We start from the raw sequence: 139,688 nt of genomic DNA, 5'->3' as shown, positions 1-139,688 counted from the left end.
ATAGTGGAGTGTGTGAAGTACAATGCAGTTGACTTCCTGTAGTCAATCACGAGAAGTGTTCCTCCTGTCTCTACCTTGTATTGGGAACCCAGCGATTGACGTGATACTGGCAAATCACCATCCCGGCGGCTTTTCTTGTCCTTCGCGCTTCACTCACACTCGGTGTGTTGACATTTGACGATTAGCTAACAAGCTAGATCCGTCAGAAGAAGGCGACTCTCGGTGCTTAAAATGTGTGATCACTGATGTTGTAATGACTGCTGCGATCTCGTCCGGAGAGGTGCAAACATCTCACTACTGTCTTGTAAACGATCGCCGCCACGGTATGGCACACACCGACACAGCGACACAGCATCGCACTCAAACAGTTTGCCCACAACTACTCAGACGCACTACGACTACAACTTAAAAGCGATTGTCGCCTGGTCGCTTTTAAAGCCTGCATAAACATTACATTGCCGCGCCACGGTTCATGTCTGCCTGCTTCAGCTTTCATCGTGTGTGTTCGAATACGTGCACACCGACAAATTCGTCTTGCTTCAAGCGAGTACCGGTATACGGGTGTCAAGCCCAACGGGAGTTGTTAAACACGGCCTTTACTACTCCTCGGTCAAGACCACCCAGGGAGTTACACGCCCCGATTCGCACTACTGCTTGAAGGCCTAACTAGAATGAGGAATTACACTTCGCTCAAGTGTTCGCTTGTGCGACATCCAATGTCAGTTGCTTTTCAGCTCATTGGTCTTCATCGGACGACTATAAAATCTGTGGGTTTTTTTTCAAAGTGCTCTAACCTTGTAGTAGGCAATGCTGCAGTGGCATCAGGATTTTACGAGCAGCCACGAAGGCCAACTATCTGGCAACATCTGAACATCATGCCCAGACCATCATGCCCTGAACATTGCCCATATCATGTTCCGGTTGGCACTCAGTTTACCGCTGGAGATGAAGAGGCATGATCACCCTGTTCAGTGTGTTCGAATTGGTACACGAACAATTGTGGGCTAAAGAGGAATGGCATGCATGGCGGAAACCTGAGGCATTCAGGAGGTTTTCGATGACAGAGCAAGGGCAAGAACACCTCAGCAACCCCCTTTTATGCACCCATGTATCAATGGTTCTACACTGTACAACTAGGATATGAAGACATCTACCGCTTCGATTCTACTTAGTATTTGAAGTCCATGCATTCCTGTATTGTGCGAAAGGACGCATAATTATGGGCTCGATTTGGGGTTTTGTCAAAAATGGATTTTGTAAGCCATTCCCATTTTAAGAGAACTTGTCCAAAAGCATCATGGGACACGTGCTCCAGAAAAGGGTCTTCAACAACAAAGACTACATGTACCACTACCAGTTCGAAAGACGGCGTTGTTAATACGCCCCCCCCCCCCCTCCTTAACTCACGATCACGCACACGCCATGATAGTGGCGACTAGCCCACTGACAAAAGACAAACTGATAGACATGACTGTCATGATGTCGATCAGCTGCTCAGGCTTATTAGAATACAACATTACAGAATACAATGTACAACAAAACAGAACAGGATAGGACAGTGTACATTGTACCTGATGTCGTGCTGCTCACACAACTACAGGCTGATTGCACATGCACATGGTATTCAGCAGGGTGAAGTTATCCAAACCTGTGATACCAGACTTCAAAGGAGACCGACTTCTATTCTTGATACATGTACATGTACATCATTCATCAATGTTTACTCACCAAACTTGGGTTTAAAATTAAAAGGACAAACCGAAAATTTGACGTTACAATGTAACATGTCGTGTTATCCGCAGTTTGTGTCCAACACAAACAGTTGTAAGCGAGATGTTGTATATTAGTAGTCAGAAGGTGCAACAACTAGCACAATACGGACTGGTGTGGTACTGGCATTCAACGACCTGATGCTCTATCACGTCTTGTATCCGCAAACCAACATCCTTCCGACTTGGACGGTTCTAAGTTATGACTTGGGTTTCTAACTTTAAATCAATAGCCTGTGCGTATTACCAAGAGTCCATAAACGGTTTATGCACTCTTGGTATTATGTGTAGGTGATTCAGCCACGTACTGATGAATATCAGCGAGTTAGTGAGTCGTGGCAGTTAGCCTACATGTACATGTACATGTATGTCTATTTCATATAGGCATGAAACTGCAGGAAGTGACCAACCACTGGCAACCAGACTACTAATAGTAATACTGTGATCTCATAGACGGTGTGGCCTTGCAAGGACAAATTAATTCAGCTACGAATGGAATGCCATTGTATGTGGAAGTGCTGTCGTGGAGTGATGGCTTCCTCTGGATGAGTGGATTGTTCCGAAACAAGTACGTTTTTCCAATCAATCTTTAAAACCGTTTTACGCGCGCACTTGAAGACCATTGTCGGCGACTATTAACACTACTGCATTGTGCATGTATGCAATCACGATTCGTTTGTCTGGAATGTATCGGGTCGTGAAAGATTAATTAGCCACGGATATGGTTTCATTCAGCTAACTCGGATGAGAAAGTCAGACGTTACTGAAAGGAGAAAAACAACAGTGGCCTTCAGATTTCACACGCTGGTGACAGGATGGGGTCGTGATTTTGGTGATGAAACGGTGGGACATGATTGATGGAGTCGAGCGAGATACCGGCACTCCCATGTGTTTTGACAGCGACAATCAACGTTTAATTAAAAACTTTCTCCAAGCAGAATATGCCCCCGGTCATGGTGCCCAGCTCCATTTGTGTTACCTCGAGACTAGGAATAGTCCGCATTGTGGCCGTGGGTGGTCATGGTAGTTGGTGGAGACGGATGAGCTCAACACTGTTGATTCTGGCACCGAGAGTGACTGTGTGACTACGAGGCATAAATTAGCGCTTCTTTGCTTTGCCTCACACAACGCCATGCTGCACGATTGTCGTGTGGACGGTTTCGTCATGACACCCTTCCCCGCAAGGGTTGTTGTGACACAGTGCGTAATGCCTAATGGACGTGCAACCGTCGGAAAGATTGATCTCTTCTCACCAGTGAAGTGCGCCGTTGGCACTTGTTGCTGAGAGACCGTTCTAAATGGGACTGTGTCAGTGTATTCCGCTGATCATGGCGCGAAAGCTCTGATTTACACCTTTGCGGAAACAGTAGGAGACCTGTCAATAATCACATGGCCACTGAAAATAACCACTCTTTGTTTATATTACCTTGGTGTATCCCACATCTCTACCTTGTATTGGCACATTTAGGGTACCCTGTAAGAAGGCCTTAGGCCTGTGGCGATTGCCCTATCAAAAATTTAATAATAATAATATCCACGATTGGCGCAAAGGACTGAGCAATCAATGGCTAGCCGTGCTGAGAAGCTAACCAATCACACCCGGTCACTGCAGTGCGTTCAGCTCACTTAATATTAAAAAATGACCAGATTCTTAGTCAAGCTGTGCAGAGTCACCGTGGCTACTAGCTACTATAGCTGTACTCACTGTGGGAGATATACTGTACATCGTGGTCTATCATTTCCGGTGCATGCACACACATTTTACATACACATCTTCCATCTCTTAAACCTTATCTCTTCGCTAACTTTTTTTGGGAAGAAAATCCCGTTTGGATTTGCGAAATAAAACTGAGAGTCCAGTCAAGCCAAATCTCACCGTCTGAGTGAGTGGCTCTAGCTCTTCTTGTGACCGTTGTTACAGTGGTACTTGAAAAGGAAAAGGCCCTGCCAACAGTGCCAAGGCCAGTGTTGTAGTTGAATAGGTACATGTACATGTATGTATTGGCGACATGAAACGGCAGACAGTCGGCGGACACTGACAGCTACAGAGTTCTGAGTTTTCGTACACGCACTGCGGTGTCACTCGTCAGAAGCCGCAAGCGTATCGTTTCTTTTCGGACTGTGTACCAGGCTATCACTATCAGGTCAAGTAAATTTCAGGATCTTCGTGTCCACAGTGCACATGCGAGCGACTCTTCTTCACAACATGAATATGTCATTAATTATTAACACTTCTTCAGATCAGCTCATCTCTGACATTTAATGGAAAACAGAGACACGGCATGACACAAGGGCATCGAATCACAACGATACATGTTTGGTGAAGACTGAAGAGGGCTTCAAAACAACTCTTTTAGCGTGCCAGCACCCCCTTCGAGGTCAAACTGAATCAAAGAGATTCTGGCGGTGAGATAGTTTTGCGCCCAGTACTCTAGAGCTATGCACTATTTTGACTAGCGGTAATGACTAATGAGTCTGCTAATGACCTCTTTTACACTGTATCACAATGTACACTACTCGTCACCGACGTGTTGGCACTGTTGGGCAGGCAAAGTAGTAAGTAGTCTTGTTCCTGGCACCATGCACGTCGCGTGTCAGTCTGCGGTGGCTGCGGTATCTCTCTCTCTCTCTCTCTCTCTCTCTCTCTCTCTCTCTCTCTCTCTCTCTCTCTCTCTCTCTCTCTCTCTCTCTCTCTCTCTCTCTCTCTCTCTCTCTCTCTCTCTCTCTCTCTCTCTCTCTCTCTCTCTTCGCGCCTCTCCGACCGCATGGCGGTGGTCTGCTTCTGTTTACAAACAGTTACTGGTGATTTACATCCACCCACACCGGAAATTTGGGAACTGAAGAGCAGCCCATTTACCCGTTGCCTTCCGAGTGTATTCCCATACCATGCATACATTATTGCACTGTGTAGCACACATTAGTATGATGATTACGAACAAAATCCTATTCAGCCCCGGATGATTTCCTCGTGCTATAGCAAGTCGGGTAAGCATTCACAGATGGCCCAGCGCCTATCCGTACCCTGTTGGAGAGGGCTGAGAGTTTTGGAGCGATAGGATGGGGCATCTATTCGTATACTGTCGGACATCACCGCCTGCTTCTGGTGCGACGTTAAAATAAACTTCAACAACAACAACAACATCCCACTTACTGTCGCAGGAGGCGCCAGGATATTCAACCTTTCTCTATAATGTCAGATCACTTTACCTGGAATGGAGAGTTGTGCAGTTTCTCTACCAGTAAGTCAATTACATGGCACCGTTATGGCATTGATTTCGTTACCAATGAAAATAACTCAGGAAACCATGATATAGGTTGTAAGTAGACCAGGCGACAGGATTAGAAGCCTGCTCAACCCAATTAGTACTATCGCTATTGCATATGGCTGGATGCTTGAGTAACGCGATTGGTATCAAGCGAGGTTGTCGCCCTGCAGGAATGCGGATTACCAAGTGCACAATAATCTTGACAGCCACCATGGCATTGCAGCTTTTTCCCGTTTCATAAGCCTCTTGTACGGACAGTGGCATTGCAGTTTCCTTTCTCTCCCTGCTCTCTTGATCGACGCCGGATACGTCTCACTGTGACCGTACCCCATGGCATGCTCAGATCCCAGATGGACCACTACCATGTCCTATGTCCTATGCTGCAGTTTGGCAGGAGTTACGGGACATGGGACATACCGCTGTAATATACATGTAGCTTGCTATAGCCTTGGTATTATTACAACATGTATTAGCGGACAAAAGGCATGCAAGAGTACTAGTACCGGGGTTATATACTTTTGCCAGTACCGGCGGTACGTACTGGCCAGAAACTGAATGATGAGTAGATCTACGAGGCGTAGCACAGCGGTCCAGCCACCTCGCCGAGGTCTTCATACTGTTGGGAATACTAATAATATTAACAATTGTGCTCGCAACACATTACCTGGAGTGAGTTCAAGAACGCTGTCAGTTATTGGTGGTTAGTAGATCTACCTGAGACAGGAAGTCTTGCCAGCATGTAACAGTGTCTGTTCTGAAGTACTTGAACTAAGTAAGTTGAAGCCATCTTTGGAGGTGTGAGCTGGGCGCGTCATTCAAGTAGTTTGCAGCATTCCAGAGCGGATGATGATGAAGATTCCAGATGAGTTTATCTCCTACCTACACCTTCTTTCTTCAGTTCAGGTGTAGAGCCCAGCAGCACAACAGTCCCAGCGCCTAAGTCGGAAGCTTCACAAAGTGGACATGGAGTTGCTTCGTCAGGACTTGGCTGCCGCTCGACTTCATGAGTTTGAAAACCATGACGATGTCAACAAGATGTGGGACAAATGGTACTCTGCGTTCATGCAGGTCCTCAATTGCCATGCACCTCTGGCATACTCGCCTAGACAAAGGCAACGAAGGCTTCTCTCCCTCCCTGGTCAGATAGAGATCTGTTTCAGCTGGTAAAGACAAAAAAACAGTTTGCACGCCCGCTGGTTGAAGGATAGAGCCAATCAGTCGCTTCATCAGGAGTATAAGCGAGCCCGATCGCAGGCAAGTAATGCTCGACGACCGAAACGAAACCAGTATTTTGCCGTGCAGTGTCAAGTAAATGCCAGAAACGCGCGGAAGACCTGGCAGTTAGTCAATGCCGTCACCGGCCGCACACGCCACAAGCAAGAGCCAACCTGCAAGGTTGATGAAGTCAGCGAGGTCTTCCAACGGATTGTCACGGATCGTGAACGTCCCAATGTTCTCTCTGTTCCAAGCGGCCCTCTCACCATGAACTCGCTCCACCGCTTCGATCCAGTCGCTCCATCGGATGTCTACACGTATCTGTTGCAGATTGATGCTTCGAAAGCAACTGGCAGTGACGTAATTCCAGGATCCATTTTAAAGGAATGTGCTGATGTTCTGGCGTATTCACTTGCCGTTTTATTCTGTGCTTCTCTCCGGACTGGTGTAGTGCCCTCAGCGTTCAAACAGGCTTCAGTCGTGCCGCTGTATAAATCCGGCGACCCCTCTCCCCCAATAATTATCGACCTGTTTCTTTACTCCCCATTATCTCTAAACTACTTGAGAAGATCGTCCAACGCTAACTTGTCCGCCACCTTTGAACCAACCAGTGCCTCCCTACCAGTGCCTCCCTAGTACCTACCAGTGCCTCCCTAGTACCCAATTTGCCTACCGTTAGCACCACTCCACTGAGGATGCCCTCTGCCTTCTCACTGACAGTCTCTTCACTGCCAAGGACAGGGGAAATGTGACCGGACTATGCACATTGTCTTTCCTGGTAGAGACGCTGGACCCCGGGTCACAGTCCTCTGTCGCAGCCAAGCTCTGCCGACAGTCACCAGCGCGAAGTACCTTGGCGTCATCATTGACGAGGGGCTGAACTTTCAGCAACACCTGAAAGCCATTACAGCAAAGGTGTCCCGCAAAGTAGGTGCCCTCTGGCGGACTCGGAGATGCTTGAGCCTGGCGGCCCGAGTCACCTACTTGAAGTCCGTGGTGATGCCGGATCTGACCTACGCATCAAGTTGTTTCTTGTTCTGTCTAACTGCCCAGCAAGCAACGGATCTCCAGACGCTGGAGAACAAAGCGGTTCGCGCAGTTTTTGGCGCTCGGCCATACGACTCTGCTCAACCTCTGCTCCAACGGGTGGAACTCTACCGAATCTCAGAGTTGCACAAGCAAAAGGCGCTATTGCTCACCTGGCGATGCATCCACGGCATTGCGGGGAACCGGCTCTGTGGACTGATTTCAAGGTCACCAGATCGGCGTACCCGCTTGCAGAAGGACATCGGAGCGCACATACCACCCGCCGCAAGCCGCGCTGGTCAGGCAAGGTTCTCTGTTGCCGCTCCCAAGCTGTGGAACGCACTACCCAGCGACATCCGCACCATCCCCCAACGCAGTGTGTTCAAGATGTCAGTCATCCCACATACGCTCGCTCCTTGAAACGTATCACCCATTATTCCAGTCACTGTTGCTGTCGCATCCACTCGTATGTCGCATCCACTCGTAGTCCACGTCCACTGAAGTCGACCGAGGTAGCTCTCTTGCTACTGTGTAATAGTGACATGTACCCAGCTAATGTCTCTGCTTCGTTCAGGAAATTCAGAATAGGAAGTCTGCTGTACCACCCGCTCTTTTCTTTTTACTTTTAAAAGCGATTATTTGTAACATGGAAATTTGTTCCTTGGCTCACCATCTGAGTTCTTAAAGCTATTATTCATTTTCTGCTGCCCCCGGTTATTTCTTTTATTAGTATTATTTTCTTTGCCTTCGCTTTCTTGTTATTGGGCAACTTGCCCGTTAGAATCTGCGAAGTAAAATAAACAAACAACAACAACAACAACAACAACAACATTGGACATGTCCAAAGCATTCGACAAAGTCCGCCACGCACAGCTCATTGTCGATCTGTTTGACGTCGGTGTGTGCGGATCGGCCCTCACCTGGTTTGCCAGCTACCTAACCGCGCGAGAGCAGATGGTCTGCATTGGGCCAACCACGAGTCAGGCCACTCCCTGCACGTGTGGTGTACCACAAGGATCTGTGCTAGGTCCTGTTCTATTTTCCATTTGCACCCGCGACGTCCCCTCCGTCCTGCACCCTGTACCCAGCATCCAGTTTGCGGACGACATAGCATTGTATTCCTCGCAGAGTTCTGTTGGGGCTGTCTCTGCTACGCTTACGACGGCAGTCACCAACCTAGCTGTTTGGCTACAGGCGAGGGGCCTTGTTCTTGATACGTTACTATTAAATTTTATTCGTGAAGACTTGGGAACAGAAACAAAACATGTCATGAGAAAGAACAACAGGAAAAAGAAGCACACTCAACTAATCCGTGTGTGTGCGTGCATGCAGTACAACTATGACGTAATGAATATAGATACACATCACGCCCCTTCGAGATGTTGCAAAACCTGTGACAGCAACATCTATCATAAATAAAACAAAACGAAGAATGAAAACAACAAAGCAGAGACAGCAGAAATTGACATTAGTGATCAAGAGTGTCAATCATAGGACTGTCCATGATGCGAACCAATGTTTAAACGCTGGGGTGGCTTGCGCTGACGTGCGCTGCGGCGGGACGGCGGCGGCGGGGAAGAGGCGTCAGCAGCAGCCGGTTGGACAACAAGCGGTGCAGGCACAAGTGGGCGATACGGACGCAGGAATCTGCGGTTCCGCCAATAAATGCGACCACTCGGCAACTTCACTAGGTAGTCCCGATGATTACCGACAGCAACAATGACCCCACGAATAGACCACTGCCTGGTGCGCGGATGCTGAACATCCACGTGGGTGCCGAGGCGGAGCTGCGGCAACGGCGAGCGACGAGTTGACGACTTGTCTGTGACGGCATCGTCGGATGGGAAGGGGGGGGGGGGGGGGCACAGGAAAGAACAAGTTCACTGCGCCATGATACGTTACTATTTATTCGTGAAGACTTGGGAACAGAAACAAAACATGTCATGAGAAAGAACAACAGGAAAAAGAAGCACACTCAACTAATCCGTGTGTGTGCGTGCATGCAGTACAACTATGACGTAATGAATATAGATACACATCAGTTCTCAACCCTACCAAAAGCCGAGCTGTGACCTTTCTTCCTCACCGGCAGGCGGACAGCCCTCTCGTAACTGTCCAGTGTCGTGGAGTAGCCGTTCCAACAGCATCGACTACCACATACCTCGGTGTTGTACTTGATAGTAAGCTTTCATGGGACGCTCAAGTCGACCGAATTGTCAGCAAGACTACCCGTAAGATTGGTGCGCTGTGGCGAGCCCGTCGCTCCCTATCCCGATCTGCTCGGCGTCTCTTCGAACAGGCTGTTGTCATCCCTGACATAGTCTATGGCAGTAACGCCTTCTTCCCCGCGCTCCTTGGTCGCCAGCTTGATCGCCTGGGTCTGCTACAGAACAGGGCTATCGGAGCTATTGTCAGTATTGACGGCCACCCACGCTACACAACCGTGCATCCCCTGCTGGTGCAGCACGGCTTGTACCGGATAGGCGAACTCAGCAAGCGCAAGCTACTACTGACTAGTGTTTGTCTGGAGGTGCCTTCACGGGAAAGCTAGTGCCACTTTGTCAGTACTTTTCGTCAGATCTGCTGGCAGGAGAACCCGTCATCAGAGGTCCAGTGGTCTGCTCAGTCAGCCATCCTCCACTCGCTCTGGCGCTTCTCGGCCGTCCGTCGCAGGATCTGCACTCTGGAACCTGCTGCCGGATGATGTTCGGACCATAGCAAGACAGAACATGTTTAGCATAAGTTGCCTACCATATTGTTGCTCAGACTAGCCCGGCCACTAGCTCTCCTCGACCACCCTGTCACCCCTGATACTCGCTTGACTCCTCTGTCAGATACTTCTTCTTTCATAATTATTTTCTAATTCCTGTCCTCTCTTTTCTAAATGTGGCTTATCCATTCGCCTTTATATCACTGACACTGGGCCTAGTTCCCGTTTATTGTGCGAATTCAAATAAACCAACCAACCAACCATTACAACACTATCGTGCTTTAAAATTTAATTGTGATATTGCTTGATGTCTGAGGTAGGCAATTGGCATTTCCACATGTACATGACGATTGTACAACTACAAGACCAGATCCCAACACTATCGTTTACTTACTTACGTAGGTTGATACCAGGGAAGGGTAATACCGTTGTTAGTTGTTACTTGCTTACTGCAGTGCAATGCACTCCCAATGTACCCACTACCTGTATAATGTATAATTATGCTCTAGTGACAGATTTTACATGTTTGCAGTCTTGATCTCCTGGCTCTTGCTCCCTGCAGTGAGGTAAAACGTGATGATTCATAGTACTGTAAAAGCCATATATAACGAAGTGCTAACTCTAACGAGTTAACGAGGAGAAATCTGTCGTTAAAATAGAAATCGTTATACAGAAATCGATACATATACTGTCCTATTGAGCGTTGACAATGAGTGAGAATCGTTACCTTTGGTACACGTAAACTAATCAATTTTGAGAAATCGTTATAATATGCGCCTCGTTAGCCTCGGAATAATGGCTTTTACAGTAGACAATCTCACATACAGTGTTCGTGTGATGAATGTTTCTTCAGTCCCTCACCTACAAACGCAGCTCAAGCATACAGGAAATTCGCGTAAGGTTTTAATATCCCCCGATAATCGCTGGTAAGAATTGTTCGTTGGAACCCCATGCCATCCCGTCTCCTTGAATAACTACCATGCCAACACTACCATGCAATGCGCATGGACTGTCTAAAGCAAACCCTAGCCTCAGCCTAGGCCTAGCCAGGGTTGAGCTGTCCATCGCCTTCGTTGCACCGTTGAAAGGAAAGCAAAGGGCCCAAGTCCATGGTTCACTGCTTCAGTGCAACGATGTCAATGATAATGATGAAATGAGTGTATGGGTTTTGCATAGCAATGTCGTTGAATTGTAGTAACCGAGGCAACCTAATTCCTTAGTTACCATGTGATATGTCGAGTCGTTGCAAATGCAAGCGAAGCGCATACCTAGCTGTACATGAAAAAGCAGTGTACAGTAGTTAGTTTCACACTCACAATCGAGTCACCGAGTCAGACGTAACCGGTTGCTGAGTGGCATTACATAATCTTTGCCTGTCAAAGCCGAGCATCAAAACCTCAAAGCTCTACATTACAATGCAGTCCACTGGTGCTTGGTGGCTTCCGCTGTAAATGGCGAGTCTCTATCCGTACAGCCGAGAGTAGGCACGGATGAACGCATCATTATTATGTCAATGTACAGTGTACTAACCTGTCTGACAGTCCTATCTGAAACCGATTTGGAAGTAGCGGGATAGACTGCAGAGAGACTGAGAAGTAGAGAGAGGAAATGGCTCCACCACTGGACATTCTACAAGTTTGCTGTGTCCACCTCCTCTTCAACACAAATGCTCCGCGATGCTTCAATCCGGGTTGGACATGACTGTGGCTCTCAATTGGCTGCCTCAAGACGCTGCGAGCATGTGCAGGTCAGTAGAGGTACACTTATGCAGTGTGTGTGTGTGTGTGTGTGTGTGTGTGTGTGTGTGTGTGTGTGTGTGTGTGTGTGTGTGTGTGTGTGTGTGTGTGTGTGTGTTACTAGAGGCATGACAAAGTATTAGTTAGGTTCTTCTCTGCAAACTACAGTACTAGCGTGCGTCAAATGTAATGCAATAGTGTGATCGTCTCGCAGAGATTTCTTATGGCGATGTACAACTAAAATAATTGCTGATACACCTTAACACACTCAGGGTTCTGGCTAAAGTGACATAGCGGGACGCTGCTATCAAAATGAATGCGCCACCCTTCAGAGTGCGAGCGCCACCTTTTTTATATGCACGATGAGTAGAGTCTACACATTTTGCAGTAGTACAGCATTGTATGAGTCACTGCATCACATAATCATCACTAAGTCTTACCACTGAAACCATACTCCCGGCAGATCCAGTGGCCAATGAATAAATACATGGAATGGAAGTTCGTCGGTTGCTTTTACTGGTGTGGGTGAAAGCAGCGGCCAAAACGGCGGTAAAACCACTAAAATTTGTTCGTGGCGCATCCCTTCCCCTCATTGGAACTTTCCGCACCTGAGCCTTCCAAGTAAATTAGTTGGAATTTTGTTGGTTTGCGCTTCGTAGATGTGTTGGAGCTAGGTGTCCGGTCGTCGAATGTCTCAATGTCCATGTCGGTTTTGTGCCTCGTTGTCGCACTAGCTGACTGCATGTATATGATCTCGTTACCTTGGTGGACTCTTAGTCATAACTAGTAAGTAACGTATAGGTCCTTTTTCTCTTTACAAAAAATTGGGTTCAATAACCTCCCCCTCACCCCCATCCCTTTTGTTCTGGCTATAACCCTGATGATCTGCTCCGGCGCCACCATGGACTGTTCAGTGGGTCTGGGGTTTAGTGATGCAATGCAATGCTACATTGACATCAGGGACTCGTAGAATGTACACAGATTTGGTAGGCTGTACGTGTTCGTCGTTCCTTCACTGCGTAATATACACGCGTTGTTGCGTTTCAGTTATTTATCAGATTGTAGAGCTGATACCGGTATTGCCCTTGGGCATTTATGAACATCCGAACAGACAAGAAACACGGTACATGGAAAACACAACGGAGCACTTCGGTCCCTGGCTTTGCCAGGTGCTATACCATGATGGATCATCCCTTCTGTACACTGATGAGGTTCACCTATGATGAAGAACTCGAGGACAAAATATATGGCATTACTATGGTTCGTCACATGGCCTATACCAACTTGAATGTGTTCCGGCTTATAAACTAGTAAGTAGTGCAGGCTGTGGTCTGGGAGCGAAATACACACTGCGTGTTAAGTTCTACCCAGTTTTCCTTGATGCTGCTGCACCCTGGTGGACATGTTGTGCTGCTTTTTGGCACTCATGTACATAGCAGCACATGAACAGCTAAAAACGGAAGGAGGACAAGAATAAAAGTATACACTCAAATCTTTCTTATCCGGACCTCAAAGTTACGGGCACCATGTGGTTGTGTTTTAGTGGGCAAAATACTACTCTTTTGCCAATTTCTGTGGAAATGGTGACGTCATATACCAGATCCCTGGCACTTCTCCATTGAAATGTATGTGATTCAGAGTTGTGGAAATTACGAAATTACGGGCAGTGTCCGGTCCTGGACCACCCGGATAAGAGAGATATGAGCGGCTGGTCTGATTACTAGGGTAATTGCAGTCCATTCATACAAAGAATAGCTCTAGCTCTGGGGAGCTCCCGTATTGTGGTGATTTAGGTGATTCTATTGTATACAGTGCAGTGCCGCAAAATTTGATTATTTTTACCTCTTTTTTTCAAATGTTTGCAATCAAACCCATCAAATTTCCATTAATTTTCTATGCTACCATTCTGCACCAAAATCTACTCCTGTAAAAAGGAGCATGTTCTGGGTGACTCCTCAGTGCACCGTACAAGACTCAACCTCTGGCCAAAATCATTCTGTCCCTGACTTCTCCTCCTCTCCCATTCCCAAGGACTGCTCTGACGCTCTCTGATACTCATGGAAAATTATAAATGTAGTAAAGAGAAAGGATGCATGAATAGGGGTTATGAGCAACTGTCCACCACTGTAACTAGATAGCATACGGTCAGAAAGGGCGACGAGTATGCACCAAATTGACAGAGTACTGAGACATTCAACGACCTAACACCTAGCTCCAACATATCTCCGATGCGCAGACCAACACAGCCTTCCAGGTTAACTTGAAGGTTCATGGTTAAGGAAAGACCAAAGAGGGGACTGAGGTGAGCGCAAGGAATAGGAGTACAAGCTAAGTCCCATGGCAACAAAGAGTGTCGACTGTTACTGGATGATGTGGAGAGCAATACGATACTTGACAATGTTGCCCAACTACAACTCGGAGCACCAAAACAGCACGGGTGGTTCAGAAATATCGATGATAAATATTAGGGCTGAGTCGGGTAGCATTTTCTTCGGGTATCGGGTCCGGGTAGTTTTCCACGGGTAGCACGGGTACCCGATCGGGTAATGTTTCCATGGTACGACCACAATGCACACCGGCCCCGGGCCTTGGCCTTGCGCACTGGGTAGACATGCGTGAATTATTTGTACACGTGCACTGTGCATGATGTCATCTGCGACTTCGGGTTTTCGGGTACTATTCGGTACCCGTCTACCGCCGGTCCTCACGGGTAGCACGGGTACCCGACTACCCGTGCACACCACTAATAAATATCGAAGGGAGAAGAAGCTTTGTGGAAACTAATTGTACAAAACCGAACCGTATGCTATGCTATCTAGTTACTTAGGTGGACAGTTGCTCATAGCTCGTATCCATATGTCCCCTCTTTTCACCACCTTTAATATTGGCTCAGTAGAGTCAGTACCTGAGTTAAACAATTATTTTGTGGCAAGTCTGTTTGGGGTGAAACGTTGCACATGCACGGTTGAAGCACAAACAAAATTATCAAATGGCCACAATTCCCTTCAGTCTCGACATTTCGTTCAAACATTGAAACAGTCAATTTTGCTCGGCCGACCCACCGCACTTGCACATCGCCACAATAAGAAGAACAATTCCTTTGAGATTTGATATTGTCACAACCTCCAGTTTTAAAAGGGAACTCCATGAAAAAATGAAAATTTCATTTCCCGTCAATTATCTCTACACGTACACGTACGTAGGTCTACACGTCTGTTCCCTCGGGTATGTCCTACTTATAACGGGGTGCTGCTAAATTTCAACTGAGTTCAAAAGGTCAAACTCTGACCTTTAGACCATGATCTTCTGGTAAAGTAAAGTAACAGTTCTGCACACTGCAATAGGAAGCAAGTACATGTACAGTGTACACCACCAAAGAGATTATTGAAAACAATAAAAAGGCTTCACTTGTGAAAAATGGAGGGCTTGGATGCAGAACATTGCAGAAGTGTGCAGTTCTTTGAACAACATAGGAACCATGGCAAATTGTTTCAGTACTGTGAAGCATTTTATGAAGATGGAAATCATCGGAAAAGAAACTCATTGAAGTATGTTATTCTGAAAAGGTTTGAGAAGACAGGAACAGCAGAACCCCCCCCCCCCCCCCCCAAAAAAAGTTCCAGAGCTGAGGCCGATCAGAGGATTTTGGAGGAATACTGAAGTCTGCTGTGTACAAGGACGCTTGGGAAGGTTAAACCGAGGCGCAGCTTGATCGCCACATCCGGAACTGTCTTGCCCACAAACATGGACTGGATTTGCGTCCAAGCCATGATGCGGATCCGGAAGGCGGCCAATTCCTCTCCAAGAGACTTCATTTGAGCAGGGATTGTTTAACTAAAACATCAGGCTAATCCAAAAATATGTTCATCATGCTTTCTGATGTACACAGCTTCTTTTATAAATGTAAAACACATCTCAGTTGAAAATTTTAGTAGCACCCCATTGCTAAGTATCAGTTTGACTGCACTGGTACACCTTTGATGTGCAATCATTGATTTACATGCTTGTTCTTTTCTTTTCTGTCTTACTTTCTTTCCTTGTGTTTCTTATTATTCCTTTTTGAAACCAACACTTCACACTCACTTTGCGCACTTTCTCTCGCATCCTTAAAACTATGTTACTAGTACAATCAAATAAGTCATACACAAATAGGAGATCCCCCAGATAGGCGCTAGGCGTTAGCCTTTGGGTAATCCTGAAATAAAGATTATTATTATTATTATTATTATGTAGAACGTGCGCAATTCCGCCAGTTCTTGCCTATTCATACAATCATGTATCATCCGTGAATGATTCATTCACCTCACGGTTTCATGATGTATTCAATGTCTACTGTTTCCACTGACCAGCCCCCGGCTGTTGAAGCGAAGCAGCTGCATGTCTTGCGAGAGTCTGATGATATCAGATCTCAACAGAATTGTCCCAGCCATGGTGGCGAGGTGCAAGTGGAGTGGGTCAATCGAGAGCGCATCGTAAAGTGGCTGAAACCAATTCTATAATAATACCGTAAGCATGAGAATATGCATATATATATAGCATACGATATAATAATTTTAATGTGAATTATATTTATTTTGAACTCGGGTGGCGAGCCAATTTATTTATGATAAAAAAAAGGAGAAGGACAAAAATGTTACGAGTTATGACTAACTGTCCACCAGCGTAACCGGCAGATCATAATTATAGTGTTGGAGGCTTGGAGCTAGGTGTCAGGTCGCTGAATGTCTCAGTACTCCTTGTCAGTTTTGTGCCATGTTGTCGCACTCGCTGACTATTATTATGATCTGGTTCCGTTGGTGGACAGTTAGTCATAACTCATTACATTTTGACCTTCTCCTTTTTTACTGCTATTTATTTCATGTATTATTGAGGTTATGCGATTACATCATCAGTTGCGGACTCGCGGCACAGCGCTGCACTTGCACTAGTGACTAACGCTGTACACTCAGCGCCCCATTAGAGAATCCGCTGACTCACCCCATGAAATCATTCGCATAACCTCTATACTTCACCGTGTACCAGTGTCTACAAGCAAAAGGTGCAAAGCATTAAAAGTACTTGAAATGTTTTAAAACTTTTTTTCACTCTATTTTTACAGCCAGCCCTTTACTAACCCGGGTCCATCATATCGCTGGGCACCAAATGAAACCCAAGATTATATCTAATGCTTTGAGAGCGGTAGCCTTTTTTGGAGCTCCCGGAAACTACCCCCCTTTTTTTCGTGATTCCCTGGGCCTTTGGCCCTCGGAATACTTTTTGCCTTGTATCCAGTATGGCTGACAAGTCCACTGACAAAGTGGACATTGCTATCCTGATCGACTCAGAGCTGAGGGACCTCATCCGACACCGTGGTCTGGACGTCCCGCGGAAAGCCACGAGGACCGAACTTGTTGCTGCACTGAGGGCATCGCAGGACGCCACCTACAATGGTGTAAGTCTCTCTGGTAGCGATCATGCTGTTTCGAGCCTGTGCTCAGCCCTGTCAGACCTCACAGATGTAGTAAGGGAGTTGAAGGCGGAAATAACCGCCATGAAGGGAATGGAGGACAAATTACACGAGACGAATAGAGAAGTCGTGGATTTGAAAAAGAACGTACGGGAGTTGAGAGTTGATCTTGTTGCCGTACAGACCGAGCTAGCCGTCCTAAAAAGCGGGGAGGCTGCCTTGCATGCTACGGGAGGCACGCACCTTGCAAAAGGTCAAACACATGCACATACGCATGTATCATATTACCACAAGCCGCCCAAACAACCCTCTGGCACGTCTGACCGTCTCGTTGCAGGTCGCCGTGTGAAATGCAGTGCAATCCATGTGGGAAACATTGATCCCAGCTGCTCAGCTGACGCTATCGCGAAATGGTGTCAGAAGAAGCAAGTGGAAGTTATCAAGTGCTCCATTTCCGCAACAAAGTACTTCGGACTTTCGTACGCACACCTGGTGGTCCCTGAAACGTACACGGCGAAAGTGTTGGACAAGGAGTTCTGGCCCGAGGATTTCACTGTGCGGAAGTGGTATTGGGAGACTGATCGAGTCGCCCACGGTTCCAATCAGTAAACATGTCTCCTCTAAATCCACTCGCACCACCGTTCACCCCCAGATCACATCCTCCACCACCAATATCTCTACCCAGTCATCATACTAATCATAACATCAATATCGGTCATTTAAATGTGCGTAGCCTCAGACATAAACTCCATGAAATTCAATCCCTCATCTCCGACCACTCCCTGGATGTTCTCGCTATTACTGAAACCTGGCTTGACAATACAGTTGCTGATTCAGTACTAGCTATTGACGGGTACACGCTGTTCCGGCGCGACCGAGAGTGTCCACGAAGCTGCCCTTGCCTTAGTGGTCTTTCAGTCCCCTGCCGCAAGGCGGGAGGCGTCTGTGTGTACACCAGCACTAGACTTGGCTTTACCCGGCACTTGCTACGAAGCTCAAATAATTTTGAAATGCTCTGGCTTACATCTCGCCGGCGACGCAATGCTGCTCACTTCCATCTTGGTTGCCTCTACAGACCCCCGAATTCCCCAGCATCGTTTTGGACTTCCCTGGCGCAGGAACTGACAGAACTCCAGGGTAACTCGTTGGTGCTCATGGGTGACCTGAACGTGGATTCTCTCCAACCTACATCCCAGCTCTACTCGTCTCTCCTTACCAACTTTCTTTTGCCCTTTAACTTTCTAAACTGTATTCACGACCCAACTCGTGTTTGTCCCAAGTCGTCATCGTCAATTGACTACATTCTAAGTAATACAGATGCTGTCTCAGGCGGTATTGTTCATGAATTTGAGCACTCCGATCACTGTTTGGTATGTGCAACCTTGACCACCCCCGACCCCTACTCTTTCCCGACTGACTGCAACCAGCGCCTGCCCAGTCGGGACTTTTCCAACACCGATATCAAGCAATTGGAGACCCTCTTAGAGTCCGCAAACCTCTGTACTTTCTCTCTCTCTTCCAGCGTGAATAGTATGGTTGACGAATGGACAAGTAAAGTTGACTCAGTACTGGATTTGGTAGCGCCATATAAACCGTCTAAGCATTACCGACATGCTCCTCGTCGAAAGTGCCCCTTTGTTACGTCAGAGCTACAAGCACTAATTCGGAGGCGCAAAGCGGTCTTTCGCACGTGGCGCAAGGGAGGTTCCACAGACACCAAGCTTTACAACAGCTTTCAGCGCCTTCGCACCCAATGTAACAATCTCTATCGTCGTCTGCGGAACCAGCACTATCAGAGAATTTGTGCCGAATACAGAAAATCTCCGCGTCGCTTATGCCTTATGGGCTACAATCAACTATGTGACAAAGCGTAAACCAAAGTCGTCTCCCATTCTTGCACCTAACCTGAATGACCACTTCCATGCTATAGTCCACGACCCCACAAGCACGTACGACCTGCCGTCTGGACCGGTCCTTGAAGATGCATTGACCTCTTTCGATCGGGTCAGCACTGTAACAGTTTTCCCCTGGTCTCTACAACTTTACACTCCCTCGCACCTCATGCGTCTTACGCCTGTCTATTAGCACCTTCATTGGCGCCATTGCCACATGTATACTATCACATTTTGCATATAACTGGTCGAGGCACGCTCAACCAGGCCTCTTACTTTTCAAGTTTGATTAAACCTGTTACACTGGTAGCAGAGGATGGTTACTACTCTGCTTTTGGCAGGTGTTCTGGTCGCTCTGCTTACGCTCCTCGTACTCGTCGTTCGGCTGATAAACGATATCAAGACCGCTCAGCGCGTTAGCCAAGGAAACCGAACGATACATCCGAACTCGGAACCGTGGGAGCCAACACCCCGCCTTACGAAAGAGCCGCCTGTGTTTGGAGGAGATTCCGCTACATTCAAAGAATGGACGTTTGCAATGGACATGGCCCTACGGTCGTTGGCACTCCCAAATGCGGCACAGAGGGTCGACTACGCGGCAGGATTTTTGACTGGAAACGCTCGTCTTTGGTTGATAGCGGCATTGGAAGCTAACCAAGTGTTTTCCGACTGGCCTGCTCTGAAAGCGGCACTTGGCGATGTGTACGGACCACGGCACAACGAGGAAACATCGCGTATGGGACTAATTTCCGCAGCGCAGCGCGGGTCGCTGGACGCATACATTGCTGCTTTCACTCGCCTCAGCCTGCAAGTGCCGGAAATCGACCACCACACCAGAGCGCTGCTGTTCGTCAGGGGTCTAGTGCCGCACATCCAGCGACAGGTCATGCGTGAGCATCCACGTACCCTGGAGCAAGCTGTCATGGCAGCAAACACCGTGGAGCAGTCGTCAGGGCCACCGGCGTCGGGGCCACCAGCCAGTAGAGAGTCGCGTTCCGTGCCCAGCTTCCGTGGTCAGGGCCTCCGCAAGCTGACGGACCAAGAGCGTGTCCAACTGCGAGCAATGGGACACTGCTTTGCTTGCAGGAAGCCAGGCCACCTCGCTAAAGACTGTACTGAGGGTGGACAGCGCTACCCAAACGCTGGTCGCCAGTAAGAAAGGGGGTGCGCTTACTGGCGACGACCCAAGCGCCCACGCCGGTACCAGTCGCTAACCGGTTCGGAGCTCTGGAGGTTGAAGACGTTGCTCTCCAGGAACCTACGGAGCCGGAGACACCCATAGCTGTAGAAAATTGTCCCGTTGCAGAAAGGTGTCATGTCAGCAACGTCAGCGTCGGCAATGAACCTGAACACGACCTACTGCGCATACAGGGAAAGATCGGCGGTCGCCGTGCAGTGATGCTGATAGATTCCGGTTCGACGCATGACTTCATTGCAGACAGTTTTGTTCGAAAGCATCATCTTGACACGGATGCAAGCTCAGCAGTGCTGAGCGTAACATTGGCGGACGGCTCGACCAGCGAGGTCCCGCAGATTTCCACACGCACGCTAAGGGTGACAGTCGGGGGCTTCAGTGAGGAACAGCACTTTACTGTGTATCCCCTGACTCGCTACGACGCTATTCTTGGCAAGCCGTGGCTTACAAGGAACAACCCCAGCATCAACTTCCGTACGAACGAAGTTCAGTTGGACGGTGAGCCCTTTGTTGCCAAATTGCCTTCAGCTAACCCGCCGACAGCCGACCGGCCATCTGTGGAAAGCATGTTTATCAGTGGCCGACAAGCTCGTCATGCCCTGAGGAGTGGAGCCGAGGGGTTTCTTGCATGGGTCACTGCTGCAAACGAGGAGAATCGTTCCGGGCCACAACTCCAGGAATCAGAGCAACAAGACATCCAGAACCTGCTCAAGAGGTACCAGGATTTATTTCCAGACGAGCTGCCGAATGAGCTTCCACCGAAGAGACCAGTCGACCATGAAATCCAGATAGAAGATGGAGCCAGACCACCGTCTCGACCCGCCTACCGCCTGCCGAAACCAGAGATGGACGAGCTCCAGTCACAGCTATCAGAATTACTTGAGAAGGGATTCATTGAGCCAAGTAAGTCGCCATACGGTGCACCTGTGTTTTTTGTGAAAAAGTCGGATGGTACTCTGAGAATGGTGTGCGATTGGCGAGAATTGAATAGAATTACGATCAAAAACAAAGCTTGTCTTCCTAATATTGATGACTTATTCGACACGATCCAGGGCAGTGCATATTTCTCCAAGTTGGACTTGCGGTCAGGCTACAATCAAATCAGAATTCAAGACTCGGATGTTTCTAAGACGGCCATTAATACGCCGTTCGGCCACTTCCAATTTAGAGTCATGGGATTCGGGCTGACTAATGCCCCGGCCACCTTTCAGTCACTCATGAACTCTATTCTGCAACCGCATCTCCGAAAATTCGTTGTAGTATTCTTGGATGACATTCTAGTTTTCAGCAAGACCTGGGAAGATCATCAGCATCATCTTCAAACAGTTCTAGAAACACTTAGAAATAGTGAGCTGTATTGCAAACAGTCTAAATGCGAATTCGGCGTGAGAGAAGTTCTCTTCTTGGGGCATAAAATCAACGGCACATCAATTTCCCCTGATCCCAAGAAGATAAGTGCTGTGGAAACATGGCCAACTCCGTCGTCAGTAACTGATGTGAGGAAGTTTCTTGGCTTTGCAAACTATTTCCGAAGGTTCATAGATCGACACTCGACCATCTCTCGTCCATTAGAAGAAATCACCGGAAAAAAATTCACGCTTTGAATGGAGCGCTGCTAGACAGAAGGCATTCGAGTCTCTAAAATCAGCATTACTCGAGGCGCCAGTGTTGCAACTGGCCGATGTTGAGAAAAGCTTCACGGTAGAAACTGACGCAAGTGACTTTGCCGTGGCGGGTGTGCTCCTGCAGCAGGGAGAAGATATGGATTTGCATCCCGTAGCCTATTGTAGTCGGAAACTGTCAGCTGCAGAACGCAACTATACTGCGGCCGAGAGGGAAACGTTGGCTGTGGTATTTGCATTAAAGTGCTGGAGAATCTATCTATTCCGCCACTTTGACCTGATGACTGATAATATGGGTGTTGTTATTTACGAACCAAACCGACTCTCACCAAGCGTGAGGCAAGATGGGTAGAGTTTTTAGCTGACTATGACTTTACGGTCTTTCACAAACCAGGAAAGAAAAACATTGCCGACCCGCTTTCACGCCGTCCAGATCTGTTCAGTGATTCTGAAATAGGCGGGTCATCCTATCCTAACATTCAGTTGAATGCCATAGAGCATACCCTAGAGATTAATCCAGACTTAGCGCAGTTAATTGTCAGCGGTTACAAGTGCGACAAGGATCTTGCTCCCATTATCAGGAGACTGAAAAATTCAAGCCATGACAATCTGCACGACCGTTACCTTCTAAATGAAACACCCGGTTATCTTTATCTCAGATCTTCACCACAGAACAGGTTATGCATTCCAAAGAGTAGCAAACTCCGACTCGCCCTGCTTCAAGAATACCATGACTGTGTGACTGCGGGGCATCCCGGTCGAGATCGCACCTATTTCAGACTCGCTAGATATTTCTATTGGCCCAGAATGGGACTGGATGTAAAGGCGTTTGTCAAGTCATGTGACGTCTGCCAACGAGTTAAAGGCGGCCAGCTAAAAACTGGTCTCTTGCAGAATTTACCAGTGCCCAGTCAGCCGTGGGCGGATATCTCGATGGATTTTATCATGGGTTTGCCTAGGACCGATACAGGTCATGATGCTATATATGTATTTGTAGACCGCTTGACAAAGTGTGTACATTTAGCACCTACTTCCTCTACTATTGACGCTAAAGGAAGTGCTGATCTGTATATTCAACATGTATTTCGACTTCATGGTTTGAGTTCTAGTATTGTATGTGATCGTGATCCAAGATTTACGGCAGCATTTTTTCAGGAATTGTTTGATCGCTTAGGAACGAAACTAGCATTTAGTACTGCCAATCACCCTCAGACAGATGGCCTAACTGAACGAGTAAACAGAATAGTAGAGGATGTGCTGAGGGCTTTTGTAAATCATAAACAAGATAACTGGGATATGCTCCTACCTCTCTGTGAGTTTTCTATCAACAGCGCTACTCAATCATCTACAGGAAACACACCGTTCTTCTTAAATTACGGTCTAAATCCCAGAGCGCCACCCGACTTCCTCAACCCTATTCAGGGAGGCAGAGATTCAGCTGATTGGTTGCAAGCAAGACAAGACGCGGTCAAGATCTCACAAGATGCGCTAGTGGCAGCTCAAGCTCGTCAGGCCTTCTATGCAGATCGGACAAGGGTCGAGGGAAAGCTGAAGGTGGGAGATTTGGTAATGGTCTACCGGGATTTCCTCCTGACTCCTGAAGCTCGGGACCGACCATCCCATAAATTTCGCCCCAAGTGGTTTGGCCCCTTTCCTATAACCCATGTGGTCGGCCCGAATGCCTACAAGCTCAAGTTGCCTCATACCAGCCGCTGTCACCCGGTATTTAATGTGTCGGCACTCCGTGCCTACGAGAAGAACGCTATTCCTAATAGGAGACAGCCTACGCCTCCGCCTATCACGGACCTTGATGGTCATGCCCGCTATGTGGTGGAGAACATTCTCAGTCACCGCCGCCGGCAGAATCAGCTTCAGTACCTAGTCAAGTGGCAAGGCTACTCTGATGCCACTTGGGAGCCTGAACATTATTTGTTGGATGAATCTGGTAATGACATTGTTCCACTTCAGAAGTACAAAACCTTGGCTTCTGCCCACTGAGTTTTGCAGTTGAACTTCTAGTTTCACCTTACACATTTGTTGAGCTTATTACACTTTATTTGCATGGAGTTTCAGTCGTCTTATTGTGTTACTTCAGTGCGAAGCCTTTTTTCGTCTCGCACGTGTTTGCGCTTATTGTACTCTATTCCACTTGAGCATTTGGGTTATAAGCTCCTTCCTCTCCATAGGAGGGGGATGATGTAACAGTTTTCCCCTGGTCTCTACAACTTTACACTCCCTCGCACCTCATGCGTCTTACGCCTGTCTATTAGCACCTTCATTGGCGCCATTGCCACATGTATACTATCACATTTTGCATATAACTGGTCGAGGCACGCTCAACCAGGCCTCTTACTTTTCAAGTTTGATTAAACCTGTTACAGAGGGATCCGGAAAATGTTATATTCCTTTCGATGAGACGTGGTGCGTACTCCTTGTGGCTAGGCAAGGGGATATTCTTCAGAGAGTATCCGAGGTTGAAGCGCCTTGGAGTGTCCATTGTTAGGGTAGCACAGCTAAGGTAAGAGTGCTCTACCATGGAAAGAGGGAGCTAATTCACCGGAGGGTATACCCAGAGTGCTGACAGTGCTCAACACCCCACATTCTCACACAGCTTTTATACCACACTCTCCTGGCATATATACCGGCATGGTCGGCCCCCAATCTTCATGTTGCCTGATGATTGCGGGAGCATGAAACTTGAAGTAGCAGCAAACAAGCCGCTTGATTGTCCTTGTTGTTCTGTTCTGTATTACGCTCTGCCTGGTATTGAGCACTACGTCTCATCGAAAGGAAAATAACACCGCTACCCCCAACATTCTCACACAGCTTTTTACACCAACCTCTCCTGGCATATATACCAGCATGGTCGGCACCCAATCTTCATAGTAGGGAGGTTTCGCTCTACGTAATTACGTATGAAAATCCGTATGTCGTAAGCGCCGGGGAGCGAGGGCAACTTTCATACGTAAATCTCGCTACGGATTTCCGTAGGAAAGCTCTTTCCTACGTTGGGTACTCCGTAGGACTTTTTGAAATATTTTTCCGCATCTTCCGCATTTGTCCATGGCAACATTCAAGCCGCGCGAAACACAAGGTACACACACACACCGTACACCACGTGCATAATATCATGGAAAACGCGGTTTCGGTTCATGGTGCATACGGTGGGTGCATGCAACACGTCTCCAAAGCAACAACGCATGTTTAGCAATCATGGAGAAATCACGTAGAGCGAAACCCAACAGCTCTGATTTTTACGTATGAAAATTCCGTGCAGTTCATACATTATTTTCATACGTAATTCAGTAGAGCGAAACTCCCTATTGCCTGATGATTGCGTGAGCATGAACCTTGAAGTAGCAGCAAACAAGCCGCTTGATTGTCCTTGTTGTTCTGTTCTGTATTCTTGTTTACATGTAAAGGCTGTGGTGTGATCATGTACCTGCCAAATTTGCACCACTTTTTCCTCTCTCTTTATCTAACCTACATGCAACAGCCACTCCAAAGGTCAAGTAGACTGGGCATTTGCTCTGGAACATCATTCATTAGGTTTACTCGCACTCACCTCTGTTTTTAAACGTGAGCTTGAGAGACGAACGATCGATGTCGCGTCCTGTATGACAGTAAGACATGTAGACACAGGGGTAGGTCATCATCGGAGGAGAAATTCAAGCTGGTTGAGCTTGGAGTTGTGCTACGACTCATCACATGCCAGTTGGTGGACATGGCTTACTGTAAGAGTTGAATCCCTAACGGGACACAAAGTCTAGTGTTTCAATTAACAAGAAAGAATCCATCAATAAAATCTGGAAACGCTACACATTCCTTCTCAGCTCTGTGCTGGAGAACTAATACGACATGTGTGTGCTGGGCCTGCTGGCAAGGTCGTTAGACTTTGTGCCCGCAAAGTAAGACATTTTGCACATCGATAAACATTAGACTCGTCACACTTTCAACTCTTACAGTAGTTCACATTCACCGGGCCACTGCATAAGGGGCTATCCAGCATTATCGATAATTTTCAACGATCGAAAAAGTTTAGTGAGGAACCTCCCCCCCCCCCCCTCCCCGCGTGCTAGTTAGTACGTGAAGTGTGTGAGCTGCGTCCTGGATTCACAGGAAGTGTGATTTCCGAAGTCTGAAGAAAATTTTGAACGGTCTCTGCTGGGATGAAGACTACAAAATAGTAATAATAATAGTAATTTTTGTGTGGATTCACAGGAAGTGTGAGTTACGAAGTCTGAAGACAACGTTGAACGGTCTCTGCTTGGATGACGACTACACCATAGCTCAGTGGTTAGAGCATCGCTGGCTACAAGCGAGGGTCCCTGGTTCGAGTCCTGGTGGTGACAGTCAATTTTTTCTTCAGACTTTTCCCATTTGTCTCTTTCCCTCAAAACCAGTTAAAATTTAAAAAAGGTTTATAAATATGGTGGTAAAGACACACCTGGCAATATGGTGATAAACACAAGCCTGCTCATACACGCTCTCTAAGCATAAACAAGAACAAGATACGTTGCAATTAAGCTATGTCGTTGCTGTGTCATATTTTATGTGCCATGCACTACTTGATGTACCAGCTTGCTATGGTGGATACCGCCAACCATGCAACGACTAGGCGCCAGGCATGAACTGATGGTGGTGGTGGTGGTGAGAAGGAGAGCTCTGTGCCAGAACTTTGCAGCTGAGAGAGAGCATGTGTGGGCAGGCGTGTGTTTACCGCCATATGACCAGGTGTGTCTTTACCACCATATTTATCAACCATAAACACAGCTGCAGTTTTTTTGTTTGTTTGTTGTTTGTATTCTTTATTTAGAGTGGGAACTCCAAAACAGGCCCTAGCCTAATAAAAATGGTCCCACTAGTGAGGGAATGCTGTATGTCTGTCCTTATTGATCAGTGAGTGTAGCAGCAACTATTGGGGAAAGAAAAAGAGAGATGAAAAACAACTCCAAACCGGAGTTGCGACTTGCATAGGAAGAAAATAACGCAGTGGTGTCTTCAACTTAATTTAAAAAACGAAGGTAAGTATTAGGTCGCAAGTATCCACGCAAACACACACATCCAGTAAAATAAGGCACCTGTCATAAAGCATCCGAATGTTTTCGGTACCTTCTCATCAAGGATTGAACAGGAAATGGCTTAAGTTGGGAAGACTAAAACTTAAATAGCGTAAAGATAATAAGATGACAACACTCATGGCAAGGTGGAAATTATCTAGTTCAGAACGACACAAATCTCGAAAGAAAATAACGATAACGACAATATAGTGAAAGGAAAAGGACATATGGATAAGAGTTAAGAGTAACTCTCCATCACTGTAACCAGATACTATATACAGTCAGAAAGTGCAACAACTAGGCACAAAACTGACAGAGTACTGAGACATTCGGCGTACTGACACCTAGCTTTAACACATCTCCGTAGCGCTAACCGACAGCCTTCCAACTCGGAAAGTTCAAGATTATGGAAACTGCAAAAATGTCCGTTTCCTTTCTACATTTTTTATTGGCTCAACATAAGTCTTGAAGTGGTCATTGAACTGGCAATCGGTACCAGTTGTAAGCCGGTCGCGTCGAGCGAGTGGTCGCAGAATGCGAGTCAGAATGTACGTGAAACGGACGGTGACAGACAAATACGGTCGTCCACAGCAGGTGGTCGCTGAGTCCAGGTGGTCTTTGGAGCAGGTTTTACCTGTACTTTGAAATTCTCCGTGAAGTCCAAACACTACAACATACCACACTACACCATACCAAATTTGAAATTGCAATTTGTATTTGCTCGCAGTGGACATAGTTTGTTGCGCTCCCCATGATATCAAGCGAATGGCCGAGGGCCCCCTTGATTTGTGTGAGTTGCCAGTATGATGCAAGCCAGATATGGATTGATCGAAGAAGGATAGATTTACCATCAATGTGGACAAGAGTCATACTGTAGCTCAGTTGGTTAGAACATTGCTCGCGAATAGCAAGGTCCCTGGTTCGAGTCCCGGAAGCAGGACAGACTGAACGTGGAGCAGCACACTGATGTCGACCGAGGCAACCGGAATTGCAGGGACGCAGGGCGTAATAGGAAAGACTGGCAAGCGGCAGGATCGGAGGTGACAACGGCCAAGTCGTCGGGTCAGGGAAACAGTACCTCGGCAATCAAGTATCACCTGTCGGGCAGTGCTAGTTGTCGTGAGCGGTATTCCGATGATGTATTCTCTGTTTTGTCGCGTGGTAGGTCTTTGTTACGCCTGGAAGCCCCACAAGCAATGTTGATCATACTGACATTAGTAAATTCAGTAGACTTGGGCCGTGCGATGCACATACAGCAATAATAGAGGAGTTCAGGATGAGGTTCTTTTTTTTAAAAATAAGGCCACAGCTTCCAATCATGACATGCAAAGCAGCGGTGCAACATAGCAGGCATGAATCGTGGACGTGGTGACGGGGTCTGATGTGCTCCACCGACCTAGGGTCTCGGCTTCACTGCACAGCAAACGCATCAAAAGAAAACGGGGAGCTAATAATTATCGGGAGAGAGAGAGAGAGAGAGAGAGAGAGAGAAAAAGAGAGAGAGAGAGAGAGAGAAAGAGAGAGGGAGAGAGAGAAAGAGAGCAATAAATAAATATATATATATATATATATATATATATATCACGTGTTTGTTCTGGTACTGCATTCCCCTCATGTGTTGTTTCCCGCATTTTTCCACTGCTCCATACATTCTTATGGTAGTGAAGTGTGAACTTGAGGCGCGTAAGAATATTCTTGCTGATTCTCCACCCCCAGTATAAATTCTGGCTTCGTTTTCGTTCTTGCTCATTCCCATGAATCTACTGATGAAAATGGGTGAAAAGCTTTTAGTGTTATGAAACTGACAACCTTGTTGTTGTGTGTATATATATATATATATATACAGGTACGTTCGGGCCGATTGGAAATTTTTATTTCCATTGCTATCAGGTTCGGCCTCATTTCCTCTGTGCTGCGCTGACGAGTCCACAAAGGACGAAACAGTTCTGTCCGCAGATTGAGTATATATATATATATATATATATATATATATATATATATATATATATAGAGAGAGAGAGAGAGAGAGAGAGAGAGAGAGAGAAAGAGAGAGAGAAAGAGAGAGAGAGAGAAAGAGAGAGAGAGAGAGAGAGAGAGAGAGAGAGAAAGAGAGGGAGAGAGGGAGAGAGCTCTGAGATAGAAGAGCACAGTGCTCCTGGTGATGGGGACTGCGATGGATAGCAGGTTCTGGGAAATGTGCATGAGAATCAGGATATTGGTGATGATGGCAGCAGGGTTATAAGCTAGGCAGCTGAACACTAACAAGAACAGGGAAAGCGTTGGCGAGCATATTCAAAGTGCATAAGTAGCAGAGAGCCAGTCCTGAGCAAGAAGATGATGGCACACCTTTTCTTGAAGCTTTGCATGTGGGGCTGGGCAGGTGGGTGGTGGAACAGGTCTGGTGGCAGGGCATTCCACGTTGCATCCATGCAAGCAGGGAATCCTTGAAAGCAGCCGTTCCAGGTGTTGGCAGGCAGGCCAGTTGTCATTTGGTATGGATGGGAATCCTGCAGCTGGAGAGACTGACGGGTAGGTCTCGTCTTGGGGGCATGGTGAGTGGCTGGTTTGGGCAGCATCTGCTTCAGAGGGCTGGATGCATCCAGATAGCGGAGCTTGTAGGTATAGACAAGTGCAGCTACCAGGCGACGAATTGCCAGGCTAGGGAGCCAAGTACCTGCTCCGATATGTGGAGGGCCCTTCGCTGGATCTGGTCCAGGTTCTTAAGATGGGACGATGGTGAGCCCAACCACACTAAGGGGCAATACTCGAGTGTGGGTCGCACAAAGCTGTTGTAGACGTGTTGGCGGCTCTCAGTGTCCAGAATGGGAGATGCTCGCTTCAGAAAGCCAATCCGCTGGTTAGCACGGGAAACTAGGGAGCGGAGGTGGAAGGAGTAGCTCAGGGTGTCGTCAAGAGTACATAACCCCCAGAGTGTGCAACTCCCACATACCCTGCTGTCCCGACAGAAATTCAAGTTGACGTCATTATTTATGACGCAATGCTTCTTGCACCAGTGATTTACAACATGTGTACGGGTGTCAACACATCACACGTTTTTCTTTGCAATAATTTGTACAGGATCAGATCGGCCTTGGTCAACCACAGGTTTCGGATTCGTTTGGTAATCCGTGTATAGTGCGCATTGCATCATAAAAATGCCATTAACTTGAAATTCTGTCGGGACAGCACCAAGAGTACATAACCCCCCAGAGTGTGCAACTCCACTATGGGTGCTGTCCCGACAGAATTTCAAGTTGACGTCATTTTGATGATGCAATGCGCACTGTACACGGATTATCAGACGAATCCGGAACCTGTGGTTGACCGAAGCCGATCGATCCTGTACAAATTATTGCAAAGAAAAACGTGTGATGCGTTGACACCCGTACACATGTTGTAAATCACTGGTGCAAGGAGCATTGCGTCATTAATAATGACGTCAACTTGAAATTCTGTCGGGACAGCAGGGTATGTGGGAGTTGCACACTCTGGGGGGGTTATGTACTCTTGACAGCACCCATAGTCGAGTTGCACACTCCAGGGGGTTATGTACTCTTGTTGTCGTCAAAGGTGACTCCCAGGAGTTTCAGCCGACTCTCTTCACTGACTGGTGTGCCATCAAATGCTGCTCGAGGGAGCTCCCAGGGCTGGCGATGGTGGCCTATAGACTTAGCCTGCGTCTTGGAGGGCTCACATTTGATCCTCCACTTATGTCCCCAACGGGAAAACGCATCAATGCCTTGCTGGAGGACCTCGGAGCCACAATTGAGGATCTTTCCTTTCTTCCTCTTCTTTCCCCTATTCCTTCCCCTATTTCTTGTCCCATTGATTTTTAGCTTTTTATTTTTCCACTTTCTTTTTGCTGTCCCACCCATGGAAATATTTTCCCGGTGGGTCTGGCTTATCGCCTTCGAAAGAAGTGAATAAAGGAGAAATAATAATACTTGGTCCGCGTCAGCAATATTGTCGCTTATGTTTCGACAATATGAACTTAGACTTTGGACACGAACGCGTGCACTTGAAGTGATCAGAAGTCGATAGTGACGGTCGCCTTTTCTATAGGACTTCGCGTGGGCAGTACGACAGCCTGTGTGGTTTAAATCAGACGCCGTTCTTTGCAAGATTTTATTTTGAACGACGACGACGACGCGTACAGTACTTGCAAATCTCCACGACGCACTGGATACTCCGAGCGTTGAGTTGGAGGTAAGGGAGCTGAGATCTCAGCTTGACGAGCGATCCCTGAGGTGAGCGATCTTGGCCGTTCAGCAAAATGGAGCTGATTCCGAGTAGCCGATTACTTTATTGTGGCTTGCGCTGCTCTTGCCTGCACAGCTTACCAAGATTATCTATTTTGATGCGGCGCTGTATCAATCAGAATCACCCACCCGTCGCTCTCAAAATCCACTCGAACTGTAGCTAGACCTTTCAGTAAACTAACTTACTATTAGGCACTTCAGTCACGTGACCAGACCTGTCAAATTTTGCTAAGGTGAGAGTGCGTACTTGCGTAGCACCAGCAAAACTGTACAGGTACGCGCAAACCTGTACAGGTACGCGCTATGCTTTGTTGTACGGGCTGATAGTTCGGCGTATCGTGTTGCTCTGACGTTCAGCTTTCAGTAGATCCCGCATACGTCATAGTGCGTACATTTTTGCGACTTGTAGATCACGTACACTTCCAGCAAAGAGTATTTTCACAAAGAACTGTTGTTTGATCGCGTTTGAAACGTTGCTTATCGTTTTCAGCGTCGTCTTTCCATTCGGAAACAGTAGAGTTACCAGGGTTTGCGCAGCGCTGCGCAAGGAGACATTATGGACGTAGGCACTGAGAAGTATGCGCTTTAGGCGGAGGAGAACGACGATGCGTCGTCCTACCTGGGTGAATTCTCAAAGCGTACTGAAAGCCAAGTTTTGACACGGTTGCGCTGGAAGGCCTACTGATGTTTACGAACAATCAAAAAGCACAGTGGCTGCTGGAGAAACCCTCTGATGAGGGGATGCTTTGATATACACAGCCAGGCACGCTTCACCAAACTTTCAAAGCTCACCATCAGGCAATTCATGACTGCTGCATGGAGCAGTTGAATGAGAGGGAGGCAGATATCACACCATGGAAAGAAGCCACCAACAGAGGTCCTGAGGAACTTCTTGCCAATTTGGAATCACTTGAAGTGGCATGACTGTGTCCTGTGCAGTAATTCGCGCACACACGTGCGCGCGCGTACTTACCCTTGCGGTGTACGGCGTACAACGTGGAAGTTCTCTGTTGTTTTGTGCCAGAAGAATGTCTTTATAGCTCTTACGCTTTAGTACCCGCAGGAGCCTGCCAGTATGTCGTTATCAGTTCATTTCACAACAAACTGAAGCTGTTACTATGGGTTACTATGGCGTTGTTATGGGTTGCTATGGAGTTGCTATAGTGATTATGGATCGAAACAATACAGATCAAAGTTCAGAATAGTCAAGAATACGGCAATTGTGACCGCAGAATAGTCAAGAATACGGCAATTGTGACCGCAAAGTTGTTGGTGTAAGTGAGTGATGTGTGCTTGAAAAAAACACTCTGATGTTTTGTGACTATATCCACTGATAATACTTTGAAGATGCTGTTGGTGCCACAAATTGTATTGATTTCGCCTTATGCAATTGCCTATCTTCAACCCTTCATATCTGAGTGGTATCAGTGTGGATTTCAAAAAAATGTTCTGTGTGACCTTGTGATACCCACCACCATCGATTACCAAAAAACGCGATTTGAAAAAATGGGGCAAAGTGCCTATTACTAACCAAAATTGGGAAGAAATGAGCTGCCTAGTGAGCTTTGACGACATATAAACAAAACAAAAAAAACGTAAATCGTGTCCGTTCCCGCTAACACCCGGTAAACCCTAGCGGCGTATAAACAAAGCTGAAAGATGAGCGGACCAAGTAATAATATCCTTAGTAAACTCAATAAACCTGAAAAATAGGCTTAATAGCAGGCCTACTTTGAGCTGTTCCCCACCTAAAAGGAAGTGTATTCACTTTGATTCAAGCATAAACATACAAATGTACTTACTATAGTGAAGGGAGATGCAGAGGGCTCGAAATTTCGCATCAGCACCTTCCCATCTTATAGCTTTGTCTGGGTACCCTATGGAATGATGATCCTTAAACCATGTTCGCCTAGTCGCTCCTGCGAGGCAGTCGAGTGTATCTTGGTTAAATTGCATCTGCGAGAAAGCCAAATTTACTTGCTGAAACCCTCCACCACCTTGGCACTGTTTCTCAGCATCAGCATACGAGGAAGCTAAGCCACTCCAACCATGGGCACGCGTTGTGCTGTGGTAGATTTTAAGGCCTGCGCAGGTTTTTATGGCTGAAAATGGAAAAGTGAAGCACACATGAAGTTGAATAATCGCCGCGTTGACAACAATTTTAATAAAGCAATAAAAAGAACTAACTCTGCCGTCATCATCATGCATCAACGAAGTCAAATGTTTTTCATAATCGATTTTCACATTCACATCAATGGAGTTGTTGCTTGTTCTCTACTTGTGAAATGAAGCTTTTCCTGCAGACTTGACAATAAATTTCATATGGCATTCAATTGACCGTAAATTTGGTGTCTCTCAATGGATTTGAGTGGAAATTTCTCCACACACTCCCGCCACTATGGTGGCCCTCCGGACATGATGTAAAAGTTCTTGCGCCACACTGACAGGCTTTCCAGGCCGGAAACAACTCAAAATTCCGGCATAGTGCCACGGTGTGCAAGCCACCCAGGAGCCAAAAATATGCATTTACATTTTTTTCACATTTTCTTGCCCATTCTGTCCGTGAGTAGCGTTGGCACGCTGGTGACTTCAAAGCGTATAGTGTATAGTGTTTAGAGGATAGCATATCCCCGTACTGTATCCCCATACGTAAGCGTATCCCCGTCCGTACATTAGCATACGGAGTCTGCCTGTGCATTAAAGCTGCTGTTAACGATTCTTTTGAGCCCGTTAATTTCATGGCCAGTTATAGTTAATTTCATTGCCAGTTATAGTTACCTTTTAATTGTCAGTTACAGTGTGTTCACTGAGACCCTTGTGTATTTTTGCCTCCGAGAGACTGCGGCCCGCTACAAATTGGTGGCAGCGGTAAATTCATTTTGTTTCATTCTATACCTAACTTCGTTACTTTACACGTTTCTCAGACCCCCATGGCTCAACCTGCTGCAGCTCCGTGCGACTGCGGCCCGCTACAAATTGGTGGCAGCGGTAAATTCATTTTTTTTTCAAGATGAGAATCATGTTTCTTGCCATCCTGGGCTTGGCCCTGCTTATTAGCCTGCAGCACAGTCAGGGTGCTAGCGTGGATCACCCTTCTCTCCGCACGGCACACACTGGAGACTCCAATGGCGATTCCAAGCGACCCGCTACCTACATGTATACTACCGGTGGTGTTGCCGAAGCTGATGAGAACGACGACATGCAGGCTGCTGACCAAGACAAAGAGAGTATTCCCCAAGACTAGCAGCGTTTGATTTTCGCCGGCACGCATTTGGCAGACGGCCGAACCCTGAATGGCATTTTTTGCACGGGATCCAAGCAAAAACAAAAGTCCAGAAGCAGCCATGGGTGGTGGGATAGGGTCCCTCAACGTGGCCCTGGAATCTGTCACAATGGCAGGAGTGGGCGTTCTCTCACAGACTCCTACAGACCCAAGTCAATTTTTGAATTTGTTTAGGTTTAGGGCGTGCTACGAGGTCGTACCTTTGATACAACATCCAGTGCTAGGACCTCCGCAGCAAGCGATTTGCACAGCGCTGCAAACCAAATCCAGGATACCCTCAAAAATCGGCAAAGACTACCACTCACGTTCCACTACTGCCTAGTACTGAATCCCACCTGACTTCTTGACAGGACAAGACTCAAACTTGCCAAAGTTACTAAATCAACGTCAACTACAATAATCAAGCCACATATCTGAAACGTCACGAGGGTGCTGGCAAAAGTCCTGCTTCACGGCTGCGAAGCCCGCCGCCGTGCAGCCCAATACAAGGCTCCGAAACGTGACTTTTTTGGACTTGCAGCAAAATTCTGCACACTTTCGCGTCTTTCCATGATACCGGACAAGTGGCGCACGGTCTGCTCACAAAATCTAAGTTCGAGAAATAACACTAAGAACAACAGTGAAATTTTTTGTTGTGCATAGGTTTCGTGGTAGCAAGTCTTCAGTGTACAATCATCTGTTGGCTAGTCCTGATTGTTGCAATTCGTATTCCGACTCTTCATTCACTGTATTGTGCCGTGGTCGTCATGGTTATGGACTACAGTTGAAAGTTTTGGAAGCCATCTGTCAGCGTCTGTATAAGCCTAATTTGTGTGTACAGAAAGATAGTATAATTGGGTTGAAATTGTTCAAGTAAAGTGTCATGTTTGGTGCGGCCAAGCTTGGCCGTTAATGTTCTAGGTGTAATGTACTGCTGTTATTTGTTATCACTTTGTCCTTCCTTCTTTCTTTCTCTGCTTTGTTCATTTTTCAGTTGCAAGTTTAGTGTTAGTACACACATTCGTTATTGCTCTCGCTTTCATTGTTAAAATACACACTTGTAATTTTCACTGCTGTTGTTCTTAGTGTTATTTCTCTAACTTAGATTTTCTATAATAGTTCAATTTGTTTTCAGTGTCCTTTAGTACAACGAAAATTCCTGATGAGTGTTGTACGAAAACTTGTTTGAATCCCTTTTTTTTCTCTACACAATTTCTTCACATTTTCATCGTTTTATTGCACATTGTCTCCACAGTTTTACATTACATGAATACAGTGCACACAAAATGTCAATCCAGCTTGTATTACTGATTGCGATTATCAAATTATTATTATTATTATTATTATTTTTAAAAGAGGTCGGAGGCGGATAATACTTTAAAACGAAGGTAAGTTATGGGTCGCAAGTATCCACGCAAACACACATCCAGTCATAATTTATTTTATTTTATTTTTTTACCATGTTCACATAACCAGCTCGAAAAGAATAAGGAAAGACAATGGTACGGAGACTAGGACAAACTGACAAGTAATGAGCAGGCGCTGTGACTAGACGCAGCAGTGATGGTGGGGCATTGATGACTCTGCCGACCTGAGGTCTCGGCGTCACGGCCAAAAACACGCACCAAAACAAGGAAAAAAAGAAGAAGATAGAGCTGTACAGGTCAGAAAGATGCGAAAAACCCGCAAAACCCAAGGCTTAACACGAGTGAGTGTGGGGAGAAACTATCATAGCATCATACTATTCATAGGGAATCGACTGCCCAGAGCCAGTTTGTGCTGCGAAGATGGCGATAAACGTTCGTTTTGAATGATTGCATTCTCTTGCTGTGGGGAGGCTGGGACAGGAGAGCGGCAGGGAGGGAGTTCCAGTCGCTGATGCTGCAGTGTGGGAAGGAGCGCGTCAGTGCCAGCGGGGCAGATGCAGGCAGCTGGTGTTGGAGCTGGTGGTCATGGCCACTGACACTACCGTGCTCGCTGCGGGTTCTGGGGTTGGCAGAGGTGATATGGCGTGGTGGCAACACAGAGAGCAGCTGCGGTGGACCAGGCAAGTAGTGCAGCTTGTACAGGCAGGCAAGAGAGGCAACAGTACGGCGGATGGCCAAGCTGGGTAGGTGTGCCCCAGGGCCGATAGCATGGAGTGCGCGGCGCTGAACATTGTTCAGACGCTGGAGGTGACTCTGCGCAGCTCCCATCCATACAAGAGGCGCATACTCCATGACTGGTCGTACGAACGCCTTATACACTGTCGTCCGGCCGGCGGGGGTGAGGATGTGGGCGGCTCTGTTTAGAACCCCAAGCCGTTGGCGGGCACGGGTGGCTACGGAGCGTAGGTGATATAATAAGGCACCTGTCATAAGTATCCGAACGTTTTCGGTACCTTCTCATCAAGGATTATACAGGGAATGGCTCAAGTTCGAAAGACTAAAACTTATATAGCGTAAAGATAATTAGATAAAAACACTGGTGACAAGGTGGAAAATTATCAAGTTTAGCACGACACAAAACTCGAAGGAAAATAATAATAGTGACAACAACATAGTGAGCAAATTAAGTTACATTGTTACCACCTCGATGAGGAGTAACACCAAACAATTGTAGCGACAACACATTTTATTTCTGTACGCAAAGTTCAGGATCTAACTTACGGATATACAAAGCTTCTAACACAGCCAAATGCAACGCACATCTACCACGTGACAATATTGAGAAAACATTACCACTGTATATTTCACGACAATTGGTACGGGCTGACAGATGTTGCTTGATTGAAGAAGTGCGATTCTTAGCTCCATTGGGTGTTGTCTCCTCCAATGTTCCGTCATCTCGCCTCTTCGTGGCATCACCACTATCCGTCTCTTCGCGTTTCTGCGGCCTTCCACGTTTCTTGACACTAGCCGTTGGGTGCGCGATACCCAGTGTCCTTTCAGCTATGTCTCCTCCATTGCGGATTTCTATTGAGCTTCTTACTCCAACTTGTTCGGTGTCCGATATTGAGGTTAGTTTTCGCGGTCTACCACGTTTTCGAATATTGACTGTTGTTGTCACTTCCGTTGTCGCTGTACGTTCGTCCTCACCAGTCCGTATTTTCACTTGGCTTCTCGTCACCCTTTCCGACGCCGACAGATCCTTTGTCAGGTGGTTTACGTGTCGGTCTTTCACCATATTTTATGCTGTTCTCAGCTGGCCCGTGTCCTACACACGCACAGGAGGACGGGCATGCAGTCACATCTTCACGGGAAGAGGAAGATCCACCGATGGACTGGACAGCACATTTTGGAGGACGACCACGGCGAGGACGACAATCGCGCGCATCAAGCGGAACACAACTTAACGGCACATGTTGACGAATGCGTGTGCCCAGGTGCTGAAGGGTTCTACCTGTTACTTTTACTAAGGGTAGGTAGAACATCCTTCTTCACACTGAATGCACACACTGTCCCAAATATGACGTACAGCTTGACGCACGGATATGATGGACATACGATACCACGAACATCCTTCTCCACGCGCGCAGAACCGGTGCCAACCCAGGGTAAACGGAGCACCACTGGGCAACGGTCAGGTCCAAATTGGATAGGCTTGTCTGTCACCGGTTTTTCGTTGATTAGCTTGGCCAGAAATTCCTTTGGATAGCCGTTGTTCGTAAATATTGATGTCAGTCTGTCTAATTCGTCCTGCAATAGATGAGGGGAACATATTTTATGTGCACGATAAACTAGCGCTTTCACAAGATGTCTCTTCGATTTCGTTGGAGTATAGCTCCCCCACGGAATGTAGAGGCCGGTGAACGTTGGCTTCCCAGTTTATCGTGCACATAGAATATGTTCCCCTCATCTATTGCAGGACGAATTAGACAGATTAAAAGCAGGCCCGAACCTACCTTGCTAGAGTGCTCAAACTGACCAGTCAGTGAGCTCTGCATGATGCAAACTGCAAAGGCACTACCCAACACCAGAGTGCTCAACTGCTACAAGGTAAGGAGCGAAATACTCAATCTGCGGACAGATTTATTTCATCCTTTGTGGACTCATAAGCCAGGACAGAGGAAATGAGGCACGATCATATCATATGTGAGGATAATATGCACAAGGGATCCACATCAAGCAACAAACTATGAAACTATGAAACTTACCTAGTTGCCTGCAAGTTGGCACGTTGTAAAATATATATTGTTTGGAGTCTTGATCCCATTTAAGCGGGGCTAATGCTCCTCTCCTATAATCGCATTCAGTGCCAGGGTTGCAGTATGGAAACTTTCCATCTGGGCACTGGAATCTGAAAACTCCGTTGTCAACATCTTTTATAATCTCGTCTCCGGAATAGTGTACTGAAATCATACAAGCAACACAGGTATACAGTTTTTAATTATTATAGATTAGTGCATGGCAGGGAGGACATTATCAATTTTTAGAACGAGGTTACATGCATTATCTCCCTTGCATTATGCTTGTGCAAGATCAGGTTAGTGTATGGCAGGGAACGAGGTTACCGTAAAGTACCGTTGATCCCCCTCCCCCCCCCCCCCCCACACACACCATGTCGCTTCCCAGCTGGGTTTTCGGCAGGGGGCGGGAATGAGATCAAGGCTGTCAAGTGCAGTACGATGTACAACAACGTAGAAGTTCAGACTCGAAGTGCTGGATTGTGCACATTTTCATCCTGTATTGGCAAGTATTGTGTACAGCAGTGCATGCGTCGGTTCAACATGGTATTTCCGTTGTATACGCCGAAGTCGCTTCACAGGTAGAAAATCGACAGGGGGCGGGAATTAGAGAGGGGGCGGATCAACGGTACTTTACGGTACTCATGCATTATCTCCCTTGCATTATGTTTGTGCAGGGTGCAGAGGATGCTCAGGAGCAAAAAAACACAGGCAACGCCAAACATTTCAAATTTCCTCCGAGAGATATCATAGTCGATTGAACGCTCCAGCAATATCCACAGCAACAACCCGCACGGAAGCCGTACAGGTTAGCGGGGAGGATGTGCTGGCGCTCAAGGAATCCCATATGGGTCCGATTGATGATAGCTTCCATGGCCTTTGACAGTATTGGCAGCAGGGATATGTGCCGGTAGTTGCTCTTCGAACCCTTCTTGTATACAGGTACTACTGAGGCAAGCTTCCACAGTGACGGTTGCCGGCCTTGGCGGAATGCTTTGCTGAAAAGCTGGGCCACAGGCCCGCACAGTACCTCACAGCACTGGTTCAACACTCATCCTGGTACACCATCCGAGCCAGTGGCTTGGGACAGGACAATCTTCCTCAGTTCATGGCATACCGTTCGTGGCCTAAAGTGGATGGCACTCAGACAAGCATCAGATCGCGGGCGGACATACGGGAGGTTGCTGGCATCAAGGTCATCACAAAGGCTGCATTTTGCTGAAAGGTAGCGGGCAAAGCTCTCTGCTTTGTCCTTACTGGTGGTGAGCTCAGCGCCGTTTTCCTCCTTGAGGGTAGGGATGTCATGGCTACGTCCACTTCCACTGGCACGCTTGACAGTGGACCACCATTCACGACTTGATAAACCACTTCATGTAGTAGTGAGGTTTTGCATTCCGAAATTCGGCAAAATGATTCGGCACGCGAGAGCGAGGTCGAAAATGCACACGAAGATTCGGCAGGTTTATTCGGAAAAAGCTCCGTTTGCCGAAATATTTTCAGATGAATTTTCTTGTAGAAGAGCGATAGCGCGTGATTTATTTAAAAAGGTTTCTTATCTCGGCATGGCTTCGCAGGCATCTTTGGCGACATCGGCATCGTCAGCTAACTCTGATTGCTCCTCACTGCCTGTCTACTCTCTTTCGCCTGGAGTGTCCTCACCGTCATCTGTGTGGCTGAAAAGACTATGGCAATACACTTAAATTCGATTTGGCCATGGAGTTGGTTTTTCTGAGGCGACTGAGGAGGCAAGTTTGGCCTTTGACTCTTTGGACGATCAAAGTTCGTTGAAATCAGCAAGAAAAGGAGCACAGGACAGGACGTTGCTGATGCTGGGGCTCACGAAATGAAAACACATCATTTTCGACTTGCGAAACAAACGTTGGTGCGAAAATTCGACATTTTGATGTTCGATAAATGACCAAAGAATACCGAACTGAAATTCGGAATGCAAAACCTCACTAGTGAGTAGTGTGTCAGCTAGAGACGTGGTTCGGTTTAGTCTATAGTAGAGCCGGTAGAGGAAAGTAGAATCTACCCTTTTGAGTAGAATAAAAAAATAAAAAGAACACTACCAAAAGAAGTAGTTTCTACCCAAATTGTAGATCAAAACGGAGAGATGGCCAAAATTTGAGCAGAGCTGACATTGTGCCACTCAGCCAAAGTCTTGTACTAGCAAGTAATTTAGTTTGCTTCCACATCAATCATCACTGCAACTGTTTGCCAAGTTTCTTCATCATTCACACCAACTGCACCAACTCTCACAGCTGTAACAACAGGACCGGCACTGCGACAAGTCATATGATTGTAACAATTGGAAGAGAACATTATCAGAGCAGTCAGACAACACAGACATAAGTCACGCAAAAGCAAGAGAGGATTTCTTCTGCACTCATAGCCGTGACTGCACACACACACACACACACACACACACACACACACACACACACACACACACACACACACACACACACACACACACGCACACACGCACACACACACACACACATACACGTGCTCGCACACGCGCACACACACACACACACACACACACACACAACCTGTCCTGTGTCAGACTCCTTGTGGAAACGACCTTGCACTGGGCTAACTTGTGGCATTGTTGCATCTAGACCTGGGGATATATTCCTGGATCTAGGATGGATCAGTGCTGGCAGAGGTCTGCCAGCTAATAAGAGCTTCATGCTATATGCCAAACTGCAGCAAGATATAGCTAACGAGGAAGCAGCCGAGTAAAAGGCCACAACAACCAAAAGCCAGCTCAGCTACGTAGCTCGGCAAGGCTATGAGCAAGTTGTCATTGGCCACAATTCCGAGGTTATGTGCAACCAAACTAAGCAGGAGTGACATTGTGTGACTGGACTGAGAATTTCAGATCACAGGCAGTTACTGACTCCTGCTCATTCCCTTTGCCTTCATTATCAGGTAGCTCACTCAGACTTGCACAGCTTCTTCAGTTCCATTGTACTCTGAGGACTCAGCAAAGCTCAGCAGCAACATGAAACATCGAACATTTCATGGGCTCGTACGAGACAAGCTCGTGAAGAGAAACAAATGGCACGTCAATAGCTGCACCTTTAGAGATGCATGCCATGCAAGCTATGATGTGACTTGGTTTGCTCGCTGAGCAAGGCTAAGAGAGCATCCATGCGGAATTCATCTCTCTCTGGAGAAGCGTTTCTGGCAGATTCCTGCGCCCATGAAAATTTCGAAGCAATTGCCACGCAGCACCTAACAAGAACGCTGCCCGGGTCCAGGCCACTCAGTCGCCGCAGCTAAGGCATCGAGGAAAGCGGCAGCCATCGTGATCCTTCTCTTCATACCATGGTCATGTCAATAATCAGTGACTCTCCGGCTCTTTTCAAGTCGGTTCTTCTTCGCCCTCTATATCTCGTCCTGTTGCAATATTTTATTTTACTTATCTGTCTTGCATGCACTTCACGTTCGGTCAGGACTCTGAAACCTCGATTTACCTAAGGTCAACTACTTGATTCTACTTGATTCAAAAGGATCCACCTGAAACCATGCCAATTACATAAATCGAACGTGTAAAGTACAAATTTGCAATTTATCAGTAAAATCGCCGCCATGTTATTCGATGGCCGCGGCTGAACGGCCGTGAGACCTAGCACTGAAATCCCTCCACATTTCAACCCAATGTAGATTATTTATTTGGTGCTTTCTGCCGTAAGTGTCATTATGAAGTTGTCTGATGAGTGGTTTCGCACGAAACTCGGAGTAACAACGAATTTCTTGGCTATCCGTCGCTTGACAACTTGTGTGTCATTGCTCTGTCTTTTTGACATTGAGCACCCTCTCCGCAGCTGTGTGGAACCAGATCTTACTCTATCCATATAATATATACAGATTGGGAACATATGCAGATTTAGTACACAACAGAGGCCAAAAAGCTTTCTTCGTTACTCCGATTTTCGCAGACACTTTGTGTACAGATTGAGTTTATACATAATTATATCCTCAATCTGCGAAATAATTATATCTGCATTTTAAATCCCTGTCACTTACAGCCTGTGGCTGGGCCTGGCAACTCGCAACTATAGCCACCGTTGGAGTTTTTACAAGACAGTGGATAGGGATGCTTCAATATTTCCTGATCACAGATGCCCTCACGCGTGGTACACTCATCCACATCTGAGCCAAACAGAGCAAAAAGAGACAGAAGTTGCAGTTTGGAAGTGGGGATAGGCGTCGGAAGATATTTTTGTTTGGTTTGGCAAAGATTGCAGCAGATGGGCGCCGGAGGAAGCTCCCTGGGCACAATTAAGCCAAATCTCGCTATTTGAGAGCAGATGCCACCGTTTCATGATTACAATGCCACCCTTGCGCCCATAACGTGGTAATAATGATACAGCAGATATATAGCTCACAAGGCTACCTCAGACCCTTTTGTAACCGCTTCACGACGGCCAAGGCACCAAAGACAAGCAAAACGAGTGATTTCTACTGACAATTTTAGGTTTTTTTGTGTGTGCAGAAAGATAGCGTTATTACCCTAAAATTGTTCAAATAATGTTCTTTTGTGTAGTGTGGCAACGTTGTCACCTTCTTGTTTATTATTGTTATTATAATCATTCGTTCTCACTTTTTTGTTTTTGTTGCTGATACACACTTGTCACGCTTAGTTCTTACTTGTATACCCTTGTTTTCTGCACACTTTTGTGAGAAATCGCACCTCGATATTCCAGTGCTATCATTGTATCGTGTCACCCTACCTTGATTGCTATATTATTTCCTTTAGGTTATTTCTTGCATCATCTCCATCGCTTACATTGTTAATACAGTAATCCAAATGTCGCTTCAGCTCGTCCTACTTATTGCCATAGTAAAATGATTGTCTCTTCGTCGAATTTTTAAATAATAATAATAATAATAAGACAGAATGGACGAAAAGAAGAAAAGGAAAAATTATATGAAGACAATTTCATGGAGTCAGAAATAGAAAGACAATAATTTCATGCAGTCAGCTATATGAAAAAAAAGGTACGAAAAATCAAACAAATTAAATTCCACCAGCACTCTTGACCACCCACCCCCTTTTTGCCTGAGGACGGATGTTATAATTTTTCGAAAAATACGGACGACCCCTAATAATAATAATACTCATCAACCGGCGATGGAAGTGGTTTCGGTTACGAACTGCGGCAACTAGCTCGGGTGTTAGCCAGAGGTCCACGCCGATGGATCAATGGTGCATGTAGATCCAGGGTAGATATGATAGAGGTGGTAAGACTCTGCATAGGGTTATCAAGATTTCCGGTTAAGTACAATTCCCTAGTTGATGGTTCAAGTCCTCATTGAATGCGTTCCAATTTATCCGATGGAGTCGCCTACCTTGGCTTTTGGCGGCTGGGTGTCCAGAATATGCCTTTCTCTTGCCAAAGCCAGGCATATGGGCCAAGATAGCATTATTATTTTTATTATTATTATTATTATTAGAGAGCGTGTGTGGGCAGGGTTACGAAGTCTGAAGAAAATGTTGAACAGTCTCTGCTGGGATGACGACTACACCATAGCTCAGTGGTTAGAGCATCGCTGGCTACAAGCGAGGGTCCCTGGTTCGAGTCCTGGTGGTGACAGTCAATTTTTTCTTCAGACCTTTCCTGTTAGTCTCTTTCCCTCAAACCAGTTAATATTATTATTATTATTTAAAAATTCGACGAGGAGACAATAATTTTAATATGGCAATCAGTAGGACGAGCTGAAGCGACATGTGGACTACTTTATTAACAATGTAAGCGATGGAGACGATGCAAGAAACAACCTAAAGGGTAAGGAAAAATACATGTAAGAAGAAAAAGGGCAATGGAAAAAAAGATGATTCGAACAAGTTTTCGTACAACACTCTTCAGGAATCACCGTTGTACTAAAGAACAAAATGAGAACAAAGGAAATAATATAGCAATCAAGGTAGGGTGACACGATACAATGACAGCACTAGAATATCGAGGTGCGATTTCTCACAAAAGTGTGCAGAAAACAAGGGTATACAAGTAAGAACTAAGCGTGACAAGTGTGTATCAGCAACAAAAACAAAAAAGTGAGAACGAATGATAATAATAACATTAATAAAAGAAGAAGGTGACAAAACACATTTAGGCACAAGTGGCAACAACGTTGCCACACTACACAACAGAACATTATTTGAACAATTTTAGGGTAATAACACTATCTTTCTGGACACACAAATTCGGCTTATGAATGCGCTGACAAACAGCTTCCAAAACTTGTAACTGCAAAAGATAACCATGACGAGCACGGCACAAAACAGAAAAACAGGAATCAGAATAAGCACGACAACAGTCAGTACTAGAAACCAAATGATTGTATACTGAAGACTTGTTATTACGAGACGGACGCACACAATCTCGACTCACGCGCACACAGTCACACTCACTCTCACCCTCACTCAGCTCACCTTCTCCCTCACTGTCCGAATCAGAACCTGCTCCGTCATCCACTGCGGTTTGACTCTCCTCCTCACTTGCATCGTCCTGCGTCTCACCTTCACCACCCACGCCAACCCTGAATGCCGTTGCCTTCACGTCGTAACGATGATGTGGATACTCCATGGGTATCGGAAGCGGCGTTTCGTCATTTGATGCTGTCAGTTACAACTGGTGTCGAATTTTCGTTCAACGATGTGATGTACAAGCAAGTAGATGGTGTGGCGATGGGATCTCCTCTTGGTCCCGTCCTCGCCAATATATTCGTTGGTTATTGTGAGTGCAAGATTGATGAGTCGCTTTGGCCCGCGTTCTACGTGCGTTTTGTTGACGATTCGTTCACGCATTTTGACAGTTTTGAGAGCAGTGAATTGTTTCTCGATGTGCTCAACAGCCTACATCCTTCCCTCCGCTTTACTTGTGAGCACGAGCAGTCTAGTAAGTTGTCATTTCTAGACGTGCTTGTAGAGAAGACTGGCTGTGAAATGTTGACTTCTGTGTATCGTAAGCCTACGTTCACCGGTCAGTACATTGCCTTCGATTCATATTGTTCGTCTCAATACAAGGTCAACTTAGTTCGTAACCTCGTGGACCGTGCGAAACGTATTTGTTCGCCCAGTAAGCTGCAGGCCGAGCTCGATTTCCTTCGATCTGTTTTCTTGAAGAATGGCTATCCGGAATTCTTGTTGCGTAAGTTTCTGTCCATGGAGCAGAAACCGAAATCGGTGCTGATTGGTCCACCTCGCTGTCCCGTCTATCTATGTTTGCCATGGAAGGGGCAGGAATCGATCAAAGTGTGTCACGCAGTCAAGTCTATCGTCCGTCGTACTTATTATGCAGTACATTTTATGCCAGTCCTCACAACAATGCGTGCGTTCACGGTGCGGAAGGACGTCCTACCAACCCTCCACCTCAGTCATGTTATCTACAACTTCGAATGCCGACATTGTGCTAGTCGGTATGTTGGTAGGACTGTTCAGCACCTGAACGCACGTATCAAACAACACACTCCACTTCACATCCTTCCACCCAGTGCGCAATCTGAGAGGCCCAAACGCGGGAGGCCTAGGAAAAACCCATCACTTAGACGGCAGGATAGTTCCCTGCCGCTGTCTGCCGCTCCCCCTCTGACATCTGTGTTGGACGGGCTGGAGCTTGGCAGCTCTTTGGAGGTGCGTGCGGAACCGCCACTGGTGCAGCCCTCGGGTGTGCCTAAGTCTGTGCCTCTGGGTGCTTTGCATGGGGCTGTGCCTCGAGTGGTGATAGCACCTCTGCCTCCCCCTGACCCTCCTCCTTCGAGGTCTGTGTTGGTGGGGAGCACCCGCGGCGGTCGATTTGTCCCACCGGAACCAGAGCTGGATTCAACAGAAAGACCAACAACCATGGCTGCAACAACAACACCAGCTTCACATCCAACAACAACACCAGGTTCACATCCAACAACAACAACAACAACTAATCCACAAAACAAAGCAGCAAATGACAGACCACGGAGATCTACAGCAGATTACAACCGGACCTATGAATTCACGGTAAAAATACAAAGGAAACAATCGGAAAGGACGACGACTGACGTGAAGGCAACGGCATTCACGGCTGGCGTGGGTGGTGAAGGTGAGACGCAGGACGATGCAAGTGAGGAGGAGAGTCAAACCGCGGTGGATGACGGAGCAGGTTCTGATTCGGACAGTGAGGGAGAAGGTGAGCTGAGTGAGGGTGAGAGTGAGTGTGACTGTGTGCGCGTGAGTCGAGATTGTGTGCGTCCGTCTCGTAATAACAAGTCTTCAGTATACAATCATTTGGTTTCTAGTACTGACTGTTGTCGTACTTATTCTGATTCCTGGTTTTCTGTTTTGTGCCGTGCTCGTCATGGTTATCTTTTGCAGTTACAAGTTTTGGAAGCTGTTTGTCAGCGCATTCATAAACCGAATTTGTGTGTCCAGAAAGATAGTGTTATTACCCTAAAATTGTTCAAATAATGTTCTGTTGTGTAGTGTGGCAACGTTGTTGCCACTTGTGCCTAAATGTGTTTTGTCACCTTCTTGTTTATTATTGTTATCATTATCATTCGTTCTCACTTTTTTGTGTTTGTTGCTGATACACACTTGTCACGCTTAGTTCTTACTTGTATACCCTTGTTTTCTGCACACTTTTGTGAGAAATCGCACCTCGATATTCTAGTGCTGTCATTGTATCGTGTCACCCTACCTTGATTGCTATATTATTTCCTTTGTTCTCATTTTGTTCTTTAGTACAACGGTGATTCCTGAAGAGTGTTGTACGAAAACTTGTTCGAATCATCTTTTTTTTCCATTGCCCTTTTTCTTCTTACATGTATTTTTCCTTACCCTTTAGGTTGTTTCTTGCATCGTCTCCATCGCTTACATTGTTAATAAAGTAGTCCACATGTCGCTTCAGCTCGTCCTACTGATTGCCATATTAAAATTATTATTATTATTATTATTATTATTATTATTATTATTATTATTATGTGTGGGTTACAGTGAGGGCTGCGTCCCACCCGCCTGTGTGGATTCATAGGAAGTGTGAGTTATGAAGTCTGAAGAAAATGTTGAACGGCCTCTGCTGGGATGACGACTACACCATACCTCAGTGGTTAGAGCATCGCTGGCTACAAGCGAAGGTCCCTGGTTCGAGTCCTGGTGGTGACAGTCAATTTTTTCTTCAGACTTTTCCCGTTAGGACTCGAACCTGGGACCCTGCTTGTCATGAGCAATGATCTAACCACTGAGCTATGGGACCAAGCTGAACCTAGAAGGCGCTGACAAGTTTTTCACTCCAAAGGCAGCTCACAACACGTGCCACACATACTGATGGCACTTGGGTCTTTTTCCCTCCCCCAGGGGACCAACCACGGTCAGTTTCTGGAAACTACCAGAGGTGAAAGAAAGTGATTAAATTTGTAAAGGTTTGGGAGAACTTCAAATTCAAAGGATCAGTCGGGGAAGTGAACTGCCTGAAAAGAGAAAAAAACGCCAGACCCACCAGAACTCAAACCTGGGACCCTGCTTGTCATGAGCAATGCTCTAACCACTGAGCTATGGGACCAGGCTGAACCTAGAAGGCGCTGACAAGTGTTTCACTCCAAAGGCAGCTCACAACACGTGCCACACATACTGATGGCACTTGGGTCTTTTTCCCTCCCCCAGGGGACCACCCACGGTCAGTTTCTGGAAACTACCAGAGGTGAAAGAAAGTGAGTAATTTTGGAAAGGATTGGGAGAACTTCAAATTCAAAGGATCAGTCCAGTTGCCACCTACCACAGTCCCGGTCTTCGGGTCGCTGCGCTTGGCTTTTGGCAATACAGACAGACTGGCCAGATTCCCACTTCCCAAAAAAAGTCAAACACATCGCGATTCAAAGCGCTAGTCGCGATAATTTTTCTTTGGTGCCTCCTTGGATCTTGCCATCACAACCTCCCAAGAAAAGTAAGTTAGATACCGTGATTGGACTGGGTTTTACCTGTCCAAAAGTGCGTCGGAGATAAGGGACAATATCGATGCGCCGGACTAAGTATTATATCTCGTGTTCTCGAACACTTTGTGAAAAAGCAGACCGTGGAATATCTCACAGCGCATGCGCTTTATCTGAAGACTCAGTTTGCGTATTGGAAGTGTCACTCGATGGAGGATGCACTTGTGCTTGCCGTCAACAGGTGGGTGCTTGCACACTCAAATCGCCGCTTCACTGGCATAGTCATGGTAGATTTCATGGTAGTATGAGTAAAACCTTTGATCGGGTGCAGCATGAACGACTCATCTCTGAGTTGCACTCCCTTGGTATCTCTCTCAGTGCTCCACAATGGTTTTGTAGCAATCTGACTGAAAGAAGTCATCAACTTCGGGGGACAAACTCTCCTCATCAGTGCATTGTTCCTGTGGTGTGTGGTGTGCCACAGATCAGTGCACTTGGTCCCTTGGTGTTTGTTCTATACACACACCACTATGATGCCATCCCGCCTGAAAAAGTCATCCATCAAGGGTTTGCTGATGACAGCGATCTCAACACTGTGTGCCGACAGCTTAGTGCAGCTGCCACTTCTGTAACAAAATATGGTCATCCAGCCCCGTGGGCAGAGAGCTGCCATTCCTGATGTATGCTGTTTTCAGGATGCACTCAAGGTTGCCCCTACTGCCAAGTACCTTGGGGTGGTCATTGATTGCGAACTGTCATGGAAGCAGCATGTGGACAATGTGACTTTTGCATCATTTCATAGAATGTGTTTGTTGCAAGTCAGTTTGACAACAAGTAAGCTTAAATCTGGTTGTGCTGTCGAAATGCCTTTGGGTAGAAACATAACAAACATCTTCTGGATAATAGTACTTACCTTTACATTCCGGTTCCCACAAAAAATGCTGTCTAAAATTAATAACAGTCCTTCCAATGCTGCACTCAGGAAAAAGCAGACAATAGTACTCACCATCACAAGAAAAGTCATAAAGTATCCACCAGCCCACCAGCTTTCCCTTTGGGCAGAAAGGACTGTATTCTGTAAAGATCAAAGTATGCAGATGTGCAGACACATAGGGTATTACAGACTATTCAGTTATATTTCATTGGACACGAGAATGAGCTCTTGAACATCTCTAGAACTCACAGAAATATTACCAGTCAGTATAATTTATTGTAATAACTCTTTATGAACCTCGGATGTTGAGCCGGTGATAAAAAGAGAAAGGAAAGGAGCACATGGATCCGAGTTAATAGCAACCACCTACCTGTAACTACTGTTAAACCGGAAAGTCTAACGAGTAACAGAGTCTTATAGGGGAAGTTAAGGCAAAAATTTCACCAGTTGTAGTCTTCGGGGTGCTGAGTCGAATGGCCGTGGTCCGAGGAAGCTGATATGCTCCCTGCCTACTTTAATCCCAATCAAAATCGCGCACTTCCACCGAAACTGGGTGACTGCGCCCTACTAGATGGGGATTTGTATGCAAAATGTCACTAAAAGCGCCATTTTGTTGTAGTCTTTTGGACGCTGAGTCGACTGGTTTTGGTCCGAAAAGGCTGCGATGCAGCGTTCCTCCTTTATTCCCAATCGAACATGGTTGAACAAGCGGTCACGTGCTCCTGCGTACACCAGTCACCTGGTCACCGTGCCTGCAGGGTACAACTTACTAGCCTGTTTGACCTTTTTTGGGTGCAGTCCTGTCACTCGGGTTGAACTCGAGTTGAACCTTGGTGTGAAAGTTGTCGCCTGCTGGCGTGGTAACCAGGTGATTTGGGCACCCAGGAGCACGTGACCGCTTGTTCAACCACGTTCGATTGGGGATAAGGGCCGAACGCTGCATCGCAGCCTTTTTGGACCAAAACCAGTCGACTCAGCATCCAAAAGACTACAACATATGGGCCAATCGCGGCCATCTGTGCTTTTATAAGAACGAAATGGCGCTTTTAGTGACATTTTGCATACAAATCCCATCTAGTAGGGCGCAGTCACCCAGTTTCGGTGGAAGTGAGGGAGTTCGATTGGGATTCAAGTAGGACGGGAGCGTCTCAGCTTTCTCGGACCAGGACCATTCGACTCAGCACCCCGAAGACTACAACTGGCGAAATTTTGATTTTTGTCTTAACTTCCCCTTTACTGACCAATTCATTTTTGTTATTTGAAAAATATGTTATCGCTAGATGTCTGTGTAAAGATGCGCACACAGATGGGTGGCCACTTAGCCATCGTTAAACTTTCTGCACGTAATCATGCCAAAATTACAAAAACGTTGAACATTTTGGTCGTTATACTTTCCGGTTTTACAGTAGAGGATATACAGTCAGAAACAATTGACCTTCATTTTTGCTGAACGTTTTGGAAGCCGTATACATCCACACAAAGAAACCCAACCTTTGCAAGCAGAAGCAGAAGCAAATTAAATTCACTCTTAGGCTGTTAGGTAGGTCGTCAAAACCTCGTTAGTTATGTCCAGTGGTTGTCTCTTGTTGCCCCACTACATGTCACGCTTATTGAGTTTTCTCGCACTTGCACCTTTGCGTCCTTATTGCTATGTGCATAGGTCACGCTTTTTCGCTGTTTACTTTAGCTATCTTCTTCTTTGCGCTGTTTTACCACCTTCTTACTGTACTTAATTCACTGTTCCTGTTCCTTTTCCTTTGCCTGTATTGCAAGTCTTGTGAAGCCAAAAACCTTCAAGATGTTCGTAAAGAGCCTGAAGTGTGTCCTTTTTATGAGTATTATCGCATTTCTGTCTCAGAGGAAACTGTATTCTTTGTTCCCGTGGGACTTTAGCTTGAACTGATTTCCGTTGCATTTACCTTTTGATCTTTGGTCTCTCCCTTGAACTCCCCCTAGAACTTTCCGAGCTGGAAGGCTGTTGGTTATCGTTTCGGAGAACAATCCACTGAGAAGGTTTGTTTGCAACGTCAAATCTCCGGATGAAGCCGGACGGGTTCAGATGCACGATTTTCGGAACTGGACCAAGCCAGCTTCATGCATAACACCTTTGTCGACCGGCTATTATGCTTGTAAAGCCAATTTTGAATGCGAAATGGTGTTGTAATGCCAGCATTATGCCACCTGGAAAAAAGGGACGATAATGCCAGCCATCATGCTAGCAATACCCGCCCATGCCTAGCTAGTTAACACGTCACCAAGAGTACTGAGGTGGTGACAAAGATACGTGAAAAGTAGGTGAAAAGTAGACGCTAAGTGAAAGCCAACAAATCATCACGGATGTCTAACGGACGTCTTACGTCACATTCTTCGAGAAGTACACTTGTTATGATGATTTGATGCAATTTTTCAGCGCTTCTTGTTGAAACGGATCATCATAGACACTTCAATGGTCCCCTGCAAGGCGATTCTCTGTTCACGTTTGCGGAAAGTTGCGAAGTAGTTCGTAAAAATGAAGAAAGTTGCTGTTGTGAACCCTCTGGTTTTCTTAAGTATCAGGAACGAACGACCACACGGCACGAGGACAACTATTAATTTTAGTCTCAACAGTATATTTTGACATCCATTTAATCTGTTGAGTCACCTTCACCATTACACTGCGCTCTTTAGCCGACTATACCCTCCTGCACACAACCACCATTGCGAGGATACTTCCGTGGACGATATTGATAAACTCGTTCAGAAAGCTGTTTCGCTAATACATAGCTCATCAGTGAAGGCAGATGTTGAATTATTAAAATATAGACCAAACTGCTATTATATAAGGTTTCCACATACAAAAGGTAATAACGTAATAAATCCATTGAATCTAACTAATGAATAACTCACACTAAAACCACCAGGTAGTTATAGCGTGAAAATGACAGTGTATATGAGAAAAGCATACACATACAACATACAACTACCGTAAAAGCCCCTGTATACGCCCACTCGAAATTACGCCCACCCTCCGTGTACACACCCAGTCAGGGGAAGTCAACACTTTTGTTTCAAAATAGCACCCATGCCCATGTAGACGCCCAGGTATGCCGGCAACACCAGTACATGTACAGGTACTGATACCCAATACTTACTGCTATCCCTATTCCCAGTATACGCCCGGTTCCAAAATAACGCCCATGCCCTTGTGTACGCCCAGGAAATCGAGGCTGCTATTCTATACGCCCAGGGCTTATGCACGGGCTTTTACGGTACAGCCCACACAGCAAACAGCACATAGTGCCTGTAGCGTATACTACGTCGTAAACATCAGCGGTACGGCGGAGTCGGGATACAACTGCATTGAAACGAACACAATGTCACAAGCGAGATGGCCTTTCACTCTTCAGAACTTGTGGTTTCGCAACAGTTGCGAAAGTTGCGAACTCTTCTATAACAACCAAAACTTGCGAAAAAAAAGTGGCAAGCATCTTTGGGAAAGGGCTAACCACAAGAGAGTTGAAGTCAAAGCTGGGTTACGTTCAGCCCTGTATCTATCATGCACAGAGTGCACGTAATGTTTACGGGTTCGTCACGTGATGTGAAGTTCTTGTTGCCCATTCTTCAAGGGTATGTACTGTTCCTACTGTATACTGTGGACCTTAACCCTTTCACCGTCAGACCATACATTTGTGGGTCGAATTCGACCCATCCTTTGAAATACTCGCACTGGAATGATTTTTTACGCACGATAGAAAATGTACTATCGATTCGATGGCGAATTTTCCAGGCTTTCTGTTGCAGAAATCAGCGTTGAGCTACGATGTAATGGAGCAGAGTTATCAAGCGCTGAGTACTGCACGCTTGTCACTTCCGCTGCACTGGGCGCGCGACTGACGTCGTCACGGGATTTCCCCATTTCTTCACGCGCTCTGTGACTGTTGCACGCGACCAACGTATTCCTCGCGAAATGCTCTAACTCTCAAAAAAATGGATCACTCTACGATGAAGGAGACGGCCATGGCGTTGAGACGACGTCGCTGCGATCCAGCGCTGGTTGTGTGACTGCTGAGGCGAAGAATGTGGTATCCTTGTGCTGGTCTCATCCAGAGGTTTCCAACGAGCCCAAGATTATAAAATCGAGTGAGTACAACTAAAGTTATGACCTGGCAAAGTTGAAATTTCGTTTGGCGTTTCAATGGATGAAATGGTTAAAGGGTTCAGCTGATAGAACTGTGGAATACTAGTACATGGACATTGAAGTATGCACATGGCAGGGTGTTCGATAAAATGGATCTGTGGGTGGGTGGACAGTCTTTAAATATAACAACAGAGAGTATCACAAACCCCGCATTCACGTCACATACTTTCAACTGCCTTAGGTTGGAACCCGTTGGTCAAGGTGCATGTTGCCAAGAGAACAGCTACGATAGCGAGTGATATCTGTAGCAACAAGAAATGGATAGTCACACGCGGATATTTACGTACACCGACCGAACTTCTTTGCGCATATAGAGATGTTCCGCATAACGTTATTACGTTAGTAAAAACGTAGTCGATCTACGGAAAGTCTTACGTACACTGCGTGCGGAGCTGTGTTCCACCATACAGAGTTTTAGAAGCACGCATATGTAGCTGCCCATGCCAGCCCGGAGCATGGCAGATTCCAAACCGAGTCGACCTGTGGAGAGAGTCATAAATTTGAACCCTAATCCACTTACGGAGCACCTCCATTATCAGAGCCCTGTTATATCGACGCACTGACAATTTTTCGTAAGTAGCTAAACTTTATGTGGTGCTGAACTTCTCTATAGACGCACCCAGATTTTTGTAGCGAAAGACAGACCCTGCTCTTGGAATAGAAGCCGCACGTCTCACTTACTAGGTCTAGCTCATCGCAATTATGGCTTATCTCCCATGCACTTTTTGACAGGCAAAAGCCAGTCAGATCGCTTTTTCTGACTCACTTTTGTGTTTGAAGTTGTGATGGCAAGATCAGAGAAGTCTTCTAAGAAAAAACCACCATGATTGTCGCGAGTAGCATCGCGCATGGCGGGTTTAGCTACACCAAGTAGCAAGCGGACGCACGCACCTACACCGCGAAAGAAGTTTGCAGATGTGAAAACGTCGGATCGCTGGAGGATTGTCACCGCGTACCTTGAGCTCTGCAAGGGCCGTGATCGCCTGCCACGAGGTTCCATGGCCAGTCTGAATCCGAATACATTTACTAAAAATTGACACAAATTACACATCACACGAAGCTGGTTTTTGAAAAATTGTAAGTCGTGTATCTGCCCAATTTCTTCTTTATGACTTGCACAATACACCAGTCTTCGAAAACAACACATTTATAGCAGGGTTAAATTCGGCCATATCCCAAAGTCAGAATTTGGCTCGAAGCGATACTTGTCACCTTTCGCAGATAATGGCTACAGAAATCTTATCTGCATGCTGTAGAGGCAATCAAATATCGATTTTCGGCGAATTCAATGCGCATCCGGCGAAAAGATTGGAGATTTCTTCGAAACCATTGTTTTCGGCCGATTTGGGAACTGCCTACAGTCCATTTCAAAACTATAGACGCGTACCTAGGCAAAAACCGTTATGCCAGCATCTATACCACATAAAATCTGTGATCACTTTGTGCATAAATTTTTCCAAATTGGGTGTCTGTTATCCAATCGTTCAGAATTTACATGAGAGTAATTGTGGAGCGGACCTGAGCAATATTCCAAAAACTTTCCTCAAAAAGTTCCAGCCAAATTTGAAATATTTCAAAACCCTACGCGTCTATAGTTTTGAAATGGACTGTACTCTATTCTCGTGTTCAACATTGATGTTCCCCACACAGTCTGCACACCACTACCGTATGCTGCTTGCTGCTCTGAAAATCCACGTTTCTGTGGTAAATGCATGTACAATGTGTCCTTTTTATGAGTATTATCGCATTTTTGTCTCAGAGGAAACTGTTTACAATGTATGAACGAGTAATTTGATTTATTCCCGTAGCTATGCAAAAGACGTTCAGTGAAGTCTGGCGCTAGCCAGGGTCCACAGAGCTTTAATCCCGTGTTTGTTTGTTTCTGCTTCCTGCATGCCTGGCGCTATCCGGTACCTGTCCCGTACCGTATCGTACCATCAAAGACAGCTGGCCACAATATTCAAATAGGGCTTTCAAATGCAAGATCATAACGTGAAGCAACTTGGAAGAATGAGTATGAATGCCTAGTGTGTCCCGGGAATGCATGCAGGGCAACTTTAAGTGTGTAGGGAGAATGCATGCAGGGCGATAGTGCGGATTCTAATTCTAGGTTATGTCTTGAACAAAAATATGGGAAACGAAACATTCAACATTCACTCCACACAACAACGGATCACGGTTGGTATTTTTTGGAGGGGTTTCATGTGCCCGAAATTTATTAATCATTCGAATCAAATTTTGAAACATCTGAGAGCAAAGTGATACTGTTCCAAGGCAATGATCAGGGAACAAGGGAATAGTGATAAGGTGAGAAACATTTTGAAGTCGTGGGCCGCGGTCACCCTGGGCAACCCGGTGCCAGGCCACCTCTGGGGGCATTTTGCGATGACAACCCGGTGTCATGTGTTTGCCCGAAGCTGCGGGCAGGCGATTGACCGCCAACCCCACATGCCTTCATGTGTACGAGTAATACTTGTACAGTGGGAGTGGAGGGTGGGGAAAACAAATTGTTGGTCAGCAATGACACACTCAGTTGCAGCACTTTCACCGGAAAGGGAACCTTGCATTTGTTGTCACACTAACTTGATTTTTTTCTGTTTCTTATTCTAATTATTGTTATGTTTGCGGGTTCGTTTACTGGTTGCCATGGCGCCTTTGGCTTGTTGGTTTCGTGAATGTTAACTACGGTTTGCAATGTGCAAACCTCCATTTATAACATCCCTATGCTTTTTTGCCTACATCATCAAAGTGGTAGACGGTGTCTTTTACCTCACTCCATATACACCCACACTCATATACCAGATCTCCCATGAAGTTTTCTAAGTATTTATCACTCTCTTATTATTGACCCCCACAGAAACTTGTGATCTGTAAGCGGTCAAATATCAGCATTTATTACATGTCAGGTGACCGTTTCCAGGTCTACAGCCAATCAGCGACCAGATAGAGCGGGCAATATTCCTCCATACAAGCCCGCTCAGGCGGTCCAATATTACACGATATTGCCCGGCATTTGACCCCATACACACTGTACACATACACATACAAGTAGGTGCGCATGTAATACCAGTTGGATACATGTGCCTCGTAGTTTTTCGTACCATGATCCCGAATTCCACGTGTGAAAGCAGTGTACGTTGATGAGTACATCAAATTAGGGAAGTATGCATGTAATAAATGTGTTATTAGCCTCGTAGTACGGGCAATACCGGCCACGATATCTGCCCTCACGGCTGACGCCGTTCGGGCAGATATCGGCCGGTATTGCCCTGATACTCGGCTAATAACACATACATATTGACCGCTTATATTGACCATTTATTAGAGAGGTTCCGGGGTACGATTTTCCGTGCCAAAATCCGTGTGGGCGCTACGGATTTTTTCCAGGCGTGCTCCATACGATTTTTCGGCACGGATAATCCGTGTGGACTGGCTTTCACACGAACCATGTTTCGTATGGAGATTTTGCGTCATCGGGTGCAGAAAGATTTTTCGCGTACAAATTTGGTACGAGAAACATCGATTTTCCGCGGGAAGTTTTGATTTCGATACAATTTTTAAAAATAAAAAGGCATGGCGCGGGAATGTGACGTGTTTGCGATCGTAACCTAGGCAATGACGGCAAACACATAAGTTCCGTACTCCGGAACATTTCACTGCTCGAAAACGACGTATAAAAATCCGTAGCGCCTCTACGGATTTTGGCACGAAAAATCGTACTCCGGAACCTCCCTATTAGAGAGGTTTTGCATTCCGAATTTCGGAATGATTTTCGACTGCTTTTCCGAAAAAAGCGCGTTCCGAAAAACGGAATTTTCAGTGTTTTGCATTCCGAAAATCTGATTCGACTTCGTTTCCAAGGTTTGCCATGCACAACTTGTGACTGGTCATCCCTGAAGTGGCGTCGTCAGATTCTGTCCTTGCTGTATTTTCATCATGTCTTTTACCAGTTTCCGTCTTTGCTAAGTCGTTTCAAATTCAATGTATCCCTTAGTTGTCGTCACCCGTCCTCTATAGTTTTACCTCGTTCTGGCGCCCATTTCCTTAAATCCCCTCTCTTCAGTTTATCTGTGGAATGGAACAAACTTCCAGAACTCATCCGCTGCGTTCAGTCCTCTGTCAATTTTCACATTGCTCTAAAGGCTCATTACTCTCAGCATAGATATTCTCTGACTGGAATTCCGAACTTTTCCGTTTGAGAAATTTTTTTTCCTTGAAATTAATCCTTGCTGGGGTTTTTTTTTCATCTAAATGTCCCGCTATTATCTGCAAAGGTGATTTCTTCCCTCGTCGATTTCTTTCCTGCTTTTATACCTCGATATTTAGGTAAATGTACTTGTTTCCTTTCTTCCCATGCTTCATCTTTCACTCTCCTCTCCCCATTTCCCCATTTTTCTTGCGATATTTATGTGGGAGACTTCCGTGATAAGCATCCATTTGCTTTTGGAGAATCCTTTTAAATAAATACAATACAATACAACAAAATGGAGAGCAGGGAGTCGTAAAATACCTGGTATTTTACGACTCCCTGAGCAGGATCAAATCCATGTGCACAGGTCAAACTGAATTTGGGTGCGGTTCGAAGACGAGGACGGACTGATGGTGGACCAAGTGATCCAACAGCTGAAGACGAGGTTGGCGAACTAGTCACGTAACTGTCTTGTACTGTCAGTAGGCTCAAAAGGAAGATAGAGTGTGATGGAGTGTGAGAAGATTAGTCAAAATTTTCAAATAATCGAGAGCAGCAGAAAGCAAAAATACAAAACTTGAAAAATACACTTTTTTTGTATTCAAATATGCCCTCCCAAACATGAAAGAGCCGAAAATCCATTTTCGGAAAACCATGCACTTTCGCCACCACACTTCCGAAAGTTCGACTACTTTTTCGACTGCTGCCGCCACATTCCGAAAATAATTCCGAAATTCGGAATGCAAAACCTCTCTATTATTGACCACCTAGCCCGAGGACTTAGAACTTTTTCCTCAACTTTGAACCCAAATTGTCAGATTCTCAGTCAAATAACTTGGGGAACATACTACAAGAGACAACTGAAAACTTCGGTTTACACAGAAGTAATGTCCAATGTAAACGGCATATGTACATACTATTATACTATTACAATAGTATTCCTTTCTTCCTATAGCAAAGCAAAAACAGTTTTAGGTATGCTATGTTGTGATAAATCTATTATTGCTCTCATAATCGGTCAATATATGAAATATAGACCTCGTAAAAGACCTCTACTTCGAACGAGTAAAAGACCGAGGTCCCCCGAGGTCTTTTACGAGGTCTATATTTCATATATTGACCGATTTTTTTCTAAGTTGAGGAAAAGTATATTCACTCCTTTTTGCTCTTGAGCTTGCGCATGGAGAGGTATAAATATATTATAACAAGGGACCTCGTGTATATCGAGAAATATGTATAGGATATTGACCAAGACGAGGTCTATATTTCCCATATAGACCGAAATCGAGGTCAATATCCTATTTATCACCATTCCTTTGCCATAACCCCAAAATTTGAACCTTTAGGAGCTATTTTAACCTTTTTAGTATAGCATTTGTACTATAGTGTACATAGGATGTTGCCTATTTTGGGTACAAGACTGTAAGAACAACAGAGTTCAGCATCTGCAGCACAGTGGCTGGGTGGTATAAGGGGTTGCTTGAGATTCATACTGTTGTGAGTTCGAATCCTGCTTGTTCTCTTCCTTTGTCTTCTTTCTTTCAATTTTTCTTTTTGAAGTGGAGAGAAAAATTCTAAGTCCCTCCAAAGTCGAAAGATTACAATGCCTAAGTGGTCGATACAAGCGGTCGATATAAGGCCAAGTAAAAAAAAAAGCTAGATGATCGTCCCCGTCCGCCCCAGTTTTTGTCAGCGCCCCAAGAAATATTTTATTTTTTAAATCGTGAGTTTTTGCCGAAATCGTTGGTTTTTTACCGATCGCGGATGCAGAAAACATGTGCACGCTTTGTTTAATACTTTCTTTACTATATGGACCACATACTACTAGTATATCACAACGTCAGTATCGATCTGCTGAAGAAAGAAAAAGAAAAAAAGAAAAAAAAAGAAAAAAAGAGAAAAAAACCTTGATGTTGTTGTGTACACTGTGTGCATGAGAGGGTAAAAAGTAAAAAAATAAAAATAAAATCCTCCCGCCCTCCCCGATTTTTCCAAAAAAAAGGACGATCATCTAGTAATTTTTTTTACTCGGCCTAAGCGGTCGATATTGCGGCGATATGGGTAATATAGGACCAGTCAAGGATCACGAGAATTAGTGGAGGTCGATATAGAAGAGTGATAAAGACCATTATCGCCTTCTTAGTATTTGACCCCACTAATTTCCCTGATACCTAAGCGGTCAAATATATCGAGTATTAGACTGCTTAGTCAAATACGCGATATATTTGACTACTTAGGGAGCATCTCATAAGTTCGCATTTATTTTGCAAACGTAACGCATTTCGAATAGACTTTACCCCCCTACCTCCCCCCTCTATTCGAAAGTCTTATCGCACATTTTTTTGTGTTTATCTACTGTACACGTCCATGCCCCATACTATGGTATGCTTATGTACATGATTGTACAGTCATGTACATTGTACATGGATATGAATGATTTGCTAGAGCGGTCGTGAATGGCATACAGTAGTACTGCATTTACTGAGTACAAGTACAATCAATGACAGGTACACGCACCGCAACATAGTTCCTCCACAACAACTGTACTGCTGTAAACGCTGGCCAGGTACATGGTTTGATCAGGCTGGTGTGACATTTGACACCTCTGAGTAGCCTGCATGCATGCAGTGCAAGGGTTAGCTGATCGGCAAACACAGGTAGATCTCCACCTAAACACACTCATTTGCTGCAGGGATCTACACGGCCGTCAAGAAGCGGCAACTTAGAAAGATGGCGTCGGTTCGAGATGGCATGGTAACCGCGCACGTGCCGTGGTCCGTGACTTGCTCGTGTATGCACGCAAATGCAAGTCACAAACTCACAAAGATCGTCTTTGCATTTGGAGAAAATATCTTCGATTCTCTTTGGAGGTTGGCGAGGTTTGCCTATTCTTTACTTGATTGCGATGCCGGTATGTCCTCTCAATAATTAGAACAAAGAGAGCTGATGATCGCTTCATTGCTGAGCAGAAGTAACAATCAACTCTCCTCATGTCCTCAGTGCCAAAGGCAGACGACTGCAATTCCACAACGCTCATTTCACGATGATGGAAACAATAATCGTGTACTAGTACACACTTCGACCATTATTTTGGTCATCCCTATTCTAGCTGCTAGTCCGTCCAGCAAGCAGATATTGACTACTACGATAAGGACAACTGCGTGAACGAGGCCTCGCCCAGCAAATACAATTCAAGTCATGACTCCAGTCAAGAATTAGGGTCTTTACTCGAGAACTTCACAAATACAGGCCAAGGCACCCACAAAACTGATAGATGGCACGAACGAAAGACAAATAGGCTAGACAAAGTGTCCCAAGTGATTGAAAACAGCAGATCTACCAAATAAGACAACTACATGTGCCCAAACAACGATTCCCATACAGTAGAGAGTAGTATCAGGCAGAATGAAAGCCTTGGAAGTGCACAAATACAGCCACGACCGCCACAAAAAATTGGACGACCGCCACAAAAAAATTCTCATTGCTCTACCTCCTTGATGGGTGAAAGTTACCAGTTATCCTATAGCGATGTCAGTTTATGCCTGTTGGAACCCCCCACAGCCCGCACGAAATACCTTTCAACTAATTCCAGGATGCAATTGCAGCTCCAGACAGGAGGAAGAAGAACACCGTGAAAAATAACAGCAACGATGCCCAAACTCTCGGGAAACGGCTGAAGCCTTCCTGAAGATGTTAACATTGAATAGCCATCGATTACCAGCGTGGTTTGGTGACTTTAGAACTGTTTTGAGACTTAGAACGAAGCGATATCTCAAATTTGAGGGAATTGTTACCTGTCAAATGCGTGGGCGAGCAGGCCAGCTGACTGGTTATGCATGAGCATGCATTGATTTTTCATGGTTCACGTGCAGAAAACTAAGTTGCCGCGATCCAAGTGCAGCTAACAGCCGTGTCTAGCACGGTAGTAGATTGTACAGTTCCAGAAAATGTGCGAACAGTCATTTTTCTATTCGAAAAGGGCGCTACCCCCCTACCCCCGTTTCGAAATGCGTTACGTTTAGAAACAAAATGCGAACTTATGAGATGCTCCCTTATATTTGACTCCTTAGAATTTCTTGGACTTAGAAATTTTCTCTCCAACTTAGAAAAATAAATTTTTGAAGAAAGCGGAAATACACAAGACGGGATTCGAACCCACAACCATGTGAATTTCAGTCACTCTTCCTTACCTCCCAGCCACTGTGCTACCGATGCTGAACTTAGTTTAAACAATGACCTTGATCCTGCAATGCCGTACAATGCGGTATAGCCTATAGTATAATATTAGAATTACAAGGATATGTCGTATATGAAGAGAAACTATTGCGTGGAGAACACGATAAATAGATTATAGACCTCATAGTTGGTCTATACAGGATATATAGACCTCGTAAAAGACCTCGGGGGACCTCGGTCTTTTATTCGGTCTATATATCCTGTATAGACCTCCTAACCGGTCTATAATCTATACGTATAAAAAAGAGTCGGTCACTTTTATAAGTATAGAATAAACACCGATGTCGTAGTGTTTATGGGAATATAAACACTGCGATAAAAACCGAGGCGTAGCCGAGGTTTTTATAGACAGTGTTTATATTCCCATAAACACAAGACAGAGGTGTTTATGCTATTTATACCTAGCTTCGTTTTTGGCCTGAAATACTGGTCCGAAATAGCTATTTTAGTATCCCAGTATACTATAGTATACTATTATGTGTAGGTAGCATTGCGTGTTCCAGACCTAAGACCTAACTTTCAACCAACATCTGCATCAACACCCTTGTGGCTGGGTGGTCAACATAGGTGCTTGGGAATCTTACGGTTGCTGGTTCGATTCCTGCTGAAATTTCTTTCTTCTCTTCAATTTTTTCTGTTTCAATTGGAGAGAAAATTTCTACTTCCTCCGCGTCATCGAAATTGTCGCAGTTTGACTAGTGACTTGTCACTTGTTACTGACAATTCCATAAGCTAAGCCATTCAAAACTTATTACACAGTATGATAGTCTGAAGACTAGAGTAACGTTCCAGGACAGTTGGACTGAAAGTTTTCATGCAGAGATGAAGTCCTCGTAGTCGCTGATGTCAATGGACGCAAAAATATCGTTCCGAAATATTTCAAGGAAGGTTGAAAGTTGGTCGCGCCTCATCTCAAACGCTTTGACTTTCTCAACAGGACAAGAGCTGCTATGCTTGTCGTCTGCTAGCTCTGGATGATTTCTACTTCACCACCAACGAAGCCTAGTAAGAATACACGATCGTTGCGAGTTCGGTTGATTACCGTCGGCGGAATCACCTCGATCTTGAAATGAAACTTTCTTGAAACTTTTTTTAGCCGTGGCATGCCCATTTATTTTAGCTGTTTGGTCACAGCTCATGCAGCTCGGGTAAGTGTACTATCGCGTCCAGCGCGCCCTGTTTTCCAGCATCACTGGTATACCATGGTACGGCACCTGCGCGTGCATCACTAGCACTACGTGTAGAGTCAACACAGCTCTTGCAGGTACAGTCATGTACTGAGTGTCTCAGCCAGAGCGACAATTTTTATCGCTGTTGCAGGCATTTAGTTTGCTGACCCCTCGATGTTTCTCCAAGCGCTGCCACTTGTTCCACGAAGTCATTCTCAGCCCAGCTAAGGTAAAACAGTGATGAGGCTTGAGTGAATGGCCATAAGCACGAGAAATGTGCAGGCTGCAACGCCTGACTGATCCCCGCGAGTCGAAATTACCATCGCAGCGACATCAGCGAAGAAATTGCGTCTAGTTCAAAAATTCCAGCTTCCAATAACAGAAAATAGAACTTTACCGTCACCCTATACTGATGACTATCGCCTATATCCCATTCCCTGCCTCTGGTACGAGTGCTGGTGAGTAAATACCCCGTTTTATATCAAAAGTCAAACTGCGACAATTTCGATGACGCGGAGGAAGTACGTCCCTTGAAAGTTGAAAAGTTACAACCTCTAAGTGGGTAATATAGCAAAGTATATACCCCAAGTTAAAGTAGTGAATATGGAGATATATTCACCAGTTATAGATCACAAGAATTAGTGGGGGTTAATATGAGCTGGGTATAATATATCCGTATAACCCTCGAATGGAAAGAGAAAGTAAATATTTTTCGCTCATGGTCCTATGCTATGCCTTTTTGCCTAGCTCATCATGCATTTTGTATTATTAATTTTACTAGAGCCACGTTAACCCGTCATGTGTGAGCCATGAATAAGGGGAGTGGTGGCGTTGTCTGGAATGCTCTGCCGACCTTGGCGGCATGTTACTCGAACAGATGGAGACTTTTTGCAATGCAATGATGTAGCCCATCAGTTCGTTGTGGTATGGTTGGGCATTGTAGCCATCATGGTCGACGTAGAACACTATAAAACCGCAAAAGTTTTATAAAACCCAATAAATTCTGTAATTTCTTTGGCCTAACTCATATTCAAACTGATTGAAACTCTTTTGCAAGACAATGATGTAGCCAATCAATTGAAAAAGACATTTCCATCAGTTCGACTAACATTCACGACGTTCGACGAGCTAGGCAAAAAGCATAGCGTAGGGCCCTGACTTTCCAAGCTCTCTCGCTCGGATTCCAACTATTTTTCAAAAAAAAAACATGTACTTTGTGTATGAATGATTCTTCAATTTGCAGCTACAGCCTCTCTGAAATCATCTCTGAAATCAACATCCTTCCCTGTAAAAAGTTGGGGATTCCCTAGTAAAAAATAAGAGAGCATGTCTGAGAAAACTAGAACATATGTGCAAGTCGATCTCTCAGATTTCGCTCAAATTTTGCAGGTAGGTTTGCTTTGGGGTGTAGATCGACATTCCAAAGCCCGCGCAAAATCTTTTGAAGGGAACCATGAAATTGGCATACCCCTCAATATTGGCCCAATATTGGCACGATTTATGGGTCTACAAACGAGCCACGGCACAGCGTACAAGAACAAGCTACGAACAAAACTCCATCAAGCCAACATTACCTCACCTTAGAAGAGTTCTTGGGGCAGCACTACTTAGCCACGCTAGCATCCCAGAAGACGAGGGCAATCATCCCTTGACGCCACAAATGATAGTCTTGAAAATAGCCAAATTACAAGCGCTGATAAAACAGCGAGCTACGTCCTCGATTAGCAAACACTATACACCGGCAGATAGTAGAACACCTCTTCTAGCACTGAGGACATGTCCCCCATCATCCTTTTGGGGTTTTCTTGAAATAAACAATTTTGAATTTTTCCACTCGACCATTCAGCAAAATTTGAGCGAAATCTGAGAGATCGACTTGCACATATGTTCTGGTTTTCTCAGACATGCTCTCTTAATAAGAATAAAATAAAATGCAATAAACATCCACGGTGGTGGAACTGACCATTGTCACCGACGACATGATGTCAAGAGTCCCAGTAGAGAAGAAGAATTGCAGCGACTGTAAAACCGGGAAGAAGAATCAAACAAACAAACCATTATGTTGTTTAATACGACCAGGACAATATAAGTGTGCCCAAAAGTTTCACTTTGGACAACTCCGTTCGCAATGTTATCCCTCTCCGTGATTGCAAAGGTTCCCAAGACTTTTGGATGTGCTGATCCACATACAGGACAACTACATGTAGCTTGCTTTTAGGCAACTTGCTTTCAAGACAACTCTCCTCTAACTAAAGCTTCGGAGAAGAAGAATGAGGAGACAAGGTGTAATCGCATACGCATACAGGAAAGTGTTTGCACAACCATTATCGGTACGCATTGATGTGAAAGCTTCACCCCAAAAAGGAAAATTGATGTGACAGCGAGTCCTACTTCAATACCGCATTCGGCACTACATGAAACAGTACTCACCCAACGAAAACTGTGCATGCGCCTCGTACATATCGACGAAAGGTCAAGAGCAGGGAGTCGTACAGACCCGTCATCATTATCAAAACCCAGGGTTTGTGCTATCGATCCCTGGTCAAGAGCGTGTGAACTGTTGCGTACATTTCCAACAGGGTCGAGCAGTATTGTCCTACTCCCTGGTATGGCATTCTCGCTACAAGTACATGTATGGATTATCCCATGAGTACGAGGACAGCACACCTATTCTAATATTCATTGACAAACACGAATCGAACTTACCGCGAAGATAGCAGATCCACTGTCACTCAAGTCCTCAAAGTCCAGCGTAGTCAAAACTCCCTCTTGCGATACAAGAAAGCAACTGAGCAGGGGACTGAAGGTGAAGCGCTTATATACCCGAGGTCGTGCGTCGCGCGTTGCGCGGGTTGCGACGGTCGCGGTTGGGCCGAAGCGCGATTCCATTTGCGTTCGGGAATGGCCTCGCAATTCTCGCAATGCGCGCGTTGCGCAGGTCGCCAGTAATGCGGAGCTCCATTTGTTATACGCATCCCATATTTGGATCCCGACCCCGGCATAATTCATACGCACTCCATTACCCCCTACCCTTGCATGCAGTAATTCATACGCACTCCACTACCCCCTACCCCCTACCCCTGCATGCTGTAGTTCATACGCACTCCATTACCCCCTACCCCTAGCCCTGCATGCAGTAATTCGTACACATTCCATTACCCCCTACCCCTGCATGCAGTAATTCGTACACATTCCATTACCCCCTACCCCTAGCCCTCCATGCAGTAATTCGTACACACTCCATTACCCCCTACCCCTAGCCTTGCATGCAGTAGTTCGTACGTACACACTTATAACCATATTTGACCCATTTTCCCCGCTGCCCCTGCATGTTATAATTAGTACCGTACACATTTGTAGCCCGTTTTCCCTCCTTCTGCCCCTGCACATAAAAACCACCGTACATTTGATCTAATTACATCCCTTTATAGTGTACATAGTCGGGCTATACACATAATAATGCGCGCCCAGCTAAAAGGGCGCGCTCATGCATTGTACCGTACATTCTATTCTAGTTCACTCTAAGATAACCAAACTTCGGTAATCTAGTGAGAAGTCGAATACATTCCCTAATGTTGAGGTCTAATAATTCTGTCCTCGTCCCGTGAGATATATGCTTTACAGACTCTAATAAACTGGTATCTCTGATTGTCTGGTGTGAACCAATAACGGAAACCCCCTTTATAGACAACACATTCATTAACCCATGAGTACGAGGGATACCGTCGAGGGGATACCGCAGGTTGCCGCGGAGCACGGGTTTAAATTGCGTTCCGCAAACACCTCAGCTCAATGAACTAATGCGTACGCCTCGCAGTGAAATGCTGCAAAGGATGCGCATTTCGCAGTAAATCGGAGGTCTGAATTTAGAAAAGCGATCCTGTCAGCTTTTCTATTATTGTGTTCACATGGCAGAAAAAACGACACCGCTATGCTACGTAAGTTTCTACGTAAGGTGCTCGGTACTTCACTTAGGCTACGTAAGTTTCTACGTAAGGTGCTCGGTATTAGATCTACTAACGCGTGGTAGCCGCGTGCTGTGCACGTGCACGGCAGACATTGTGTTGCATGCAGTGCAGTCCGTTTTCGGATGTGCATGCGCGAGGAACTTCCTTCTTTGGAACTGCTTCTTGCATGAGCTGTTTCGGATATTTCGTGTCCTGGCTTATTTCGCTTCGGCTCTGCTGAGACCTCTTTTCACGGAATATTACTCAATGACAGGTGAGTTGACCAGTTCCCTTTGATTCATTTGCTTGTGTTGACTCTTTCATTTACGAAAAGTGTGCTGATTTTAGGTGGAATACAATAAAATTAATAATGGAAAAGCTGACAGGATCTCTTTTCTAAATTTAGCTTTTCTGCTGTCGAGGCCTCCTTTTACGGAATACTCAATGACAGGTGATCTCTGAGTTGACCAGCTTCCTTCGATTCATTTGCTTATGCTCACCCTTTCATTTACGGAAAAGTGTGCTGATTTTATTCGGATTTAGATCCATTCGTTTCTCTTTGCCCTTGCCAACAGTGTGCGAAGAACGCGAGTTCACCTTCTTGACGGTAAGGCTTATGTTGCTGCTGAGGCTTTAAATAGAAGTGTTGTCGAAATACTCATGGTCATTTTGTACATTGGTACGTTACAAGTAAGGCACTGGTCATGATTGCTTCCGGCATTCCGTGCTCCGATCATAGGGTAGAATCTGAATTTTGCAGTGGCATAGCATCGTTGGCAGTTCCCAATCTGGAGGGAAAGGTTCAAAGACACATTGGCCGAGTACTAGTATGCAAAATAAATTCGCATATCAGGGAAAATCTCCATTATGGAGAGGTTCATGCATTCAGTGACTTGTTTGCTTCATACGAAACAAGCCAATGGGTGCAGTCTCGTCTCGTGAAAATCTCGTACGATTGGATTTGTTTACTCGAGTCTGGGCTGTTTGATTTGTGAGTAGCGCCGAGATTGCACTGCCCCAAATAAAGTTGCGTGCTGGTAGAGCAAGAATTACGATCTGCAATCTGTTTGTAGTACCTGCAAGAATGTGCTATACATGTATCGTATTTCCTCTGTTGTTGTTTCAGTTGCCGTCATGTTGCTAAAGAAAGGTTCAGTGACTCATTTGTTTCATAAAAGACGAGTCAATGGTTTGGTCTGGCTTAGAATCTTTCGCTGTAGAAGAAATCTATTCGTGTCTCTATTGGAGAAATAATTGTATTCACTCGTTATAAAATAGGGTAAACACAAACCCACAGAGCAAATGCCATCGGTCCCTTGATGTTCGTCCTAAAGAGGTTTGACTGGATATCATTCATACTCCCCCGAAGTCGTGTAACATTTTACTATTATGGAGTGCCTTGTTTATCTCTCAGTACCTAAAACCATATATCCTTGCCCCTTATATCCTCAGGAGTAGTGTAGTTGTTGGAACGAGGTGTCGGACTCAGCGATGTATTTGTTTACATTTTAATGCATGTTTATTGTTCCTACTTTGCTGTGTTGTTTTAGACAATCGTGGACACTTTGAAGTCACTGAACTGCTTCCAAAAGTTTTATCGACATCAACAGGATTACGATTTCACTCCAACATGATGCCGGATGACCTTATCACGACAACCCAGGACTACAATTATAAACACAGAATCAACAAAAACATCTGCGGCACACACCTGGTTACAATTCTCAAGTAAATGTGATTTAGGGTGTGGACATCTGAATTTTCTGAAAGACAAGAAAATTTTATGACAGTCATGAAATTCTGCAACATCCACAGAATGACTTGCGTTTAAAAAAAGTATCACCGCCACGACCCATATGATTCCCCTGCAGAAGAACATGAATACCTGTATGCAAGACTAGTTCCATTTTCTGCAAGAAAAGGCTTGCACATCAATGCGTATACAGTAATACGGTATTGAATTTGATATGATACACGTAGGGGCTCCCGTAAGAAGAACATAGGTCTGTGGGAAACACCCTAGTAAAATAAATACGAGAGAGCTTGGAAGCTCAGGGCCCTGCGCTATGCTTTGTTGCCTAGCTCATCGTGCATGTTGTTAGAACTGATGGAAATGCTTTTTCCTTTGATTAGCTAAATCATTGTTTTGCAAAAACGTTTCAATGAGATACTGAAGTACAAGTAACGTCTTCTGCATAGCTATGGGACCGGCGCTGACTCTGCCGATGACGGGCGTTCGGGAGTCGACGGGATGTCTGTCCTGACGTTTCCTAGGACCGGCGCTGACTCTGCCGATCACACGCGTTCTTCTTCTTCTTCTTATTATTATTATTATACTGACGGCAACTAACATCCATTCTGTTTGCATTTACTCGTCTCCCTACTTCGTTTTTCTTTCCAGAAAATCTCCCCATACAGCAGGGAGTCGTTTACATAATATGACTCCCTGCTATACATCTACATGACTGTATATACGTTATAATTATTATGCTATCGGCCTACATGCGATTTCCGGGCTGGTCGACAGGCGGCCCAGCCAGCCTGCTAGTGGGATCTCGGCCTCGCACACAAATCCACACAAAATTTAATGTTACTGCACTGAATGCATTCCCCCCATACACTTCGCATATATACTCATTCTCTTGATGGTACCGTACTCTTGATGATACGGGACAGGTATGGGATAGCGCCAGGCATGTCGATGGCACAAACAAACAAAAATATTGTGGCCAGCTGTCTTTGCTGGTACGGTACAGTACGGGATAGATACAAAATAGCGCCAGGCGTGACACAAACAAACAAACACACAAACAAACACCAAATTAAAGCTGTGTGGACCCTGGCTAGCGCCAGACGTTACTGAAGTAACGTCTTCTGCATAGCTACGGGAAAAATAATGATAATAACATGCAGAGGCGCTACATGTAGGCCATCATTAGGGCATTCCATTGGTTACACAATTATATCCTTTAGCCAAAAAAACAAAAGAAATTATAGCAATAAAAACTGCTTTATGGCAGTTTTCTAAAAAAAGTTATTGTGTTCTAGTCCATGGACCTCGTCTAAAAAGTAAGAAATTAACGAAATGTGATAGCCGAAAATTAAAATTTCACACAAAACCTCACAATAATCACACACAGGATGCGAGACGACCTTTTCCCCTCGTGGTCCTCTTTCATATGCAAGCATGTTGGCGCAGTACATGTACTTGTATAAGTACAAGTGTCGGAATAAACAAGTGTTGAAAGCCGTACTATTAGATCTTCAAGTGTCGTGATTATTGTGAGGTTTTGTGTGAAATTTTAATTTTCGGCTATCACATTTCGTTAATTTCTTACTTTTTAGACGAGGTCCATGGACTAGAACACAATAACTTTTTTTAGAAAACTGCCATAAAGCAGTTTTTATTGCTATAATTCAATTTGCGTTCGGGAACACCTCGGAATGAAATGCTGCGCAGGTAGCGCATTCCGCAGATAAATGCGTTCGGGAAGCGCCTCGCAATGAGCTAATGCGGATGTTCCGCACGCGGTTAATCCCGAGCCCTGTGCAAATTGCGTTCGGGAAATGCCTCCCAATGCACTCCAGCGCAGGTCCCGCAGATCGCCGTGAAGTCGGAGCTAGGGTTCAATTAAATTTTGCGTTCGGGAAACACCCCGCAAAGAACTAATGCGTGGGCTCCGCACGCGGTTCAGATCGAAGCAATGTGCGTTCGGGAAACGCCTCGCAATGAAATTCTGCGCAGGCTGCGCATTCCGCAGATAAATGCGTTCGGGAAGCGCCTCGCAATGAGCTAATGCGGATGTTCCGCACGCGGTTAATCCCGAGCTCGGTGCAAATAAATAATTAAAATTGCGTTCGCGAAATGACTCGCACTGCACTCCAGCGCAGGTCACGCAGATCGCCGTGAAGTCGGAACTAGGGTTCAATTTGCGTTCGGGAAACAACCCGCAAAGAACTAATGCGTGGGCTCCGCACGCGGTTCAGATCGAAGCAATGTGCGTTCGGAAAACGCCTCGCAATGAAATTCTGCGCAGGCTGCGCATTCCGTAGATAAATGCGTTCGGGAAGCGCCTCGCAATGAGCTAATGCGGATATTCCGCACGCGGTTAATCCCGAGCTCGGTGCAAATTGAGTTCGCGAAATGACTCGCAATGCACTCCAGCGCAGGTCACGCAGATCGCCGTGAAGTCGGAGCTAGGGTTCAATTTGCGTTCGGGAAACACCCCGCAAAGAACTAATGCGTGGGCTCCGCACGCGGTTCAGATCGAAGCAATGTGCGTTCGGGAAACGCCTCGCAATGAAATTCTGCGCAGGCTGCGCATTCCGCAGATAAAATTTTAATGCGTCCGGGAAGCGCCTCGCAAATCCCGAGCTCGGTGCAAATTGCTTTCGGGAAATGACTCGTAATGCACTCCAGCGCAGGTTACGCAGATCCCCGTGAAGTCGGAGCTAGGGTTCAATTTGCGTTCGGGAAACACCCCGCAAAGAACTAATGCGTGGGCTTCGCACGCGGTTCAGATCGAAGCAATGTGCGTTCGGGAAACGCTTCGCAATGAAATGCTGCGCGGGTTGCGCATTCCGCAGATAAAATAATGCGTTCGGGAAGCGCCTCCCAATGAACTGATTATAGGCTGTAGGGATATCAGCGAACACACTGCGCAGAGGGTTTGCGCAGTTATGATGTAATCGAATTTTGTACATATCAGCATGCCACGCGCGCGCCCCGAAAAGTCCTAGTCAGAAAATGAATATTTTGCCGGGAAACTGGAAGGAGTCTTGATGGAGAAGAAGGAGAATGGCGGCTGAAGTCGGAACCTTGCGCTCAGGATCTGCCGTTTCGTTGATTGCCTCGTATATTCGCTGCTGGTGAAGGATTCGTGGGTATAGAGTGACATGCCTACGGTAACAGCCACGCGATCAACTACAGATGAGCCGAGCCCCGGGACTTTCTTCTGACGAATTTTCAAATTTGTCCTACGATGCCCAAGGAGCATGGGTGAATCGAAGGCGATTTTTTACAACGTTCCCACCGGAGAAATCTTCTAATTTTTTGGTGAAATGGTACCTCACCCATGGATCTATCCATGTGCAAAGCAAGAAAAAAATTAACCGAAGCAATCCAAGGTCCCAGAGGTCAAAAGTTCACAAGGTCGATCATTCAAGAAGAACTCAGGAAGATGAAGAAGCTTGGACGATCGACGAACATGGGCCTGTCGTCCTTCACCGATTTTTAATACTGTGTGTTTTGTATAAGTTCGTTAGTTTAATTGCTGGCAGAGGATGCCCAAAGTGAGGTGCACAGTAGTCGGACATCATCAGAATCGAAACAATGGGGGTCTGTTCACAGCAGTATGTGCTTTCAAATTATACAAATAATTATGTAGGTCGCGAGCCACGTGCGACCAGTCGCCATTTTATTTGCGTCAATTTTTTTGTCCCCGCCAGTACGTACATGTACATGTACATTGGTATTATTATTATTTTAATATTCTCGTATCCGTCCCAAATGGGACTCACGACGGCAGAATTAACTGTGAGCATGTGTGTGTGAGAGTGGGACGGAACGAAATAAAAAAGAAAAGAAGTCTTGTAATAAAGGTCAAATTTAAGAAGAGCAGTACTAGACTAAATGGCCGAGAAGATGTAGCGCTGAAAACTGCGCAAACCCCGTGCGCAGTGTGTTCGCTGATATCCCTATTATAAGAATAAAAACTGCTTTATGGCAGCTTTCTAAAAAAATGTTATTGTGTTCTAGTCCTGGGTCCTTTATAAATTGCTTCCAAACTGCCTTGGAGTTGGACTCCGTCTAGGCCTTGACGGACTATGCTAGAATAATTTTTCGCATAATTCCTACCAAAATCGAATAATCGCATAATTCGAGACAAATTGCATACATACATGTACGAATCGCATAAAATGGAATAATCCGCCTGTTCGCATCAAATTCTATACAGTTGTACATGTTTTACAAGTGCAGTTGTGCCTGGGCATATAGCTCAGTGGTAGAGCATTCGACTGCAGATCGAGAGGTCCTTGGTTCAACTCCGAGTGTGCCCTAGCTTCTTTTTGGGACTGCCCTATTCAAAATTTAATAATAATAATAATAAGTAGAAGTAGATGCACCAGGAAGTCGTAGGTTTACGACTCCCTTGATAACATGTCCAGTCCACTACAATCAGTGTCGGTCGTAGCTAGGTCGGACGGTGCGTTGACCCCGTTGAACCTTTGCTACTACAGTACAACGCCCTCTACAAAAATTCCCCTGTTATTTTGCACAGAACCATCATATACATTAGCAGCATTTGTGAGCATTATGCGGCATATTATGAAAACTTTTAGCATAAAATAGCATAATTCTGCCATTTTTTCAGCAATGCGAAAAGCATAATTTCACGAAAATATTAGCATAATCCGTCAAGGCCTAACTCCGTCTAAAAATTTAAATTAAGGTGGCAGACTACCCCAAAAATTCGGTGAAAAATTGAATTTGTAAATTCATGTTGAGTGCTACGTCAGTTGAAAGAGCATGAAAAGCTGCAAATTCTCTGAAAATTGTGTCCCGATCTGACCAGCCGTTCAAGAGTTATGGCCGAAAATGTGCCCTTGCAAGGAAAGATTATTTTGTTGCACGCTGTCATTTGTTGGCAGCACTGCATTTGAATGTAAGCAGACCGTGCGTAACTTGTCGTATCATGGAAACACGCGAAAGTGTGCAGAATTTTGCTCCAAGTCCAAAAAAGACCAAAAAATCACGTTAAGAAACACGTATTGGGCTGCACGACTTTTGCGAGCACCCTCGTGACGTTGCAGATATGTGGCTTGATTATTGTAGTTGTCGTTATTAAATTTTAGTGACTTTGGCAAGTTAGTTTGAGTCGTGTCAAGAAGTCAGGTTGGATTCAGTACTAGACTTCTAGGCAGTTGTGGAACGTGAGTGGTAGTCTTTGCCGGTTTCCGGTAATAACGTAATAAATCCATTGAATCTAACTAATGAATATTATTATTATTATTATTATTATTGCAAATAACGCTGAGTAATTACACGAATGCATAAAAACCAGCATTTGCTTCCGGAAAGGATTCACAAACATAAGACAAAAACACCATCAATGTAACTGCACAAGCTAGCTGAGTTCCAGCACACACTGCACCAGCATAATCCCGACATAGCAGTAGTGACGGAAACAAAGTTTTCCTCTGAAACCGTTCCACCATCCGACTCCACATTCCCTGGCTACACCACCTTCCGGTTGGATCGAACAGCACGCGGTGGCGGAGTGGCGGTATGGATCAGATCTACACTCCCAGCCATGGTAATTGATGAGTTATTTTCTCCACATCACGAACTCATTTGGCTATCCATTCAATTGTCCCCTGGACAAAAGATAGTCTTGGGCGCTGCTTACAGGCCAGGTTCGACGGGGCCCAGTGACCTTACGCTCATTAACCATCTCGATGACATCCTTCCCTCTGCTCGTGCACTTGGTGCCAACCTCATACTCGCCGGTGATTTTAACGTGCATAACCGCAATTGGCTCCATAGCTCGAAGACCACACCTGCGGGGGAAGCCCTCGAAGATACATGCACAGCCCACTTTCTCACGCAGCACGTTCAGAGTCCTACTCGCGGGGATAACACACTCGACCTGGTGATGTCCACGTTCAACTCTCCAGTGACCACGCAGATAATGTCCCCTATTGGTCGATCTGACCACGCTGTAATTCTTTCGGACTTCACAGGTGTTCTTCCTACCCATGAAGCGGCGGTGCAACGAACTGTCTGGCGCTATGAAAAGGCAGACTGGAACCGCCTCCGATCCTTTTTCCGCCAGGTTGATTGGTCAACCGTCATTACTGCCAACCCAGAAACTTCGTGTGAGCACGTTACTGCCACAATCATGAAAGCCGTTTCCCAGTTCGTTCCGTCCAAGACACTGACAGTGAAGTCAACGGATCCGAAATGGTGGACACCTGAGTGTGCAGCCGCCATGAAGGAGAAGGACAAACGCTGGCGCACTTGGAGGAAGCACCCTCACGATTTTGCACTGAAACATGAGTTTACCCGTTCTGTAAACAATGCTATCGCAGTCCTCGCTAGATCTAGAGTTTCCAAAGAGAACAGCCTCAGACATAGCTTGTCGAATGGGTCCCTGAAGGAGAAGGAATGGTGGACGAAGCTAAAGTGTGCTTGTGGCGAGGGTCGGAACACTGACATTCCCCTGCTCGTTGATAGTGAAGGTTGCGAGAGGGCCACAAGCTATGAGAAAGCGGAGGCTTTCGCACGTTTCTTTTCCCACAAGTGCAGTGTGCAAGGCCGCGACCTTACCACGATGGACTTACCGGACACGGCATTCGCTGACGCACCTGCACTAACGACAGTCCACTTTCGCCCGGATGCAGTCCACCGGCTTTTAGCTCGCCTGGATGCCTCAAAGGCGACTGGACCCGACGGTATTTCCGCTCGTGTCTTGAAGGAATGCGCCAGAGAACTTGCCAAGCCACTGTGTCAGCTCTTTGCTCTTTGCTTCCAGCACGGAGTCCAGCCACAAATTTGGAAGACTGCCAGCGTGGTTCCAATCCACAAGCGATCTTCACGATCCGCCCTAAGGAATTATCGTCCAGTTTCACTGCTGAGCATAATCTCTAAGATCATGGAGAGCGTTATCAATCGTCAGCTCATGAATCACCTTGAGCGTTACAAACTCCTAGCACCCCACCAGTTCGGGTTTCGTCGCCGCCTCGGGACCTCAGATGCGCTACAGGCTCTACACCACGCCTGGATCACAGCCGTCGGCCGAGGCGGTGCAGCACGTATTCTAGCCGTGGATATTGCCGGAGCATTCGACCGTGTGTCCCATGCTGGCCTCCTCCACAAAGTCCGCCATCTTGGCATTGGCGGCCCCCTGCATACCTGGCTCTCTTCCTACCTAGGTAGACGGTCCATTCAATGCTTGGTGGGCGGCCAAACCTCATCGCTGTATACCATATCAGCAGGAGTTCCCCAAGGGAGCATACTCGGCCCCACACTCTTCCTGATTTACGTGAACGACGCCTCAGAGACCCTGTCACCCGGAGCCCACCTGGAGGCGTACGCCGACGATACTACCTTGTACAGCCTGATATCCCTCGACACATCCCCAGCCGACGCAGCATTGAGCCTCCAGACTTCTGTTGATCGCTTGCATCAGTGGGGCCGCAGATGGCGCATCTCCTTCGAACCGTCAAAGTCCCAAGCCATGACCGCCACTCTCCGCAGAACCCCCATCAATTTGCCTCGCATTGTCTTCGGCGGCACTCCTGTCCTTGAGGAGAAGGCTCTCTCTTTACTTGGAGTGACCTTTGACTCGAAGCTGTCATTCAGCACTCATCTCCGGAAGGTTGCCACTCGAGCCAAACAACGCCTAGGCTTCCTGCGCCGTGCAGCGCACATTCTCTCTCCAGCCGGCCGCACCACGGTATACAAGGCATTTGTTCGACCAGTTATGGAGTATGCCCCCCTCATCTGGATAGGTGCTCCGCCCAGCTACCTGCAACGCCTGGATCATATCCAACGCTGTGCTCTGCGAATCATCGGTCCAGGTGCACTATTACCTAGCCTGGCCATCCGTCGTACTGTTGCCTCGCTTGCCTGCCTATACAAGCTGCATTACCTGCCTGGCCCTCCGCAGCTGCTCTCTGTTTTGCCACCGCGCCATTTCCCCTCATCCAGCCCCAGAACTCGCAGCGAGCATGGTAGCGTCATTGGCCATGACCACCAGCTCCAACACCAGCTGCTTGCATCTGTCCCGCTGGCATTAAAGCGCTCGTTCCCACACTGCAGTATTAGTGACTGGAACTCCCTCCCCGCAGCTCTTCTGTCCCAGCCTCCCCACAGCAAGGGAATGCAAGCATTCAAAACTAATGTTTATCGCCATCTACGAAGCACAAACTGGCTCTGGGCAGTCGACTCGCTATGATGATGCTCTCGTCGTTCTCCTCTATCCCTATCTATGCACCACAACTGGCTCAGACAACCGACTCGCCATGATCAGCCATGATGATGCTCCTCTCAGTAACAGCCCTTGTAATTTGTTAATAGTCTCACAGTTTCTCCCGCACACTCGCTGATGTTAACCCTTCCTTTCTTTTCATTTTTGCTGACTCGTACAGCTCTATCTTTTGTTTTTGGTGCGTGTTTTTGGCCGTGATGCCGAGACCTCAGGTCGGCAGAGCCATCAATGCCCCACCATCACTGCTGCGTCTCGGTGCAGCCCCTGCTCAATAGTTGTCACGTTCGTCCTAGTCTCAGTATCATTGTCTTTCTTTATTATTTTCGAGCTGGGAGTGTGAACATAGTAAAAAAAAAAAAAAAAAAAAAAAAAAAAAAAAAAAAAAAAAAAAAAAAACATACGAAAAGCAGCTTCTATTGTCAAGTTCGAGTGGCAATGTCAGAAAGACGGTAGAGTGTTCGTGCACGATGTTCACCCTGCAGGGGATAAGTCAAGGACGCGGCTCGGCAGAGGAAGATGAGTGCCGCGGGGTGCCATTCCACCGGGACTCATCCCCTGCCAACTGCCGCAGCTGATTAAGGCCTCTAAGCGTGCCCAGGCGAATGCCGAGTCGGGCTAGGCAGTCCTGAGAAAGAGCTGAGAGGAGAGTTGTCCTGGGTCGGCCCAGTCGACCGCGCAGGCTCGCGGTGGCTGAAAACTCTAACACGCGCTGTGGGGGAGAGCTCTTCTGCATTCTCAGTACGTGACCAAGGAATTCCCAACGCCGTTGGTCAATCTCGAGCGAAATTGGTGCTGAGCCGCAGATGTCGTACAGATGCTTGTTGGTAATTGTGTTCGGGAACTTAACGCCAGCCATTGTTCTCAGATGCCTTCGATGAAAGGTGTCAATCCCTCTGGTGGTGGCATCTGTGAGACCCCATGTCGCACAGTTGTACAACAGCACTGGCTTCACATAGGTATTGTACAGCGCAACTCTAAGCAGTAGTGAGGTAGATTGATGCTTGAAGAGTGCGTACAACGCACAGAATGCCTGGGTTGCTAGGGCCTTTCTGGCTTGGACATCTTGCGCTGAGCCTAGCCGTGATCCCAGCGACTTCGCATTTCTCCATGCTTCGGAACCACGCTCCTCCAGATCATCAGCCAGGTATATCTTTGTTCGTTCAGTTTTGGAGGTATTAACGGTGAGGTTATGGCTTGGGAGGGTCTCTGCACATTGATCATGAACGTCCTCTAGCTCTTGCTCATCAGTTCCAATGAAGTCTAGATCATCCGCATACTGCAGTTCAGGTGGTAGGATGTGTTTGGGTGCTGACAAGCCCATGTCCTTTCTTTTCTCTCTCCTTCTCCTTTCTCCTTTCCTATCTCATCCTACCATCTCTGTCTTACATTTCTGGGAAAATGACTAACAAATTGTTCCGACTGGCTTCGTGGAATGTCCGTAGCTGCTCCTCAATTTATCGACGGGAGCAACTCGCTCGCTCGCTCTCGGTTCGTGCTGTCGATGTTTGCGCAGTTCAGGAAACTAAAATTCTGGAACAACGCTGCTGGGACTTGCCACTGGGCTACCAACTCCTCACTATGTCGACAAGCAACAGGTTTGGCGGAGTTGGCGTGGCCGTGGGCCCTACTTTGCGGCCATTCTTGTCGTGCTGGAAAGCTGTGAGTGACAGAATTGGGTATGCCCTATTCTCGTTCCCTTCGTCAAATAAGTCGCCGCTTGCGTTTATTACGGCGTATGCTCCGACAATGCCAAAGTCATCGAGCAGCATGCAGCGGCAGAAGTACGCGCCATCAGCATGCCAATGGTCTGCTCAGCCAGCCAGCTCGCAGTCGGTGTGGCCAAACGAGATTCGCCACCGCAGGAGCATTGCTGTGGAACAGTTTGCCTAGAGAGGTGCGCACCGTATCCAGATTGCAAGATTTTAAGCTAGCCTGCCTTCCTTATGTATGCCTGAAATAAGTTGTGTTTCGTCAGGTTTGACATGTTTCTTTCGTCTCAGTATTCTCGCTCGCATAGTACTCCACTTCTATGATAATATTGCCTATGCTGTTGCTCATTAGGATTTTGGCAAATTCTATCCTTCGCTTTCATATAACTGGGCCAGGAACCCGTTTGAACTTGCGAAGTAAAATAAAATCAATCAATCAATCAATCGAGTAACCCTGAGCTCCGACACAACTTCTATGAGTCGCTAACCTCCCTCGTTCGAAGTTTTTCTCGCCGTACGGACGTTTTCGTCGGCAGTGACTTCAATGCAAAGGTTGGGCACTGAAGGGCAGCTGACAACTTCAATTGTTTGGGAAGCTGGTCCAAGGGCAGACGCAATGACAACGGTGAATCACTCCTGTTGTGCGCGGATGAATTGGACATGAAGCTGTCAAACACCGTATTTCAACACCCAGCACGCCATATTGCGACGTGGACAGGAGCGTTCAAGCGCCAGGGTGATACAGTGCCTCAACCAATCTACAATCAAATCGACTTTATCCTTGTCCCCAATCGCCTTGTTGGCGGCCTCAGAAACGGTAGGTCATACGCAGGTTGTGAATTATCGTCAGATCATAGGATGGTGGTTACTACCATGGTCAATCTCCATCAGATCCGCAGAACCAGCTTCGTCCGACGCAAGAAGAACCCCAGGATCTTAGTTGACAAATTGCCAGGCAACAACGCACTGCAAGATGAATACAAACAGAAGCTAGAAACTGCGATCACAACATCAGCAGCGGATTCTTGGGACAATCTCGCCACCATCATTAAGACAGCGGCAGAGGAAGTGCTCGGAGTGAGTGATGCCACCGCACACCATCCAAACTACATAACGGATGACCCACACATCAGCACCCTCTCCAGTCAGCAGAAATCACTGCGCATCAAGATAGAGGCCTCGATCAATGTCAACGTGACGTCGCAGCTTAAAGCACAGCGCAACAAGGTCCTGTACGAGTTACGGTCAGAGATCAAGAAGAGATCAATATCCAAGCTGGAGTCAAGGGCTGCAGAAATAGAGACAATGAGAAATGATACAGCAAAGATGCATGCTGCAGTCAAGTCTCTAAGAAGGAAACCCACAGAGATCCACATTCAGAACAGCGATGGCGCTCTGGTAAATCGTCCAGAGCAGAAAGTGGAACTTATATCAGGTCACTTTCAGACACAGTTTTCTCACTCCAGTGCGGAACCCCTTCCGAGCAAGGGTGATGTGGTCGTTACACAGGTTACACAGTCGGAGGTCTGCAAAGCCATGAGCAGGCTGAAGAATAGGCGTTCTCCAGGCCCTGATGGTGTCCACAATGAGCTACTGAAGTATGGTGTGTCCCCAAGCCTATCATCTGCCGTCACCAAGATCCTCCAGAGTTCACTAGAGTCATCAACACCAGATCCTGCCATTGGATCGGGGCTGCTTATACCCTTGCAGAAGCCAGGAAAGCCAAGAGGACCCTGCACAAGTCTACGCCCCATAGTCCTACTCAATGGTGTGCGCAAAATTCTCTCGACCATCACTCTGGCAAGGATCTCCTCAGAGGTTGAGGACTACCTCCCTTCATCCCAGAGCGCGTACCGACGGGGCCGGGCCACAACTGATGTGGTGTTCACTCTACGGATCCTCAGCAGCATTGCTGCGACGAAGCGATGGTCTCTATACAGGCTCGGCATAGATCTCTCGAAGGCCTTCGACACGCCACACCGCTCAGATCTCCTTAGCACAATTGTCAGCGTTGCTCCTACCACGCCGGATGTGCTACCCCTAGTCCACACTCTGCTGTCAGATACCACCCTTCAGGTACGTGTGCAGGGAAAAACAGCGCCCCCTTTTAGGTCGAACGTTGGCACACCACAGGGTGACAGTCTTAGTCCGATTCTGTTTACATGCTACTTTGAGAGTGCACTGCGAGGTATCAGATCTGACTCCCCTCCTGACGACATCCTACCACTAATGAATAACTAACACTAAAACCACCAGGTAGATATAGCGTGAAAATGACAGTGTATATGAGAAAAGCATACACATACAACATACAACCACCGTAAAAGCCCCTGTATGCGCCCACTCGAAATTACACCCACCCTCCGTGTACACACCCAGTCAGGGGAAGTCAACACTTTTGTTTCAAAATAGCGCCCATGCCCATGCCCATGTACATGTATACGCCCAGGTATGCCGGCAACACCAGTACATGCACAGGTACTGATACCCAATACTTACTGCTATCCCTATTCCAAGAATACGCCCGGTTCCAAAATAACGCCCGTGCCCTTGTGTACGCCGAGGAAATCGAGGCTGCTATTCTATACGCCCAGGGCTTATGCACGGGCTTTTACGGTACAGCGCACCCAGCAAACAGCACATAGTGCCTGTGGTGTATACCACGTCGTAAACATCAGCGGTACAGCGGAGTCGGGATACAACTGCATTGAAACGAACACAATGTCACAAGCGAGATGGCCTTTCACTCTTCAGAACGCGCCTTCAGAACTTGTGGTTTCGCAACAGTTGCGAAAGTTGCGAACTCTTCCAAAACAACCAAAACTTGCGAAAAAAAGTGGCAAGCATCTTTGGGAAAGGGCTAACCACAAGAGAGTTGAAGTCAAAGCTGGGTTACGTTCAGCCCTGTATCTATCATGCACAGAGTGCAAGTAATGTTTACGCGTTCATCACGTGATGTGAAGTTCTTGTTGTCCATTATTGAAGGGTATGTACTGGTCCTACTGTATACTGTGGACCTTAAAGGGTTCAGCTGATAGAACACATACTTAAAACGGTAAAGGGTAAAAGGGTTCAGCTGATAGAACAAATACCTAAAACGGTAATGGGTTAAAGGGTTCAGCTGATAGAACAAATACCTAAACCGGTAATGGGTTAAAGGGTTCAGCTGATAGAACAAATATCTAAAACGGTAATGGGTTAAAGGGTTCAGCTGATAGAACAAATACCTAAAACGGTAATGGGTTAAAGGGTTCAGCTGATAGAACAAATACCTAAAACGGTAATGGGTTAAAGGGTTCAGCTGATAGAACAAATACCTAAAACGGTAATGGGTTAAAGGGTTCAGCTGATAGAACAAATACCTAAAACGGTAATGGGTTAAAGGGTTCAGCTGATAGTCCAAATACCTAAAACGGTAAAGGGTAAAAGGGTTCAGCTGATAGAACAAATACCTAAAACGGTAAAGGGTTCAGCTGATAGAACAAATACCTAAAACGGTAAAGGGTTAAAGGTTTCAGCTGATAGGACTGTGGGATACTAGTACATGTACTTTGAAGTATGCACATCCGATGGCAGGGTGTTCGATAAAATGGATCTTTGGGTGGGTGGATTCAGTACTAGGCAGTTGTGGAACGTGAGTGGTAGTCTTTGCCGGTTTCTGAAGGTATCCTGGATTTGGTGTGCAGCGCTGTGGAAATGGTTTGCTTTGAAGGTCCCAGCACTGAATGTTGTATCAAAGGTACGACCTCGTAGCACGTGCTAAACCTAAATAATCAAAAATTGACTTGGGTCTGTGGGAGTCTGTGACAGAACGGCCACTCGTTCCGTTGTGAAAGATTCCAGGGCCACGTTGAGGGGCCCTACCTCACCACCCATGCCTGCTTCTGGGCTTGTTTTAGGTTTGGGTCTCGCGCACGGACAGAATGGGCACAAAAATGTGAAAAAAATGTAAATGCATTTGTTTGGCTCTTAGGTGGCTCGCACACCGTGGCACTATGCCGGAAATTTGAGTTTTTCCGGCCTGGAAAGCCTGTCAGTGAGGCGCAAGAACTTGTAAATCATGTCATGAGGGCCAGCATAGTGGCGGGGGTGTGGGGCCAAAATTTCACTCAAATCCATTAAGAAAAACCAAAGTAACGGTCAATTGAATGCAATATGACTTGTCCCAATTGATATCGGACACAAAAAACTGACATTGCTGCTGTATGTGAAACGTGGCTTAACAACTCCGTTCCGTCGATGGAGATGTCAATCGCAAACTATACTTTGTTTCGGCTTGACAGGCGCGACAAACCCGGAGTTGGTGTATGTTTGTATGTTAATAACTCACTGTTTAGTCACCTACGTCCCGAATTAACAGCCGATAGCCAGTCTTGATGCTCATGCTCCATTGCGCCACGCGTCTTCCCGACCAAGACAGCATTCACCATGGGTCAATGACCATTTGTTCCTGTTGATACGCCGACGTAACCACGCTCATCGGAAATGGCTGCAATCTAAGTGACAGACTGGTTACGATGCGTTTAAGGAAGCCAGGCGTACCGTGACTCGAATGAACCGTGAATTGAAGACAATTTTTTTCAATCTGAGTTCACCAGTGTTCAAGGTAATCCCAGGAAAACGTGGAAGGTTTTGAACGAGTTATTCGGAAGACAACGTGTTCAATCCGTTCCACAATGCTCTGCAAGCAACATTGGGTGTGTATCTGCTGATGTTGTCAGTGATCAACAACGAGCACCTGAACTGTGTCTTCCACAGGGCCCAGTGGGACCTAAGGGTTTTGCATCCTTCAGTTCCGTGTGAATAGGTTGTGTGCGTAAACTGTTGGGTTCCTTGGACACCAGCAAAGCGACAAGCAGTGATGGAATACCCACATTTCTTCTGAAGTCCTGCGCTGATTTGCTAGCTCCCTCCTTAACATTGATATGTAATGCATCTCTTGGTGTTGGTTCTGTGCCGGACGGCATGAAGTTGGCACATGTCACGCCGGTATTCAAGGCTGGAAATCCTCAAGATCTGGGAAATTATCGCCCTGTGTCTCTCCTGCCAATTGTGTCGAAGCTGTTAGAACGAATTGTCCATAGACAACTATCCTCATTTCTGGACAAGGAGAATTTGTACCCTCCCTGTCAGTTTGGCTTTAGATGTCAACATTCAACGGAAGACGCTCTAGTTTTCGTCACGGACACGTTTGTTCGGGCTCGCGATGCCGGACAAATTCCTGGTGCTGTGCTCGTGGATATATGGGCATAATGTCAAGTCACTTGTCCCATTTGCCCAAAAATTGCCGGATTAATTTTTATAAATCATACATTCTTCCCCTCTTCACGTACGGCTTCCCTGCCTGGTCCACCATTAACAAAACCCACATAGGTAAATTAGAAGTTCTCCATCGCCGTATACTGCGAATCATATTCCGTACTGATCGTTATACCTCAAATCTAGACTTGTATGCTGCTGCATCCACTACCACTCTGCAACATTACCTTGATGCTTCCAAGTGCACCCTGGCGCATTCAATTTTCCTTGACCAGCACCCTGCTCATTTACAGTCCCTTAATTGGTTCAATTCAGGTGGCACCACCCGAAGCTGCGTTCGTCTCCCCCTAGCTAGGTCTACCCTATTCGTAAATTCCCCTTTCTTTTCCTCCTACTCCACGTGGCTCCAACTGCCTCCCAGTGTTAGACAAGCTCCAGATATGCCCAAATTCCGTACCCTCGTCAGACAGCACTTCAGTATCTCCCAGTAAACAAAGTCACAGTCACCACTTCCGCTGCATAGCTCGCTGAGCATCCCATTGCTTTGTAAGTTGCTAATCCCTTCCCACTTTGTGTACGTGCTCTTAATTTTCTTTTTTCTCTTCTTCCGTGGTTGGTCTCACCCTCTCCTCAATTCAATTGGCTGTCTTGACATGCCACGAGGTGCAGAAATAAATAAATAAATAAATAAATAAATATGTCCAAAGCATTTGACAAGGTCAGGCACCAAGTGCTCATTAATGATTTGTTTGAGCTTGGCATATCTGGTTCAGCATTAGTTTGGTTTGCCGACTATTTGTCCAATCGTCGCCAAATAGTGCACATTGCTGAGAACTATAGCCCTCCTTTCCCCTGCATGTGTGGCGTTCCCCAGGGCTCTTTTCTTGGTCCGCTGCTTTTTGTACTCTATGTTCGTTCGATCCAGTCCATTGTCTCCGAGTTTTGTGTGAAAGTTATTCAATTTGCTGACGATATTCTATTGTATGTTTGCGGTACGCAGAAGAATGCGCTTAGCAGCTCCCTGTCTGCAGCTGTCTCAGCCATTAGTACCTGGCAGTCAAACCGCAATTTAATTCTAAATGCCCGGAAGACACAAGTGCTCTTCCTGTCTACGCCACCTATTACTGACCACCAATTTGCAGTCTACTGTCATGGAGTGCAGCTCAAGCAAGTGACATGTGCAAAGTACCTTGGAATACATTTGGACCAGGATCTTTCTTGGAGGACTGAAGTTCATTCTATGGTCACCAAACTTGCCAGTAAAATTGGTATTCTGTTCGGAAATCGACACAATATTCCGCTGACTTGCCGAGAAACCTTTGTAAAGTGCCTAGTGTTGCCAGATTTTCTATATGCATCAAATTGTCTTTTGGTTGAGGAAGGTTACGCTTTCTCTCTCTCTCCTCAGAGAGACTCGTATTTATCGGAAGACAGACAATGCTGGCAGGATTCAGGCGCTCTTCAGCGCCATTTACTCTAGCGACGTTGAACGTGAGGGGCATATCGTCCACGGCAAGACAAGAGTCGCTCAAACGCGGTTTGAAATCTTATAAAATAAATATTTGTTGCATCCAAGAAACGAAATTGTCTCGTGGCCTGGATATCGTGAGGGATGGATATCGTCTGATTTGCTTTCCGCCAGAATGTCGCCACTACGGCCTAGGATTCGTGGTGTCATCAGGACTTTCCAGCAATATCCAGCGATATTGGCAGGTTTCCGACCGAGTCGCGGTCCTGACACTCAAATTATTTGAGAACGATAGCGGTGGAGGTAACGCCAAGGACACGAACAGCGCGAAGGTCGGAGGAAAAGGTGAACTATCAATAATTAACGTGTATGCACCGGCGAGCTCGCGATGCTTGCAGTCGGTCGATGAATTGGATAAATTCTACGACGCACTCTCGCAAGCATATGATACAGTCAAGTCGAGCACTTTGCTGTACATCACGGGTGACTTCAATGCAAAGGCTGGCACCCGCAAAGCAAGAGAAACTACGATCGGCAGTCACGGCAGGGGAAAGCGGAATATAGCTGGCCAGCTGCTCCTGGATTTTTGTGAATGTAACAACCTATTCTTGGCCAACACATCATTTCAGCATCCAGCACGCCACATTACTACCTGGACCGGGTGGCGGAAGGATAGCCAAACACAGAAGGTTGTACCGGTCTACAACCAGATAGATTATGTACTGTGTCGTTCGTCTCAAAAAAGGCTCTTGAGGAATAGCAGAAGTTATGCTGGAATTGAGCTTACCACTGATCACCGACTAGTTGTTGCTGAGTTGGACCTCTCCAGACTATATGGAGTGCTCCAAGGCAGACAACGAACAGTGACAGGACCAACCTCAGCACCCTCCGTCTCGGCGGACAAGATCAACGTCAAGAAACTTGCAGAGAGCAAGGAGGTTCAATGTCAGTACCAGGAGGCAGTCACGGAGTCTTTGCGGTCACTAGATAAGGAAACATCCTGTCAAAAAACTTATGAAAAAATTATCAACACTATCAGTACGGTTGCGAGCAGCGTTGTGGGGCACGAGAAAAAGCCGCAAAGAAGACAATCGACAGATCCCGAGATAGTAAGGCTGTCGAAGAAGCAGAAGGAGCTTAGACTGAGCTGGGCAAGCACAACTAACATTAGTAAACGGGCGGACTTGAAAATTCAACGCAACATCATTCAACATGACATCAGGCGGCGATGCAAAGAGAGCAACGAGAGGAGATTGAACTCGATGGCAGAGGAAGTGGAGAGATTGAAAGATGGTGCCAGAATGTTTAAAGCTGTTACAGTTATGACAAGAAAGCAAGCACAAAAAGTGGTGGTCGAGGACTCCCACGGAAGAATAGTTGGAAATGCCGAAGAATCCCTGAATATCATTAGAACGCACTTCAGCACGCAATTCAATCGCAACAGTGAGAAGCCCATCGACCCGTTTGAGGGAAAGCCGAGGCCTCTGCAGCGTCCAATAACAGCAGCAGAACTAGAAACGTGCATCGGGCGCCTCAACAATGGCAGAGCACCAGGCCCGGATGGGGTGAATGCGGAGTTGGTGAAGTATGGTGGCGCCGAACTAGCAGCCAGGATCGCTCTCTGCCTCAACCGCATGTTCGAACTCCATAGCCCTATAGATCTAGGAGCAGGCACCCTAATCCCACTGCAGAAGCCCAACAAGAAGAGGGGACCGACCAGTAATTTGCGCCCAATCACTCTGCTGGATTCCGTCAGGAAGGCTGTATCGTTATTGACCCTCAGACGTATCCAACCGGCAGTGAATGAGTACCTTAGCCCTACACACAGTGGATTCAGACCCGGAAGGTCGACGGCGGATGCCGTCTGGGCACACCGGTGGATGGCTGCAATTGCCCAGAAGTACCAGAGCGTAATAGAGATTCACGGAATAGATATGTCGAAGGCTTTCGACACCGTTTCAAGGGAGAAGCTGCTGAGTACCATGAGAGCAATCGTCACGGAGGATGACATCCGACTGGTACGGATATTACTGTCAAACACAACCATATCTGTCCGTCTTGGAAAGGAAGTTTCACCTGATTTCAAGTCCACCATCGGAACCCCCCAAGGTGACTCTCTCTCTCCTGTAGTATTTGTGATCTACCTGGAATCAGCCTTGAGGGAGATCAGAGCATCGATTCCGCCCAGGCCAATGCGCGACATGGCTCTACCACCAGAAGTGATTTATGCCGATGACACTGATTTCATCAGCCAATCAAGACCCTGGCTGGAGAGCATCGAACCGTATATCATTACTATCCTTGGAGACTGGCACCTCAAGGTCAACGAAGATAAAACAGAAAAAACAACATTGCGCCGGGAAGGAGACCGCCTGGCTGAAGTATGGCGGAAAACAAAAAAACTCGGATCACTCCTCGGCGACGAGGAAGATGTTGCACGAAGGAAACAATTAGCAACGGCAGCCTTCAGAGCGCTATTCACGGTATGGTGTCGTCGATCGATCATCAGCGAAAGTCTACGGCTAAGGCTTTACAACGCGTTTATCATCCCTGTGCTAACGTACAACGGAGGCACCTGGGGACTGACGGCTTCAGCATGGGAGCGTCTGGACACATTCCATCGAAGACAACTTCGGAGTCTCCTGGGTATCCGCTGGCCGCAGGTGATTCCAAACAAAGCCCTGTACGGCAGATGCCACGCAGAGCCCATCAGTGCCCTCATGCGGCGATCCAGATGGGGCCTGTTTGGGCATATTCTTAGACTCCCTCAAGACACGCCTGCCGCCCTCGCTATGCGGAGTTACTTCACCTGTGGGGACAAGGTATGGCGAGGGCGGCCACGGACAACCATCGTGTCCACACTATCCGCGGACCTAGAATCAGCAGGACTGAGGAGTCTGAGGAACTTGGCAGACCTGGAGCACCTGCGGGCCATCGCCGCTGACAGGCCTGCGTGGCGCGAGCTGTGCCAGGATGTACGCAGTAGCTAATGGATGGGACAGAGGCATTGTACAGACCCCGTGCATTTAGCACTTACCATCGACCATGAGCTACAAACCTATCGTCGTTGTCTGTTATTCTTGTTTTATTTTTTTGATCTTTCGAATAGATCCCGTGCATTGAGCACCTATCATCGAACATGAGTTATGTGCCTGTCGCCTGCTGTCTTACATTTAATTTTTACTCTTGTATATTTTTGTTTTCCTCCCTGCCCGCTCTGCCTGTCTTCTGGCACATGCGAATACGTGGACTTACTGTTGACGTAAACGCGGACGTGCGTATAATAATAATAATAATCAAATTGTTTTTCTGCTGGCCTTTCCTTAACCCAGTTAGGTAGGCTTGAACGAATGCTAAAGCGAGCTTTGCGTTCAGTGTACGATACTGGTTTTTGTAGCCTATCAAGCCCTTTATTTGCGAGACTTGGTCTAGATCGTTTGGCATCCATGTATTGCAAGAAAATACTGTATCTGACGTGGCGCTGTTTGGAAGGCCGCTGTAGTGTCACATTAAGTCAAACGTTCGAGCGTTTAAGGGGGCAGCCTACCCAAAAATTTCATATGGATTGGATTGGATTTTTATTTATAGTGGCGACTATAACAGACAATTGCCTAATAACAATAGACCCACTCGAGGGAAAGATGCAAAAAGATATGAATAATTAATATAATAGACTACCGGTATTGGATAGGTGATCATGTTCGCATTTTGCATAGCTGAAAGTGATAGGTACTAGCGTGAAAAAGCAAGGCATTGGGGTAACAGTTTCTTAAAACGGGCGGAGTTATCCACACAGCGAGCTAGAGGAGGGTGCAAATCATTTCACAGCTTAGCACATTGGAAGGAAGCGCCTTGACGGGCAAAGGCAGTTCTGGGCATGGGCAACTTAAGAGTGCGTGATACAAGGCTGCGCGTTGCAAGACCATTATTTAAGTAAAAGTAAGAAATTAACGAAAATTAATGTGATTGCCGAAAATTAAAATTTCACACAAAACCTCACAATAATCACAGCACTTGATAATCAAATACTGCTTTCAACACTTGTTTTCTCTTGTACTTGTAGATCTACTGCACCAACATGCATGCATGGGAAAGAGGATCACGAGGGGAAAAGGTCTTCTCGCTTTTCATCCTGTGTGTGATTATTGTGAGGTTTTGTGTGAATTTTTAATTTTAGGCAATCACATTTCGTCTATCTCTTACTTTTTAGACTGAGTCCAAGGCAGTATGGAATCAATTTATAAAGGACCCAGGAGTCCAGGACTAGAACACAAAAGCAGTTTTTATTGCTATACTTTCCTTTGTTTTATGTCACCAAACGAATGCCCTAAATGATGCACGAGATGGCCTCTACATCATATCAATACCGTATCGCATGCAATCGATTAATAGATAATCAAGCGAGGTACAGAGGGCTTGATGGCTCATCAAAGCCCAAGGGACCAGCCCGAGGGCTGATCTCGAGCGCTTTTATCAGTCATCAAGCCCGACTGTACCTCGCTTGAATATGCTTCAGACGATCCCCAACAATGTTTTGGATTTTGAATTCAATCGCTTTGTTCTTTGGGTGATCGCAAGTGTGGACAATGTCGGCCTTTCGTTTGGGATTTCAGAGCAGCCTGAAGTCTAAAGTTCATGTCGTTTTCGTTCCGTTCGTAAGTTTCAAACAGAGATTACAGCAAAGGGAAAGTCATGTCAGTGGACGAAAAACCTGTTTCGTGAGAATTTTCTCAGGACTACGTGACAAGAGCCAGACTTGGCTGAAGAGTCACGGAAGTATTTTCACTTCGACCATACACACCTTGCTCACGCTGCATACTGCTGAGACTTCTGCGGTGCTGGAGCTAGATTTCCAACTCCACAAGTTGAGAGCCACCGCATCCCCGACCACCATAGTCCGTGGGCCATACCTGAAAAAGGCCTCCTAGAAAAATGTCGTTCCGACTTTTGGGCACCGCAATATTATTGGCCACGTCGACTCTAGATACCTTAGTGACCAGGATTCTGGTTGTTGTCACTCTGACAACTTTCTGAAAGGTATCCAACGAGCGCCTTTTCCATGTTGAGAATTTCTCTCTCGGCAACCATTGTTTTGTATGCATTCATGCATGTACAGTATCCATATAATAGGCTGGTAACACGACGGTTCGTGCTCACGATTGCACGATACCATGGTTCCACGATCCACTGCAAGACACTTCACACGACGACTAGCTCTGCCGACACTGCGCACGTGAGTCGGTCACGATTTAACTGTTGCCTAGGTAATTGTAATGGAGGCACGTGTTTTGATGGAAATAAATCAAAATATTTTTTTTATTTTCATACCTGCCGGGAAAATTCAAACTCTCTTGGCCTGATGTTGGAGTAGTGGAACAAGACTGAAAAGACGATTTTGTTGCTTTGGCGTTCTTGACTGGATTTCTGGGACCATGGATTTGACAAATCCGCGTAGCTTTGCTCTATTTTTGCTGTTTTTTTCCGTGGCCTTGGGCAACTGGGTCCGGACAGGGCAATCGGCTCACAACCCACAGGGTTTGGAGTGCCTCGTTCGATTTCCCAAATCCCTTTTGGCCGTTCAGCCGTTTTGTTGCTTTGTCTTCTTTCGCTGCTCGCGTCATCATCATTTTATCAGTCGATTCAAGTAGGGAGCAGTAGATTTCGATAAGCATCCTTTCGGATTCTGGGCTGAATGTCCGGGTAGCCATTGTTCAGAAAGTCGGACCTGTGCTGCTGTTCAGGAAACGCTCAGTGAGAAGACGCGATCGCGAACACAAGCCAAACCAGTACAATCCAGTGTGTCGCGGGCAGACCGTCGGGTCTACGGATTCAGATTTCCCGCCATTTGATGATCGCCTTGGTGATCCGCCCGCGAGCCCGAACAGACTTGACTTTGTCCCGTCGTGTGAAAGGCCTATAAAGACCGCTGGTACTGCCCCGTCGTAAAAGTAAGAAATTAGAACTGGAGCAATGTCCCCCCAAAAGCGAACAGATCCACCTAAATTGCGAATGACGGGACCCGAACGCACCAGTAGCACGAGGTCGGGAGGGCACAGGATCACAGCAATTATCATAGGGTAACACCACCACTACTATAGTGAGGTGCATTGCACATTGACTTACGTTGCTCACTGATCAAATAATTATGCAATCTTTCCTCTGCTAGCTAGCTGCTGTCTTAAATCCTACTCTCTTTTTTCTATTTTCTTTTTTTTCTTTTTAATCTTTTCCTTACATTTGTGTGCCTGTTTTTCTTTAGTCGATCTCATGTAGTAAGGCAACACTGCCTGTTTGTTATTCGACGTTAAATAAACCAATCCAATCCAATCCATTGTATCAGTGGCAGTGTATTGCTAGTACACGTACAATTATCGACGACCATGGCCTATAGGCTATGGTCTGGACCAACGTCCCCATCTCCATCCACAGCTAGGAACCTCGTGCTACTGGTGCGTTCGGGTCCCGTCATTCCCAATTTAGGTGGATCTGTTCGCTTTTGGGGGGACAATGCTCCAGTTCTAATTTCTTACTTTTACGACGGGGCAGTACCAGTAAAGGTTTTTCAGAACCGCTCACAGAGCGGTTTTTACATGGATAATTTCAGTTCTTCCGTTCCCTCCCCACCCCAACCCCGAAGGTAAACATGATGAGCACGCGCGCGATGTACTGTATGTAACTGTTAGCCATGAGACTACAATAACACACTGATACATACCAGCCCTCCCCACCTCGCTACCCCGCACACAGATACACAGACACGCGGGTGCACACGGCACACGCACGTGGCCACGCACACATACGCACATGCACACGGCACACGCACGTGGCCACGCACATACACGCATATGCACACGACACAAACAGGAAATTCTTCATGTATAATGCCATGCAAAGCAGTGGCGACCGTCCTTCTTCAGGAAGTCAGTTGTGAAACAAAATAATTCAACTAAAGTCAACTTCGCTAACTGCGGATATAACGACAATTCGCAAATAACGACAGAATGTCCATGCCCAGAGCAAAGTCCCATCCAACTGTAATACATATGATGGGACTTCGGGTATAACGACACTTCGCGAATAAGGACACTTTTCTGATGCCCGCCAAGTGTCGTTATACCCGAAGTTGACTGTACAATGTGTAGACAAGCTGACGGCCAAAGCACAACATAGCAAACATGACATTTGCTCAAGGATTGCAGTTTGCAGACCACGGCATGGAAGCAGCGAATACAGAATGTAATATCATACAAAGTGACAAGCAAAGAAGTGGCCACCATACACCAGAAACTTGCAGAAAGTCACATATCCAACAGATAGAGAAGTGAACAGCAATCTGGTACAGCCCACACAAGACAAAGCTGACCTGACACTCGTCTCAGGATCGCAAGTGGCAAATCCTTTTCAATGCACTACATGCAGGTGTACGTTAGACGCATGGACAACATCTGACCGTGTCACCAGCATACAATGTCATCACATGTTTACCCCACAAGTTACACACATGCACAGTAGAAGCACAATGAAAGCAATGGAAAAGTACGATGTGGTTGCTGAAGCATCTTCACACTTCAAATTCAGACTTCAATGTGGTCGTCACAGGATGATAATATCTTATATATATTATTGTATCTTGCAGGTATATTATACCTGCAAGATACAAGTGATGCAGAAAGAAAGCAGAAGGTCGTGTGGCAGGCTATGAGACACCACAAACGGGTCACCTACATGTATGTTCAGGGCTAGTGCACTCACACGCAGAATTATCATATTCGAGCAACACCCAAACTGAGAAGTGCAATAAAATCCACTTGCATGCAGAGGAGCAATTTTGCAGTGTGATGCGTAATTTGACACGATCTGGGATGCTGCGTGCGATGCAAACTCGCGCAAAATATCATTCACGGAATGACTGCAAGAGGTCAATGATGCTACAACGCCCTGCTGACATGTGTCTCAAAGCTCAATAAGAATGCGTTTGTCACCATGGCACTCGCATAGCCGGTACAACTGGTACAAATGTGCAAGCAATTCATGAATCTTTCGTCTCGCCTCCTCAGATAACCACTGCAAGGCTGCGACGACAACCTTCGGCCTGACAAGGTGCTTCCAGACAATCTTCACACTGGTTGGTGCACAGTTCACTATGATGTTTGTATTGTCAGCACACAAGTCATGCATGAGACGCAGGTTGCCGTCAATTGACAATGGAAGGTGGAGTATTTTGTTCTTGGCACCTCACTCGCTTTGAATGCGGTCGACTGCCATGCTTTGTGTCTAGCTTGTAACATGTCTGGAAGGGTTCTACTTTTTGAATGAGTAATTTTTCGAATGATTTTAGTCGCGACAAGCACTGGGGTACAGGGTCAAGGTGCAAGTCATTGAGAACGCAAGATGGCGGCATGCTGTCTTTCTTCACGTACAGTTTGCAAACCCTGCAAATGAACATGGCGTCTATAGCTCTTGATATCGAGACCCATTCGGGGCCAGTAGAAAAAACGTGCTAGGCGGAAGTACGTTCGATCACGACCCGGGTGGCCAGCCGTTGCACACTCATGGTGTTCTTGAATGAGCTTTAACCGGACACCGCACTGTGGTATGCACAACCGGTTATTGGGGGATGCCTTGAGGTACAAGCGATCAGTGGATTCGTCCCAATAATAGCGATCATGCAAATTATCTCGGAGAGAATGCTTCAATCTTTCTATGATGGGAGTTAGCTCTTTGTCTCTCTGGTAGGCATCTGATATTGTATTGGACACGTCATCATTCATTGCTAAAGCATACTCAACAGCATTCAAACGTGGTACTGCATTCTCCACGAGGTTACTCTCATGGAGATCTGGGCGACGCGAAAGGGGATCTGCAGGGTTCTCTCTGCCGGGTCTGTGACGGACTGTGTAGTCATAGTCAGCTAGGAATTCAACCCATCGCGCCTCTCTCTTTGTAATGCTTGGTTTTGTTTTCAGATAAACTACCGCCAGGTTGTCTGTAATGACCTCAAAGTGTTGAAAGAGGTAGATGCGCCAGGTCTTTAGCGCAAACACTACGGCCAATGTTTCTCTTTCTGTAGCTGTATAATTCTGTTCAGCAGCAGACAATTTTCGGCTAGCATAAGCCACTGGATGCCAGGCATCTTCCTCTAGTTCTTGGAGAAGAACACATCCCAAGGCGAAATCGCTTGCATCTGTTACCACTCTGAATGGTCGGTTCACATCAGCCAGCCGCAATAGGGGCGCATTCAACAAGGCATGCTTTAGCGATTCAAAGGCATGTTGCCGAGAGCTGTTCCACTCGAATCGTGTATGTTTTCCCGTTATCTCCTCTAAGTTCTTAGAGAGCGATGAGTATTGATCTATGAATCGCCTAAAATAATTCGTAAATCCAAGGAATTGGCTCACCTCTGTGATGGAAGTCGGAGCGGGCCAGACCTTTACTGCGGCAATCTTGTCTGGGTCAGGGGCGATGTGCAGTCCATCGATGCAGTGTCCCAGGAACCGCACACTCTCCACGCCAAATTCACATTTTGACCGTTTGCAAAATAACTGGTTGTCCCGGAGCACGCTCAATACCGACCGGACATGCTGCATATGCTCCGACCACGTTTTGCTGAAGATGAGTATGTCATCTAGGAACACGACTACGAACTCCCTCAGATATGGTTGAAGAATCGTATTCATCATGGATTGAAATGTTGCCGGTGCATTGGTGAGACCAAATCCCATGACCCTAAATTGGTAATGCCCAAAGGGAGTGTTAATCGCGGTTTTGGGCACGTCCTCAGCTTGAATGCGAATCTGATTATACCCTGATCGGAGGTCTAGTTTCGTGAAATACCTAGCGCCCTGTACGGTATCGAATAAATCATCCACATTGGGCAAGCACGCCTTGTTCTTAACAGTTATCTTGTTTAGCTCCCTCCAATCACAGACCATGCGTAACGAACCATCAGCTTTCTTGACAAAAAACACCTGTGCACCAAAGGGGGACTTACTTGGTTCTACGAAACCCTTTTTCAAGAGTTCTGTGAGCTGTTTCTTCAATTCCTCCATTTCTGGCCTGGGCAGGCGATAGGCAGGTCGCGATGGGGGTGATGAGCCTTCCTCCAGGCGGATTTCGTGGTCTACAGACCTCTTTGGTGGGAGTCTAGCTGGCAGATCATCCGGGAAAAGATCGTCATAGTCACGGAACATGGCCTTGAGATCTGGGTGCTCGTTCTGAGTGGATTTGTCGGGAGGTTCCTTGCCAATGCCGTCTTCTACGCTGACCCACGCCAGAACACCTTCGTCTCCACTCCTTAGAGCATGCCTAGCCTGACGACCAGATATGAACATCGCCTCCACAGGAGCGGTCGGTTCGCTTTGACTGGGCGACGCACAAGGCAAACCATTCGAGTTCAACCTGACTTCATTCGTCCAGAAGTTTATGTCTGGATTGTTACGCGTTAACCAAGGTTTCCCCAATATAGCGTCATAACGATGAAGGGGGAACACCGTGAAGGTTTGGTTATCGCTGAAGTCGCCTACGATAACCTTCAATTCATGGGTCGTCTCCATGGGAAACGAGCTTGATGCTCCATCAGCCAGCGTGACATTCAGGTTTTCCGAGCCAATTTCGGTTGGCAGGATCACTCTCCTGGCAAACTGTTCGGCAATGAAATCATGGGTCGAGCCCGAATCTATTAACATAAGCGCGCGACGACCGTTGATTTTGCCTTCTACACGCAGGAGCTCATGTTCCGTTTCCACATTGACGCTGGTAACCTGGGCCTCAATAGTTGGTGTAACATCTCGCTTGAAATTGGCTTCGGAGCATTCAGCATCATCGTCAACATCCTCCACAGCGAGGCTACTGAATCGGTTACGGGTAGAGACGGAGCACACACTACACGCAGGTGATGCCTTTTCTTGATGCGTCAGTAATCGCATCGGCCTTACTGACGTCCACCGCTTGGGTGATCTCGATGCTGCGGGTAATTCTGGGCCATATGGCCTGGTCGACGACATGCGAAGCAGCTCCCCTGGGCTCGTAATGTCTCACGTTCCTCGGGGCTTAGTTTTGTTAGCTTTCTGCTACCTGATGGTGGTGCGAATCCCGGCGCGGTCGCCAGTGGTGGTGTGCGCTGAAATCGGCTGTCTGAGGCGACTGCTAGCGCTGCCTGAACGGCGGCTGACAGTGTTGTGGGGTGTTCCTTCACTACCAAGGTCCGCATGTTACTGTGCAGGCCTTTGACAAATAGCAAGGCTCTGGAGAGTTCGTCAAGTTCCGGCGCCTGTAAACTTAGCCGAGAAAACTCCGTTACGTACGATTCAATTGACCCACGCTGTTGAATAGAGAACATATCCAACCGCACTCTTTCCCCGTCATAGTGAGGGCCATACACTCGCGCTAGGGCGCTTTTCAAAGAATGCCAATCCGAAAATTGCTCACCTGCTTCCATGGAAGAAATTAGCCAAAGACGCGCATTCCCAGCGAGGTAGCTAGCCGCAAAGTTAACTTGGTTCTCCGGGTCACCTTGAGGTGAGCACTTCAAGGCTAACTCGACCGTAAATACCCACTCTTTGAACTCGGAAGGGTTACCATGGAAAACATTCGGTTCTTTGGTAACGCGTTTGACGCTCGGGCTTGTCTGGGAGAGAGAATGCGATCGGCACGGGGCTAGATCCGGAGGACTTGAGCTTGATGTAGCAGGTAATTGATGTCGTCCAACTGTAGCAGCCACGTTGTCCCGAGCGCGGCGGATCTCACGGAAAGCGGCGTATAGCAGAGCAGTAGCGGCCAGGAGCACAAGGCACGTCAAAGGGCAAACGATGATCTCAACCATCCTCAAGCTACCAGTGTAACAGTATAGGCTTGATTGATTGGAGAATTCCCCGAATGATGTTCAAACCAGAGGTTATAAAGCAAAAGAAAGGCGGGAACCGCAGGAGTGAGAATAGTAGGAACACCAGGTGTTGCCATAAGACAAGCAAGAAGTGTCAAGGTAAAACTATTACAAGGCGATGTGCCATAAAACCCAAACAATGTTACTTCCCGGTTCTACTCACTACATGTATTACCATACCGTCTTGCAATTAGGTCTAAAGAAAAATCCCAGCACACATCTCACCTTTTCAGCAATTCAGGTTTCGTTCCCGATCGACGAGCATTACGGCAAGCTAGCCAACGCTTCAATTCTTTCACGGAAAGTTGACTTGCCAAGCGTTGAGAGTCATCAGGATTCCGACCTAACGATGCTCCAGGCACATCATCCTCGGAGAGCTTCACAGCCTGCGCCTCCATCTCCGACAAACAAAAGACTACGAAAAGTGTTCCTTGCAGAAGCAGCTGACACGGCCGAGGTTTGCATCTGCCCACAACTCGGCACTTTCCAGGTTGGTCGCGCACGCATGACATCATTACGCAATGGGCCTATGCATCTCAGCTGTTCGATCCAGGTTTGAGAACTGATCGCGTGACACCGACACTGACAGGTCACCCAGTTTGTTGCAGTGATTATGTTGAGCCATCTCCACGTCCTTCCATTTCTGGATTGTTTCTTGCTTTCCGTTTCTCCATTATTCCAAAGGATGCTGTGTAGCTCTGCATGACATTGGTGTGCACTGGGCTATTGTCTGTATCTCTTGAATTTGAAGTGAATCTTTGGAAGTCTGTGGGCAAGTAGCAATAACGCGTCGTGATGAGGAGTTGGAGCCCTTCACACAGATACTGATGTGGAAAATTGCGTGAAATAATTTGGAACAAATCAACAAATGAAGCTGTTGCTGTAGATAATTTTAAAAGCTGAGCGGCAGGGAGCCTTGTGGAAGTGATGTTTCGCCTGGAAATGGAGGCTTTCGCGTCGCCCCCCCCCCCCACACGCTCTTCTCTAGCTGCTCCCGTCGTAACGTTAGCTCCCAGGACGAAGAGCTGCACATTTGGGGAAAGGTGAAACGGCAGCAATCATACCGGAAGAACGCAGTCCGATCAACAAGCTAATATGAATACATGCTTCTGCCAAGTTCTTACAAGCAGCAAATATGAGAAAGGACAAAATGACCAAGTTGCCATTGGCCGATCTCTCGTCTCATCATACGCAGTACTGTATAACTATTATCGCAATCTGTACGAGAGCTTCAAATCTGGAACGGTGTACTGCAACAAATGCCTCAGTATGGGCGTGACTACTTTGAGGATGAAATCATCTTCGTTAGGCCGATATGACTATTGAATCTGAGTGTGTCTATGCAGCGATGCATTGTAACTCATTTGTAAGCACGTTCTTCGCCTTTTCATCAACTCGCCAGCCATCACGACGAGGGGAGGAGGATATAGAGGAGGATTAAGCACTTACAACCGGCGATGCAACTCAGGCTACAGAGACAGATGACAATGTCACACTAGTCCAAAGTTGCACCGCCAGACCTGCTCGCTTGGGGAAGATTAGTTTTCATGTGCGGCTGTACTGCAGTACAGCCCAGAAGCACATTACTCTTGCCGCAAGTGTTGCTTTGCACCATATGTTTTAAAGTTCAAACCTTTATACCAGCATCAGTATGGTGAACCACCTTGGCCACGGTGCTGCATGCATACAGGTTTAGAGCTCAACACTGCGTTGGCTGGATGCCAAGCCAATAATCAGCAAGCAACTGCAGCGTCTCTTCCCATGGGAGTCGTGATCGGCAATGATCTGTGCGAAGAAACATTGTTGGGAGAAGTCCCAACCCTCTGTGCAAATGGCATACTTGTGCAGCCATCTCAACGCGCGCACATGTTCACAACTCAGCAGTGTCTCCTGCAGCTGTGTCAGCCTTCATTCCATCAAGGCGAAAGCGCTCAACTGTGGTACAATGTAACTACCAATATCTTCCCAGTTTTTATCCTACTCTCGTGATCCGTTCCACCTGCTTTCCCTGCAACCAATCATGTGGACAGGATTCATCGGCATAGCTGGTCCCCCTTTTAGGGGATGCATGGCCGCATTCAATGTATGTGTAGGCTGGCTGGTCCATGTCTTTCATGGTCATAACGGTGCATGCTGAACCAAGGTGGAATTTTTTAGGGAGGTGCACGTGCCCCCATGACCTATGCCAGCTACGCGCCTTCATCCGCACACAATGTTCACCATCAGTCTAAACTGCTTCATTTCATCTGGATGATGCCACACATTTGTGTTATGAAGGAGACGTCATAAGCCAGTGTTACGAAGATGAAGTCTGTCGCATTAACAGTCACAACGGTCGGCATGGTCTTCTTGGATCACACGGTCTTTCAACTCTGGTCTGCCAGTGTATGTACTTCATTAGCAATACATGATGTATGTCCAGACTGTCATGTTTTTGTGTTGTTGATCATTCTCTATGGGTTGTCTATCTGGTTTGCAGCGACTTGTGCAGACGTTCAGTGTTGTGTTTCTTTCTGTGGACAATCTGCAATCAATATACAATGCACAGTACGCGAGATATTACTAGATCAGACAAAGTTGTTGTTGTTGTTGTTGACTTTTATTTTACTTCACCAATTGCACAGGCATGATTGCCTTCTTACCGGCCTATAGGTCCGGTTCTCACAGAAAGATGAAGAAAATTATATGAGGAAATGTATAGAGATAAAGACATGCAAGCGGTATGATTATTATTATAGAAATGTTTGTTATGACATTGTGTGTATGCTGACACTCAATTTGTGTGAACTTTTTATAATGTGATAACAAATAAAATGTAGTGGAAGCATTTCATGAGAATATATGTGTGAACATTGGCAGACTTTGTTGGATGGGGACACTTTTTAGCAGTCCAGGGAACATGAAGTACGGCGAGAGGTGTTGGACTGTTGGCATAGAGTTTACAAGTTAAGTACGTCAATATCAGATAGGGCTCTCTTGAATTGATCGGCAGCAGTTATCGATCTTACATCAGCCGAGAGGGCGTTCCATGCAATACTGCCGTGAAACATCATACTCGAGCGACCAGCAGGCCCGCGAAGGAAAGGGACTTGGAGCAAGTTGGAAACTTGGCCCCTAGTGATGCGCTGATCGTTTAGGACGGTGTTTGGAGCAGTCGTTGTAAAGATTTGCTGTAGGAGTGGGCTACAGTATCCATTGATACAGCGGTGTACAAAGATTAGAACTTTCTGAGTGTATGTGTGTGCCAGGCTGACTATACTAAGAAGTGCCAGTAGCGGTGCGGTGGGGTGAGAAAGCGCTGTTGCAAGGTTGCACGAATGCCGGCTTTGAAACTCTTCTCCAGACGTCCAAGCAACTGGGCAGAAAGCCCAGGAACAAAGCTATTCGAACCATAGCATAGCTGAGAGAGGACCATGCTGAGGAACCAAGTGCGTCTGGCGCGCAAACTGAGTCCTTGGCCATGCCTCCAGAGCTGGCCAATGGTCCTAGCAGTCTTGCGGCTCAGGTGTGCAATGTGGGGCTTCCAGGACAGCTCCTCATCGAGTATTACCCCGAGATACTTAGCCGAAGGTGTGATAGCAAGTTTGTCAGCATGGCAGAACACCTCAGGCTGTGTGTCATCTGCGCCACGGGGCTTTATGAAGAGAAGCTGAGTTTTTGCTGCATTCAGCAGCAAACCAATATCTTCTAGCCACGTGGCGAGGCTTGTGATTGCGTGGCTGAGGGTTCGGCATACTTCAGTGGGGTCGATGTCTGAGCAGTCGAGAGTAATGTCATCCGCAAATTCTTGGTGGTTTACCGCCGGTGGCAGGATCGTGCTCAATGTGCTAGTGTACAAGACAAATAGCAGGGGACCAAGAACGCTGCCCTGTGGGACACCACGAGAACAAGAAACGGCAGGAGAGAGATGTCCTTGAACTCTGATCTGCTGGAAGCGGCCTGAGAGGTAATCAGCAAACCAAGTGAGTGGAGTACCAGATATGCCAAGAGAAAAGAGTTCAGTCAGAAGACGCTCGTGCTGAACGCGATCAAACGCTTTCGACATATCTACGAACACAACTCCGGTGTACTCTCGTCGAGATTTGGCTAGAGACCATCTGTTGACTGCGAGGGCAAGTGCATCCTCTGTGGAGTGTTGTTTACGATAGGCAAATTGGCTGGTGGGTAGAAGCTGGGCTGATTCGAGATAGGTGGTGAGCTGTTTCTTTACAAATGCCTCCAGAATACGGGAGATGATGGGTAGCAGGGAAACTGGGCGGTAGTTTGTAGGTGAGGTTGGGTCGCCACCCTTAAACAGAGGGGTGACATGTGAGGATTTGAAGGTGGAAGGAAGTTGGCCTGTTCTGAGCGAATAGTTGATAATTTTGGTGAGATTGGGTGCCAATATTGAGGAGAACTTGTGTAGAAGTAGGCCAGGCACACCATCACTGCCAGTCGCCTTACTTGGGTCCACAGAACTCAAGCAGGACTCGACGGCAGAAACTGCGACCGGCTGGAAAGCAGAGAAACCACATTGTTGGGTTGGTCCCAAGGGAGCTTGAAGAGTGGCGGGACGCGCTGGGTCATGTACGACACTACCAAATGTAACACTGAGATCCTGTAGGGATGCCTGTGGGACCTGGGCTTTCTTTTGACGACCAGTTACGACATTCAACACTCTCCACAGTTTTCGCTGGTCACTCGTTCGGCATTGTTCAGTGAAGAACTGGTTGCGCAGCTTCCTGTCGAGTCGACGGGCCATGGCCCGAGCTTCTCTATGCTGATCACGCAATTGTACATTCGCCTGATCTCTCATGAGGAGCCGGTGTAAATGATTACGTTTACGAACTGCACCCACAAGCTCATCAGTCAGCCAGGGGCACGGGCGGCGTGCGCGTTTACGCTGGGGTACCAATGGTGCATACTGGTCTAGTGTGGACATGATAGAAGAAGTGAAAGAATGAACCATATCATGGATATTGCTGTGGGCATCAGAGTCTTGCTGCTGTTTCCTCTGGAGGTCGATACTGAAACTGTCCCAGTTTACTCGATGGAGACGTCTGGTGGTTTTCACTGACGATGACACGTGCTGGTGTGTGTGAATGTTCAGCCGGGCCAGCACAGCAAAGTGATCACTTATGTCTAAGTGTATTGCTTCACAGGTACCATCCAATGGGGAGGTTGAAAGGAACAAATCTAGCATTGTGGATGATGTTGCCGTGACCCGTGTTGGAGATGTAACATAATTGCAGAGATTGTAGTGGGAAAGAATGTTGTACAAAGGGGATGCAGATGGAGAAGTTGGATTGCTAAAATCAACATTGAAGTCGCCAAGTAGCACAGTGGATTGCTGACATCCCTGAACAGCTTGCTCAATGTTCTGATCCAGTGCGGTCCAGTAGGCAGCAGAACTATTTGGCGGCCGATAACAACAGCCGAGGAGCGTTCCATGTCGACCCGGGGCTAGAATCTCCAGCCACAGCATCTCTAGCTCGCACTCTAAATCGGCCCGTTGTCGAACAGCCAGTGACTCATGACAGTACACAGCAACTCCGCCACCTCGCTGATCAGGTCTGTCTCTTCTGTATAGCTTGAAGTGCGGGATGGACAACTCCTGATCGGACACATCTGGAGTCAACCATGTCTCGGCTATTGCGAGAACGTGAATGCCTCGTGTTGAGATGAACGTTTGAACTTCTGCTACCTTCCGCCGAACACTACACACATTCAGAAATCCCACACTGAGTGACTGGGTCGAGGAGGTAGGTGGTGCTGTGGGTGTTACATTATAGTTATAGTTCTGCATTTTTTTTTTTTTTTTCAAGTCACGATTAGACTCTGGCAAGCGGACTAAATCGTGAGCCTGGAGCTAGATTTGTTGGTTTCCGGGAATCCAAAAAAAGTGATCAGAAAAGTGGCTGCTACATGCTGCAGCCAGTCATGTTCTGATGAAATGGCATGCAATAACTCCTTTATACTTCAAAATAGTTATTGTGTACGGTCTCATGCTATTGACAGACTGTATTGCACTCGTACATGTAGTGTACATGTATGTGCATGTGCATGTACATGTATGGTGCAGTTTGCTCAGTTTTGAGTTTTTCTAGTGCAAATCATGTTTTTCGCCTTCCAGTCAAATCCAGGAAGGAAACATTCTGTTTACATGACCCTCCAGAAAAGTTATATTGCCAAAAAAACATTACAATTAGCCAGAAAGTCCATTTTAGGTTCCGGTTACCATAGCAACCAGCGCTGAATTTAGTTTTACTCCCAGTGCAACCCTTGGACAAAATCAGGAAAGACAACAAGTGGTTTTTCAATGTATGCCGGCCCATCTATCGACTGGGTAAAACAATTGCGGTGCTCTCTTCCTCGGAAAGAAAATTCACATTTTTGCCACTTGGCCCACAGACTACCACCCCTATCAGTTTCTTGTTCTTATAGCCAGATCACCTTGAAAAGACTGAGATAACATTAGGCATGATCAGGGCTTTTATGGTTTTGTCGTACAGGTTGCCCCTGACAGCGGGCTTTGATGGTTTTCTCGTACAGGTTGCCCCTGACAGCGGGCTTTGATGGAATATTGTCTCTGGGACTCGCTTCCCCAAAAAATGCGATCATGTGAAAACATTTCTGCTTTTGTTCGTGATCTCTCCGACCATTTCCCGTAAACATAATACAACTTGATCTGCAGCCCAATCTCTTCTTTTATTGTTGTTGTTCTGATTTGCACTTGTTTTTCTTTTTTCTTCTTCTATTTTTTTCTTCTTTTTTTGCCATGGCTGGCTATAATCGCCCTCACCTCCTCCTTGATTGACCTTGGCCATGAGTGTGTGCGTAATAATAATAATAAAGCCCGCTCTCCGAGGCTGCTGATTGGTCGTAGCCTAGCAAAGGGCACGTGGGTCGTTAGAAGTGTGGCACGTGCCTACAGACAAATAAGGTAAACATGGTGAAGTTAGAAGGAAGGTTCCAATCAGCTGTCATATGAATGAAGGGTCGAGGCGACTGCTAGCGCTGCCTGAACGGCGGCTGACAGTATAGTGGGGTGTTCCTTCACTACCAAGGTCCGCATGTTACCGTGCAGGCCTTTGACAAATAGCAAGGCTCTGGAGAGTTCGTCAAGTTCCGGCACCTGTAAACTTAGCCGAGAAAACTCCGTTACGTACGATTCAATTGACCCACGCTGTTGGATAGAGAACATATCCAACCGCACTCTTTCCCCGTCATAGTGAGGGCCATACACTCGCGCTAGGGCGCTTTTCAAAGAATGCCAATCCGAAAATTGCTCACCTGCTTCCATGGAAGAAATTAGCCAAAGACGCGCATTCCCAGCGAGGTAGCTAGCCGCAAAGTTAACTTGGTTCTCCGGGTCACCTTGAGGTGACCACTTCAAGGCTAACTCGACCGTAAATACCCACTCTTTGAACTCGGAAGGGTTGCCATGGAAATTATTCGGTTCTTTGGTAACGCGTTTGACGCTCGGGCTTGTCTGGGAGAGAGAACGCGATCGGCACGGGGCTAGATCCGGAGGACTTGAGCTTGATGTAGCAGGTTATTGATGTCGTCCAACTGTAGCAGCCACGTTGTCCCGAGCGCGGCGGATCTCACGGAAAGCGGCGTATAGCAGAGCAGTAGCGGCCAGGAGCACAAGGCACGTCAAAGGGCAAACGATGATCTCAACCATCCTCAAGCTACCAGTGTAACAGTATAGGCTTGATTGATTGGAGAATTCCCCGAATGATGTTCAAACCAGAGGTTATAAAGCAAAAGAAAGGCGAGAACCGCAGGAGTGAGAATAGTAGGAACACAAGGTGTTACCATAAGACAAGCAAGAAGTGCCAAGGTAAAACTATTACAAGGCGATGTGCCGTAAAACCCAAACAATGTTACTTCCCGGTTCTACTCACTACATGTATTACCATACCGTCTTGCAATTAGGTCTAAAGAAAAATCCCAGCACACATCTCACCTTTTCAGCAATTCAGGTTTCGTTCCCGATCGACGAGCATTACGGCAAGCTAGCCAACGCTTCAATTCTTTCACGGAAAGTTGACTTGCCAAGCGTTGAGAGTCATCAGGATTCCGACCTAACGATGCTCCAGGCACATCATCCTCGGAGAGCTTCACAGCCTGCGCCTCCATCTCCGACAAACAAAAGACTACGAAAAGTGTTCCTTGCAGAAGCAGCTGACACGGCCGAGGTTTGCATCTGCCCACAACTCGGCACTTTCCAGGTTGGTCGCGCACGCATGACATCATTACGCAATGGGCCTATGCATCTCAGCTGTTCGATCCAGGTTTGAGAACTGATCGCGTGACACCGACACTGACAGGTCACCCAGTTTGTTGCAATGATTATGTTGAGCCATCTCCACGTCCTTCCATTTCTGGATTGTTTCTTGCTTTCCGTTTCTCCATTATTCCAAAGGATGCTGTGTAGCTCTGCATGACATTGGTGTGCACTGGGCTACTGCCTGTATCTCTTGAATTTGAAGTGAATCTTTGCAATTCTGCGGGCAAGTAGCAATAACGCGTCGTGATGAGGAGTTGGAGCCCTTCACACAGATACTGATGTGGAAAATTGCGTGAAATAATTTGGAACAAATCAACAAATGAAGCTGTTGCTGTAGATAATGTTAAAAGCTGAGCGCAGGGAGCCTTGTGGAAGTGATGTTTCGCCTGGAAATGGAGGCTTTCGCGTCCCCCCCCCCCCCCACACGCTCTTCTCTAGCTGCTCCCGTCATAACGTTAGCTCCCAGGACGAAGAGCTGCACATTTGGGGAAAGGTGAAACGGCGGCAATCATACCGGAAGAACGCAGTCCGATCAACAAGCTAATATGAATACATGCTTCTGCCAAGTTCTTACAAGCAGCAAATATGAGAAAAGACGAAATGTCCAAGTTGCCATTGGCCGATCTCTCGTCTCATCATACGCAGTACTGTATAACTATTATCGCAATCTGTACGAGAGCTTCAACTCTGGAACGGTGTACTGCAACAAATGCCTCAGTATGGGCTTGACTACTTTGAGGATGAAATCATCTTCGTTAGGCCGATACGACTATTGAATCTGAGTGTGTCTATGCAGCGATGCATTGTAACTCATTTGTAAGCACGTTCTTCGCCTTTTCATCAACTCGCCAGCCATCACGACGAGGGGAGGAGGATATAGAGGAGGGTTAAGCACTTACAATCGGAGATGTAACTCAGGCTACAGAGACAGATGACAGTGTCACACTAGTCCAAAGTTGCACCGCCAGACCTGCTCGCTTGGGGAAGATTAGTTTTCATGTGCGGCTGTACTGCAGTACAGCCCAGAAGCACATTACTCTTGCCGCAAGTGTTGCTTTGCACCATATGTTTTAAAGTTCAAACCTTTATACCAGCATCAGTATGGTGAACCACCTTGGCCACGGTGCTGCATGCATACAGGTTTAGAGCTCAACACTGCGTTGGCTGGATGCCAAGCCAATAATCAGCAAGCAACTGCAGCGTCTCTTCCCATGGGAGTCGTGATCGGCAATGATCTGTGCGAAGAAACATTGTTGGGAGAAGTCCCAACCCTCTGTGCAAATGGCATACTTGTGCAGCCATCTCAACGCGCGCACATGTTCACAACTCAGCAGTGTCTCCTGCAGCTGTGTCAGCCTTCATTCCATCAAGGCGAAAGCGCTCAACTGTGGTACAATGTAACTACCAATATCTTCCCAGTTTTTATCCTACTCTCGTGATCCGTTCCACCTGCTTTCCCTGCAACCAATCATGTGGACAGGATTCATCGGCATAGCTGGTCCCCCTTTTAGGGGATGCATGGCCGCATTCAATGTATGTGTAGGCTGGCTGGTCCATGTCTTTCATGGTCATAACGGTGCATGCTGAACCAAGGTGGAATTTTTTAGGGAGGTGCACGTGCCCCCATGACCTATGCCAGCTACGCGCCTTCATCCGCACACAATGTTCACCATCAGTCTAAACTGCTTCATTTCATCTGGATGATGCCACACATTTGTGTTATGAAGGAGACGTCATAAGCCAGTGTTACGAAGATGAAGTCTGTCGCATTAACAGTCACAACGGTCGGCATGGTCTTCTTGGATCACACGGTCTTTCAACTCTGGTCTGCCAGTGTATGTACTTTATTAGCAAAGCATGTATGTCCAGACTGTCATGTTTTTGTATTGTTGATCATTCTCTATGGGTTGTCTATCTGGTTTGCAGCGACTTGTGCAGACGTTCAGTGTTGTGTTTCTTTCTGTGGACAATCTGCAATCAATATACAATGCACAGTACGCCGGCATATTCTGAATATTCTGTACGTTGCATGGATCCGTCTGAGATATTACTAGATCAGACAAAGTGATCAGAAAAGTGGCTGCTACATGCTGCAGCCAGTCATGTTCTGATGAAATGGCATGCAATAACTCCTTTATACTTCAAAATAGTTATTGTGTACGGTCTCATGCTATTGACAGACTGTATTGCACTCGTACATGTAGTGTACATGTATGTGCATGTGCATGTACATGTATGGTGCAGTTTGCTCAGTTTTGAGTTTTTCTAGTGCAAATCATGTTTTTCGCCTTCCAGTCAAATCCAGGAAGGAAACATTCTGTTTACATGACCCTCCAGAAAAGTTATATTGCCAAAAAAACATTACAATTAGCCAGAAAGTCCATTTTAGGTTCCGGTTACCATAGCAACCAGCGCTGAATTTAGTTTTACTCCCAGTGCAACCCTTGGACAAAATCAGGAAAGACAACAAGTGATTTTTCAATGTATGCCGGCCCATCTATCGACTGGGTAAAACAATTGCGGTGCTCTCTTCCTCGGAAAGAAAATTCACATTTTTGCCACTTGGCCCACAGATTACCACCCCTATCAGTTTCTTGTTCTTATAGCCAGATCACCTTGAAAAGACTGAGATAACATTAGGCATGATCAGGGCTTTTATGGTTTTGTCGTACAGTTGCCAATGGCAGCGGGCTTTGATGGTTTTCTCGTACAGGTTGCCCCTGACAGCGGGCTTTGATGGAATATTGTCTCTGGGACTCGCTTCCCCAAAAAATGCGATCATGTGAAAACATTTCTGCTTTTGTTCGTGATCTCTCCGACCATTTCCCGTAAACCTAATAATACAACTTGATTTGCAGCCCAATCTCTTCTTTTATTGTTGTTGTTCTGATTTGCACTTGTTTTTCTTTTTTCTTCTTTTTTTGCCATGGCTGGCTATAATCGCCCTCACCTCCTCCTTGATTGACCTTGGCCATGAGTGTGTGCGTAATAATAATAATAAAGCCCGCTCTCCGAGGCTGCTGATTGGTCGTAGCCTAGCAAAGGGCACGTGGGTCGTTAGAAGTGTGGCACGTGCCTACAGACAAATAAGGTAAACATGGTGAAGTTAGAAGGAAGGTTCCAATCAGCTGTCATATGAATGAAGGGTCGAGCAAGATCGGAAGGAGCTTTCTCTGTGGAATAATAGAACGTTTTGTGCCAGATTTACTTGCAGTTCCTGGAGTATCCCTTTGCATTTTGGTGTTAGTTTTGCCTATTGGGCGGTACGGCAGTGAGCGGATTCGCTGTTGCTTTGGAGTTGCCGTTGAACGCAAACATCCTTGACCAAGTGGCACTAGTAATTATACTAGTTTTGAGAGTACATTGTAAGTGTTCTTATTCGGAACAATGTTACTTTTTCACATACATGTACATTATGCCCTATCAAAAATTTGATAATAATAATAATATACATAGAAAGGTGAGGCAGTTTGTATACGTGTTCATAAGCCTGTTTTGTGTAAGCAGAAGGAGCACGTTGTTCCACTGAAGTTGTATTCTAAGGTTGACACTTTGTTTAGCGCCTTCTCGCCTTTGGTTACGTAATCTTGTCACCTTTTTGCGTTTCCTCTGGTGGTTTTATTGCACTAATATTATACATCTGAGATTTTGTTCGCGTTGCTGTCAGTTTACTTGAGGTCCATGTACACTGGACTTGTAGCTACAGTCCATTTCAAAATTATAGATGCGTACCTAGGCAGAAACTGTTATGCCAGCATCTATACCACATAAAATCTGTGATCAATTTGTGCATAATTTTTTTCCAAATTGGGCGTCTGTTATCCAGTCGTTTAGACACTATAATGAGAGTAATTGTGGAGCGGACCTGAGCAATATTCCGAAAACTATTCTCAAAACGTTCCAGCCCAATTCGAAATATTTCAAAAACACCACGCTATCTATAGTTTTGAAATGGACTGTAGGTACATTTGAAGTAAATGCAGATGTAACCGTACATTTTGTAGGAGTTCGAGATATCCGGTATTCCAGATACAAGTACATTGTAGGCAACGTTTTAGGCTGCGTTTACACGACAACTATTGAAAAAGATTTGCGTTTATACGACAACGAAGTAGGACCTAAACGGAACGAAATCGTTGCGTTTACTACTATCGTTTACACGACAACGCCCGAAAACGATACCTTGACGGAACGAAATGGAAACGCACTTCAAAGTGTTTTGAAACGTTTTCAAAAGGCTTTCGTTCTCGTGTAAACGGTGAAAACAGTGAAAATGATTGGAAACGGAACGCGGTCATGGAAACCATTCCGCGCGGGACTATATTTCGTGGGAAATACCTGACCTTTGCGACCATCAGCACGTACCAACTCCAACTAACGTGTTACTTCCCGCTCTTGCACCAAGCCAGCACGTGCTAACTCCAGCCTGATAGCCCTTTTTCCGTTTTCGTGTAAACGGTTCAAAACGATTTGCGGTACTCGTGTAAACGGTTTGAAAACGATTCGAGGCTAGCCCGTTTTCGTTCCGTTTCGTTCCGTTTCGTTTCGTTTCGTCTCCGTGTAAACGCAGCCTTAATGCATGTTCACCTGTCGACTTGTTCGTCTCGATCGGCTTGAATTTAGTGTAACATTGTAATGACATTGTAATGTAATGTAATGCCGAGGCGGTTGAGAGCGCTCCAACGTCCGCGCAAATGTTTATAGCATCCTCCCAGCTCAAACGTGGCAAGCCGCAGCAGCTCTTCGTCGAGTCGGCTGTTGGTCACATCCTCATGCGCGATGAGGAAAAGGTATCTCGCATACGTGCTCACTATCAGGGGCAGTACAACACTTCTGATGACCTGCTGCCACCGCCAGCTCCGCACACACTGGAGACGCCCGTTTCCACTGAAGAAGTAGAGGCGGCTTTGAGGCGACTGCGAAGTCAGAAAGCATGTGGGCCGCATGGTGTATGCCCAGAACTCCTCGAGTACGGTGCTGATACATCTCCCCGATCATCACCATCATGATCGACAACAGCATCACCAAGGGCGACGACCTGTGTAATGTTATTGGTCCAGGCATATTGATACTGTTACCAAAACAAACACGGGGACCAGTTGCAAACCTGAGACCGATTGTATTGCTGAACACATTGCGCAAGGTCATTTCACTCGTTGTGCTCAAATGTATTACATCACGTGTGTCGCATTATCTTGGATCCACTTCGTCTGGTTTCAGGCCTGGCAGTTGCACTGCCGATGTGGTATGGACACAGCGCTGGATTTCAGCTAAAGCCACCCACTTTGTGTAGGATTGCCACGTCCTTGGCCTCGACATGTCGAAAGCATTCAACACCATTAGCCGCAGAAAGCTCCTTGCTGTTATGTCAGAGATTACCGGACCTGACGAGGCTTGCCTGATTCACCATTTGCTGTATGGTACAACACTCTCTGTGAAAGTGGGTGCCACTTCAGCGGAGGCGTTTGTTACACCACAGGGTGATGGGCTGAGCCCGGTTCTGTTCGTTTGCTACCTGGAAGCAGCACTGAGGGAGACTCGAAGCAAACTACCACCACGGCCAGACACTGATGCAGCAATACCACAGGAAACAGGATATGCCGATGACATTTTCTTCTATTCGACTGAGCGACAATGGCTTGCCAACTCCCTACCCGTGATAGCTGACGGCCTGGGTGAGTGGTCACTCAACGTTACAGCAGCAAAACAGAGTGGCTTCACATCTCTGCATCCACCACCGAATGGCGAAGATCGAAGCAACTTGGCTCTCTCTTGGGGGAAGAGGAGGACTTGAGCCGACGAATGGACCAGGCATCAACATCGTACGGCCGCATGTATTCGCTCTGGACACGACGTCAACTTGTATCCGAGGAAACGCGGCTTCGTCTCTACAATGCCATCGTCAAGTACCAACACTGTTCTACAACTGCGAAACCTGGGGACTGACGGAAGCTGCACTGGAGAAGCTGAACGCCTTCCATAGACGTCAACTACGGAACTTGTTCGGAATTAGGTATCCCGCCATCATCTCCAACAAAGACCTATATTCCAGAGCACACACACAGCCACTCTCGCACACCGTTGCTGTCCGCCGTTTCCAGATGTTGGGTCATGTTCTGAGGATGCCCTCAGATGCCCCACCACAGCAGGCAATGGACAACTACTTCCGTCGAGATTTCACCGGTGTGCGTGGACGCCCGAAATCGAACCTGGCCACGGCAGTCATGGCAAGCGCAGCTGCCAGAGACATGCCACTGAAGACCATGACTGATCTGAGCGGGCTCAGAATGCGCGCTTTGGACAAGCAATCATGGAGGGAACTCTCAGCCTGAGCTGGTTTTGCTTGCGGCTGCAATGCACGGGGTAGCGAACCCAGGACAGCAGCGGACCAGGCATCATGACTTTGTGCATCTATCGTTATGCTGCTTCATTACGCGACCTGTTTTATTATTACTTGAAGTATTACTAAAAAGCTTCCGTGGAGATAAAAATGTAATCAACGCAATAAATAGAGTAAGCTGCGCACTCAGTACAAACACCATAAGCAAAACTTGTTTTCATGTAAATAAAGAAGCTTGTTCCTGAACAAGCTTCTTTATTTACATGAAAACAAGTTTTGCTTATGGTGTTTGTACTGAGTGCGCAGCTTACTCTATTTATTGCGTTGAAGTATTACTATTATTATTATTATTATTGAAGGTGAAGACACCATTGCAGCTGTACTTATGGTTGATAAATATGGTGGTAAAGACACACCCGGCACTATGGCGGTAAACACACGCCTGCCCACACACGCTCTCTAGGCTGCAAAGTTCTAGCACAGAGCTCTCCTTCTCACCACCACCACCATCAGTTCGCGCCTGGCGCCTGGCGCCTGGTCGATGCATGGCTGGCGGTATCCGGCATAGCAGGCTGGTACATCAAGTAGCGCATGGCACATAGAAGATGACACAGCAACGACATAGCTCGATTGCGACGTACGTTTCGTCCCCGCTGGACTCATCAGGCAATCTTCTTCTTGGGTGTCTTCATACGGAGCTTGACTCGGGAGGATGAAGTTGAAGACACCATTGCAGCTGTACTTATGGTTGATAAATATGGTGGTAAAGCCACACCCGGCACTATGGCGGTAAACACACGCCTGCCCACACACGCTCTCTAGGCTGCAAAGTTCTAGCACAGAGCTCTCCTTCTCACCACCACCACCATCAGTTCGCGCCTGGCGCCTGGTCGATGCATGGTTGGCGGTATCCGGCATAGCAGGCTGGTACATCAAGTAGCGCATGGCACATAGAAGATGACACAGCAACGACATAGCTCGATTGCGACGTACGTTTCGTCCCCACTGGACTCATCAGGCAATCTTCTTCTTGGGTGTCTTCATACGGAGCTTGACTCGGGAGGATGAAGTTGAAGACACCATTGCAGCTGTACTTATGGTTGATAAATATGGTGGTAAAGACACACCCGGCAATATGGCGGTAAACACACGCCTGCCCACACACGCTCTCTAGGCTGCAAAGTTCTAGCACAGAGCTCTCCTTCTCACCACCTCGACCCAGTCACTACGCCTCCTGGTGACTAATGCTTTTAGCTTAGCAAACAAATTTGGAGAATTTGTCCACACTGTCACGCACCACAATGTAGACATCGCTGTTGTGACCGAGACCAGGTTTGATGCAAAATAATAATACTGATCGACCGAAGTAGTAAAGTAACAGTAAAGTGGAAGGTCCGTTTCTTTTTGCGAAGGTCACTTCTTGCCGAACTTCTCGCAAACCACGGAACGAGTCGAGTTGCATGCGTGTGTTCCGCGATACTGAACCCGTCGACACGAGCACGTGCGCTTGGTCTACCATACGCGTACGCATACCGTACCTACTCTTTTTCTCGTCAAATAAGCAAAATCCGCGAAAAACAAGCAAGTGGCGCGAAATTATTTGAAACCACAATCTACACACGTACATTAGAGAGGTTTTGCATTCCGAATTTCGGAATAATTTTCGACTGTGCTTTTCCGAAAAAAGCGCGTTCCGAAAAACGGTATTTTCAGTGTTTTGCATTCAGAAAGGGTAAAATCAAGAGTACATAACCCCCCAGAGTGTGCAACTCCACTATGGGTGCTGTCCCGACAGAATTTCAAGTTGACGTCATTTTGATGATGCAATGCGCACTGTACACGAATTATCAGACGAATCCGGAACCTGTGGTTGACCGAAGCCGATCGATCCTGTACAAATTATTGCAAAGAAAAACGTGTGATGCGTTGACACCCGTACACATGTTGTAAATCACTGGTGCAAGGAGCATTGCGTCATAAATAATGACGTCAACTTGAAATTCTGTCGGGACAGCAGGGTATGTGGGAGTTGCACACTCTGGGGGGTTATGTACTCTTGGTAAAATCAAGAGTAGATAAACTACTCTTGGTAAAATCTAGGGCTGTGTTTACATGAAGCGTTTCAACCCGGGTTGAGTTCGACCCGGGTCAGATTTCAACCCGCCATGTGCTAGGCCTTGGCGGATAATGCTCGAAAAGGTGGCAGATTCTGCTTTTTTTGCACCGAAATTGGCAGAACCATACAAACCTTATGGCGGGCAATTCCTCGAATTCTGCTCCATTTCTTTATCCACATACCAAACATGCATGAAACTTACCAGAAAAAGTACCGAATTCTGCCAATTTTTCTGCCGGCATTATCCGCCAAGGCCTACCATGTGCACAAAGTGAATGGCGCGTTTACATGACGCATTGCGCTTGACCCGGGTTGAAATTTCGCCCCGGGTTGATTTCAACCCTCCCCCCCTCCCCCCCGAGGCCAGGGGAGGGTTGAAATCAACCCGGGTCAAGAAAATCGTACAAACGTACTTCTGTGCGTATCTCGCGCCAGGTTTGAACAGCACTGCAGATGCAAATTTCGCGCGAAAGGATTCACGTGACCATACAGGACTGTAGAATGTTTACGTTTAATAGGCGCTAGGTTTTTGGTTGGCAAGGCTACATAACAGAACAGTCACGGGATGTGAACACGCGGCGCGCGCTGCGTATACACCTTTTTTACTGCCACTGTATAAATCATACGTAATGACCAAGAGTACATAACCCCCCAGAGTGTGCAACTCCACTATGGGTGCTGTCCCGACAGAATTTCAAGTTGACGTCATTTTGATGATGCAATGCGCACTGTACACGGATTATCAGACGAATCCGGAACCTGTGGTTGACCGAAGCCGATCGATCCTGTACGAATTATTGCAAAAAAAAACGTGTGATGCGTTGACACCCGTACACATGTTGTAAATCACTGCTGCAAGGAGCATTGCGTCATACATGTAAATAATGACGTCAACTTGAAATTCTGTCGGGACAACAGGGTATGTGGGAGTTGCACACTCTGGGGGGTTATGTACTCTTGGTAATGACTGATAGAATGCTACACCTGTGAAGTAAAAGAAAAAAAGGCCCAACCCTGCCCTGCCAGCTATTTGGGCTTACGGGGGTCGCCATGGCAAATAATAATATTAAAGAACTAAAGACTATAAAATTAATGACGGGAAGTGCCAGCTTCGGCAGCAACTAGGCAGGCAGAAGAAGAGACAGGTGCATGTACAGCGAAAACAGAGCGGCTACCACGCAGGCACATGACACTCGCTCTGAGCAACGCAAAGCTAAGGCGGCAGCGGATGAATGACATAACAACCGAATACAGTTCGCCGCTTTTCTCAGCAATGAGAGATGCAATTCGCTTGTAAAGCGAGGCAGATTGCTTGCCCATGCCACTGATTGTCGAGAAGACCAACGGGACAAATGAAGCATGCTCGATCTCCCGAAGCCTCTCTTCATACGATCTCTTCTTCGCTTTCTCATGGCGAACGTAGGTGGCAGAAATGGAGGAGGACTGGTTCGAAGACGCAAAAGGGTTGAACACCCGGACGTCGAAGAAGGTGCGTTCGAACCGCCCTCCCCACACTCCATTTGCTGCTACGTCCAAGCGAGCCTGGTCGTCGCGGATGGCGGTGCGATAGCGCAGCTGCTCCCCACTCAGGGGCTCCAGATGAGGCTCTACAGATACGTTGAGCCGACAACACGCTTCAAGAAACCAGCGGTCACATCGCGGATCTCGTTATGCCTGATGGTAGGGTAACCGCCGGTGGGGCACGAGGACTGTAGAAGTGGACTTTTGGCGGCATATCAGTATTTGACCCGGGTCAACTGTCTTCATGTAAACGCTCACCTCTTTTGTCTATCGTACAGACTTTCAACCCGGGCTGAACTCGACCCGGGTTGAAATTTCTCATGTAAACACAGCCTAGGGCGCGTTTGGTTGGTACGAACTAGAACTTTTGAGTAGAGAAAACGGGACGCATCTAGCGAAAGAAATAGGTTCTACCCAAACCTGTAGATCAAAAACGAACGCCCCCACCCCTCCTGGAAGTGTTTGCCGTCTGTATAGTCAGGAGGTGGTGTTCTCGCCGTCTTCCGAGGGCAAGGGAACTCTGTTCAATCTGACTCATTACTGACGATCCACCACCACACCCCCACCCAGTGCTTTTTCACTACTTAAACCGGGACGCAGTACGGAGGGCTGCTCTTCACACCCATGGCGCAGCTGGGCCATCTGGGGTGGATGCCGATGGGTGGCGAAGAATGACAACTGCGTTTTCCGGTGCCTCGGATGAACCGTGTGTGCTAGCTTGGCTAACCTTGCCCGCCGCATTGCCATGGCTTACGTCCATCCCAGCAGCCCTAGAGGCATTTACTGCTGCCAGGCTGATCTCGCTGGACAAGAAGCCTGGCGTTAGGCTCATAGGCATTGGGGAGACGGTCCGCAGAATACTGGTCAAGGCCATCCTTGCAGTGACTGGGGACCTTGTGCTGTCTGCCGCGCAGGCACTCTTCAGCTCTGTGCTGGCCAACCGAGTGGGATCGAGGCCGCTATACACATCTGACCATGAACGACACCTTTCACAGTCCGGACGTGGATGGAGTGCTCCTTGCGGACGCCTCCTACGCCTTCAACCGGCTGAACCGCAAAGCCTGCCTCCTGAACATCCCCCATCTCTGCCCGGCACTGGGCCCAGTGGTCATTAATACGTACCGATCCCCCGCTCGTCTCTATGTCGACGGCGAAAGTATTCTATCGTGTGAAGGCACCACCCAGGGTGACCCCATTGCCATGCCTATGTATGCCTTGGGTGTCACCCCGCTTATCGCTGATGTTGCTTCTACCGACGTGGTACAGGAATGGTACGCGGATGATTCTTCAGCTGGCGGCCGCCTATGCCCGCTACGGCGATGGTGGGATGACCTGAATGCAAAAGGGTCGGATTATGGGTACTTCCTGAATGCAACAAAGTCGATCCAAGAGTACATATAAACCCCCGGGGGTTTATAATTATGTACTCTTTGGTCGATCCTGCTCGTGAAACCCGAGGCGTACGAGGAAGCCACTGTGATTTTTGCTGGCACTGGTGTGCGTATTGAGAAGGATGGTTGTCGTCATCTAGGAGCAGCCCTTGGCACACCGTCCTTTGTGGAAGAGTACGTTGCTAATAAGGTCACCGACTGGGTCCAGCAGATTCGTCGTCTGGCTGATTATGCATCGACTCAACCTCAGGCAGCCTACAGTGCCTTCATTCAGGGACTACATTCTCATCCAGTTGACTTCTTATTATGACTTTGTATGTTATAATTTTCTTGAGCTCCGGTTTTCCCCTTCATTATAACTCAAGCGCAGTTTAGCGTGTATTGGCTAGTGATTTCCTTTCTTCTGTTTGCTTGGCATTTTATCGCTCCACAGGTACCCTCGGTCTCAGGTGCTCTCACATTTGTGCAATTGTTGATTTTGCTCCTGAATTGTCCTCCCTGTTGCTTTGCTACCGTCCTCCTCCTTCCTCCACCTTTTTTTTCTTAATTGGCCTCATTATGGCATTCGCTTCCATGTAATTGGGCTTGTAGCCCGTGTGTACTTGCGAATTCAAATACAAATACACATACATACATCCGCGATGGTCTTTTTGAGGATGCCCCTGCGCTGTTTGGTCGCCTTGAAGACGTGATTCGGGACATCCTCATCCCAGCTCTGACAGGCCACGCGCCACCGTCTTGTTGTTGTTGTAGAAGTTTATTTAACGTCGCACCACAAACAGGCGATTTCGCCTCCTTTGATACATGTGGACGACAGAAGGAATGAGAGAGAGGGGGGGGGCAGAAGTACGGAGAGAGGAAGGGTAGAAAAAAATAAGCAAATCAACCTCAGGGCTACACCAGAGCAAAAACGGAATGGGAACATACTATATACAAAATAGCTTCATACAATACTATAGCGACGAGCTACCTTAATGTCTGTGGTGCCTCCTTTGCACCATGGCTGGTAGCTCGGCCTATTTAGCTCGTAGCTGTACTGATGAGGCCTTTATGGCCGAAACAGCTTGCTGTCTACAGCATTGGGTGCAAAATAGCTTCATACATATAATATTATTGCAAAACACGTTTACTATTCTTCAGTCCGCTATACCACAGAAACACACTAGCCGAAAAGCATTTAAACGGAGCCATGATGCGCTTTTAGCAGGGCACAGAACTGAAGGTGGCTGGGCTCGGAACGGAGATCAGGCGGGAGCTGGTTCCACAGGACTGCGCCGATGAACTGCATGGTCGCTCGACCCGCAGGACCGGGCCAAAATGGTACTCGAACGAGGTGATGTGCTGCTCCCCGAGTGCGGTCACCAGTAACTCTCACGAAAAAGCTGGTGAAGAGGGAGCTAGCTCGGGAGAACAGACAACGACGCACAAAGATGAGGAGCTTAATGTTAAACATGCCCTCCAGGGTGGTGAGGCGGAGCTGTTCAAAGATCGGGCTCGTGCGCGACCACGGTGGCAGACCGAAGAAGCCGCGGATAGCGCACTTCGTTAGACGTGTGAGGGGCTCCATGTTGCCAATTTGAAGTGAGGGATAAAAGGCGTTGGATGCGTACGACAACCTACCCTGGATCATCGACCTGTAAAACAGGATCTTTGACGCCAGGGTGAGGCTTCGGCGGCTCCGCCACAGCGCACCTACTGACTTCCGCACCTGCTGGATTGTGTGATTGACGTGAGGCTCCCAGGAGAGCTGCCCATCTACCATTACGCCCAGGTACCGCGCTTGTTCCACAACTGCAAGGGCTGCATTCCCACAGCGAATTCGAATGTTATCTGTGTCAGGGGCTGGGCCTCTTGGGGTAATCAACAGAGCTTGCGTTTTCTTTTGGTTCAGCATCAGTCCGCGGTCCTAAAACCACTGCGACAGGCCAGTGATTGATTGATTGACTTTATTTTACTTCGCAAGTTCAAACGGGTTCCTGGCCCAGTTATATGAAAGCGAAGGATAGAATTTGCCAAAATCCTAATGAGCAACAGCATAGGCAATATTATCATAGAAGTGGAGTACTATGCGAGCGAGAATACTGAGAAGAAAAGGAACATGTCAAAACCTGACGAAACACAACCTATTCCAGGCATACATAAGGAAGGCAGGCTAGCTTTTTCTTGCGATCTGGATACGGTGCGCACCTCTCTAGGCAAACTGTTCCACAGCAATGCTCCTGCGGTGGCGAATCTCGTTTGGCCACACCGACTGCGAGCTGGCTGGCTAAGCAGACCATTGGCATGCTGATGGCGTGTACTTCTGCCGCTGCATGCTGCTGGTTTGAGAAGCAGGGCTAGAGCAAGGCTAGTGAAGTCATTTAGACACCCCCAGATGAAGATCAGGAGCTTTTGTGATGGCTGTGCTTAGAGAAGAGCACACTTGTTCGCAACTGCCCGAGGCTTCAATTGCAATGTCGTCTGCAAATTCCTGGTTTGTGACCTGCTGGGGCAAGCAGCATCGAAGGTTACGGAGGTATAGTGTGAACAGGAGGGGGCCGAGGACGGATCCTTGCGGCACCCCTCGACTGCATGCGACGTATTCCGAGCAATTTCCGCCCACAACTACGCGTTGAAGCCGCTCACTCAGGTAACTAGTGAACCATAGCTGGACAGTATCTCCGGCACAGCCCTGAAATAGTTTCGGGACTATCTGTCTGGGCGCCATCAACGCGTTCGTATGGGCTCCCGACTGGGCAGAACTGTACCGTGCACTTGTGGTGTGCCGCAGGGCTCTGTACTAGGACCCATGCTGTTCTCCATATACACCAGAGATGTCCCCTCTGAATCTGCGCCGGCATCATCACTGCAGTTTGCGGATGACATCGCCTTGACATGTGCAAGACGGACAGCGCAAGAGGTGTCTGATGCGCTCAGCTTGGCGGTTACCTCCCTCTCAAGTTGGCTGGACGCTCGTGGTCTTGTATTAAATGCAAAGAAGAGCAATGTATTGGTTTTTACCAGCAGCAGTGGGCAGCAGCCGGACGTGGTTGTACGCTGTCGAATTGATGTCCTTCCGCACACCACCAGTGCGAAATACCTCGGCGTCTTGATCCATGAACGAATGGCCTGGCAACCGCAAGTTGACCGGTGCATCTCACGCACTGCTAGGAAGATCGGTAGTCTGTGGCGGGCGCGACGCTGCCTCACTCTAGCTAGTCGAAGCAAGTACTTCCTATCTGTCATCATGCCGGATTTGATATATGGATCGTCAGCATATGGCACTGGCTTGACCACAACCAGCTAAACCGCTTGCAGGTGGCCCAAAACCGCGCAGCAAGGGCGGTGTTCGGACGACCACGCTTTACCAGGGCCAGTGACCTCTTGGAGAGGCTCTCTGTTTATCGCGTGGACGAGGTATATCGCCAGAAACTGCTCGTGCTGGTATGGCGGTGCGTTCATAACCGTGTCAGTCCTGCTCTGCAGGCACTGTTTGTTCGCAACTGCGGAGCAACTGCGGAGCAACTCGCCTTCAGCGCAGTCTGGGCCTGCAACAACCAATAGCCAGAAGCCGAGCAGGCCAATGCCGACCGGCATCTCGCGGTTGCCTGTTATGGAACCATATACCTGACACGGTGCGAGCCATGGGCAACATCCCAGCATTCCGCCGAGCTGCCATTCCCTACACGTTGTAGACTGCTACACAGTTGGTCATACCATGGTATTCAGTACCCACGAACTTTGCAAAGCCGATAATGTGATAATGTACCGTGGTGCATGCACCGATGGTACCACCACTTCGTAGACTGCCTCCCGTTCATTTCTGTGCTCCTGTCTTTATTCTCGTCAGCTGTGTACTTCAGCAGTTCAATTCTGTGCTCCAGTCCTCTTTATTCTCGTGAGCTGTGTACTTGTTTTGCTGTTTGTTTGGTTTATTTGAATTCGCACAGTAACCGTGTACTTCAGCTATTCTCTCCTCCCTCTTCTGAATTTGACTCTCCTCCCATCCCCTTACATTGTATTGGGCCTCCGCAGCTCCCCCCCCCCCCACCACCACCACCCCACACACACACTACATTGTCACATAGCACAACTCAACCATTCGCTACCCTGTTATTGAGCACTCCTGCTCGTTTGGTCTCGCGAATCCAAATAAAATCAACCAACCAACCGTACCGCCGACCCCAATGTCGGATAGCTCCTGTGCCAAGATGGTGTGTTTGACACAGTCGAAAGCCTTCGACATATCCACGAATATAGAACGGCTACAGGCAAGAGTGGCACGTGTGATCCTGCGGAAGTATGGCGTGTACCCTCCTCAAACGGAACCGAAAGCCTCACTTTTCGCGCACCTCCAGTGGCCCAGCCTCGCATGGCGAAGACACATTCAGTGCCTTCTTGAGCTCCACCACCTTAGCAATAGCCAGATGACGACCCTGGAGGACCTAGGCTACTCAGTGTCAAACAGCGCCAGGCGCCCCCAACATCTATTCCCACCTGCTAGGGCCAGCACACACACTGTTGCCACCTTTCTCTTTGTCACCACTGCCACATGGAACTCCCTCCCGGCTGCCATTCGTACTGTATCCAGCCCAAAATGTTTTACCGCTCTTGTCCGCACACACTTTGCTATCACCCGTTATGAGCCCTCTGGTTTCATTCCACGTAGAGTAGCGATGTCATAGAGCACTGTGTTATATTGCTACCACCCCGGATCATTCTATTTCCTATTTTTATTTTTCTCCTCAGCTTCTTCTTCATAAGTTGTTGACGGAGACTCCCTCGATTTAGGCTAAGGCCTGTGGAGAATCCATAAATACAAGTACAAATATCACACCTGTGAGTTTGCGCTCATACTTCGGTTTCAGCCAGCGATTGACAACTAGCACAAGGTTTTGGTTGGTTTGGTTGGTTTGGTTTTTATTATTTCAGTTCGTTGCCTCAACAGTACAAAGTACAAATATCAAGAGGGACGAACGAAAAGAGAAAATAAAACAGAGCAGAGAGGAAGATGCAACTGAAAGGAGAGAAAAACGGAGAGAAACGGAGAAGGAATGTGGACTGGGCGGATTCATGAACCATTACTAGAGCAGGGCAATGCATGAACAGAAGGGGCAAGTCCGTCGATATTCATGTTTAAAAAATTCCAAGCCTTATTTTATTGGTGAAATACATTTTGAAAAAGGAGGGAATATAGGGATAATTATAGTCAATTTGTCGTCATTTAGAGCGTGCAAAAGTTCTGTAGAAAATGATCTAATGTCCTCACTCCCTTTCAAGTGAGCAGGGAGGGCATTCCACATAAGGGATGCTCTGGAGGAAAAGGAATTGTACCCTACCATGGATTTATACAAGCAAATTGACAAATTGTTTGATGTAGTTCCACGAGTTGACCGCTTAGAGGTGGGCAAAGGGAAAAGACTGCGTAAGCATGATGCAGGCTGAACAATATGACAAATAAACGTAAACGTAAGAAATTGATAAATGTATCGATATTCAAGGTGTTTTATTTGAAGAGAAGCAAGAAGGGGTGGTACAGCAGCATGATATGAAGCACCGCAGGTAACTCGTACAGCTCTACGGAACAAGGTAAACAATCTCTCCCTGGACTGTGCTGATAGGTGAGATGCGTAAACAGGGAAACAATACTCAAGGTCGGGATGAATCACACTAAGCAGGTACTGGCGACGGGCAAATGCTGCCATTTGGCGGAAGGTGCGTCGCAACGCGCCTATCTTGCGTGACACCTTGCTGGTGAGGTGATCTACGTGGGAAGGGCGTCCTCCGTACTGTGGTTCTTCCTGTACGCGAATTGCGAGTCAGGGAGAATACTGTGATCGGTCAGAAAGGATGTAAGCTGAGCTTTGACGATCTTCTTGAGGAGGCGAGAAACGACTGGTAGTAGAGAAATAGGTCGATACGCAGTAGGCTGACAAGGGTCAAGGCCGCCACCTTTGAATAGCGGCGACACATTAGCAATTTTAAACTGATGGGGAACACACCCCTGGTGTTGTGAACCCTCTGGTTCTCTAAGAGTCAGGAACGAACGACCCCACACGGCACGAGGACAACTATTTATTCTCAACAGTGTATTTCACTTCCATCGACTAATAACAATGAACAATGAATAGATGAATGAATGAAACAACTGAAAAACAACTAACACTAAAACTACCAGGTACATGTAGTTATAGCATGAAAATGACAGCGTATATGAGAAAAGCATACACATACAACATACTTAAGTACAACTGGACATAACAGCGTATACAGCAAAACGCACACAGCGCATATAGCGTATGCCATGCAGCAACATCAGCGATACGGCGGAGTCGAAATACAACAAGCAACGAATACAATGCCATCAGCGCGAAGGCCTTTCCCAATTGAGAACTAGTACTGGTGGTTTGCAACATTCTCCCCACCAAAGGGCTTCTCACCGCCGTACAACAATGCACACAAGTCAAAAACGATCCGGGGCTCTGACTACGCGCCCAGAACGCGTCATCTCCTGCTGCCGTGGTGGTGGTAACGGTGCTGACGGTTCATACGCTGGCTGCTGAGGGACGATAGCAGGTTGAGCGGTATCTGCAAGCCCAGGAGCCACGTCCTGTGACGATACTTCTAACGGCACTAACCTTTGGATCGGCCTCAACAGGGTACTGGTACTCAACTTAACCTTGGCAACACGACGCTTACCATCTCGACCAGGGAATAACTCGATGATCCGTCCCAAACGCCAGAACTGTTTGCACTTGGTATCATCGAGAACAAAGACAACATCACCCACAGCTAAAGGGCGCGACATGGTCTGTTGGTGTTTGTTCAGCTGACTTAGGTACTCCACCTCCCAACGATTCTTGACATGCTCCAGTGTCCGACTGAGGTAACGCAATCTCGATGACATCTGCGCAGCGTCCAGAGTACCTGCTGGCTTCTCTGACGACATCCAGATGTTACCCATCATCATTGCAGGGGTTACTGGTGGCTCATCCAGGCTATCAGACACATAAGTTAGCGGACGACTATTCACCACTGCTTCAACCTCATACAAGAGGGTCTCAAGCTCCTGGACCTTCAGAAACGCTGTTCCCATTACCTGTTTCAAGGCACTCTTCACTGTACCAACCATTCGCTCATAGAAGCCTCCATGCCATGGTGCAGCTGGAGGATTGAACATCCATGGCACACTCAGTTTGTCAGATGCCGCCTTGAACGTTGTAGCGTTGTCAGACCTGATCCGAGGCGGCAAACTACGTCTCGCGACAAACTTCCGAAATGCTATCAAGAATGACTCAGTACTTAAACTATCGACCACCTCCCAGTGAACTGCTCTGGTGGTGGCACACACAAACAATGCTATCCATACCTTCGGAGATGACTCACCACGGCGCACGTACAACGGACCAGCACAGTCGATGCCGGTAGTTGCGAACGGCCTCTCGTGAACAACTCGGTCTTCTGGCAGCGACGGGCAGACTTCTGAGGCAGCCTTAGCCTTGTAGCGGCGGCATGTAACACATCGCTGAGTAATGTTGCGTAGCGCTCGTCGACCACCGATAATCCAGAATTTCTGACGGATGAACGACAAGACTCCTTCTACACCTTGGTGCATCCTTTCAACATGCATTTTCGCCAACAGCAACTCGGTCAGATGATGTTTGCCTAACAGGACTGGGTGCTTGGCTCCATACGCCAACTCGCTGTGCTGAAGTCGTCCCCCGGCTCTGAGCACTCCATGCTCATCCAGAAACGGTGCAAGCTGATACACCTTCGACCCAGGCTTCACTGGTTGACCTTGCTTGATCAGCTCAAGATCCTCAGCGAAACATGCGGCTTGAACGATGCGGTACAATACGTTGTCTGCTGCAAAATAGAGTTCAGCACGAGGCTCAGTGTGCTTCCACTGCAACATCCGAGTCACCATGCCCTGTGCTCTCGACCATTCGGAGCCACCATTCCTTATCAGATTCTCGACTACAGGTGGTGGCTGACACTCGTACTTCTACACTGGACTCATCTGTAGCTGCGGTTGAGGGTGCGGTGGGCCAGTCATTGGGCTCCGTGATCCAGGTTGGTCCGCCCCTCCAGAACGGACTACGGATCTGCTGTGCACTTTTTTCTAAATGTGTACGATGGAGACGGTTGGCAGTTTTGGAGCTCCTGCTCCGGCCTCCTTTTCTTTTAGGATTGAGAAGGACTGGTCTGCAGACCACTTGTTTTACGCCAAGGCGCTCAAGCAGAGTAAGGTAGATATATGTCAGGTCTGCCAGGTGGACCTTCAGGGCAAGCCTGGTCATTGCGTTGTTACAGTGAAGAGTTCTGCTGAGCGGGAAAAGATACTGGACGCAGGAATCCGGATTTCCGGTAAGCAGGTGCTCTGCGAGATTTCCGGGGTGGACTTAACCCATCTGCATGTGTTTGGGTGCCCTGTTGGGCTTCAAAACAGTAAATTGTGTGCTGCGCTGGGCCAATTCGGCCGAATTGTTGGGTCGCCTCAACAGAAAAAAGTATTGTTTGAGGGATTGGAAATAAGCACTGGCACCCGTGTTCTCAGCCTGGTCCTCCGATCACCAGTTCCATCTACGGTTACCGTAGGTCAGTTGAAACTGCGAGTATGGCACCGCGGCCAACAGCAAACATGTTGGCGCTGCAACAACAGTGGCCACGAGGCTAAAGCATGTCCCAACCGTGGGGCACAGTCTACAGCTTCCCAGCTTCCACAAGCACAGCACCGCAACACAACCGGTACGAGTACAAACCCTCCCAGCGTCAGTACAGCCACTGATACGGGTACGGTGACTACCCAGCCCGCAGAAGCCGCTGTGGAGCCAGCTGTCGTCAGTGTGGAGACAGGTGCAGCTAGCAACACAGGGCTGAACACTGCCTCAGTCAACAGCTATCGCCAGGCACTTTTAGCCAATGGGACCAGCACTGGCACAACTGATACCAGTAACCATGTGCCGGCTTTCAGCCAACCTGGAGACAACGAAAAGAGCAGCGGGACAGCCCCCTCTCCTGATGACGATGGCTTCAGACTGGCAGCAGGCAAACACACCTTCTCCGCCACTGTCCTATCAGGGCGCACTGAGCCACCTGCCTCTGCCTTGAACGACCCGCAAATTGCGTGGGCTAAGGAGTGTTCAAACCGTGAGCGCAAGAAGCTGGCAGAGAGAGTTGAAGCTGCCCGCAGAGGAAGCTACTAGTGCAATGAAGGTAATTACGGTTAATACTTACTGCACTTGCTCTTAATCCCCATGCTGATCCCTTTTTCCCTAGTAATGATAGATCATCAGAACACAATTTCTTTAGCTGTATCTTTTTTAAATGTTAATGGCGTCTCTTAATCCCTTAGCACCCAGCTTTTCCCCCTCCAAGTTAACTACTAGTAGTGTACACAGTCAACATCTCTCCCCTGGGGCTGGCGCTGGCATCCCAGGTCCCAGTGCTCATGGCTCTTGTACCCAGAATAACCGTTCTGCCCCTGCTCACCGCCTTACCCCACTGACACAGTCCTTCATAAGACTGGGCTTTTTGAATGTTTGTAGTCTTCGAAACAAAGTAGCTGAGGTCGCCGATATCCTACAGCAATACAACTTCGACATATTTGGCGTCGCAGAAACCTGGCTTGACAGCACAACGTCAGACAGTGATATTGATATACCAGGTTACTGTGTGATACGGCACGATCGTCCAGTGCGCAGAGGTGGCGGTGTATGCTTTTATTTCCGTTCCGGACTCCAGGTAAAACCGCGCCCAGAGCTTTCCGACGCTAACATTGAATCGTCCTGGATCGAAGTCAAAGGGCGACGAAGGCGACAACTAGTTGGGTGCTTTTACCGGCCACCTGACGAGCCCATCTTGTACTGGCAGAATTTTGAAGAGCAGCTGCACAGGGCTTTCGTGGACAACCCAAGCATCACAGTCATTGGCGATTTTAACGTTAATGTTTCAACCCCCTACCCACCTTGTCCTATCGCCCGGAAATTTCTCGAACTTTGCAACTGCTACGGCCTCACTAATCACGTTCATGCTCCGACTCGTATCTCACCGGCGTGCCCATCAGGTACAACTATCGATCTCATTCTTTCAGCTAGTCAAGACATCAGTGAGTGCCACGTCCTGCCTTTGACCATTAGCGACCACTTTGGGATTGAGGCTAACCTGCACCTTCAGGTTTCTCGCAGCGTGTCACCTCAGGCAGTAGAGCGGGTCCGAGCTCAGAGAAATACTCGGTCGGTGAGCCTCTGTGAATTTCGTCGGGATGTCAGCTCCGCAGGGCTGGATGATTTTACTAACACGCGGGATGTGGACACCATGTGGGCGTCGTGGCATACCAAGTTCTTGGCTGTCGTGGACAAGCATGCACCCATCCGCTATGTATCCTCCAACCGCAAATCCCATCCGCCCTGGTCCGACAGAGAGCTCCACAAGCTCAACCAACGTAAAAACCAGCTACACCGACGGTGGCTACGCGATAAGGGAAACCAGAATCTTCACGTACAGTTCAAGCAAGCACGCTCAAGCGCCAGAAATGCCTATCGCCGAAAGCGCAATGATTTCTTCCGAGCGCAATGTGCCGCGTCCAGTCAGAACCCGCGTAAGCTCTGGAACGTCATAAACTCCGTTACGAACAGGAAGAGAGTACGTGTGGAGCCTACTTGCCCCATTGAAGAAGTTTCGTCAGTCTTCCAGGCAGTAGTAACAGACAATGCCCGTCCTCACAGCATCCCGCTACCGCAAGGTCCACAGCCTCAGACTGCAATGTCAGAATTGCCGCAAGTGTCTTTTGGCGAAGTAGAACGGCTTCTCCGACAAATCAATCCTGCCAAAGCAACAGGAAGCGACGGGATACCTGGTCACCTTCTGAAGTGCTGTGCCGATATCCTAGCTGCGTCCGTGGCCACGTTGTTTAATGCCTCGCTTGTCAATGGCACTGTCCCCACAGCCTTCAAACTCGCACACGTTATCCCGCTGTTCAAAGCCGGGGACCCGTCTATTCCCACTAACTTCCGTCCAGTGTCCCTACTTCCCATATTATCAAAACTCTTGGAGAAAGTCGTACAAAAGAAGCTAGCCCAGTTTCTGGACATATCTGGTACCCTCCCCACGACTCAGTTTGCATTCCGCGCAGGCCACTCAACGGAGGATGCCCTGGTACTTATGCTAAATCGTATTCTTAGTGCACGGGACAAGCGTTTGTGTACTGGCATATGCCTTCTAGATATGTCAAAGGCATTCGACAAGGTTCGTCATGAACGGCTACTCCAGGACCTATTCGATATCGGCATAACAGGGACAGCCCTAAAGTGGTTTTCCGCCTATCTGTCGGGCCGTACTCAGCGTATCTGTATTGGACGGGATCAGAGTGCCATTTCTGCACCATCCTGTGGCGTGCCACAAGGTTCTGTTCTAGGACCGATCCTTTTCAGTATCTACACCCGCGAAGTTCCAACCATAGCTAACCAGTCTTCATCAGTTCAATTTGCCGATGACATTGCGCTGATCAGCAGCAGCACATCCCTGGACACGGTATCTGCTACGCTATCGGCCTCGGTTTCTGCACTTGCTGACTGGTTGCAGACCCGTGGTCTCATTTTGAATGCAGCCAAGAGCCACGTGTATACCCCAACAGGCAGCCTCAGCAGCCCCAGCATACGATCAATGTAAACTGTCATGAAACGCCGATTCCTGTCGTTACTGCGGCCAGGTATCTTGGAGTGCTCCTCGACTCGGATCTGTCATGGACGCCCCATGTTGATCGCTGCACCGCTCGACTGGCCCAGAGGATCGGAGCACTATGGAGGTTGCGTCGCTGCTTGACTCATCAGAGCCGAGTTCTCTACTTTAAAGCGATCATCATGTCTGACCTGATGTACGGATCCAATGCGTTTTCCCCGCTTCTTACTGCCAACCAATTGGATCGGCTACAAGTCATGCAGAATCGGGCGGCAAGGGCGGTTTTCGGACTCTCGCATCACACCTCCGCGCGTACCCTCCTGCTGCAATTGGACACCTACAGAGTATCCGAGATATTCAGGCAGAAGTTCATCGTTCTGGTCTGGAGGTCTCGGAATGAGCACGCAAGTTCTGAACTGCAAGCCCTCCTAGTTCCTTCGTCAGCTGGCCCAACTAGGTTGCACTCCACCATGGGTCTGCGCCAACCGCCAGTTTCCACCAGGTTCGGCAAGGGTTGCCTCGCGTTCCGGGGCGCCCAGCTGTGGAACACATTACCCAGCGATATACGTGCCATCTCCACGCTCCGCCAGTTCCGCGCCAGCATGATCCCTCACACACTTACTGGCCTTAGTACCTAGAGTACCAGACGTCCTGTTTGATGATCAGCTGGCTTAGTTTTTCTCCACCTCTATCCTAATTACATCAGTCCCCAATTTCATTTATTACTGCTTTCTATCTGCATTCGCCACCTTTTCATTGGGCAGATCTGCCCGTTTGGTTTGCGAATTAAAATAAACACAACAACAACAACAACACTACTCCCACGCGACGGTAAATCTGCTGGGTTGTGAAGGCCCGGGCAATGGTTCCACACAATGCCGACCTTCTTCGATATCTCTTGGACTTGACTGACGCGGTTAGCCACAAATGTTTTCCATTTGTACGATGGATTACTGATCCAATGAACGGTAGTGAGACTGTCAGTCCAGCCATAGACTTGCGTGACGGTCACACGCAGCTCCTTCACCACAAACTCAGCGTAGCGAGCCGCTAGACATACTGCTTGTAACTCAAGGCGGGCTAACGTGGGTGGAGACACGGGTGCCACTTTGGCCTTGGCAAATACCAAGTGCGACTGTCCATTGACGACTGCATACAAACAACATCCAAACGCTTTCTCACTGGCATCGGCGAAGGCATGAAGCGCAATCGGCGTGTCAAGGTTGCAGCAAATCCAACGTGGTATGTCATTGCTCACCACTTCGGCCAACTCTCCCCACCATTGCGCACTTGCGGCTGCGATGCCATCAGGCAACTTATCATCCCAGTCGCCTCCGACTTTCCAGGCTTGCTGTAGCAGTATCTTTCCCGGCACAACTGCCGGTGCTGCTAGACCTAGCGGATCAAACACTGACGCAACACACTTGAGGAGGGATCGCCGGGTCCAAACAGACGGCCTATCGGACTCGCCTAGCGCTGCTATGCTGAGCAAGTCATCACTGGTTTTCCATTTCAGACCGAGGACTTTATCTCCGGCCTCTGGATCGCACGGGATTTTGTTGCCTCGCCACTTGCGTAACTCCATGCCAGCATCCGTAAGCACACGCACGCTGAACTCTTGCATCTCCTTGGCTTCCGAGGCATTTGAGACACTAGAGACCAAATCGTCAACGTAGAAACTCGTGAGCAAGAGATCAATACGCTCTCGCTCTTTGGGTGCAGACAACGCCCGTAGCTCCTTCAAGTGATGCTGAATCACCGCAGTAAGCATGTATGGCGAGCAGTTTACGCCAAATGGCAGTTTCGTTAGCCTCCAGGTTAACAGTTCATCGCTGTCGCTTCGACCGGGCCACAAGAAACGCAGGTACGGACGGTCTGCGGGATTAACCGCGACCATGAAGAAAGCCTTGCGGATGTCCGCTTGCAGCGCGCTCTTATATTCACGGAACCGTAATAGCATACCTGCGAGACTCGGCAATAGCGACGGTCCAGGGTCAACCATGTCGTTCAACGACTTGCCATCTGGAGCCGTCGCCGAGGCATTGAACACCACTCTTAACTTCGTGGTTGCAGCGTGCTCGCGGAATACACCATGATGCGGTACATAGTACCCGGCATCGCTCTCACATGGCTCCAGCTCAATTGCTCCAAGCTCGCGGTACTCCCTGATCAGCACATCGTCATAGAGCGCACGCTTCCCATTCCTCTTCAGCTTTTCAAGAAGCCGCGTTGCGATGACTCTAGCTTGAGCATAGTTATCCGTTGGGCGACGCTCATTTCGCCACAAGAGACCCACTTGGTACCCGCTGCCCTGGCGACATAGCGGGAAAGATGGCAGGTGCTGATGTTGTTCTGGAGGTTCATCCAACTGCCATAGTTGGCATAGTTGGCGTGGTCGCCAAATGTTGTGAACCCTCTGGTTCTCTAAAGTGTCAGGAACGAACGACCCCACACGGCACGAGGACAACTATTTATTCTCAACAGTATATTTCACTTCCATCGACTAATAATAATGAACAAATGAATGAATGAAAAAACACTAAAACCACCAGGTAGTTATAGCGTGAAAATGACAGCGTATAATTATGAGAAAAACATACACATGCAACATACAACTACAGCGCACACAGCAAACCGCACATAGCGCATGTAGCGTATACTACGTCGTAAACATCAGCGGTACGGCGGAGTCGGGATACAACTGCATTGGAACGAACACAATGTCACAAGCGAGAAGGCCTTTCACTCTCGAGAACTTGTGGTTTCACAACATTCTCCCCACCAAAGGGCTTCTCACCGCCGTACAACAACTCACAAGTCAAACAATTTGGGGCTTACTACGCGTCATCTGCTGCTGCGGTGGTGGCCATGGTAGAATATTACTAATGCCCACCACTTCGGCCAACTCGAATTCGCGAAGCTTGCCACTGTGGGCTGTCGCACACGATACTGTCACCGATCCACTTCGACATGAGGCAGACGCTGGACCAGACAACACACAACCGATATAAAGCTCGACGATGTGGGCTGTGACACACGACACGGTCACCCGTACACGCCTTCGACCCGGGGCGGGCGCGGAACCCGAGAACACACATCCGATCTCTGTGTTCCACACAGTCTCGCCGTTGACCTCTTCCGTGCTAACCAGTATCGCCCTTCTCATTTCCTTAGCTTCTACGCCATGCGCTTCTACATCTTGCGCCTCTACGTCTTGCGCCTCTACGTCTTGCGCCTTTACGTCTTGCGCCTCTACGTCTTGCGCCTCTACGTCTTGCGCCTCTACGTCTTGCGCGTTACGTCTTGCGCCTCTACGTCTTGCGCCTCTACGTCTTGCGCCTCTACGTCTTGCGCCTCTACGTCTTGCGCCTCTACGTCTTGCGCCTCTACGTCTTGCGCCTCTACGTCTTGCGCCTCTACGTCTTGCGCCTCTACGTCTTGCGCCTCTACGTCTTGCGTTTCTACGTCTTGCGCCTCTACGTCTTGCGCCTCTACGTCTTGCGCCTCTACGTCTTGCGCTTCTATGTCTTGCGCTTCTACGTCTTGCGCGTCTACGTCTTGCGCTTCTACGTCGTTCGGCCGAGACTCCAGCTGCTTCTGAGCGTCTCCGACCGATGTTGCCACGCTCTGTACCGACGCAGTGGGCCTTGGATCTGATCCTCCCACTGGCTTCAAGCACTCTTCTGACCGCTGCTTGTCTGTAAGCAAAGTCTTACACGCCTTGTCCGGCGTCCTTCCGGGCGAGGCAAGCAAATCTCGCTTTGCTTCCTCATAATATGTACTGACGGCGATGCGCTCGGCCATCTTCTTGAGCTTTTCGTTAAACTCTGCGCGGAGCGCAGACTCTTGCCGTCTAGCACTGCACTCTTCAAACTCCTCGCTCTGTCGGAGCCTCTTCTCCACGTATTCTCTCAACCTATCGCCTTCAAATCCATACCGAATTCCGTTGGCGATAAAGCTGGCTTCAATGATCCATAGTTCCTGTGCATCTGCAAAAAAACTGCAGAAAATGGTTGTTGTTTGATCCTTGGTGTAATCTTTGTTTCAAGTCGAAGCTAGTTGCTGTTTGGAGCAGAAACGCTGAAATTGACTATTTTCTGCATGTACTCATACATGTACTCATGTACTCAGGCATGCAGTCTCACTCGTATTTTAGCTATTTTTTTGGAATGGATGCTGCTCTGCGCCCCTTGGTGAACATTTCCTGCGCTCGTGGAGCAGCTGAAAAGGACCACTGGTATGTCTGGTTCCTGGTTTGAAAGTGGAGAGTCGACTTTTGTGCCTTGAAAAAGGAGTAGAGAGCGATAAAGGTACGTCTGTGGCTGATTTTTGAGTGCTCCTCGTACATTTTTGATCGTGATAGAAATTCTCAGACCAAAGTCAGACCAAAGTCAGCGCGATGATGGTCGTACAGTTTTCTTGTGAATTTTTTAGTTGTTTCATCTCGTATCTATGTCAGTATCGTGATGGTGAAGTGGAGAGGGTGATTCTCTTCCTCTAGGCTTCGTTCGGCCGACTTTGCTTCGTCCTCGTTGAAAAGTGATCCTGAAAAAAAGGTCGATTCGCAAAATTATGTTGATTTTCAATGTACGAGATGACATGCGATTGCTGGCTATGTTTTTTACTTCGTCAACATGGCAACAGCCAAGGTCCGCAAAAAAGTGTTCGGTTGATTCTGAAGGATCCGACGGATCTGAGATTTGGATCTGGATCTGGATCCGACCAAACGATCATAGCCAAATAATTAAAGCCTCTTTTACGGGCGAACAAAACACAATTTGCCTGATGGCGGAGGATTGGAAAACAAATCACTTAATGATGACGTCACATGTGATCAGAGAGCAAGAGAAGCATAGCATAGTCCGCACAATCACGGGCCAAGGCTCAACGGGACACCCTAGCCTCCACGACAGCCAGGGAGGCACAGCCATCCATTGGAGGCTGCCAAAGTACGTCGGCAAAAAAATCCGGCCAATGCCATGGATAAGCGTACATGCTAGTAGGTATGGTAGGTAGATCTACGCCGTACTTCATCTCAGGTTCATGCACCATGGAGTGGAGTGGCACCATGCATTGCATGCACTAGGCCTTCAAGAGACCTGTCACAATGTCTCCATTGAGCCACAGCTGCAGCCACTCACTGGAGAGAGAATGAGATACAGGTCTGCTATTGTGGAGGAGCATGCGCGGCTTGATGTAGCGGTCAGTGGTTTGTGGGGCAGTCGTTTTGAGCGTACTTTACTTGATATACGGGTTTTTAATCCTCGTGCACGCTCAAATCGATCTGCACCACACACCACTGTCTATCGGCGCCATGAAAAAGAAAAGCGACGATGTTATGAAGAGAGAGAGTGAGAGAGGTGGAGCATGCGACGTTCATGCCTGTTGTGCTGTCGGCAAGTGGTGGCATGGGAAGAGCGGCGACATCACTCTATCGCCGAATCGCGTTATTGAGAGCGGAAAGGAGGAAGGAGCAGTACTCCCACGTAATATCTTACATCAGATGCCGTCTCTCATTTGCCCTGTTGCGATCATGCATCATGTGTTTGCGGGGTTCACGGGGTCTTTTCCGTGAGCGATCGGTTCGGCATCCGGAGTCTGCTGAGCTGGTTGTTGCTGAGGCCCAGGTTGCTCACACGTGAGAATCTATAAATTGCAGCAGAATATTTTATTATAAATACTGGACATGGATATTGAATTAAACTGTACTCAGTGACTTTTTACATTCTACAGGCTACGTTTTATTGTTGTTATTATTGCAAAGCTTTCCTTTGATCTTCAAAATTTGAGTAATAAATTGACATTGTGTAGAGTGCATGTAACTAGACCACTGGATGATGTGGATCATCTGATCATGGACAGCACTGAACAGTACAGACAGTGTGCGCCGCACTCTGCCTGCTGCACAGCCAGCCTGCAGTCGGGTTGAGTACTGCGCTGAGTCTGGTTAGCATTTTTACCGTTCACGCTATTTTCGACGGTTGGCCTGCACCGTTTTTTTGCGTGTGTAGACATGGCATTTTTACAGTTCACGCGCTAGATCCAACGGCACAAAATACCGTCGGTTTGGTACCGTTTCGACGATAGAAAGCTCTTTTTAGCGAGAGAACGAAACGGTAAGATTCCAACTAGGGTTACCTCACACGTCTATCGTTGCGTCAGCAGTCAGGACTCAGAAGCCGAACTGCTAACCGTGTCTCGAAAACACACCAAAAAAAGTAGACTCGCCCTCTATGCCGACCGTCGAAAATAGCGTGAACGGTAAACATGGTAAATGCCAACCATGTCTAGTGTATGCGGGCCTGTCAGCATGTGAACAGTGAACTGTGAAGTAACCATGGTAACCAGCTGGTAACTGCACTACATGTAGATCTACCGCTACCCCTTATGGCACTATGATAGCAGTGCATGCGGCTCATGGGGCCTAGTACAGCTACCGGTAGCTAGCATTGCATTTGGCCGGATTTTTTTGGCGACGACTGTTAGTTGTAGGTCTATACACAGTGCACTTTTTCGGATGTGTCGAGTCGGTACAGCTAGTATAGTAGCAGGAGTATTAGTACCGTAAAGTACCGCCAGAGCGCCCCGTCTCGCCAGAGCGCCCCGTCTCGCCAGAGCGCCCCGTCTCGCGAGAGCGCCCCACCTTGATTTTACAGCCAGAGAAAGGAAAATCGTATGGCAGAGTGCAACGAAGTGTGTACGATGTGAGAATTAGTGTACTAAGGTCACACTTGGCAGGTTTTTGTGTGGAGCTTGTGTTCTCTTAGTTCTTTCTTTATTTGAATTCGCTAAAACCAAACGGACAGAACTGTCCAGTGACAAGGGAGCGAATGATGAGCGTCATAATCACTATGCATCAAAACATCTCAGGACAAAATGAGACAGACTATATTAAGGGAGGGTCTGCACAACACTTGTACATAAAGGGGAGTACGAGAACAAAGGCGTGGCAGAAGTCGAAGCAAGAAAGCAATCAACGCCAGAGATATTTTTGTCCACCAAAAACAGAGAGAGAGAGAGAGAGAGAGAGAGAGAGAGAGAGAGATAGAGAGAGAGAGAGATCCGAGAGCGAGAGAGAGACAGAGAGAGAGAGACTAACAAATGAGGGCTGAGACCTCTACAGCAGGGCTTTACGTCTGAAAACAACCGCACGAATTAACAAGCAAGTTGTCAGAGAACAGGGAGAGAGACGGGCAGGCAGGCCAACAGGCAGGCATATAATGAAAATATGGCGATAGTGATCCGTCTGACCTCAAGGGTTCATGCTGTGTGGAACAGCAGCAGTGCGAAATTGGGCCGGGTGCGATATGGCCCGCACCTCGCTGGGCAACGCATTCCAGAGCCTAGCTCCTTGGAACGCGAGACAACCCTTACCCAGCTCAGTGCGGGTTGGCGGTGGTCTTAGACCCATAGATAATTGCAGTCGAGTAGGAGCGCCACTGGTTGGTAGCAACAGCACTTGCAGTGTGGGGCTAGCACGGGAGTAGCGGCAGCGCCAAACCAGGAAGATGAGCTTCTGGATGAAGATCTCCCGGACACGGTAGGCGCCGAGTTGGACTAGCAGGTTTCTGGCAGAGGTGCGCGGCGAGCATCCGTACACAGCTCGAGCCGCACGATTCTGCAGAACTTGGAGACGGTCCAGGTGCTTACCCGCCAGCGATGCTGAGAAGGCATTGGAGCCATATGAGAAATCAGGCATGATCACCGACTTGAAGTACTGGATGCGGCTTTGCATGCTGAGGCAGCGGCGCATCCGCCACAGCACACCGACTTTCTTGGTGAGGCGGGCAACGCACCTATCCATCTGGGTGTTCCAAGACATGGCGCTGTCAATGTGAACTCCGAGGTAGCGAGCAGAAGAGACAGATGGCAGCTTAGTCGCATGACACCATACGTCCAGTTCAGGTTGCGCTTCTAGCTTCCCAGCCGGTACTACCAATGCCTGACTTTTTGATGCATTAAGGATCAAACCTCGCTGCTTCAGCCAGTCAGCAATGCATGTCACTGCTCTGGAGAGAGTGGCGGTCAGTTCCTGTTGTGTTGGGCGACTGCAGGTCAGTGCGATGTCATCTGCGAACTGGATGGACTCAGCTTGCTGGGCAACAGATGGTATGTCCCGGGTGTAAAGGCTGAACAGCAGTGGACCTAATACCGACCCCTGTGGTACTCCACAGGAGCAGGCTGCCACTGTGCTAAGCTGGGATCCCAGCTGGACAATCTGGCAGCGATCAGACAAGTATGACATGAGCCACTGGAGCGCTGTTCCAGTGACGCCCACACAGAAGAGATCTTCGACTAGTTGCTGGTGGCGAACCTTGTCGAACGCCTTCGACATATCCAGGAGGACCACACCCGTGAACATGCGGCGGTCTCTTGAGGCGAGGATCCTGTTTACCATCAGCACAAGGGCATCCTCCGTGGAATGTCCTGTCCGGAATGCAAACTATGTGCTGGGCAGAGAACCAGCCATATCCAGAAAGGTGACAAGTGCCTTCTGCACCACCTTCTCTAGCAGCTTCGAGAGAATTGGGAGCAGGGACACAGGACGGAAATTGTTGGCGACAGATGGATCGCCAGCCTTGTGCAATGGGGTCACATACGCACGCTTAAAGCCAGCGGGTACAGTGCCGGAGGTCAGGGACGCATTGAAAAGTGCTGCAACTGATGGTGCTAGCAGGTCGGCACAGTACTTTAGAAGTAAGCCTGGGATGCCGTCGCTCCCAGTTGCGTTGCGCGGGTCGATGCGCTTCAAAAGCTGTTCAGCATCGCAGGCACGCACATGTTGGAATGAGGTCAGGGCAGACCGAGGCTGTGGTCCCTGAGGCATAGAGAGAACTGAAGGTCGAGCATCATCAGAGACTACCTTGCCAAACGTGGACGCAACATGTTCGATGTCGCATGTCGGCTGGATTGATTGTCTCTTGCGTCCAGTCACAGTATTTAGGACTGACCATAACTTGCGTGGGTTCTGGCAATTATCTTGGCACTGACTTTGGAAGTACTGGTTGCGTTTGCACCTGTTTGTATTCGCAGCAACCGAGCGGGCACGTCTATATGCTGCGTGAGCTTCAGAGTTGGCTTTGTCAGCAAGCCACTTTCGATGCAGGCGACGCTTCAGCTGGTTTATCTTGTATAGCTCTCTGTCAGACCATGGAGGATGGAGCTTGCCTGTCTTAATCTTGCATTGCTGCAATGGCGCATGCCTGTCGAGGACAGAAAGGAATCGTTGATGCCAGTGGTCCCACATGGCTTGCACATCAGAGTCTGGTGGGTACACATGAAGTTCAGCAGCAGCTAGGTCAAGTCGGAAGGCAACCAAGTCAATGTTATCTAAACGGCGACGCACACGCTGCTTGGGGATGTCTGGCCGGGCATGTCTTGCATTGAAGGTTGCTTCAACTCCAAAGTGGTCACTGAGTGTAAGCGGCAGGACTCGGCAATCATGCAAATCCTTATCCTCTGTAGTCAGTATCAGGTCAATAGTAGTGCCAGCTGGACACCGAGGTGAGACTCGCGTAACGGAGTGGACGATATTAGTGAGGCCATCTGCACCACAGAGATCCAGAAGGGGCTGGGCATGCTGTGGCTGGGAATGCGAGATATTGACATTGAAGTCACCCATCAATGTGACGGCTGAGGTAACCATAGCAGCTTGATGCAGCGATGCCTCAAGGGTGGACCAGTAGGAGACTGGCGCATCTGGTGGTCGGTATATGCAGCCAATTAAGTGATTGCCTGCCTTTCCATTTAGCTCAACCCACACTACCTCCGTGTCCCCTTGGTTGAGATCCGGCCGTGGTTTGATGGGCAAGTAGGACCGGTAAAAAATACAGACGCCACCTCCTTTTCTCCCCTTTCGGTCATTTCTCACCAAACTGTATCCTTCAATGTTCACTTCTCCATCAGCTATAGACGCGTCCAGCCATGTCTCCGCAATCCCAACAACATCCCATGTCCTTTCCCTAATCAGAGCGGACAGCGTGTCTATCTGTCAGCTTGAAGGTGCGGATTGACTGCAAAACGTGCAATATGTGTACAAGGTTCATGTCGTATGACGTACAGACAGCCGACCACCTCCACAGTACGACCACGAAAGGATGAGATGGTGGGGCGCTCTGGCGGTACTTTACGGTATTAGCAAGAGTACATAATATTCTCTCTCCCCGTAGCTCTCTCCCTTTTGAAATTCGCTTCCATAGAATTGGGCACCATTGCCCGTCTGGCCTTGCGAAGTAAAATAAAAATCAACAACAACATAACCCCCAAGAGTGTGCAACTCCAGCTATGGGGTCTGCGACGGCAGAACTTCACATCACGTGATGAACCCGTACACATTATTTGCACTCTGTGCATGATTTTTTTTTTTTTTTTTTTTTTTTTAACTCAAACCATGCCTCTTGTACGGGCAAAACATAAAATAAAGACAATCAATGATTAGATCGAGCGCACGCGGTGATGATCATGTACAATGTCATTAATGACACTTGACAGATAATAATGTAATCCTTTGTAATGTGAATCGCCCGTCTCCGGTTATCCCTGACCTCTACCATGACAACCAAGCCTACCCAGCCACGAGTAATACGGAAAAGACGAATCTCCTAGCCAAAGTGTTTGCGAGCTACAGCCAGGCGCCACTGCTAACATCTGACCTGCACTCAGCTGGTATTTTAACACCCACGTCCACTGTGAAGTTCTCCATACAACCATTCTCTGTGCAGTCCGTATTTGACACGCTATCCAGACTTCCCATTCAACGTAAAACCGCTGGACTGCTGAACAATCGCATCCTCCGTGAAACAGCTGAGGTCACGTCACAGTCTCTTTCCGCCCTTTTCAACCGCTGCTTGCTGTCCAGTACTCAGCCCAGGGAGTGGAAATCTGCCGT

The 139,688-nt window shown here is 47.4% G+C and overlaps 4 protein-coding genes and 1 non-coding gene across 5 annotated transcripts; 2 read left to right on the top strand and 3 right to left on the bottom strand.

Annotated features, from left to right (window-relative positions):
* Nucleotides 1-7,009: 7,009 nt before the first annotated feature.
* Nucleotides 7,010-7,696, top strand: LOC135821842 (uncharacterized). Its single transcript, XM_065334840.1, has one exon. It carries the CDS (start codon nt 7,010-7,012, stop codon nt 7,694-7,696), a length of 687 nt encoding a protein of 228 aa, XP_065190912.1.
* A 17,732-nt stretch (nt 7,697-25,428) lies between these two features.
* Nucleotides 25,429-66,132, bottom strand: LOC135821841 (uncharacterized). The gene is made up of 8 exons (XM_065334839.1): nt 65,950-66,132; nt 65,207-65,263; nt 53,816-53,891; nt 49,545-49,613; nt 42,665-42,790; nt 38,594-38,788; nt 32,999-33,298; nt 25,429-25,490 (listed from the first exon to the last, which is right to left on the bottom strand). Exons 1-8 carry the CDS (start codon nt 66,130-66,132, stop codon nt 25,429-25,431), a joined length of 1,068 nt encoding a protein of 355 aa, XP_065190911.1.
* Nucleotides 66,133-73,178: 7,046 nt separating this feature from the next.
* Nucleotides 73,179-73,250, top strand: Trnac-gca (transfer RNA cysteine (anticodon GCA)). Its single transcript has one exon. It is a non-coding gene; the product is annotated as a tRNA-Cys (tRNA).
* A 4,422-nt stretch (nt 73,251-77,672) lies between these two features.
* On the bottom strand, nt 77,673-78,503 carry LOC135821840 (uncharacterized). Its single transcript, XM_065334838.1, has one exon. It carries the CDS (start codon nt 78,501-78,503, stop codon nt 77,673-77,675), a length of 831 nt encoding a protein of 276 aa, XP_065190910.1.
* Nucleotides 78,504-137,243: 58,740 nt separating this feature from the next.
* LOC135821838 (uncharacterized) lies at nt 137,244-138,446 on the bottom strand. Its single transcript, XM_065334836.1, has one exon. The coding sequence runs from the start codon at nt 138,444-138,446 to the stop codon at nt 137,244-137,246; it is 1,203 nt and encodes a 400-aa protein (XP_065190908.1).
* Nucleotides 138,447-139,688: the final 1,242 nt, after the last annotated feature.

Source organism: Sycon ciliatum, chromosome 7 (assembly GCF_964019385.1).
Source record: "Sycon ciliatum chromosome 7, ocSycCili1.1, whole genome shotgun sequence".
In the NCBI taxonomy this organism is placed as follows: Eukaryota; Metazoa; Porifera; class Calcarea; order Leucosolenida; family Sycettidae; genus Sycon; species Sycon ciliatum.
This window is presented reverse-complemented; position numbering and strand designations above follow the sequence as displayed.

What these genes read in the sequence shown, in the direction of transcription:
- LOC135821838 (XM_065334836.1), bottom strand. Translation starts at nt 138,446, where the DNA reads ATGGTTACCTCAGCCGTCACATTGATGGGTGACTTCAATGTCAATATC.
- LOC135821840 (XM_065334838.1), bottom strand. Translation starts at nt 78,503, where the DNA reads ATGGGCTTGTCAGCACCCAAACACATCCTACCACCTGAACTGCAGTAT.
- LOC135821842 (XM_065334840.1), top strand. Translation starts at nt 7,010, where the DNA reads ATGCACATTGTCTTTCCTGGTAGAGACGCTGGACCCCGGGTCACAGTC.
- LOC135821841 (XM_065334839.1), bottom strand. Translation starts at nt 66,132, where the DNA reads ATGGAATCGCGCTTCGGCCCAACCGCGACCGTCGCAACCCGCGCAACG. An exon ending in GCCAGGCCCAGCCACAGGCT is followed by an intron (nt 38,789 to 42,664) that starts GTAAGTGACAGG and finishes GTATGATTTCAG; the next exon opens with TACACTATTCCGGAGACGAG. An exon ending in GCCAACTTGCAGGCAACTAG is followed by an intron (nt 33,299 to 38,593) that starts GTAAGTTTCATA and finishes TTCCATTTTCAG; the next exon opens with CCATAAAAACCTGCGCAGGC.